At 35.2% G+C, this 144179-nt stretch overlaps 1 protein-coding gene across 1 annotated transcript; it reads left to right on the forward strand.

Moving 5' to 3' along the window:
- The first annotated feature begins 15132 nt into the window (after positions 1-15132).
- SLCO1B1 (solute carrier organic anion transporter family member 1B1) lies at positions 15133-110048 on the forward strand. The gene is made up of 15 exons (XM_007967861.3): positions 15133-15175; positions 19597-19745; positions 51628-51769; positions 53652-53784; positions 55859-55980; positions 57953-58099; positions 58299-58397; positions 76114-76356; positions 79636-79800; positions 81621-81816; positions 84170-84335; positions 89640-89824; positions 92032-92096; positions 94400-94517; positions 109231-110048. Exons 2-15 carry the CDS (start codon positions 19662-19664, stop codon positions 109439-109441), a joined length of 2076 nt encoding a protein of 691 aa, XP_007966052.3. The 5' UTR covers positions 15133-15175; positions 19597-19661; the 3' UTR covers positions 109442-110048.
- Positions 110049-144179: the final 34131 nt, after the last annotated feature.

The raw sequence follows: 144179 nt of genomic DNA on the forward strand, positions 1-144179 counted from the left end.
AGGAAGTATACAAGCCATTCTGTAGGTTGCCTGTACACTCTAATCATAGTAATTTTTTTTTCTGCGCAGAAGCATTTTAGTTTAATTAGATCTCATTTGTTGACTTTGGCTTTTGATGTAATTGCTTTTGGTGTTTTGGTCACCAAGTCTTTGCCCATGCCTATGTCCTGAATGGCATGGCCTAGGTTTTTTTTTCTAAGATTTTGGTTTTACATTTAAGTCTTTAATCCATCTTGAGTCAGTTTTTGTAAAGGTGTAAGGAAGGGGTCCAGTTTCAGTTTTCTGCATATGGCTAGCCAGTTTTCCCAGCACCATTTATCAAATAGGGAATCTTTTCCCCATTGCTTGTTTTTTTGTCAGGTTTGTCGAAGATCAGATGGTTGTAGATGTGTGGTGTTATTTCTGAGGTCTCTATTCTGTTCCATTGGTCTGTATGTCTGTTTTCGTACCAGTACCATACTGTTGTGGTTATTGTAGCCTTGCAGGACAGTGTGAAGTCAGATAGCATGATGCCTCCAGCTTTGTTCATGTTTTGTTTAGGATTGTCTCAACCATATGGGCTCTTTTTCTTTCCATATAAAGTGTAAAGTAGTTTTTTCTAATTTTATGGAGAAAGTCAAGGGTAGTTTGATAGGAATAGCATTGATTCTATAAACTATTTTGGGCAGTATGGCATTTTTCACGATATTGATTCTGTGTATCCATGAGTGATATCAGTATGATATTGGCTATGGGTTTGTCGTAAATAGCTCTTATTATTTTGAAATATATCCCATCAATACCTAGTTTATTGAACGTTTTTAACATGAAAGGATGTTGAATGTTATCAAAGGCCTTTTCTGCATCTATTGAGATAACCATGTGGTTTTTGACATTGGTTGTTTATGTGATGGAATACATTTATTGATTTGCATATGTTGAACCAGCCTTGCATCCCAGGGATGAAATTAATAAGACTTTGATGTGCTGCTGGATTCCGTTTGCCAGTATTTTATTGGGATTTTCGCATCCAGTGTTCATCATGGATATTGGCCTGACATTTTCTTTTTTTCTTGTGTCTCTGTCAGGTTTTGGCATCAGGATGGTAAAGGCCTTGTAAAATGAGTTAGGGAGGAGTCCTTCTTTTTCCATGGTTTGGAATAGTTTCAGAAGAAATGGATCCAGCTCCTCTTTGTACCTCTGGTAGTATTTGGCTGTGAATCTGTCTGGTCCTGGACATTTTTTGGTTAGTAGGCTATTAATTACTGCCTCAATTTCAGAACTTGTTGGTCTATTCAGAGATTCAATTTCTTCCTTATATAGTCTTGAAAAGGTGTATATGTTGAGGAATTCATCCATTTCTTCTAGATTTTCTAGTTTATTTGGGTAGAGGTGTTTATAGTATTCTCTGATGGTAGTTTGTATTTCTGTGTGGTCAGTGGAGATATCCCCTTTATTACTTTTTATTGTGCCCATTTGATTCCTCTCCCTTTTCTTCTTTAGCAGACTGGCTAGAGGTCTATCTTGTTTATTTTTTCGAAAAACCAGCCCTTGTATTCAATGATTTTTTGAAGGGTTTTTTTGTGCCTCTATTTCCTTCAGTTCTACTGTGATCTCAGTTATTTATTGTCTTCTGCTAGCTTTTGAATTTGTTTGCTCTCATTCTCACTTCTCTAGTTCTTTTAATTGTGATGTTAGGGTGTTGCTTTGAGATCTTTCCAGCTTTTCTGATGTGGGCATTTAATGCTATAAATTTCCCTCTTAACATTGCTTTAGCTATGTCTCAGAGATTCTGATTTGTTGTCTCTTTGTTCTCACTGGTTTCAAAGAACTTTTTGATTTCTGCCTTATTTACCCAGGAGTCATTCAGAAGCAGGTTGTTCAATTTCCATGTAGTTGTGCAGTTTTGAGGTAGCTTCTTATTCCTGAGTTCTAATTTGATTGCCTTGTGTTCTGAGAGACTGTTTGTTATGATTTCAGTTATTTTTCATTTGTGTTTTACTTCTAATTATGGGACCAATTTTAGAATAAGTGCCACATGGCTCTGAGAAGAATGTATATTCTGTTGATTTGGGTTGGAGAGTTCTGTAGATCTCTATTAGATCCACTTGCTTCAGAGCTGAGTTCAAGTCCTGATATTCTTGTTAATTTTCTGTTTTGCTAAGCTGTCTAATATTGACAGTGGGGTGTTAAAGTCTCTCACTCTTACTGTGTGTTTGTCTAAGTCTCTTTGTAGGTTTTTAAGAACTTGATTTGTGTATCTGGGTGATCCTGTACTGGGTGCATATGTATTTAGAATAGTTAGCTCTTCTTGTTCGATTGATCCCTTTACCATCATGTAATGCCTTTATTTGTCTTTTTTGATCTTTGTTGGTTTAAAGTCTATTTTTTCAGAGAGTAGGATTGTAACCCCTGCTTCTTTTCTTTCTTTTCTTTTTTTTTTGCTTTTTTTTTTTTTTGCTTTTTATTTGCTTGGTAAATATTTTTCCATTCCTTTTTCTGAGCCTGTGTGTGTCTTTGCATGTGAGATGGGCCTTCTGAATACAGCACACTGATTGGTCTTGACTCTTTATCCAATTTGCCAGTCTGTGCCTTTTAATTGGGGGCATTTAGCCCATTTACATTTAAGGTTAATGTTGTTATGTGTTAATTTGTTCCTGACATCACGATGCTAGCTGGTTATTTTGCACACTAGTTGATGTGATTTATTCATGGTGTCATTAGTCTTTATGTTTGGTTGTTTCTGCAGTGGCTAGTACCAGTTTCTTTTCCATATTTAATGCTTCTTTCAGGAGCTCTTGCAAGGCAGGCCAGGTGGTGACAAAATTCCTTAGCATTTTGCTTGTGTGGAAAGGATTTTATTTCTTCTTTGCTTATGAAACTTAGTTTGGCTTTATTTGAAATTCTGGGTAGAAAATTCTTTTCTTTAAGAATTTTGAATATTGGCCCCCACTCTCTTCTGGCTTGTAGGGTTTCTGCTGAAACATTCACTGTTAGTCTGATGGACTTCCCTTTGTAGGTGACCTGACCTTTCTCTCTGGCCTCCCTCAACATTTTTTCCTTTATTTTGACCTTGGAGAATCTGGTGATTATGTGTATCTTGGGGTTATCTTCTCGTGGAGTATCTTAGTGGTGTTCTCTATCTTTCCTGAATTTGAATGTTGGCCTGTCTTGCTTGCTTGGGGAAATTCTTCTGGATAATATCCTGAAGTGTGTTTTCCAGTTTGGTTCCATTCTCCCCGTCACTTTCAGGTACACCAATTAATCATAGGTTTGGTCTTTTCACATAGTTTCATATTTCTTGGAGGCTTTGCTCATTCCTTTTCATTCTTTCTTCTTTAATCTTGTCTGTGTGCCTAATTTCTGCAAGGCAGTCTTCAATCTCAGATAGCCTTTCTTCCACTTGATCAATTCAGCTATTGATGCTTGCGTATGCTTCACGAAGCTCTCTTGCTGTGCTTTTCAGCTAGATCAGGTCATTTATATTCCTCTCTAAACGGGTTATTCTAGTTGGAATTTTGTGTAACATTTTATTAAGGTTCTTAGCTTTCTTGAGTGGGATTAGAACATGCTCCTTTAGATCAGAGGAGTTTTTTTATTATCCACCTTCTGTGGCCTACTTCTGTCAATTCATCAATCTCATTCTTCGTCCAGATTTGTGTCCTTGCTGCAGCAGTGTTGCGATCCTTTGGAGAAGAAGCAGTCTGGCTTTTGGAATTTTCAATGTTTTTTCACTAGTTTTTCTTCACCCTCATGGATTTATTTACCTTTGATCTTTGAGGCCGTTGACCTTTGGATGGGGTTTTTGTGGGCAAGCCTTTGATCTTTGAGTCTGTTGACCTTTGGATGGGGTTTTTGTGGGCAGGTCTTTTTTGTAGATGTTGTTGTTGTTACTGCTTTCTGTTTTTTAGTTTTTCTTCTAACAGTCAGGCCCCTCTTCTACTGGTCTGCTGAAGTTTGCTAGAGGCAAACCCCAGACCCTGTTCACCTGGGTATCACCAGTGGAGGCTGCAAAATGGCAAAGATTGTTGCCTGCTGCTTCCTCCAGAAGCTTCATCCTAGAAGGGCACTGGCCTGATACCAGCCAGACCTCTCCTGTATGAGGTGTCTGGCAATCCCTGTTGGTAGGTCTTTCCCATTCAGGGGGCACGGACGTCAGGGACCCAGTTGAGGAGGCTGTCTGTCTGTTAGCAGAGCTCGTGCACGTGCTGGGAGAATTCCCCTTGTCAGGATCAGAGCCGGCAGGCTGGAATGATTAATTTTATCTGCAAGCCCCTGACAGCAGCTGCTGCGTTTCTTGCAGAGGTGCCCTGCCCTGTGAGGAGGAAGCTAGAGAAGCAGTCTGGCCACAGTTGCTTTGCTACGCTGTGGGAAATTCTGCCCAATGCAAACTTCCCAGTTTGCTTAGCACTGTCAGGGAAAAACTGCCTACTAAACCCACAGTAATGACGGTCGCCCCACCCCCAACCAAGCTCTATCATCCCAGGTATCTCCAGACTGCTGTGCTGGAAGTGAGAATTTCAAGCTAGTGGTTCTTAGCTTGCTGGGTTCCATGGGAGGGGAACCCACTATGTGAGACCACTTGGCTCCCTGGTTTCAGCTCTCTTTCCAGGAGACTGGATGGTTCTCCTGTCTCACTGGAGTTCTAGGTGCTGCTGGAGTACAAAAACTCCCGCAGCTCAGTGCCTGTCCAAACGGCCACCCAGTTTTGTGCTTGAAACCCAGGGCCCTAGTGGTGTAGGCTCATGAGGGAATGTCTTGATCAGCAGACTGCAAAAATCTGTGGGAAAAGTGTAGTATCCAGGGTGGGTAGCACTGTCCCAAACCGCTTCCTTGGCTGGGAGAGAGAGGTTCCCGGCTCTGTGCACTTCCCAGTGAAGCGACACCCCACCCTGCTTCTGCTCACTCTCCGTGAGTTGCATCCATTGCCCAACCAGTTGCAATGAGATGAGCTGGGTATCTAGGTTGGAAATGCAGGGATCACCTGTCTTCTGCGCTGATCTCACTGGGAGCTGCAGACCGAAGCTGTTTCTATTTGGCCAACTTGGCCCCTCCTTGCCTTTTTATTCTTAATAGTGTTTATTTGTGCTTCCTCTCTCTCTTTACTTGTCTTTCTAGATTATTTTTATTGTTATTATGCTTTACCTTTTCAAAAACATAGTGTTTTATTTTTTGTTACCTCTATAGTACGTAGTCTATTTATTAAATTCTGCTTTTTATTTTTAAAATTTTATTTTATTATCAAACATTTCTGTTATATAGAAAAGACATTGGTGATAAGAGTTAAGTCATACTATAATCCAGCATAACCTCATTTTAACTTTTAACTTAAATAATTCCATTTGCAAAGACCTTGTTTTCAAATAAGGTAATATCGTGAACTTCTGAATGAATATGAATATTTTGAGGAACACGACTCAACACAGTACAAGGTGTTCTATCTCATTAATTAGATTGAAATCATGAATCTGGATTAATCTCTTCATTCCATATAGATACATTATTTTCCCTTTGGAAATTGATATCCCAGAAACCATTGCCCATTTATAGACTTAGAGCCTGTGCATTCAGCCTGTGAATTCAGTTCTGTTTACTCCTTTATGCTTCTGTTTAATTTCTGGAAAACCAGATGTCAAGGACAATGTTTATATTGTCTTTGAACATAGATACGTCCCTGTGGAATTTTAAAAGTATATTGTACCAGTTATTCTTATTTGATATAGAAAATATATCAATATGTAAATTATTTAATTATTTATCAGGTTGTTCTACTTTTTTTTTTTGAGATGGATTCTCACTTGGTCACCCAGGCTAGAGTGCCGTGGCATAATCTTGGCTCACTGCAACCTCCAACTTCTGGGTTCAAGCGATTCTTCTGCCTCAGCCTCCTGAGTAGCTGGGACTACAGGTGTTGCCACCACACACAGATAATTTTTGTATTTTTAGTGGAGACGAAGTTTCGACTGGTCTCGAACTCTTGACCTTATGATCTGCACACCTCAGCCTCTCAAAGTGCTGGGATTACAGACGTGAGCCTCTGCATCCAGCCTCTTTCACTTTTAAACTAGCTTTTTTCAAGTCCTGAAGTACCAAATCATCAGGCTTTTAGGAAATAGAGGGAGTAGGCAATGCTCTATTACTTCTGTTCTATTATCTTTTTCCTCTCTTTTCTCTCCCCTTTATTTCCCCTTCTCAGGCTCAATCACCAAGCACAATGTCAGAAACATTATAATCATTCAATGCATTGTGTCTGTCATAATAGTTTTTATCAAAGTATAGACAATACTGTAATAAACATCTTTTTATGTAATTATTTGAATACATCTGTAGTTTTCTACAGTATATTATCTTGGAACCAAAATTACTGAATCAAGGAGTGTAAGCTTTTTGAAGTTCACTTTTCAAGTTTCTTTTCAAAAAGATTTTACCACAATAGTTTTTCCATACAGATTGTCCCTGCTTATTCATATTTATCAGACATAGGGTTTTTTCAGTATTCAATAATTTATTGCAAAATATCTCATTGTTTGTTCATTTTTGTATATCTGATTGTAGATGGCATGTATGCTATTTTGACAGGAATTTATGATAGAGTCCTCTAAAATATTTTGTATGATAGAAACTTTTCTCAACTCTTTCTGGTTCTCTTGGGCTCATCTAGAATAATACTCTTTATACTCAATGGCTAAAAAATGTGTGTCCTCTTGAATAGCACCAATGTGGCTTTGGTTTACTGTAACAGAAATCCTAATTAGTGCTCAGTTTTCTGATATATAATCAATAATGTAGAAAACAAGATAAAGAAGTTTTCTGAAAATTTCAACTCTCATAGAATTCTGAAGTTATATGTTCTCACATGATATAACAAAGACCAACCACAATATGTCAGATTTTCTTTGCAGCAACAGTATTCTCCTCTCCTCAACTCCTGCTAATTAAGTGTCTCCCGAAATTCCAGCTATGACCTGCTTGGATCATCTTGCTCATCTACCTTAGACCTCTAAAAATGTGTTCCCTGTTCTGTCGACTGTAAGCCTTCTGAGATCCTCTTGACACACTGGATATCTATAGCTGCCTAATAATTTTTACAACACATTAAATATGAAAAACAAGTTTCTATAACAACCCAAAAGATCACACTAGCTCACCAGCATCCAAAGCAAGCAAATGTGAATTGCCAGAAAAAGAATTCAGAAGGTTGATTATTAAGCTACTCAAGGAAGCACCAGAGAAAGATGTAAATCAGCTTAAAAAATTTTTTAAAATTATAAGATATGGATGAAAAACTCTCTAGAGAAATAGATAACATACATAAAAAACAATCTCCACTTCTGAAAATTAAAGACACACTTAGAGAAATGCAAAATACATGGAAAGTCTCAAAAATAGAACTAAACAAGTAAAATAAGTAAATTTAAAGCTTGAAAATAAGACTTTTGAATTAACCCAATCTGATAAAGACAAATAAAAAAGATTAAAAAATGAACAGCCCTCAAGAAGTTTGGGATTGTGTTAAATGACCAAACCTAAAAATAATAAGTGTTCCTGAGGAAGAAGGAAAATATAAATGTGTTGAAGATTTATTTGAGGAAATAATTGTGGAATACTTTCCTGGCCTTGATAGAGATCCAGACATCCAAATATAAAAAGCTCAAAGAAAACCTTGGAAATTTATCACAAAAACATCATCACCTAGGCACATAGTCATCATGTTGCATAAAGTGAAGACAAAGGAAAGAATCTCAAGAACTGTGAGGTAAAAGCATCAGGTAACCCATAATGGAAGACCTATCAGATTAATGGCAGATTTCTCAGCAGAAACCCTATAAGCTAGAAGGGATTGGGATTCTATCTTTAGCTTCTTTAAACAAAATAATTATCAGCCTAGAATTTTATATCCAGCAAAACTAAGCTCTGTAAATAAAGAAAAGTTAAAGTCTTATTCAAACAAATGCTGAGAGAATCTGCTACTACCAAGCCATTTCTACAAGAAATGCCAATAAGACGTTCTAAACTTTGAAACAAAACCTCAAAATACACCAAAATAAAACCTATGTAAAGCATAAATCTCACAGTGTCTATAAAACAATACATAATAAAGAAAAAATAAGGTATTCAAACAGCAACTAGCATGATGAATAGAATAGTACCTCACATCTTAATACTAATATTGAATGTAAATGGCCCAAATACTCTACTTAAAAGATGCAGAATGGCAGGATGGATAAGAATTCACCAACCAAGCATCTGCTGTCTTCAAGAGACTCACCTAACGCATAAGGACTCACATAAACTTCAGGTAAAAGGATGAAAAGAGATGTTCCATGCAAATGGACGCCAAAAGTGAGCAGAGGTACTTATTCTTATGTCAGACAAAATAGACTTTAAAGCAGCCGCAGTTAAAAAAGACAAAAAGAGACATTATATAATGATAAAAGAAATAGCCCAACAGGAAAATATTACAATCAAAAAAGTATGCATTCACCTAACACTGGAACTTCCAAAATTATAAAAGAATTACTACTAGACCTAAGAAATGAGGTGGATAGCAATCCAATAATACTGGGAAACTTCAATACTTCACTGACAGCACTAGACAGGTCATCAAGACAGAAAATCAACAAAGAAACAATGGACTTAAACTATGCCCTAGAACAAACAGACTTAACGGATATTTAGAGAACATTCTACCCAACCACTGCAGAATATATGTTTTATTCATCAGCACATGGAACATTCGCCAAAATAGACAATATGATAGGACACAAAGAAAGTCTCAATGAATTTAGAAAAATCAAAATTATATCAAGTACTCTCTCAGTTCACAGTGGAATACAATTCTAAATCATCTCCAAAATGAACTCTCAAAGCCATGCACATACATGGAAATCAAATAATCTACTCCTGAATAATCTTTGGGTCAACAATGAAATTAAGATGGAAATTTAAAAATTCTTTGAACTGAATAATAATAGTGATGCAAACTAACAAAATCTCTGGAATACAGCAAAAGTGGTGTTAACAGGAAAGCACATAGCATTAAATGCCTATATCAAAAAGTCTGAAAGAGCATGAATTGACAATATAACATCACACCTCAAGGAACTAGAGAAACAAGGACAAACCAAACTCAAGCCTAGTGGAAGAAAAGAAATAACAAAGATCAGAGCAGAACTAAATGAAATTGAAACAAAAAATATATAAAAGATAAATGAAACAAAAACCTGGTTCTTTGAAAAGATAAACATAACTGAATTTTTTGAAAACCTTTATCTGTGCTTTCCCATCCTTCTGAAAGCCTTCTCATATTTCTGAGTGAATATCTCACATTGAAGGCCACTGGGGTAGAGGATTAATAGCTAAGATAGAAGAAGAGACACCAGATCTCTTTCTTTGTGCCAGACATGTTCAGAATTCATGAAGTTGATAATGAAGAGATTTTTGAAGGCATAATTGATTCATTTATTCAATGTATTTATTTTCTATAATAATAATTTATTGTAATATTAAGTTACAATGAACTTTATTATAATAAAGCTAAATGTATTATAATAAATTAATATTAATGAAGGTTAAGTTCCTATAATACATTAAGTATCTTAATTTATTTTAATATTAAGTTATTATAATAATAATTTATTTTCTATGTATAATGATTTATTCTTTGTGGTAATATGCCAAGCACTATACTAGAATCTGATGACTGATCAAAAAAGATGAAGTTTCTGATCTTTTGTTGATCATATTTATGGAAGAAAAGACAATATACAAACATATTTCATAAAATCATGTAATTTTAAGAGATGGGGGTTTAGGGCAAGAAAGTAGAAATTTACAAATGTTACATTTTTAAGTAGGTCAGGGCGAGCATCTGCAAAGCAGTGATAATTGAGCAGAAAAACAATTGAAACAAAAAGTGGACATCTGTAGATAAAACATTTCAAGTAAAAGGAAGAATCATGTAGCTTGCTTCATGGTCAAGTTTGACTCTTTAAACAAAATAAATGTTGACTGCTTCCTATTTGTATCACATGTATTGATGATTGAATAACTGCTTCACATGCAATTACTGTCATCTTTCTTACCATTTAAAAATACTATTGCAGATTAAGTGTTTGTTTTTAACATCAGTTCATTGGTATGCATTTTTAAAATAGATATTTCATTTATTTATTTAAAAAATATTTATTGAGTATCTTCTAGGTATGAGACACTATTCTTGGAACTGAGTATACAGCAGTGAACAAGGAAAACAAAAACCTATCTTTGTTCATCTGGAGATTCCTCTGCAGCCTAACTTAATGGTTGTTGAGGCAAAGGAAGGCTGGCAGTAAACAAAACATGTGAGTAAAATTTATAGTATGATGATGAGAGAATAATAATTGAGTACCAAAGGGAGTAATATTAAAAAACTGTTAGAGAAGACCTCGCTGAAAAAGTGTCATTTGTGTGGGTACTAGAATATGGTGAAGGCGTAAGCTATGCAGCTATAGGGAAAGAACATTCCGGAGAGAAAGAAAACTAGGAACAAAGATCCTCAGTAGAGGATGTATAACTTATAAGGCCTTAAAGCTGTTCTTTTGATTTTTGAGTTGATCTGTGAAGCCAATGGGGGATTTGAGCAAAGCTGTGACATGGTATGACCCTCACTGATGTGTTAAGATTTACACAGGGGAATGAGGTTGGGGAAGAGGGGCTGTGAGTGGTCAGGAGAAAAGCCGAGATGCAAGTATGAGGGTATTGCAATAATTTAGGACCAGCCTGAAAGTTGTGGAGGAGGTGAAAATCATCAGATTCTGGGTATATTTTGAAATTAGAGCCTAATATGAGTGTGAGAAATAGAGAAGAATGATTCTAATATTGTGTGTGTGTGCATGCGCACGCATGTGTGCAACTGGAATGATAGAAATACAATGTATGGGGATTATTGTCTTCCCTGGACAATAATCCTTGGAAATGGGGATTATTATAAGAGGAGAGGTTTGGGAAGGGAAGACAAAGATACCAGGTTAGAAAATATTAAGTGTAAGATGCCTATTAGAGATATATAGGAAGATGGTGAGAAGTCAATAGATAAATCTGGAGTTCATGAGTAATTTGGCTAGAGAAAAAATTTTGGAATTATCAACGTATGGATAGGATTTAAAGATATGAGAATAGATGAAGTCACAAACACACACAATAAGGTTATTTTCTGACATGCTTCAATTTGGAAGACAAAGATAAAGAATTTAGAGTAAATGAGGTGTAAATAGGTAAGTCAGTGAGTTAGAAGGCAAACCACAAAGGGTAGTGTCCTGCAAAGTTTTGCTTACGGAGGGAATTCTCAGTTCTGAAAATTGCTGCTAATAGCTCAAGTTAGATGAGGACTATTAGATGTAGCATTTAGGTAATTTATGACTTAGGAAAAGTAGTTTCAGTGGAAATTTTGGGGGGCAAAAACCTGATAAGAGTGTGCTCAAGGAGAATAGAAAGAGAGAGATTGAAAGCAATAATTAAACACGCTATTTCTCTGTAAAAATAACACAGAAATAGGGCAATATTAGGAAAAAATGGGATCGAAAGAGAGATTTTTGGAAGATGAAAAAGTGACGGCATGCTTACATGCTGATGGAAACATTTCTTTAAAAAGAGGATAGTGATATCCTTAAAAACACAAGGGGAAGAGTCAATGTCATATGCAAGTGGAGATTGGCCTTAGCTTAAACTTGGGTAGTTCATGAAGGTAGACCATGTGATACTGGGGCTTTACGTAGATAAGTATGGTCAAGGAAGCTTTTGAAGTTTCTTCTTTATTTATTTATTTATTTCAGTCAAATAGGTCATCAGCTAAAGGTGGGGAAGAGATGTATTAGAATTTCAAAAAAAAAAAAGATGAAGGCACAAAATACTCAGAATGCAAAATGATGTAAACGACTTCTTGGCAAAATAAAAGGTCCATTTGGGCTTCCTAATCATGCGTTTAAAGTCAGCATGGTTGAGAGATTTTCCTCAGTTACATTTAGCTTCATGAGGGAAATGTGCAGTTATTTGAGAGTTAAATTTCATCAAGATTGTGGCTTTCACATGCAATTAGAATAATGCAAAATAGTCAAAATTACATGAAATTATATAGAAAAGAGTGATTACCATGACCATTAAATTAACGCAGATGTATAGAAAAGGAACAGTGAAATCTCCAGCAAAATCAAATTGTAAGTTATATATCCTGGTCAGTGGAAGCAGGTGGATCTAGGGTGTTACTGAATGTGAGCTAGGAATGATAAAGAGTGGTGCTCCAATCTTTGGTATTATGGAGAGATTACAGTAGTGTGAAGTCTAGGATATGCCCATAGCAGTAGGTAGAAGCCAAGATCATTGAGCAGAAGGCTAAGAAATTTAAAAAATAAAAATAAAAAAGAGAATTAAAAAGATTCTCTTCATGGTCATCACAATCATGAATAATTAAAATAGTAGTAGCATTTTGAGAGAATGGCTTTGAATCGAGAGCTAAAATTGTCATGAAATGAGTGGGAATGACTGAGGGTTGACAGATGATTTCAACAAGAAGAATACGTGATAGAGTCTTTTAATATGAGATCCAAAACTGTGGATTATGAGTGTAAAGGGTGGGGAAATGTAAAGGAACTAGCAAAGTGAGGCACCAATTTTTAAGTTCAAGCCAGAAGTGAAGCAGAATAACTTGGAGAAGAGGTAAAAGTAAGGGGAGTTTCAGTCATGATTAGTGATGAGTTCCAGAAAACTCAAGAGAAGAATTTCAGTCCAGGATTGGGAGCGAGAGAGAAGATGAGGGCAAAAATAGGAATGTGCAGAGCCTTATAGGGATTAGAGAAGTGGTGATGAGTCATCAGGGAATCCTTACCTTCTTTTAGTGGTCACTAACATAAGAGAGATAATTGCCATGGTAATATTGGTCTTGATGATGCCAGAGCTTTGAGCATTGGTGGGTATAGAAACATGTTTGGAGAATAATATGTAGAATAGAGGTTCTTTCCAAGAGAGTGTAGCTTTCTGGAGCTGTCTCTTAATCAGCACCAATGGAACTGAAATGTTCAGGTACTGGCGGATCTGCTCTGAACCTGATGGTTCCTCCTTGAGGTGTGCCTGTGGTACACACATGAGAACTCTGGGGCTAAAACCTATTAGACATATCTACAGGATACAGATCTCAGAGATTTTATTTATACTCATTTAATATAAATTAACTGCTTTAAAAATATATAATATGCAAATCTCATACAATTAGTCTAATTAGATATTGAATCTATAATGTGCCAGGCATTATGTAAGGCACTTTACATACACTAAATGTTTATTCCAAATATTGACTTCCTACTTTATAGATGAGCACACTGATGCTCAGAAATGGTAAATAACTTACTGATGTTTATACTGCTGGCATGTAGCAGAGACATATTGGCATTTAAGTCTTTCAGACTTCAAAGGCCATGATATTTCATCAGAGCTGTGATAGTTGTTCCTGCAAAAAATTCAGCTGATTCTTTCAATCTATTTTTGTCATCTAATTGATGCATGACTGTTAGCATAATATTGATCTTGAAAGATGTTTCGCAACATCTTTCCCCTGGTGTACTCATGTTTTTCCATGATCCCACAAAATGAGCAGTCTAATTATTTACACAATTAGGAAGAGAAAAGGGGCACAGAGAATGCTCTTTGATCTCTGAAAATATTGAAGAATTTTACAACTGGCACCTTTAGCTTAGGATTAAAAAGGTTGTTAGTTTGTACTGTTTTATCTTCATTGTATATAATATATATATTAGTCTCCAAACATGCTGATGTGTTTGCAATGAAATAGATGTCTGAGGAGAAAACCATTATCCTGAGAAAACCCAAACTGTATTCCTATTGTAAATAAAAGGAAGTCCATAAAAATGATGGAAAATGTTCTGCATTCCTGCTATGACATCCAAATCTGGCAGTACGTGAAAATTTTTCAAAGTGCTTATTTAAAAGGCATAATCTTTGGTCTCCTGAGCCAGAATCTGCTGGGTATGGGACTGGATTGCTATTTTGACAACTTGCCAGTAGATTCTTACTCAGCAGAGTATTTGGAAGCCTTACTCTAATGTTTTGGCCTTGGGTCTACGTTTCTCAGTTTTGCACAATCATTCTTCCCCTCTACACTCTTTAGTTTGTCTCATGATTCCAATACTCTCAATAATTAACCAAGAATAGAACTAATCAATCAGATGATTGTGATATAGACATCAAATACATTTTGCTGCAACCATATCAACAAATGTCACATGAATGATAAGGGGTAACCATATTCTCACATATGCAACCTCACATTACCACATATATATATGTGTGTATATGTGTCTAAATGTAAGTGTGTGTATATATGTATACATGTATGTTTGTGTGTATATACACACACATATATTCACACTTTTCTGAAGTATATATATTTATGTGAGAGAAGGGTCTGTACTTTATTTCAGAAGAGAGCTTAATGTCTGAAGTATAATTGGGAGTCTAAAATTTTTGAGTTATTGAATTAATTAAACTTCATCTCTACTTAAGAAAACTTTAACTGAGTTAAGCTCTTCCTTTCTCCAAAAGTCAAGTCAATAAAAGGAAACTGTGGTATTAATAATTCTTTCAGGTTTTGATGTAAAGAATCTATCTTACAAAGCAGTCTTAATTTTCGTCATTCAGAAAAATGGTCTTGCAGTTAATTTGGACTCTCCTATTCCAGATGGTATATCCAGTCTCCATATATACCATATTAGAACCATACCTATGTGCCAAGCAAAGAGGGTATATTTTAATTTGTAAATGCCAGTGTAACCTGTAAGAATATTTTTATGTGTCTTAAATTATTTCCTATTTGGAAGTTTTGAGTACCTTGAATAATTTATTGTATTCATATTTTTAAAGAAAAAATCTTATGCCACCAACTTAATTGAATAAACAAGTAAAAGCCATTCCCAAAAGTAAGGTTGACTTGTTAAGATTAACATAAAATAATGTGAGAATTCTGAGAAATATAATCTTTAAATATTGGCAGCTGGAGTGAACTCTTAAAACTAGGTTTTATCTGTTTGACTAGAGCAATGACATAATAAGATGGTTAATCATCACTGGACTTGTTTTCAAAAAGCCAACTATTTTAAGAGGAATAAAGGGTGGACTTGTTGCAGTTGCTGTAGGATTCTAAGTCCAGGTAAGAACCATTGAGATTCTCTAATTTTAACGTATATTTTATGTAAGAAATTTTCACTAATTTCATGGAAAAAGATTTTGGTGGTCTTGATAAATATTACAAATTTTATGCTCTGTGTCTTCCACATGCTTACATTCTGAGTTCTCAAAACATAGTAAATATTCCTTCTGGGAGTAGAAGAGCCTCAGATTTTTATACTGTTAAAAATAAAGTAGAGAAAATAATACCTTTATATATTTAAATATAAAGTTTCAAATATTGGTCTTATTAATTTCTAAACAAATAAAAATCAAGTCACAAAAATGAAGCTCTAGTTACCTTCTTAAAATATGCTACAGGATAATTATTTTTATCAACTACATTGATTGATCACACTAGACTCTTTATTTCTTTGATGTCTTCTTAACTGGATGAAGGTGGCCAAGGGTGGGAGTAGAGGGAAGAGTTAACTGGCAAACATAAAAAAAATAGGTGTCTCAAAATCACATAACCACCTCAACTTCCTTGTTTCAACTCAAGTTTGATACAGGGTTAAGGGAAATATATTTTCTAGATAATTTATCTCCAATTAAATAAGCAAAAAGTGTTCTCAGCACAGTTTTTGGCATGAACTAAGGCCTCGATAAGTATTAATTCCCTTCTCCAATTCAGAAAAGTGTCTGCCTTGGTAAGACAATTGTTTTTATTGTGAAAGTAAGGTGGAGATGGGGGATGTCTCCCCTATAAAAGGTCTAAGAAATTAGCAAATGCTGTTTTTCCTTTTTGCTCCTCAGTTGCATAGGTACATGGTAGAAATTGGGTCACTTTGCCTAAACTAGTTTTCTATAACTCATTAAGTATTAAAAGCTTGACACAGATAAGTAGAGGCTGATAAGATTCTGCCCTGCACCCTACTCCTATCAGATTTGGAAGAACTGAATTATTCAGGAAAGAGATGCAATACTAAATCCAAATGCCTATGGCTCTATCTATCTTATAAACAAACGGTGCCCTCAAAATTCATTTATGTAAATCATTTGAAGTTTAAGACAAAAAAATATGTTCAGAGAAAAATATGTTAAATGTCAAGGTGAATTAGAAAGTGTGGCATTTAGTCAAGCCTAAATTAGTATTCCAACTTTCTAGTTACTATGTAGTCACTTATTTAACATTTTGGTGATGTGAGGAACAAAGTGTCCACCTTTTTTTTCTCCATATTTTATCTGAAGATCTAGGAGAGAGATGTGGAATAGTTGTCTGGGAAAGTAGGGAAAATACAAAGAAAAGTAATGACTTTAGGTATATTCTCCACTGGCACAGCAGGGTGAGAGATAATATCAACAGGAGGTAAGTATGAAAATATTGAAGAGGTACAATTTGGATCAGCATTACAACCAAGAGATGGAAAAGGACATTCAGGATTGAAAGAAACATACAGGAGGGCAGAAAGCTTTCTTCTTGGGACTGTAGTTCGATGTGTCTGCAGGTGCTATGAGTATTTTGAGAATGGTTCTAAAATCACGGGCTTGGTTTAGGTTGTGAAGACCCTCAAATAGAAACCATGAATTTTATTTTGTGTGGTTAAAGGGATCTTTGAAAGATTCTTAGGATAAATACATAGGATAGAAAGAAAGGTGGGAGACAGGACAAACAGAAGTTAATCAATTGAAATAAACCAGGTTTGGAGTGGTGGGACAATAGCCTTCAAGACTTCAAGAATATTTGTTAGTAGAGAGAAAATAAAAGCCTAAAACTAAGGGAAGAATATCCACCTTGCAAGTCATACAAAGATATTTGCTATTACATAATTTTTTTTTTAAAAAAAGGATTTCCTAATATTTAAATTATGAAGAAAGAAATAGAAACAGATATTCATGGAAAAAGTGGGGTGAAATTTATCAAAGGACAGCTTATTACCTTGAGACTACCCAGACTTTTTCCTCACTCACTGAACCCAGAAACCCGACCTATCTAGGTACAGGCATGCATAAAACACACACACACACACAAAATGTAATAATTGGAGTTCACTTAGAGGTACACATATATGGGTTTCTGTATTCAACCATATGTTTATATATACTCACATATACATAAGTGATAATATCCTATTTATTGCTTCCACATTTATGCACTATCCCTTAAATATGTATTCTAATATTTATATTATTCAGAATCAATAAGCCCTTGTTGAATAAATTAGTGAATGAAATATGGAGTCGAGCCTCATTATTCACGAATTCTATGTAAGAAAATTTGTCTACTCACGAAAATTCCTTTGTGACATCAAAATCAATACTGCTGGGCTTTCATGGGCATTCACATGCATGTGCAAAGTGGTGAAAAATTTGAGCTGCCATGTTCCTAACTGAGGTTGAACAAAGTGAAGCTCTGTCTTCTTGTTTCAGCTCACATATGATAAACAAATATCCTTTTCACAGTGTGTTTGTTGCCACATTTTTGGCACTTTTGTGTTTTGTGTTTCTGAGTTTAATGTTTCAAATGGGCCCCAAAGATGGTGCTGAAGTGCTGTCCGGTGCATGAGAGTAACTGAGGGAAAAGACACATATGCTGTATAAGCTTCCTCTAAGCCTGAACTACAGTGTTATTGACAACTAATTCAATGTTAATGAATTAAGAGTATGTATTAAATAAAGTATCTTTAAACAAAACATACATAAAACACAGTTCTCTATTGAACATCTTACAAAAATATTGTGACCAGAGGCACACAGGCATGTAACTACCCTGACATCTCTCCAAGGAACAACCTTGGAGAGATGTTCAGTGTTCCCAGCAACTTTATTAAACATAACTATTGTAACAAGTATCAACTGTACATATAACATATATTAGACATATTTTATAATTAGTGCCCTATTTAAAATCATGTATCTATGCTGTGTCTGCTTATATAGATATCTTAGATAAATAAATATGTATTGTTTACATGCATATGAACAAGAATGTATTTCTAAAACTCCGTGAAGAACACATTATATTCTATATAAAAGAGTCAATTGAAGTAAAAAGTTAAGTAATTTTACTAGTCTTTAAAATAGGACCTTAATGACTTTCAAAATAACAATTTCCCTTATACGTTGACTCCAAAACTCTAGTTGTTGAACTTATTCTGCAGCTATGGCCACATAAAACCAAAATGGCACATGATATATTAAGAACATCTTTAATATGAAATGATTAGATACAACCTAAATGCTGATTAATATAGAACCAGTTACATATATTATGGACAACTTAATACCCTGCTACCATAAGAAAAATGAGAAAGACTTTTATTAACACAAAGTTAAGTATATAGAGAAGATAAAAAGGTAGAAAATAATGTTTAAGGTATGCTAGGACTTGTGTTGAAAAGGAAAATATTATGTATTTACTGAAAAATGCATATTATATTTCTGGATAAGGGGACAAGAGTTAGAGGAAGAATCTTTGGCTTTTTTTAATTTGCATTTTCAACTATATGCATTTTCTCTTGGAAAAGAAATGAACAAAATCAAAATAAAGTAACATCATGATGGTGGTAAAGTCAAGCAATACCAGAGTTGCTCTGAGAAGTATTAGGAGTACACTTTGCTCTTTTTAACAAATCCAAATTCTGTCTGCCTTTTGAGCCTGATTCCAGTGGTGTCTCCTTTATTAAACTGTCTGAGGCCATTCTGATTTAATTGTTTATATTGTTTTTGTATCCATTTTGAATATCTACTCTGTGCAAGGGACTAATTGGCACATTTTAAAACTATAAGGATAAAGAAAACATATATTTGCTTTTATAAATTTTACAATATAGGTGTGTAGAAAAGATAATTTAAGTTTCTATAATGTAAAATGTTCGTGTAATCTGGCGTGTGATTCTATATTACTTATTTGTTTCAAATTTCTCTCCACAAATTTATTTTTCTATTAAGTTATAATATCCTTAGGCTAGAATTTGTGTCTGTCTTTCCTACTTTTGTGTCCAGCATTGATCTAGCAGAGTGGTCAAGACATAGTAGACCCTGAATGAATGTTAGTGAATGGTTGATTGACTGATGATGGCTTTGTGGCTTTTCTTTTTTTTTTTTTTTTTTTTGAGATGGAGTCTGGCTCTGTCGCCCAGGCTGGAGTGCAGTGGCCGGATCTCAGCTCACTGCAAGCTCCGCCTCCCGGGTTTACGCCATTCTCCTGCCTCAGCCTCCGGAGTAGCTGGGACTACAGGCACCCGCCACCTCGCCCGGCTAGTTTTTTGTACTTTTTAGTAGAGACGGGGTTTTACCGTGTTAGCCAGGATGGTCTCGATCTCTTGACCTCGTGATCTGCCCATCTCGGCCTCCCAAAGTGCTGGGATTACAGACTTGAGCCACCGTGCCCGGCGGCTTTTCTTATTTCTAAATTATATATTGTAAAAAATAAAATAAACTATATTTTTTCTTCCTTAATAGGTGATTGTTTCAAACGAAACATCAACAACAACTGAAAATATTCATATGATATCTATATTTCAATCATGGACCAAAATCAACATTTGGATAAAACAGCAGAGGCACAATCTTCAGAGAATAAGAAAACAAGACACTGCAATGGATTGAAGGTAGAATAAGTTTTATGTTTTTGAGCTAAAATAAGTAAACAGGGAACTTTAATGTATAGAAAGCAAGTTGTTAAAAAGAACATTATATTTCAAATTATGATTTTCAATTGAAGCATATATTGAAATATTAACATAATGATTCATACCTTCATTTCAGTCTTTTAATCTGATCAAGTATTTCTTTGGTGAAATTTTTGATACTTAAAAGTTTATCAATGTAGAAAATGTAGAAATATTTTGATAGCTTCTCTTTGGTTTTGGATTGATCATGAGATACTTACAAATGTGGATTAAAATTAAAAATGCACAATGAATAAATAGTATGCTAAAAATTCTTGGAATTAACTTAGAATAATAATGTCTTGGGACTCACTTTGTGATACTGTCTTATTTAAAAATTCTTTTAAAAAAAACAGCATTTAAAAAAATTCTGATAAGTAATTTAGGCTCATGGAACAGAAGTCTATGATAGTCAAAAACCTGGCCCAAAGACCTGTTTGATGATTTAGAAAAGACATTTAATTTTTTCATTTGCGAGCTGATAAAAGTAATAATTCTGCCTTTTGCTTTTGACACAAACTGTATTAAATGATACAGGTGAGGTGTTAAGTGATGGTGGCATTTTTATAAACAGGAAGGAGTACTCCTAAGCACAATGCTAAATGGGAAGCCAAGACTCAGAAAAGTTAAGAAATTTACCTGAAGTCATGTACATTGTGAATTGAAAACCCTGGAACCCAAGTCAAAGCCTTTAAATCCCCATACGGAAGTCTTGAGGAAATCAGGAAATAAATGAGGGTCATCTTTTAGCAAATGTTTTACATTTTTTATTTAGTCAAATTTGTAGTCTTATACAGCTGAATAAAGACCACCAAGATTGGAGTCGATTGCAATAATGTGATAAAAGGTTCCTTTTAACTTCGTCCAGGGAACATAAAATTTGTTTTCTGAGATCACTGATAAAATCTTCTCTGATGAAATATTTGAGTATTATTTAGGCAGAATGGCAGACATAAGGAAAAAGTACTGGTTAATGCAAGTGAATTATGTTCTATATTCTAAGGGTAACATAATGTACTGAATTGTTTTTATTTTGAAATACTGAGTGTTACAGTGATTTCACTTACATGTGCACAGCACGGTGGCAGCAAATTGCCTGGAGCAATAACATTTCCAGAGTGATCCCTTATAGTATATCTGGAGAAGCTGGGAGTTAGGGAATTAGCATTGTATGGAAAAGACCTTAACTGCAGCCCAATGAAGACGACCAGAGCTAGAAGAAGATACTGGGATAAGACTGACATCACTAATGCTGGTATTTCAGAAACATTGCTAAATTGGTTAATCATGTCTACAAGTGATATTTAAAATAATATTTTCACTAACTTAAATTGTTAACATTGATATGTTGTTGAGAAAGAATATTAAACTCAACAATCATTTTACAATAATTCTGTAAAGACTTGTGTGCCTGTAGTTGAAGTCTGTTGTATTTCTGAGCTTACTTTTTATTCATGAGGAATGAAAACATAATGAGACAAAAATTTTTAAATGAAGGGTATTTTAATTTTTTATGAAGTTTAGGACTTCAAAGTATTAACAAAAGTTACTGAAAATATATTGACTTTTACTTTCATTAAATTACATTTTATCATCTGATTTCTTAATTTTCTGTATTTGAAATATTATGAATTAGAGATATTTCTATAGATAGAAAGATAATGAAAACATAATGGTAAAACAAATGTAATTCAGGAGCATAAAAAAAGATGAGAGAAACCTTAATAATAGTAGCTAACATTTATCGAGCATTTACTATATATGCCAGACATTGGTTTAGTGTTTTACTTTTGCTAACAGATTTTTTTCTTACCACAATTCTATCAACTGGATGCTATTATCTCCCCTTTTCAAATGAAAAAACCTAGACATAGAAGTGGCAAATGTCTTCTCCTAGGTCTCAAAGTTGGTAATTGTGTACACTGAAGGTCTGAACTCAGGCAATCTGATTCCAAATCCTATGCTCTCAACTCTATCCCATATCGCTAAGATAAATGTGGATTTTTGTAATATTAGTACCCTCAAGATGTTATGGCAAGCAGGGTTTTATAAGTGCTCACTTTAATAACTTCCCCCTACTTCTAAAAAATTATCTTAAAATTAAATTATTAATGTCAAGCAACCATGGATTCTAACACTTGCTAACATGCATGCACACACCCAAATATACATGATGTTTCTTACATATACAGACTCAGCAGGTGGCAGTGTATAAGTACAAATTGATAATGTATCCATGTAAATAAAAACAATACTTTCAGAAATCAAATACTTGGATTCTTTTCTACCCCTTCTCCTCAATTTTTGTACTGAACTAACTACATTACATAGAATCTGCTAGTATACGCCTCATCATTATGCTCGTCATTTCTTCTCTTCAAATTTAAACTCAACAAGATACAGGAGAAGATTTAAACACAATCCAAAGAAAACAGGAAAACAATTCAAGAGTTTAAAGATGATATAGTCATTTTAAGAAAGAATCAAAATTAACTTCTGAAATTAAATATTTTACTACAGGAATTTCATAATACAATTATAGTAATTAACAACAAAATAGACCAAGCTTAAGAATCTCAGAGTTTGAAGACTACCCCTTTGAGTCAACACAAGCAGACAAGATTAAAAGAAAAATATTAATGAACAAAATCTCTGAGAAATATGGGATTATGTAAAGAGACTAAACCTGTGACTCATTGGCATTCCTGCAAGAGAAGGAGAAAGAGTAAGCAACTTGGAAAACATATTTGAGGACACAGTCCGTGAAAAATTTCCCAATCTTGCTAGAGAGGCCAATATGCAAATTCAAAAAATTCAAAGAATCCTTTCAAGATACTCTACAAGATGGCCATCCACAAGACACATAATCATCAGATTCTCGAAGGTAAACATGAAAGAAAAAAACCTTAAAGGCAGCTAGAGAGAAGGGGCAGGTCACTTACAAAAGGAGCCCCATCAGTCTAACAATAGATCTTTCTACAAGCTAGAAGAGATTGGGGACCTAATTTCACCATCCTTAAAGAAACGAAATTTCAATAAGAATTTTATATTCTGCCAAACTAAGCTTCATAAGTAAAGAAAAAATATTCTTTTCAGTCGAGCAAATGCTAACAGAATTTGTTACCAATAGACCTGTTTTACAAGAGATGCTTAAGGGAGTCCTAAACATGGAAATGAAAGAGTGATACCTGTCACCACAAAAATGGACTTAACTACAGAGCCCACTGACATTATAAAGCAATTATGCAATCAAGTCAACATAATAACCAGCTAACAACACTATGACGGAATCAAATCTTCATATATCAATATTAATCTTGAATGTAAATGGGTTAAATGCCCACACTTAAAAGGCATAGAATAGCAAGTTGGATAAAGAAGCAAGACCCAACCATTTCGTTGTCTTCAAGAGACCCAACTCACAGGTCGTGACATCCATAAGCTAGAAAATTAATAAATTGAAATAATATTTATCTCAGAGTTGTCAGGATATTTATAAGGTGCTTAGTACAGTGTTACATAGAAACTCAATAAATTGGAAAGTTCCAACATAATAGCATTATAGTTGCTGCCCTTTTTTTGAGACAGGGCCTCTGTCACCCAGGCTGGAGTGCAGTGGCATAATCTTGGCTCACTGCAAACTCCACCTCCTAGGCTCAAGTGATTCTCCCACCTCCTGAGTAGCTGGAACTACAGGCACATGCCACTTCACCCAGTACTTTTTTTTTTTTTTTTTTTTTTGTATTTTTAGTAGAGATGAGGTTTTACCTTGTTGCCAGGCTGGTCTTGAACTCCTAGGCTCAAGTAATCTGCCTGCCTTGGCCTCCCAAAGTGCTGGAATTACAGGTATGAGTCATTACAGCTGGAAGCTGTTTCTTTTTAAAGTGACTATATTAATTTATTTGATCACAAGTAATATGTAAATGAAAAATGGAGTATACATTCGCTCCAACATTTGGAATTATGTGACTTCTAGATTTTTGCAATTTAAGTAGGCATAAAATGGTATTTTATTTTGGTATTTGTCTGTGCTCCTTGATTCTTATAAATATTATATTATCATGAAATCCATTGCTGAATGCAAGTGGGGCTGGTTACATTTGCCTATTTCCAAGTTTTAGTACATTTATTTTTGAAATATATTTTATCAGTTTAAGGACTTATTTGTAATATCTTTGTCTGGTCTTGGTATTAGGGTAATGTTGGCCTCAATAAATGAGATAGGAAGTATTTTTTCTGCTTCTAAACTCTGAAAAAAATTATAGAGAATTGATATAAATTAATTCTTAAGTATTTGGTAGAATTCATCAGTGAAACCATGTAGGCCTGTTTCTTTCTGTTTTGGAAAGTTATTAAAATCAGTTCAATTTCTTAAACAGAAACAGTCCTTTTAATATTGTCTATTTATTCTTCTACAAATTTGGGTAGATTGTGTCTTTCAATATATTGGTCTATTTTATATAGGTTATTATAGTTGTAGGCAGAGTATTGCTTATAATATTTCTTTATTATCCTTTTCGTGTATATAGGATCTGTAGTTATGTACCTTCCTTTATTTCTGTTATTAGTAATTTGTGTCTTCCCTCATTTTCTTAGGTAACCTGGCTGGGTCAATTTTATTAATCTTTCTAAAGAATTAACCTGTGGTTGTGTCAATTTTCTCTATTGATTTCCTGCTTGTAATTTAATTGATTTCAGGCCTAATTTTTATTCTATTTTTTCTTGTGCTTACTTAAAATTTAATTTGCTTTTCTTTTTGATTTTTCCCAAGGTGGAAACTTAGATATTGATTTTAGAGTTTTCTTATTTTCTAATATATGCATTCAGTGTAATAAATCTTTCTCTAAGCCTTGATTTTGCTACCTTTCACAAATTTTGATTTTTATGTTTAATTTTATTTTTTTCAAAATGTTTTAAAATTTTTCTTCAGATTTCTTTTGACTCATATGTTACTTAAAAGTGTGGTAATCTCCACATATTTTGATATGTTTCCAGTTATCTTTCTGTTATTTTCTAGCTTAATTTCATTGTCACTACAACCTTTATTAAACGTGTTAAGGTGTGTTTTATGGCTTAGGCTGTGATATATCTTGGTGAATGTTCTATGTAAGCTTAAGAAGAATGTGTATTCTGCTGTTGTTGGATGAAATAACATATAGATGTTTATCATGTCCAGTTAATTGATGATGTTGTTAAGGTCAATCATGTTCTTCCTGTTTTTACTTGCTGTATCTTTCCATTTCTAGAGAGGGGTAGAGTCTCCAAGTACCATAGTGTGTTCATTTATTTCTCCTTGTATTTCTACTAGCTTTTACTTCATATAGTTTGCTGCTCAGTTGTTTGGTGCCTCTATGTTAAGAAGTGCTATGTCTTTTTAATAATTGACCCCTTTATCATTTTGTAATGCCCCTTTTTTACCGCTGTTAATTTCCTTGTAGAGTCTGCTGTATCCAAAATTAATTTAGATTGTCTTGCTTTGTTTTGGTTATTATTACCATGGAATGTTTTTCTCCACTTCTTTACTTTTTTAAAACATTATACTTCTGGGATACATGTGCAGAATGTGCACGTTTGTTACACAGGTAAACACATGCCATGGTGGTTTACTGCACCCATCAACCCATCATCTACATTAGGTATTTATCCTAATGCTACTCTTCCCCTAGCCCCCCAACCCCCAACAGGTGCTGATATGTAATGTTCCCCTCCCTGTGTCCATGTGTTCTCATTGTTTAACTCCCACTTATGAGTGAGAACATGTGGTGTTTGGATTTCTGCTCCTATGTTAGTTTACTGAGAATGATGATTTCCAGCTTCATCTATGGCCCTGCAAAGGACATAAACTCATTCTTTCCTGTGACTGTGTCCAGAATTGGTGGGTTCTTGGTCTCACTGACTTCAAGAATGAAGCCACGGACCCACGCAGTGAGTGTTACAGTTCTTAAAGATGGTGCGTCTGGAGTTTGCTCCTTCAGATGTTCAGATGTGTCCAGAGTTTCTTCCTTCTGGTGGGTTCCTGGTCTCGCTGACTTCAGGAGTGAAGCTGCAGACCCTTGTGGTGAGTGTTACAGCTCTTAAAGGTGGCACATCTGGAGTTGTGGTTCCTCCTGTCTGGAGTTGTTCGTCCCTCCCAGTGGGTTCAAGGTCTCACTAGCTTCAGGAGTGAAGCTGCAGACTTTTGCAGTGAGTGTTGCAACTCATAACGGTGGCACAGACCCAGAGAGTGCACAGCAGCAAGATTTATTGCAACGAGTGAAAGAACAAAGTTTCCATAGTGCCGAAGGGGACCAGAGCAGGTTGCCACTGCTGGCTGGGGCAGCCTGCTTTTATTCCCTTATCTGACCTCACCCACATCCTGCTGATTGGTCCATTTTACAGAGAGCTTATTGGCCCATTTTACAGAGAGCTGATTGGTCCATTTTGATAGGGTGCTGATTAGTGTGTTTACAATCCTTTAGCTAGACACAAAAGTTCTCCAAGTCCCCACTAGATTAGCTAGACACAGCACTGATTGGTGCATTTACAAACCTTGAGGTAGACACAGAGTGCTGATTGGTGCATTTACAATCTTTTAGCTAGACACAAAAGTTCTCCAAGTCCCCACTAGATTAGCTAGACACAGCACTGATTGGTGCATTTACAAACCTTGAGCTAGAGACAGGGTGCTGATTGGTGTTTACAAACCTTGAGCTAGACACATAGTGCTGATTTGTGCATATACAATCCACCAGGTAGACATAAAAGTTCTCCGAGTCCCCACCCAACTCAAGAGCCCAGCTGGCTTTACCTAGTGGATCCTGCACTGGGACTATGGGTGAAGCTGCCCGCCAGTCCTGCGCCCCCCCCCCCGGCCCCCACCGTGTGCTCACACTCCTCAGCCCTTGGGCAGTTGCTGGGACCCGGCGCTGAGGAGCCAGGGGCAGTGCCCGTCAGGGAAGCTCAGGCCATGCGGGAGCTCACTGGTGGTGGGGGGAGGGTGGGACTTGGGCATGGCGGGCTGCAGGTCATGAGCCCTGCCCTGCAGGGAGGCAGCTGGGGCCCAGTGATAATTCAAGTGCAGCATGGGCAGGCCAGCAGTGCTAGAGGACCCAGTGCACCCTCCACAGCTGCTGACCCAGGTGCTAAGCCCCTCAGTGCCTGGGGCCGGTGGCACAAGCTGGCTCCTCAGAGTGTGGGGCCTACCAAGCCTGCACCCACCCAGAACTCACGCTGGCCCACGAGCACCGCATGCAGCCGCAGTTCCTGCCCATGCTCTCCCTCCATACCTCCCCACAAGCAGAGGGAGTTGGCCTGGCCAGCCCAGAGAGGGGCTCCCACTGTGCAGCGGTGGGCTGAAGGGCTCCTCAAGTGTGGCCAGAGTGGACACCAGGGCAGAGGAGGCGCTGAGAGCAAGCGAGGGCTGCTAGCACATTGTCACCTCTCAGCTGCATAGTATTCCATGGTGTATATGTGTCACATTTTACTTATCCAGTCAATTATTGATGAGCATTTGGGTTGGTTCCAAGTCTTTGCTATTGGGAATAGTACTGCAATAAACATACATGTGCATGTGTCTTTATAGAAGAATGATTTATAATCCTATGGGTATATACCCAGTATGGGTTTACTGGGTCAAATGGTATTTCTGGTTCTCGATCCCTGAGGAATTGCCACACTGTCTTCCACAATGGTTGAATTAATTTACACTCCCACCAACAGGGTAAAAGCGTTTCTGTTTCTCCACATCCTCTCTAACATCTGTTGTTCCCTGACTTTTTAATGATCTCCATTCTAACTGGCATGAGATGGTATCTCATTGTGGTTTTGATTTGCATTGTCTAATAACCAGTGATGATGAACTTTTTTTATAGGTTTGTTGGCCGCATAAATGTCTTATTTTGAGAAGTGTCTGTTCATTTCCTTCACCCACTTTTTGATGGCATTGTTTGTTTGTTTGTTTTTCTTGTACATTTGTTTAAGTTCCTTGTAGATTCTGGATATTAGCTCTTTGTCAGATGGGTAGATTGTAAAAATTTTCTCCCATTCTGTAGGTTACCTATTCACTCTGATGATAGTTTCTTTTCTGTGCAGAAGCTTTTTAGTTTAATTAGATCTCATTTGTCAATTTGGGCTTTTGCTGTCATTGCTTTTTGTGTTTTAGTCATGAAGTATTTGTGCATGCCTATGTCCTGAATGGTATTGCCTAGGTTTTCTTCTAGGGTTTTTATGGTGTTAGGTCTTACGTTTAAGCCTTTAATCCATCTTGAGTTAATTTTTGAATAAGGTGTAAGAAAGGGGTCCAGTTTTAGTTTTCTGCATATGGCTAGCCAGTTTTCCCAACACCATATATTAAATAGGGAATCCTTTTTCCGTTGATTTTTTTGATCAGATATGTCAAAGATCAGATGGTTGCAGATTCATGGCATTATTTCTGAGGCCTCTGTTCTGTTCCATTGGTCTACATATCTGTTTTGGTAAAAGTACCATGCTGTTTTGGTTACTGGAGACTTGTAGTATTGTTTGAAGTCAGGAAGCGTGATGCCTCCAGCTTTGTTCTTTTTGCTTAGGATTGTCTTGGCTATACAGGCTTTTTATTGGTTCCACATGAAATTTAAAGTAGTTTTTTCTAATTCTGTGAAGAAAGTCAGCAGTAGCTTGATGAGGATAGCATTGAATCTATAAATTACTTTGGGCAGTATGGTCATTTTCACGATATTGATTCTTCCTATCCATGAACATGAAATGTTTTTCCATTTGGTTGTGTCCTCTCTTATTTCCTTGAGCAGTGGTTTGTAGTTCTCCTTGAAGAGGTCCTTCACATTCCTTGTAAGTTGTATTCCTAGTTATTTTATTCTCTTTGTAGCAATTGTAAATGGGAATTCACTCATGATTTGGCTGTTTGTCTATTATTAGTGTATAGGAATGCTTGTGATTTTTACATATTGATTTTGTATCTTGAGACTTTGCTGAAGTTTCTTATCAGCTTAAGGAGATTTTGATTGAGGCAATGGGGTTTTCTAAATATACAATCATATCATCTGCAAACAAAGACAATTTGATTTCCTCTCTTCTTATTTGAATATCTTTTATTTCTTTCTCTTGCCTGATTGCCCTGGCCAGAACTTCCAATACTATGTTGAATAGGAGTGGTGAGAGAAGGCATCCTTGTCTTGTGCCAGTTTTCAAAGGGAATACTTCCAGCTTTCACCCATTCAGTATGATATTGGCTGTGGGTTTGTCATAAATAGCTCTTATCATTTTGAGATATGTTTCATCAATATCTAGTTTATTGAGAGATTTTATCACAGCTGCAGTGTGCAGCTCCCAAAAAGATCAACGCAGAAGGTGGGTGATTTCTGCATTTCCAACTGAGGTACACAGCTCATCTCATTGGGACTGGTTAGACAGTAGGTGTAGCTGACAGAAGGCAAGCTGAAACAGGGTGGGGCATCACCTCACCTGGGAAGTGCAAGTGGTAGGGAAACTTCCTTCCCTAGCCAAGGAAAGCCATGAGGGACTGTGCCATGAGGAATGGTGCATTCTGGTCCAGATACTATGCTTTTCCCACAGTCTTCACCACCTGCAGAGCAGAAGATTCCCTCGGGTACCTATACCACCAGGGCCCTGGGTTGCAAGCACAAAGCTGGGTGACCATTTGTGCAGACACTGAGATAGCTGCACGATTTTCTTTTTAAACCCAAGTGGTGCCTGGGACACCAGCAATACAGAACCATTCACTCCCCTGGAAAAGGGGCTGAAGCCAGGGAGCCACTTGGTGTTGCTCAGCAGATCCCACCCCCATAGAACCCAGCAAGCTGAGATCCACTGGCTTGAAATTCTCCTTGCCAGCACAGCAGTCTGAAGTCGACCTGGGATGCTCGTGCTTGGTAGGGGGAGGGGTGTCTTCCATTACTGAGGCTTGAGTAGGCAGTTTTCCCTCACAGTGTAAACAAAGCCACTAGGAAATTTGAACTGGTTTGGAGTCCACTGCAGCTCCACAAAGCCCCTGTAGCCAGACTGCCTTTCTAGATTCCTCCTCTATGGGCAGGGCATCTCTTAAAGAAAGGCAGCAGCCCCAGTCATGGGCTTATATATAAAATTCCCTCTATCTGGGACAGAGCACCTGGGAGAAGGGGCGGCTGTGGGTGCAGCTTCTGCAGACTTAAACCATCCTGCCTGCTGGCTCTGAAGAGAGCAGTGGATCTCCTAGCACCATTCTCAAGCTCTGCTAAGGGACAGACTGCCTCATTAAGTGGGTCCCTGACCCCTGTGCCTCCTGACTGGGAGACACCTCACAGCAGGGGTCAACAGACACCTCATGCAGGAGAGCTCTGGCTGGCATCTGGCGGGTGCGCCTCTGGAATGAAGCTTCCAGAGGAAGGATCAGGCAGCAATCTTTGCTGTTCTGCAACCTCTGCTGGTGATACCTAGGCAAACGAGATCTGGAATGGGCCTCCAGCAAACTCCAGCAGACCTGCAGCTGAGGGGCCTGACTGTTAGAAGGAAAACTAACAAACAGAAAGGAATAGCATCAACATCAACGAAAAGGATGCCCACACAAAAACCCCATCTGAAAGTCACCAACACCAAAGACCAAAGGTAGATAAATCCACGAAGACAAGAAAAAACCAGCGCAAAGGGCTGAAAATTCCAAAAACCAGAATGCCTCATCCCCTTTAAGGATCATGTTTACTTTTAATCTCTATGTGTTTATATATTTAAAGTGGGTTTCATGTAGACAACATATAGTTGGTTCTTGTTACTTGATCTACTGTGTCAATTTCAGTCTTTTAGTTAATATGTTTAGATCATTTGTGTTAAAAGTGATTACTGATATATAGTCATGTGTCATTTAACAACAGGAACACATTATGAGAAATACATTGTTAGATAATTTTGTCATTGTGCAAACATCTTAGTGTGTACATACACAAACCTAGATATTGTAGCCTACTACACATGTAAGTTTATGGTATAGGCTATTACTTTGAGGCTACCAAAACCTGTATATTATTGTGGTTTACTAAAGACTGTAAGAATTACAACACAGTGATATTGGTGTATCTAAACATATCTGAGCATAGAAAAGATAAAGTAAAAATATGGTATTATAATCTTATGGGACCATCATTGTATATGCTATCCAAGATTGACTTAAATGTCATTATGATGTGTGTGACTATAGTTAGATTAATATCTACCTAGTGGTTGGCTTGGAGTTTGCAAGATAAATTTACAAATAATGCAAGTCCACTTTCAAATGACATCATACTGCTTCATGGGTAGTGTGAGTACCTGATAATAGCAAATTATTTCTAATACTTCCCTTCCATTTCTTGTATCATTATTGTCATTCATTTCAAATTTTTGTCAGTATACATAATCAAATACATTATAGATACTAATTTAAAAACAGTTATGTCTTAGATTAAGAATAAGAAAAGTAATAATTTATATTTTATGCTCACTTATTTCTCCTCCAATGCTTTCCTCGCTTTAAGTAGATCTGAGTTTCTGATTTATACCGTTTTATCTTTCTGTAAAGAACTCCTTTTAACATCTTGCAAGGCTGGTCTAAAGCAAAACAGTTCTTTCATTTTCATTTCTCAGAGGAAGTTTTATTTCTCCTTCATATTAGATGGATAAATACACAAGGTATGGGGAAGGTATTTTTTCCTCTGTATTATTTTGGTATTTTTTTCCTTTGTCTGTGATTTTCTATAGTTTTAACATGACATGACTAGGTGTAACTTTTTGGGCATTTATTCAAGTTTTTATTCTATGTACTTCCAGGATCTGTGGTTTGTTTTTGCCTGATATTAATTTGGGGAAATTCTCAGTTGTTACTGTTTCAAATATTTCTTCTGTCTCTTTCTATTTCTCCTTTTAGTGATTCCATTATGTATAGGCTATACCTTTTGTAGTTGGCCCACAGTTTTTTGACACTTTGTTCTATTTTTTGTCTTTGCTATTTTTATTTGCTTTTCAGTTTTGCAGATTTTAATTCATATATCCTGAATCTCAGATATCCTTTTTTCAGTCATGTGCAGTATACTGATGTTTACCAAAGGCGTTCTTCATTTCTGCTACAGTGTTTTGACATTATAATATTGTTTTTAATGAAATTTGTATCTGTCTGCTTTCATTGTTCTGTTCTTGCCTGCTTCTTTATTTTACCACTAGAATGCTTAGCATATTAATCACAGTTGTTTTAAATTCTCAGTCCAATAAATCCAACATCCTTTCTGTATCTGAGTTTGGTTCTGATTCTTCCTCTGTCTCTTCAAAATTATATATTTTTTCTTTTAGATGATTTGTAATATATTCTGGATATCCAGACATAATGCACTGAGTTTTGTAAAACATGCTATACATAGGCCTTTAATAATTGTTGCTAAGGTGTGGGAGAGAAGAGGCTTTTTTTTTTTTTTTTTGCCTCTGGACTGTAACCTTCACAAGTGTTTTGTAGTATTTTTTTTCCTTCTTAGTCAGAATGGGTTTGGTAGCGAGAGATGGATTTTTGTATTTTCCATCTGTCACATGGAAGACTAGAACTGGCTGGAGTTGGGTATTTCCTTTCCCTTGGGTCAGTTAAGCTCTAATAACACACCATCTTATGAGGCTCTGATAAACTAGTTCTGCCTGAGGGCAAGTACTACGAGTCCTATTAAAAACAGAGGGCTCTGGTCTATTTCAAAATGTGTCTTGTCCCCTCATGCTACTGAAAGAACAAGATAATTTTTCTCCAACATTTACTCTAAGAACCTGGTACAGCTCCTGGAGGGAAAACTCAAAATGTGGAGGTCACTGACTGGGTTCCCTTGGAGTGTTTAGTGCTGACTTAACCATACTGAATGAGACTCTAGCAGTTTATCAAGTATAGTGAAAGTATTTCTACCTTCACACTAGTTCCTGTGTGGTTTCTGTTCATGAGTCTCTACTGCTGTAAGCTGTGACTCTTTGTAATCACCTATTTGTCTCTCCAATCTTGAAGGCAGTCGTTTGCCATTGGTCCTCACCTCTTTTACAGATCCAGGAAGAGTTGTTGCATTTTAAATTGGTTCAGTGTTTTTTTTGTTGTTACTATAAAATGGCAACCTCGAGCTCCTTGAAGTTTTCCAGAGCTAGAAACCAGAAATACGAGCATATATTTTTTATTGCATTTTCTTATCTCATGTCTTACAGTTATACATTTTACTTAAGATTTCATTGTGATTTCTTGATTAATACACAAGTTGTTTAAAAATAATTTTCTTCAAATATTTGGAGATTTTTCTTAATAAATTTTTTTGCCACTAATATTTGTTGTAATTGCATTGTGGAAGCTATGACAACTAATTTTTGAAATTAGTTGAGACTTCTCTACGTCCTAGTACATCATCAATGTTTGTAAGTTTCCCTGCTGTACTTAATAAAAATGCATATTCTTTGAATTGCTGGATGTATAATTTTATATGTGCCTGAGGGGTCAGTCTTGTTAATTGTGTTATTCAGATCTTGTGTGTCCTTGCTAATTGAAAGAAAGATCATGATTTAGCAATATCTCTTATAAAAAGCACAGAGGTAAATTTTGAAGAAAAATGTAAACTAAAAATTACCTATCTGTAAACTAGCAATTTTGTCCACTTATGTTTATTATATCTATTGATATAATTAGACTTGTTTTTACTATCTTAGATTATTATGCTGATTTTCTCCTTTATTATGCTCCCTTAAAATTCTTTTATACTTTTTGAATTTTATCTCTCTCATAACAAGACAAACACTCTAGCATGATTCTATGGTCTGAATGTTTGTTTCCCCCCAAATTTGTATGTTGAGTCATAATCACCAAGGTGATTCTATTAGAAGGGGGGGACTTTGGAAAGTGATTAGTTCATGAAGGTAGAGTCGTCTTGAACAAAATTAATGTCCTTATAAAAGAGACCCAATAGAGCTTCCTTGCCCCTTCTAACATGTGAGGTTGCAGTGAGATGATAGTTCTCACCAAATACCAAATCTGTTGACGTCTTGATCTCAGAATTCCCAGGCTCAAGAGTTGTAAAAAGTAAATTTCTATTGTTTATAAAGTACACAGTTTTCTTATATGCTGTATTTTGCTATACTTTCTTATAGCACTCCAAACAGACATATGTTCACATACTCTTTGATATGCCTCCTTACCGTCTATACAGTATGATGCTATTTGGATTTTCAATCTAAAATTTTAAATTTTAGATACTATGACTATTTTACCTCCTTTCCTGTTTTTAGTTTTATTTTTTAAAGACATTGAGAAAATGTATCAAGTATTTTATTCACTTTGCTTTACAAATTTCATGCAACATCTTCAGAATTTTATTCTTCTTTTATTTAAGCAATTCTTCCAAAATTGTTTCCAGTGTGAGTGTTTGGTTACAGTATTTTTGAGGTCTTATATGCTTGAGCATATATATCTTTATAGTTGAGTGACTGTTTAGCTTAATATAAAATTATGAGTTCAATGCTCTTTTACTTCAATACTTAAAAAATATGTTTCTTTGTCTTTTGTATACCCACTTTTGCTATTAAAAGGGATATACTTTCTTTCCTGAAAGGCTTCAAATTTTTTTCTTGTCTTTGATATTCATAAATTTTAATATACTTCTTCCAAATATGTCTGTGTTCTTACTTATCTCTTGTGTTGAGCATTCAATGGGCACTCTCAACCTGCGTTTTTTGTTTTTTTGTTTGTTTTTAATCTTAGTAAATTATTGGAAAATTTTCATTTATTATTTCTTTAAATATTTCTCCTCTTCAACTTATTTTTTTTCTAATTTGAAGGCATTAATAATTAAATTATTCTCAATTTTAGTTAAAAACTATGTGTATCTTAACATTTTACCTATATATGCTTTCAATATTTTAAATGAAATAACCAATTTTATTTTCCAATTCTTTTCTTGTTTTAAACCCATATATTATTTGAAACTATTATACATCTTGCACTCCATATTTTCTACTTCTTTTTTGTTATCTTATTTTGCTTTTATGTCATTTGGCTAATTTTTTTCTTATATATTTTATGTATTTGTAATGCTTACTTTAAACTCCTGGTAAGTGTTTTCTAAAACAATTACTTCTTATGGTGTCTTCAAACCAGTTTGCTTTTTTCTTTCTCTTTTGAAGTGTTTTCTCAAAAACATCACTATTTTGCCCTGAAGTCACACTTACCTAGCTATGATGGTTTCTTTTTTTATAGTAATTGCACAGGGGAAGAGCTAAAGGATAGAACTCTGTCACTGTGAACCCGCAAAGGTCAGAAAAAGGGGAGGGAGATGAGCCTGAAGGCCAAGACCAGTAACCAATAAACCACATGTCACTCAGCACTTTGACAAGCATTTCTTTACCCATGGCTCCCTTAGGCCCCTGAATGCGAAATTGCTTTGAGAGATTGTTAACCAGTACTGCAGAAATACTGAGGGGATTACCTGTAGAAAGGAATGCTCCAGGCTGGTTAGTCTTTCGTCCTTTGCTCAGCTGCTCTGTTGAACAGGACTTCAGAGCTACTCTGATTTTACTCTGGAGGACCCCTGCAACCAACGTCTGAACAGTCGTACTCAATCCCTGCATTGAGGTAGAAAGCACTGATTACTAGAAGCTGATGTGAATCATGCAACTGTATTGAAGGCAACAAAAGAATAATAAAATAGCCATGTATTTGAATAGGGAAAGTATATAGTGATTGAAAAGAAAAACTAAAATCAATACAAGAAGTATTGTGACTGAGAGACAAAGGTAAATTTGAAGATAGGTTTGTGATTTCATAACAGAGACCTTTGAATGCTAGGAGCTACACCCTCCATTTGTAAAGAACAACATTAGGTAAATGATTAAAAAATTATGTCAAAGTCTATGATTTTGAAACTCTACCATGTTTGAAAATATTGTATTAAAATAATGATATCAAACAAAGAATTTGCGACAAATGTTCATCTTTTAAGTAAAAGAACTTTAAAATCTGTAAGCAACTAAATCTAATGACATAGGCAACTGCTAGGATATCACAAAAGAATGAGATTGTAACAGTGAATTTATAAAATGTGCCTGAAATTAATCAAATCAGCACAGAAATGCACAAAGAGATGACAAACATTGTAAAATGTAAGAGGAATTAATCATAAGAAATGTATTTGGCTAACGTGACTACTGTTAAAGATAGAATTGCCTAACGTTAGTTAATAATGGGAAAAAATCTGAGATTTTAACAAGTGCTATCTTAATCTATCAAAATTATATAAAGTTAAAGCAAAGCAATGTAGGTCTATAAACAAGAACCTTTTAAAAAGCATAATACTGATGCTTAATACAAATTTATATCTTGAGCTGGGGTACATCATCCAATTTATGCATGAGAAACGTGTTTTATAATTTTTCACTCTGTAATTCATATTTTGAACTCATCCGAAAGGTATTTTACAGAGGTAATAACAAGCAACTTGGTGCTCAACGCTCTTCCTGCTTTTCTCCTACTGCTAACATAATTTGTGTAAATGAACTGTGAATGAATTTAAGTTTCAGAAATAAAATTTATATTAATAGAGAGAAAGAAGGATAAATCAATAGTCTTGCAAATATGATACATGTACAATGCATTGATATTCACGAACATGTTCATGAACACATGAACATAATTTCTTTTGAATTACCATGAGCTTCTAAAATAAGTAAGTTAAATATTCTATATTATACTACTATTTATGAGGAAACTATATTTCTGTGAATTGTGTAACTTTTTCATCTTTGTAAGTTTAGCAAGCAAAAACAAACAAATAACAGCAAAATAAACAAAAAACAAAAACTTGGCCCAGATCTGACTCTAAAGTACATTCTCTTTTATTGTATAACATACGATCTAAGTCCACAGATGGGTTCCTGATTTAGCCAAGAATATAGTAAAGTGAATGTAAAATAGAAGAAAAAAGAAGGAAAATATTAGGTTTAGAAACACACATGAAATAAAGACAGCCTACTCTTTCTGAAATGCACCAGTAAAACATACTTGAATCTTGTATATTGAGTTTATACTCATACATTCAATTCAAAATTAAACTAAAACTATGGAAACTGATGGCTAATAATAAAATGATATGTACAACATTCTAATCAGAAAATCTTCTAAGCAATTGTGCAATTCAGATAAGAAGAAATAATTACAAATGTTCAGAAATTAAGATTAATTAAGACTGTAAATTTGTTTTGTTTTGTTTTTGTTTTTGTTTTTGTTTTTGTTTTTTTTTGAGATGGGGTCTTACTGTGTCTCCTAGGCTGCAGTGGCTCACTGCAAGCTCCACCTCCCAGGTTCACGCCATTCTGCCGCCTCAGCCTCCCAAGTAGCTGGGACTACAGGCTCCCGCCACCACCCCTGGCTAATTTTTTGTATTTTTAGTAGAGACGGGGTTTTATCATGTTAGCCAGGATAGTCTCGATCTCCTGACCTCGTGATCTGCCCCTCTCAGGCTCCCAAAGTGCTGGGATTACAGGCGTGAGCCACTGCGACCAGCCAAGACTGTATAATTTGTTCCTGAAGGGCAGGGAAAATGCAGTGGTAATTTTTCAAGATGAATTGGAAGATAAAGAGAGGTCAAATTATTTGTGTTATTCAATTGAAATAGTTTTGAATTTAAATAAAACAAGTTAAGGAATGCCCTTTGTCATCAAATTGATGTGAAGAGTAAAATAATTTTAAAAACTGCTTGGGCGCGGTGGCTCACGCCTGTAATCCCAGCACTTTGGGAAGCTAAGGCGGGTAGATCACAAGGTCAGGAGATCCAGACTATCCTGGCTAAAACGGTGAAACCCTGTCTCTACTAAAAATAGAAAAATTAGCGTGGTGACGGGCGCCTGTAATCTCAGCTACTCAGGAGGCTGAGGCAGGAGAATGGCGTGAACCCGGGAGGCGGAGCTTGCTGTGAGCCGAGATCATGCCACTGCACTAAAGCCTGAGCAACAGAGTCAGACTCCGTCTCAAAAAATAAAATAAAATAAAATAAAATAAAATAAAATAAAATAAAATAAAAAACTAAATTCTTTAATATGTGAAAATAATCAAAGATTATTTAAAATTCAACAAACATTTAACAAGTGTATACCCATCCTATGTTCCAGTTTTATCCAACTTCTTATTCCTAAGTATACTAAGTAAAGTAATAGCTATTAATATGTTGATGTCATTAGCAGAAAAATAACTTTGCAAATGATTAAATGATGACAGTTGTATATCCATGTTATTAGATGTTCAAAATTCAAAAAATAATTAATTCAATAAATTTTTGAAACTAAATTCATAGAATAAAAACATAATTTTTCAAACTATATTTTTCAAAGGTAAAAATTTCTCACATTAGGCCAGGTGTGTGGCTCACACCTGTAATCAATCCCAGCACTTTGGGAGGCCGAGGTGGGCGGATCACGAGGTCAGGAGATTGAGGCGAGCCTGGCCAACATAGTGAAACCCCGTCTCTACTAAAACTACAAAAATTAGCCAAGTGTGGTGGCACGTGCCTTTAGTCTCAGCTACTCAGGAGGCTGAGATGAGAGAATCGCTTGAACCCAGGAGGCAGAGGTTGCAGTGAGCCAAGACCATGCCATTGCACTCCATCCTTGGAGATAAAGTAAGAGTCTGTCTCAAGAAAAAAAAAAACTCTCATATTATTGTAAATAACATTACAATAGCTAACATAAATTCAAGATTTATAATAAATTACTTTTTTTTTTTGCTCATACAAAATACACATTTTACTGGATCTTGGGTGTTGCAGTAAAAAACAATTTACTAAAACGAAAAAATATAATGTATACCTTAAATACATAGAATTTTATTTGTCAATCATACCTTAATATGAGAAAATAATGTTCTTCTTTTTCAAAGAAAAAAATTAATGGAGCAAAGCATTTTTATAAAATATAAATTATTTTATATTTTACAACAATTTACATGTAATCCATAATTCTGTCCAATATTTGATATTCTACTAATTGAAGCAGTGCTTGCCGACATTTACATATATATGAATAATCAAACTATAAAAGTTCTGAGAAGATGCTGATCTGAATTACAAAAGTTCCTCTATGATAATAAACATATGCATAAATTAATTCTATGAGGTTTTATTGCATTTTCTCAAAATGCATTGAAGTTCTGTAGTCAAAGTAATCAATAGTCAAAAATGTTTTTGAACAGTTTAGCATATTTTCACTATTAAAAACAAAACTTGCAGATAGATATAAGAAAAAGAGCTGGCCAAATTAGTTTATTAGAGTTTAAATTGCATAAAATAATAATTTTGAAATTCTAATATTGTATTTTAGAAAATTTTGACAGGTAGAAAAATTATTTTAATACAGGTCTTATTTGAATTAGGTAAACTTATATTCTATACCTGAATAAAAAGCAATTGAAAATACCTATGACTTTGCAGCAATAAAAAATGGCAAATAAAAAAATAATAAATACAATTTATTCAAATTTTCTTACATAAATATTTGTGAAAAGGGGAAACTGAAGAGAGAAAATGTGATAGTTTATTTAAAGTGAAACATTTACATAGTTCAACGTAGATAAAAGCAAATTGAGAAAATTCCTATTTAGCATTATTTGCTGTGAGTTTACCAAGATAATGTTTTTCGCCATTTTAAAAATAATGATCTATGGTCAAAAAGTAAGTCAAACTATCCCTGTTTGCAGATGACATGATGCTATATCTAGAAAACCTCAAAAGCTCCTTCAACTGATAAACAACTTCAGCAAAGTTACAGGACACAAAATCAATGTACAAAAGTCACTAGAATTCCTATACACCAATAATAGACCGAGAGCCAAATTGGGAAGGCAATCCCATTCACAATTGACACAAAAAGAATAAAATACTTAGAAGTAGAGCTAACTGTGGAGGTGAAAAATCTCTACATTGAGAATTATGAAACACTGCTCAAAGAAATTAGAGAAGACACAAACAAAGAGAAAAATATCTCATACTCATAGATAGGAAGAATCAATATCATTAAGATGGTCATACTGCCCAAAGCAACTTACAGGTTCAATGCTATTCTTATTAAACTACCAACAATATTCTTCACAGAACTAAAAAAACAAAAAGAATTTTGAAAGTCATACAGAACCAAAATAGCCCAAATAGCAAAGACAATCCTAAGCAAAAAAGAACAAAACTGGAGACATCATGCCATCTGATTTCAAATTATACTACAGAACTATAGTAACCAAAACAGCATGGTACTAGTAGAAAAACAGACATATAAACCAATGGAACCAAATAGAGAGCCCTGAAATTAGGCTGCATGCCTATGATCATTTGCTCTTCAACAAAGCTGACAAAAACAAGCAATTGGGGGCCGGGGGGGAAGCCCTGTTCAATAAGTGGTTCTGGGATAATTAGCTGGTCATACACAGAAAATTGAAACTGGACCCCTTCCTTACACCATACATAAAAATCAACTCCAGACAGACTAAAGACTTAAATCTAAAACCTCCAACTACAAAAACCCTGGAAGACAACCTAGGCAATATCATCCTGGACATAGGAATGACAAAGATTTCATGACAAATGACACCAAAAGCAATCAAAACAAAAGCAAATATTGACAAATGAGAAATAACTAAACTCAAGAGCTTCTGCACAGGAAAAGAAACTGTCAACAGCATAAACAGATATCCTACAGAATGGGAGGAAATATTTACAAACTATGCATCTAACAAAGGTCTAATATCCAGCATCTATAAGACACTTAAATTTACAAGAGAAAAACAAATGGCCTTATTAAAAAGTAGGCAAAGGGTATGAACAGACACTTTTCAAAAGAAGACATACACATGGCCAACAACCACATGAAAAAAAAGGCCAATATTACTGATCATTAGAGAAATTCAAATCAAAACCACAATGAGACTATCTCACACTAGTCAGAATCACCATTATTAAAAAATAAAAAACTAACAGATGCCTGGCAAGGTTGTGGAGAAAGTGAACACTTATTCACTGTTGGTGGGAGTGTAAATTAGTTCAACCATGTGCAAAGCAGTGTGGCAATATGTCCAAGAGCTAAAACCAGAACTACCATTCAACCCAGCAACCTCATCACTGTGTATATACATCCAGAAGAATATAAATCAGTCTACTATAAAGACACATGCATGTGAATGTTCACTGCAACATTATTCACAATAGCAAAGAAAGACATGGAATTAACCTATAAGCCCATCAATGACAGATTGGATAAAGAAAATGCGGTACATACTGTGGAATACTGTGCAGCCATAAAAATAAGAAGATCATGTCTTTTGTGGAAATATGGATGGAGCTGGAAGCTATCATCTTTAGCAAACTAACGCAGGAAGAGAAAACCAAATACTTCATGTTCTCACAAGTGGGAGCTGAATGATGAGAACTCATGAACACAAAAAAGGGGTTGACAAACACTGGGGTCTAGCTGAGTGTGGAGGGTGGGAGGAGAGAGAGAAGCAGAAAAAATAACTATTGAGTACTAGGCTTAATACCTGGATGATGAAATAATCTGTACCTCAAACCCCCATGGCACATGTTTACCTGTATAACAAACCTTCACACGTACCTCTGAACTTAAAAGTTAGAGAGAAAATGTTAACAACTTTAAATCTAGTAATCATAAATGTCAAATTTTAAAAAAGAGATTTTAGGCTGGACACAGTGACTCACACCTGTAGTCATAGCACTTTGGGATGCCGAGGTGGGTGAATCACTTGAGGTCAAGGGTTCGAGATCAGCCTGGCCAACACGGTGAAACCCTGTCGCTACTGAAAATATAAAAATTAGCCAGGTGTGATGGCATATGCCTGTAGTCCTGGCTATTCAGGAGGCTGAGGCAGGAAAATCGCTGGAACCTGGTAGGCAGAGGTTGCAGTGAGCCGAGATCACAACAGTGCACTTCAGCCTGGGTGACAGAGTGAGATTCTGCCTCAATACGTAAATAAATAAATAAATAAATAAATAAATAAGATTTTAAATAATATTATAAATAAACTAAAATTTCTAGGAACAATTTTTTAAAATCAGAAAAATAAATCACATGATAATACAGATACTCTTAAGAAATGCATACAATACATGAATATACATGTGTTCTTGTTGATGTGCATGAAAATACACTAATATATCCAACAAGAATCATTATATCCATTATTTTTTAATATTAAAGTAAGCAATAAAAAGAACACTTAAAAATGTTTTATTCAATTTAATGGACTACTTTTTTTAATTTGGAAAACAATTTTAACACGTATTTTAAATAGTTTAAATAGAGAAAAATGTAAATAGAGCTGTATTACAAAGATCTTCATGGATAAACATTTCAACATTTTTTTAACTTCATTATTTTTATCATGTATTTTGCTCTAGAAAATTTCCATTCCACATGATACATTAGTTGTATAAGAGATAACAAAACAAATTCCTACTAGAAGAAATAAAGCTTCGCTAAGGAGGTGGCATTAAGCTGGGCATTAAAATTCATGCAGAATTCCCATTGTTTCAAATGGAGAGAAGCAGCAGTGTACCACAGATAAACAAAGTGAGACGTAATAAGGCTTTGACTCAAGATAAAAAGGAGACGAAGAAAAAGGGGGTTATATTGTGTTCATGAACTACTTTTCTTTTTCATGTATAATACTTTTGTTCCAATTCCAGTTATGCTCCACTTCAGTTTTGTTTCTCTAGTTAAATAACTTTGCATCTCAAAACTTTATTATTCTTATTTGTATAATGAAGACAGTAACATATGCCAGGCAAAGATTTTGCAGACACTAGAAATAATATACACAAAATAGCTGAAACAGTTCCTGAAAAATAGTAGATTCCATATAATGACATGATTTATGCTTATGCTCTTTCTGTATTATTTGGAAAGAAATATGTGAAGTGCAGGAAAGTGTTGTGAAGTTATTTTTGTGGGATATCTGATGTAATTCTTCTCCTTTATCGATGTTATCAAATATTTTTCAAAAGCTGTATTTCCCATTAATGCTTTTGTGAATAAATTAATGAGGAAAATTTGAAGAAGGGCTACAACATACATCACAGAAAGGTATATATTACAAAGAAAGTACATACACAATACCTGTCCAGAAGCTGTGGTATAAGTTAACATTTCGGTTATACTTATTTACTTCAAATATTGCAAATTTTTCTTATTTTTATACCTCTTTTCTTTTAGTGACATTTCCTATATTTTCATTCACTATGACATTGTTTTCTTTGTGTCAATAGTTATGAAGAGAACTAACTATTCTAACTAGGAACTACTTCCTAGTTAGAATAGTTATTTTTAAATACTTCATTAAAGGACTACAACGTGTGTGCCATCTATGAATTAGTATTGGTTGATTGTCATTTTTCATGATCTTCGTAAGTGGATAATTTGAACACTGTTATATTATTTCAAAGTATGTTGTTTGCTTGTTCATATGTTCTACAAAATCAGACTTTACATTTTCTATTTTCCCCACCTCCTGTTGGTTCTCCTCTTAAACTATTCCTTGTGTGTCTGTAAGCTTGTTAACTACTTTTCATCACTACTCATTTTTTTTCTGAAGTCAACTTTCTAACAGATCTCTTTTTTGTAAGTTCTTCTTCCTCCTAGCTGCCAGAATTAACCCTCTAAAATTTAATTTTGTTATGTAATATTTTAAAATGCATACTGACCCCTCAATGTTGAACATATTTCTGTCTTTACACTTCACCTACACAAATATTATTTCTGGTTTTCAAATAATCCATGTTATTTCACTTCTTAGGAGCTTTTCATGTGCTTCCTATTTTGTTTTACATATTTTGTGTCTTCAATATCTAAGCTTCTATTACCAACTGAAGGTTTAGCCCCAATGTCAACACATCTATAAGAACTTTAACCTGTAAGGTCAGAATAGTCCCTTTTTCCTATCTGCTCATAACATTATAAAATTATGGCAATTATAGAACTCAATACATATTATACTGTCATTATTGGTTTACTGTCACTGAAGATTATAATTTTTAGTGCATTGATTATGTCTTATTTGTTTTTACTGTCCTTGTTCCTGTTCCTCTATACCTGCCTCAACTACATAGCTTAGCAGAGTAACTGCTATATTGCGGTTGCTCAATGAGTGTTTCTTGAGTAAATCAGTTGAGTTCCAAAGCTAATCAAAGTTGTGCATTTGACAAATGAGAAGCTTGGAACTGTCTTCTGACTTTAAGTTTAGAACTATTGCCATAATAAATTAATGACCGATCTGCCATGATTACAGGTAAATACAGACTTTATTTCTTATCTCCTTGTCAATTGTCTGTTTCTGCCAATGCACATTTTGTTTTATGATTGTGCACATTTATATCTCTGGTTTTTATTTGAAGAAGTTTAGAGCATTTAGCTAGAGACGGTAGCTCACACTGATGATGAAAATAAGTTATTATCAAGTTTATTATGTAGCTAGCATGGCATGTACACAGAGGTATTTAGGGAGCCACACATATGTCCAAGGCAAGACATATGCTCATAAAACATCTGAGAAGATTATATCCTTTTACCTAATGCTAACCTCCAAGCTTAGAACAAGGCAAGTGAAAGGTCAAAGGAGATAAAAAATACAATAAACAAAATGAAAATTTACAAGAAGGTGTTATGGACTAAATATTTGTTCCCCTGTCCCCAAAATTGTATATTGAATTTCAAAATCCAACGTGATAGTGTTTGGAGGTCTTTGGGAGCTAAAGAGATTATGAGAAATTTGCTCTTATAATGCAAGTAGTGCCTTACAAGAAAATGCTGAAGAGCTCACTAGATTTTTTTTCCTCCGTGTGAGAACACAAAGAGAAGTTAGCTGTTTGCAGCCTATGAGAGGGCCCTCACCAGAAACTGACCATATTGGCACCCTTATCTCAGACTTCTCACTCTTTACAACTGTGAGAAATAAATATTTGTTGCTTAAGCCATACAGTCCATCATAATTTGTGATAGCAGTCTGAACTGACTTAGACAAAGGTTCAACAGCAAATTTTAGCAGTTAGAACACAGAATCAGCAAACTTGAAGATAAGACAATTGAAATGTTTAGTCTGAGAAGCAGAAAGAAAAAAAAACTGAAGAAAGATTAACAAAACCTAAGGAACTGTGGGACGCTATCAGGTGAACCAGCATAAAAATTATGGTAGTTCCAGAAGGAGAGGAGAGAGAGAAAAGGGAAGAAATAATATTTGAAAAAAAAATGGCTGAGAACATCCCAAATTTGATAAAATATATGATCTAAACATTGTAGAAGCATAAAATCCAAATAAAATTAACTCAGAGATTCACTTTGAGGCACATTATGATCAAACTATCAAAGGCCAAAAAATAAAAATAAATACAGAATCTTGACAGCAACAAGAGTAGGAAATAATCATGGGCAAGAGTTCCTTAATAAGATTAACAACTGATTTCTCATCAGAGAGCAGAAGATATTGGAATGATATATCAAAGAAAGAATTGATATTCAAAAGTATGCAAAGAACACCTAAAACTCAATAATTAGAAAAATAACCCAATGATAAAATGAGGATGAAATCTGAACAGATGCCTCACTGAAGAAGATACAGAGATGACAAATGAGCATGTGGAAAAAGCTCCACATCACATCATTAGGGAATTGTAAATTAAACAATGAGCTATATCACTATATGCTTGTTTAAAGGACTAAAATTCCAAACACAAAAAATGCCAAATACTGGCAAGAATGTGGAGCAAAAGGAACTCTTATTTATTGCCAGTGAGAATGCAAAATAGTACAGCCACTTTGGAAGATATTGTAATGGTTTCTTACAAATTTAAAGATAGGCTTACCATACAATGAAGCATTTGTAGTCCTTGGTATTTACTGAAATAAATACCAGGTGGGAAGCATGTCTACACAACAGCCTGCAAACAGGTGTTTATAGCAGCCTTATTGATAACTGCCATAAGTTAGAAGCAACCAAGGTGTCCTTCAATATGTGAATGGGTAAAGCGACTATGGTACATTCATGCAATAGAATAAGAATATTTTGGGTGATTAACAAGAAATGAGACATAACCAATGAAAAGACATAAAACATTAAAAGCATATTTATAAGTAAAAGAAGTCAATATTAAAATGTTACCTACTATATGATTCCAACTACATGACAAATTTTATTTTAAAAATGCTTTATAACAAAAGTTATTTCTAAAAATGTTTTAATGCCACCAAAAAACAACCAAAAAATGTGATGGAGATCATCTTTATAGTCTTTTATAATAATCCTCTTGATAAATATTTTATCATAACAAATCTTGACAGTTTATATACAAGGATATGACATTTTAATTACAAATTAATAAACTCTAATAAAATGTGACAATGAAAATATAGCTCGTTATAAAAGAACCTAAATTAGTAGAGGGTGAGAGAGGAATGGGGGAGGGGATGTTTATCAAGAAGTTCTGTATCAGTACAGAACTTCATAAATTAGTGGATAACAGTATGGTAAAGAGCTATTGTAAAGCAAATGAAAATGTCGTAGAACTCCTTTTAGTATCTGCAGCCACTCTGGCACTTTAAACATATCCAGTAGGAGAGGTTAATTCTCTCAGCAGGAGACCACTCACATTACTTTTTCTCCCTATAAAATAATGCATTGTTTTGTCATGCTGGTAAAAAAAAACCCATAACATTAAATGTACCTTTTCAACCACTTTTTAAGTGTACAATTAAAAAGTGTAAAGTACACTCACATTGATGAACAGATCTCTTGAACTTTTTTATTTTCCAATGAAGAAACTTTGTATCCACTAAACTATCTTCTCCTCAGTTCTTAGTAAATACCTTTCCACTTTCTGTTTCTATTTTTTCGACTACTTTAAATATTTCTTTCTTTTTTTCTTTTTTTTTTTGAGATGGAGTCTTGCACTGTCACCCTTTTTGAGATGGAGTCTTGCACTGTCACCCAGGCTGGAGTGCAGCAGTGGGGCGATCCTTTCTCACTGCAACCTCTGCCTCCTGGGTTCAAGCGATTCTCCTGCCTCAGTCCCCCAAGTAACTGGGATTACAGGCGACTGCCACCATGCCCAGGTAAATTTTTTTGTATTTTTAGTGGAGATAGGGTTTCACTATGTTGGCTAAGCTGGTCTCAAACTCCTGACCTCGTGATCTGCCCACCTTGGCCTCCAAAAGTGCTGGGATTAAAGGTGTAAGCCACTACGCCCGGCCTACTTTAAATATTTCATATGAGTAAAATTATACAGTATCTCTCTTTTTGTGACTGGCTTATTTAGCTTAGCGTAATGTCCTTGAGTTTCATCCATATTGTAGCATGTGATGTAATTTACTTATTTTTTAAGTCTGCATAATATTCCATTGTGTATGTATACCACATTTGCTTTATTCATTCATCAATAGACATTTGGGTTGCTTCTACCTCTTGGCTGTTGTTAATAATGCTGCAATGAATATGCATGTGCAAATATCTCTGCTAGATTCTGTTTTGAATTATTTTGAATATATACCCAGAAGAAAAATTAATGGCTCATATGGTGATTCTATTTTTTGGTGTTTGTGGAACCTCTAAACTCTTTTTCATGAGGGCTGAACCATTTTATATTTCCATCAACGAACATGAAGTTCCTAACTCCTCTATATTCTCATCAACACTTGTTATTCTCTATTCCTGAAATAGTGACTTTTCTGATGGCTGTGGGGTGATATCTCATTGTGGTTTTAATTTTCATTTCCCTGATAATTAGAAAGTTGAGCATCTTTTAATGTGCTTATTGGATCTTTGTATATCTTCTTTGCAGAAATGTCTAAGTCCTTGGCCCATTTTTAAATTGGATTGCTCTTTGTCGTTGTTATTTCCTTGGAAAAGTCCATATATTCTAGATATTAACTCCTCACCACTTATATTATTTGCATTTATTCTGTGCCATTCCATAGGTTATCTTTTCACCCTGTTGTTTTCCTTTATGTGCAGAAGATTTAAGTTTGATATAGTCTGATTTACGTATTTTTACTTTTGTTCCCTGTGCTTTTTGTATCATATTTTAAAATTTGCCAAATTCAATGTCCTGAAGCTTTTCTTCTATTTTTTTTTCTGTAAGTTTAGGGTCTTACATTTAGGTATTGAGTTCCTTTTGAGTTAATTTTTGCATATACTATAGAGTAAGGGCCCAACTTCATTTCTTTGCATGTGGGTATCCAGTTTTCCAAACACCACTTGAAGAGCTGTCAGCTTCCTTGTACTAAATGAATGGTTTTCTTTTGCTGCTGCTTTTAAGATTCTCTGTTTGTGTGTACTTTTCGACAGTTTGATTATACTGTGTCTTGGTATAGAGTTTTTTAGATTTATCTTATTTGGAATTATTTGAGCTTCTTAAATGTTTGGGTTCCTTTATCTCCTAAGATTTAAAAAATTGGGGGCCATAATTTACAAGTTTTCAGACCTTTCTCATTTACTTCTCTTCTGGTATTCCCATAATGCATATGTTGCCCTGCTGGATGGTGTCCCATAATTTCTTTAGACTCTTCATTGTTCTTCTTTTCTTTTTGCGCCTGTGACTCTAATTTTACAAGTTCTGTCTCTGATTTTGCTGATTTTTTCTTCTGCTTAGCCAAGTTACCTTTTGAGTCTTTCTAATGAATTTTTCAATTCAGTTATTTTATATTTCAACTCCAGAATTTCGATTTGGTTCTTCATAGTTTCTACTCTGTTAATATTCCTATTTTGTTTATTTGTTATGTTCTTCATTTCATTTAGTTGTCCATGTTCTCTTTTAATTCATTACACATACTTGACGAATTTCAAGTCCTATGTCTGGCAATTCCTGTATCTTCATTTGTTTTCGGTCAGTTTCTGGAGATGTAATTTTTTTCCTTTTAATGTGTGAGAATCCTCTCTTTCTTTTTATACTTTGTATTCTTTTGTTGTTGAGATTTTAACATTTCAAAAATCAGTCAACTCTCCCAGATTTTGTGAGATGATTTTCTACAAGGAGAACTCTCCTCACTAATTCTGGATAGAGATTCCGTGGCCTACTCATGCTATTTTTCTAGTATGCATTCCTTTCTTTCTCCTTTAGGCTTGTGTTGTGTGATCTGTTTGAAAAGATTTGCTGATTTCTGTAGAAGGCCCTCCCCTGTTGCTTGAGAGTGGCCTTTCTGGAGCTGCATTAAATTGTTGTACTGGTGCTCCACCTCGTGTCTATGTCTGGAACTGCAGTTTTGGTGCACCTTTGGTTGCCTTTGCTTTGAAAGACTCCATTTTTATTAGTACTTGAATATAGGCAACTCAGAAGGCAGTCCTTGGGCAACCTCCTTAAAAATCAAAATATTGAACACAGGGGATTAAATGTTTCCTTCCAACTGCGTTGCACAGTGTGGAGTGAGAAAGACTCTAGTGAGAGAGACTGGAAACAGTCATGATTTTTCTTGCCAGGTTGTTTTCACGATAGCCTGGAGGTACAGAAACCTTGTAATTGGTGTCTGAAATTCCTACAGAGGCGTTTAGTACATATAGTGTTAAAATTGTGCCTTGCTGTTGAGGTTCCAGGGCTGTTCTGCTGTCTTGCTGATGTCACTATCTTACACATTTTTTAGTCCTTTTTAATAAAATGATTTTTTAATGATTAGGACTTGAACAATTTTCATCACTATTCTATGGCACAAAGACTGTATACATTTTTACAAGATGTTAGAATTGACTATCTTTGAAGAAAATCTCTATAATTTTTGCCTAACTCCATTGCCCCTTTCTCCTGTCTTGTTCTTCCCATCATCAACTTAGTACAACTAGTATTGATACTCTTCTACCTTTTATTATGCTGTTTCGTAGATAACTTTTTATATTTTATTTTAAAACTTTTAGTTATCTCTATAAGTTGTATCATTTAATAAATTTTTCCAATTCCTTTTATCTTCATTAATACCATGTATCATTTGACAGTTTCTTATGCAGAAAGGAACACACCCACATTTTGTCAGCTATCAAAGAGTTTTTTGGGGGGGCCCTTTTATCTCTATCCCCCAAACATGGCCTAGGGCAGGACACAGAGTAGGTTTTGGTTATATAAATGTTCACTCATTATTTCTTAAGCATCTTTGTGACAGGCACTGTCCTAATCACTGGGGATGGAGCAATGAACAAAACAGACAAAAACCTATGACTTGATGGGGCTAATATTCTGCTGTGGCAATATAAAATAAACACATAAAGGAATAAATGTATTGTGAGCAGAAAGGGGTGCAATTTTAAAGAGAGTAGTTGAGGAAAACCTCACTGTGAAAGTTCCATTGAGCAAAATTCTTAAGGGTGTGAAGGAATGAATGATAGAAATACGACTATGGGGAAGAGCCTTTCATGTCAAGTGAAAAGAACAAAAAGCCTGGAGCAATATAATGAATCTGGAATGCTCAATATACAACAAGAAGGTCTAATGTAGCTGGAGAGGAATGACCAAGGATAAGAGTAACAAAGTATAAGATAAGAGGAATATTTGTGGGGAGGTGGGTGTCAAAAAGAGGACAGGTTGTTTATGGTCTCATAGGTTATCGGAAAAAACTCGATATTACTATAAGCCATATGGGAAGACAGAGGGGCAGCATGGTCTATTTCTGATTTATAAAGGACTTCTTGAGCTACTTTGTTGAGAAGAGACTGTTAGGCAGATGTGCACAGAAGTAGACACATGGCTTAGGGGCTCTTGCAATAATTGAAGCTAGGCATGGTGGTGGAAACCACTGGGAAACATAGGTGGTAATTAGAAGGGGTCATTTAGTCAATTCAGACTGACAGAATAGCACAGACTTGGTGTCTTAAACAACAGATATTTATCTCTCACATTTCCAGAGGCTGAGAATTCTGATATCAGAGTCTCGGCATGATTGAGTTCTGATAAAGAGTCCTATTCCTGGTTTCCAGAAGGCCATATCCTTGTTGTATCATCTCCCTTGGCAGGGGGAGAGAGAGAGAGAGAGAGAGAGAGAGAGAGAGAGAGAGAGAGAGAGAGAGAGAGAGAGAGAGAAATAGAATCTCTAATTTATTGTCTTATAAGGGCACTAATCTTATGAAGAGGACTCCATTCTCATGACCTAATTGCCTCAAAAAGACCCTATCACCAAATATCAACACATTGGAAATTAGAGTTTCAACACATAAATTTGAGGCAGGGGATATAAACATGTAATATATAACAAGGTAAATGTCAATAGTAGAGAGCCCAGAGAAATTTGTTTATGGATATAAATGTGAGCTGTAAGAAAACTGATTAATCGATACATTTTATTAACATGAAATTGACAAGAAAAACATCTATAACCACTGCATCTTACGCTGGATGCCAGTCACTTGTGTTGGTCATAGAATTTTTCTTTGCCTCTGAAAAGTTCTATTTTTCAGCTGGCTTCCTGGAAATGCTACCTTTGAGAATGTGCTGCCACTCCCCTCCCAGTTAGCCAATGCTATTCACGTGGAAATAAAGAATAGCTCATCATCATGGCCATCTGAGAATGTGAAGTAGCTTTCTATAAATCAGTTAATGAGATTAATTTTAAAATAACAATCTTAACTGCAATGCTGTAATATTTTGATATTATAACCAAATTAGAAATGATGCTTTATCAGTGTAGTGATAATAACATTTAAATGTTAGTACCTGATTAGTAGTACCTGGTAAGAAGGAAAACTAAGTATGGTTTTTAAGATACAAATAATGTTTTTAAGTAAAGAAGAAAAGCTATTATAATTCCATGTGCCTGTTGACATTATATAGTCCTTTGATTAACCATTTTTCCCCTTTCCTTCTGATTTCAGATGTTCTTGGCAGCTCTGGCACTCAGCTTTATTGCTAAGGCACTAGGTGCAGTTGTTATGAAAAGTTCCATCATTCATATAGAAAGGAGATTTGAGATATCCTCTTCTCTTGTTGGTTTTATTGATGGAAGCTTTGAAATTGGTAACATTTTTTTTTTTCTATTTTAATAACCAAACTTGCAAAGTTAAAAAAAATATGCTTTACACCACTGGTTATCAACTGGGGTAAATTTATCTCTCACAGGCAATTTGGCAATGACCAAAAACATTTTTGGTTGTCATAACTGGACAGGGACTGGGGGGTGAGGGAGGTACTACTGGTATCTAAAGTAGAGGTCAGGGGTACTGCTAAATATTCTATAATGTGCAAAGAATGATGTAGCCGAAAATGTTGATAGGATGTTCAGAAACCCTGATTCTACACAAATTCATTTTTTGCAAACTAATGCCATGTCCTACTTTACCTCCCCTCTCTCAAGATGAAGAAAGTTTGGGAGAGGACTGTTATTCTTAAGGAGAAAGGAATCTTTTCAGAGCAACCTACATTAGACTTCTATTGTTCCACTGAGCACACCAAAATCTTTCCTTTGAAATATTGAAGATATTTTGTTGTCTTCATTTTAATCTGGATTTCTCCAATAATAGCTCAGGGAAAACATTTTCTGGTTCATATTTGTGTCTTTCCCTATTTAGTTATTTTCTTCTAGAGCATTTATGAGATGAATATTAAATTTTCTGGGAATTTTTCTCTTTAAATTTTTTTCTCTTAAATTTCTATTGTTTTTCTTTATGTTTCATTAATCTTTGCTGATGCCATCAGTCATCTTACCATATCAAGTTCTAATTTTTGTATATATCTATATTTTACATTTACAACAGCACTTACTATTTTTAGGCTGCCAGTTCTGATTTTATGGATGCAATGTGCCCTTATACTCCTAAAGACACTAAATTTTTTATAAAGTAAAAAATTTACTCATTTATTTTGGTGCTTTTCTTCCAAACTATTTTTATGTTATTTTTTTCATAAATGCTCAGTAATCCTTAACTGCTATTTGTTCATTGTTATGCATGAGGCTCCAGAAGGATTAGAAGTGGTCATGACTCTTTCCATTTGATATGCTCTATGTATATTATTTAATATAAATGACTTATGCACGACATTAAATCTCAAGTGGTTTCTCCTCCAGGAACCTTTCTGGAAGCTCCTCTTTTTTTTGAGTCGGAGTCTCACTCTGTCGCCCAGGCTAGAGTGCAGTGGCACGATCTCGGCTCACTGCAAACTCTGCTTCCCGGGTTCACGCCATTCTCCTGCCTCAGCCTCCCGAGTAGCTGGGACTACAGGCGTCGGCCACCACGCCCGGCTAATTTTTTATATTTTTAGTAAGACAGGATTTCACCATGTTAGCCAGGATGGTCTCAATTTCCTGACCTCGTGATCCACCCGCCTCAGCCTCCCAAAGTGCTGGGATTACAGGAGTGAGCCACCGCGCCCGGCCTCTGGAAGCTCTTGATTAAGTTCCCCCTTTCTGTGGTTTAATACCAGCTCTGTCCCTCTGTTTTTGTCATTAGTATGAAACTTCTTGAAGACAGATGCCATGGTTTATTCTTTTTCAAGTAACTTTCTTATTTCTGGCTGTAAGCTTCATGTCAGTTACATGATAGAAATTTAACTAATATTAAGAATAAAAAAGAAATGCATGAAGGAGCACCTTACCCTCAGATCAGGAAGATTCATCTCCATTTTTCTTCATTCCAATATAATCCAGTCAACTCTAAATTTTTCAGTAAAATGTTGCTTCACTAATATTGCCAAGTAATTCAAGTGCTTTTTTTTGTGTGTGTATTTAAAACAGCTTTTCAGTGAGTGGTCTAATGTAGGTGAATTCACCTTCTCAATTAAATTACATCATCTTTGAGGGAAGGCACTATGTCTGGATTCTATTTGCATCCATTCTGGGGTTTTCAATTCTAGATGCAAAATTGAACTAAGTTGTATCAACATACTTTTGTTCTCTTTCTAGGAAATTTGCTTGTTATTGTATTTGTGAGTTACTTTGGATCCAAACTACACAGACCAAAGTTAATTGGAATCGGTTGTTTCATTATGGGAATTGGAGGTGTTTTGACTGCTTTACCACATTTCTTCATGGGATAGTAAGTGTTTAAAAAAAAAAAAAAAAAAAGAAAGCCTCTGTGCCAGTAACTATCAGTACCTTGTAAATTAGGAGTAGAATTTTATTATTATCCCTTTAAATAGGCAGTTACCTTTTGAGAAGTATACCCACTAAGTGTGTATAGAAATAGTGTCTATTTGTCTACATAATCACTTTATCATAGCTTTCATAGACTTTGAAGTAACAGAAAGACTAAACTGTAGAGTTTCAAATGAAATACATAGGCTTTTTACGAGTTTTTAGTATAACATATATACTGTATGTCTTTGCCTATAAGATTTTGATTATTTTTGATAACACTTCAACACTTATACCTCTACCCACTGGGGTATAGGTGTTCCCATCATTTCGCTGAAGCTGTTATTCCTAAGGTCACTGTGTAGTTATAATTACAGTCAGATGCTCCTCAGAGAAAAGTTAAAATGGCACATGAGGGATAAACTTATTTTTCACATTCAAGTTAATGTAGCCAGTTCAAGGATGATATGATTCTAGCTCTTTCCATCGTAGTGCTATGCCTTGCATGGCCTTGGCCTCATGATCCAAATTATGGCAATGTATTTCCAGGCAACAAGACAGAAGAAGAGAAGAACAAGAAGAAGAAACAAACAGTCCACACAGGCTGAGGCTTAAGCAGCATTTTCAGGAGCACAATATCTCCACTGACTTTACATTTACCACATATTGGCTACATTTCACACATAACTATATAAATGCTGAAAAAAATAGACGTTATTCCAAGATACCACGTTCCCAGTTAAAAATCCCAACTATGATTACTGTGGAAGGAAAGAAGAAAGGATATTGAGAGACAAGGAGCAGTGTCTGTTGGAGACACCAATCACTTTCTCAATGCCAAATCCAGCAGTGATGTCATTTGCTCACCATATTAATTCCATCTCCCTGCCATATTTGGCCCTTATAAAAAGTTTCTTCTTAGTGGTACTGCTCTAGCTTGTTTTCATCATACTGCACTCTCTTGATTCATTTTCTATCTTTGTGTCTTCTTCATCATGTCCATTTTTTTTCCTCTGCTTTTGGCACCATATCATCAGAGTCCCCTAATTCCCTTTTTAATCTTTATTTATTATTTGTCATGATTTGTATGGAAAATAAACCTTAAAGGCAACTATCACAGCTTCATCTTTCATTCCACCCTAAAATTAAGGACCACAGTCTAGATCAGCATTTTTCTAAATATGACATAATATGTGACACCTTTGCACCTGTTATTTCTACAGCCTTAAATACCTTTGTTTCTTTGTCTACCCTTCTGTTCATCTTCAAGATTCGTTTTACCTGTCATTCTTATTTTGGTGTCTTCTCTGATCTATTCCCACAGCCTCCAAGTAAAGCTGATCATATCCTTTGTCTCGGTGACAACTCAGGACCTTGTATATTAAACAAACATTTTATCGTATATGTTTATATTAGTGTGAAATTCCCTAAGTACAAAAACTGTTCATTTTATTTCTAGTTCTTTGAAGCTGAGCATAATGCCTGGAATATAGTAGGCTGCCTTTAGAGCTCACATGGTACCTGATTATTTATGGATATTAACATCTCTGTTGTTCCTATCAAGTTTTCTCTCATTTAGTTGAAATGGACTAGATTTTATTTTTACTACGTTTTGAAGAGTCATACATTAGAGCGTGTGTGTGAATATGTGTCCATGAAAGAAAATCTGACAGACTGATCATCTTTGAAGATAATTCAAAAGGATGAATGGTTACATGCAATTAATAATTACTTTTTAAAAAGGTGAAACCAGGGTATTTCATATATTGACCAAGATATAACCACTCCTAGGATAATAGGAAGGTGATAACCCACCTAGCCTGGGGTGTACCAAATTATCTTTCTTGCTGGACACTTCCGTTTCACTTTTACCCATCACATCTCTTAAAACACATGCTGGGAAATTGACAGAAAGGATTCTGGTAATTTGGGGAAGATAATGGTGCAAATAAAGGGGAATATTTCTCTGTATTTCTAGGAAAAGTGAAAATATTCAGTAAATAAGCAAAATGTTTAATTCAGTGATGTTCTTACAGTTACAGGTATTCTAAAGAAATTAATATCGATTCATCAGAAAATTCAACATCGACCTTATCCACCTGTTTAATTAATCAAATTGTGTCACTCAATAGAACATCACCTGAGATAGTGGGAAAAGGTAAGAATTAACATTGACGGTAAAAAGTCTTCTAAAGTGTATAAATTTAATTACATCTCTAAAAATTGTTGTGATTAGCAAAATTTAATTACGAATGAATAGGAAAAACACTTGACTCTTACAGAAGTAATTACAGTGTTAATGTACACACTTGACCCTTTAACAACACAGGTTTAAACTATGTGGTTTCACTTCTATGCAAATGTTGTCCATCCAAACTGGGTGATAAACCTGCCAATAAGAATATCTGACATTTTCTATATTTGGATTGCCCAGGGCCAAATGCAGAACTTAAGTGTGCATGAATTTGAGAACACACAGGCAGCCCTGTAACAAATTCCTTAATATACCAAGGGATTACTGTATTATATGTAAAAGCGTTTAGAAGTAGATCAGAAAAGAGAGTATTTTCAGTAGAAAATTGACAAAGAATATATGCATTAAAGTAAAACAGGAGGAAATAGTATTAATATGTAAATCATATAACTTTGCTTTCAATGCAAAAGGCAAACTATTGTATCATTTAAAGATTTTTTGCCTATTGTAACCCAAATTATAAATTATAATTGCAAATTGTACCGCTAAGGATTTTTTTAAACCTATTAAATAGAAAAAGACTAAAAATATATAGAAACGAGGTGGAGGCAAAAAAGGATTTCACATTGTGTATATTGCTGAAAGTGTATACATTTGTAAATCTTTCTGGAGATTCATTATCAATATATATTAAGAACAAAAATATACTTACCTTCTTAGTCTGAAATTCTGCTATTATCGATTAATCTTGAGGAAATAACCAGGAAACTGCAAAAGGACTTATTTACAGTTATAGTCATGATAAACCTAACAGAATAAAACAATAGAAAAGAAAATGAAAAATAAGATATTGAATAAACACATTTTGAAACTTATTCAACACATTGCTGTCCAGTCATTAAAGTTTTGATATGAAAAAAATCTTGGCCAGGCGCGGTGGCTCAAGCCTGTAATCCCAGCACTTTGGGAGGCCGAGACAGGCGGATCCCGAGGTCAGGAGATCGAGACCATCCTGGCTAACACGGTGAAACCCCGTCTCTACTAAAAAATACAAAAAACTAGCCGGGCATGGTGGCGGGCGCCTGTAGTCCCAACTACTCCGGAGGCTGAGGCAGGAGAATGGCCTAAACTCGGGAGGCAGAGCTTGCAGTGAGCCAAGATCCGGCCACTGCACTCCAGCCTGGGCGACAAAGCAAGACTCCGTCTCAAAAAAAAAAAAAAAAAAAAAAATTCTTAACAACATGGAACAATTGTTATAATATAGTGTTAACTGTGTATACCATTTCATAATATGAACTGGATTTTTAAATATATAATGGACATAACGAGTATAATGTGTATATTTTATGCAAATCTGGAAGATATATAAAAACACTTGAGGTGATCTTCTGTGTGCGATGTGATTACAGATAATTTTTACTTGTTTATGCTTTTCTATATGATATGGCTTGACTGTGTCCCTACTCAAATATCACCTTGATTGTAATAATCTCCACATGCCAAGAGTGGGGATAAGTGGAAATAATTGAATCATGGGGGCGGTTTTCCCCATACTGTTCTCATGGTAATGAATAAGTCTCACAAGATCTGATGATTTTATAAATGAGAGTTACCCTGCACACGTTCTCTTGCCTGTCACCATGTGAGACATGTCTTTGCTCTTCCTTCACCTTCCACCATGATTGTGAGGCCCCCAGCCATGAGGAACTGTGAGTCCGTTAAACCTTTTTCCTTTATAAATTACCCAGTCTCAGGTATGTATTTATTAGCAGCATAAGAATGGACTAATACACCATATTTTCAAAGTTTGCAAAGTGAATATAAATTACTTGTACCTGTAAATTTTAAAAAAAGAGTAGAGTCAGAGTTAAGTAGTTGAATTTGTAATAGAAATGCTAAAATTAATGTTTACAATGAAACACTCTTATCTACATAGGTTGTGTGAAGGAATCTGGGTCATACATGTGGATGTATGTGTTCATGGGTAATATGCTTCGTGGAATAGGGGAGACTCCCATAGTACCACTGGGCCTTTCTTACATGGATGATTTTGCTAAAGAAGGACATTCTTCTTTGTATTTAGGTAATGTACACAAAATATTAAATTGCATGATCACTTTCCCTTTGTCTACTTTTGAAATAGTAGAGTTACTAAACTTATTATTTCACCTATTAGAACATATATTTGGGTATATGTATTGTATCATGTTTCTTTTAAAAACATGGTGAATAAGAACCATGCATTCTTGGCATCTAGTAAAATTGCTTTATAATATTTTCAGGTATAGTGAATGCAATCGCAATGATTGGTCCAATCATTGGCTTTACCCTGGGATCTCTGTTTTCTAAAATGTACGTGGATATTGGATCTGTAGATCTAAGTAAGTGCAACCAGAACAAGGTACCATGATAATGTCTTTCTAAGCACACACACAGAAAACATTTTTCCAAATAACTGAATTCACTCTTTCAATAGTCCTTTGCTTAATATAATTAGAAAGTTACAAGTAGGAAATAAATGCATTACTAATCAGAATAAATATAAAATCTAGCTCCCATTTATAGTATCTTTTACAGCTAAGTGTAAAATGAGAGAATGTAAACAAATTTATTATCATGAGCTTGGTCCAAAATAACCAAATGTAAAAAGTCTCCCTCCCAAACTGACGGCCCAGTCAAGTAAATTTTATTTTTCAGTTGATGGTGGCTTGGATGTTGATGTGTAGAACTTAAAGTTTGCTTTGCTAAAGTCTTCCTGTGGCTACTGCATTGGTTTATGGCTGGAGTCATTTGAGAGACTTCACTGTGTAATTTATGGTCATTTTCCCTGGTCCTAGCAGAGGGCTTGGCATATGGCAACATTCAGTATTTGTTGAACAAAGGAATAAAGCAGAGGACACATAAATTAAATCTATGATTTTCTTCTTCATTCTCAGAGCATACTTTCCTTCTTGTCTCATAGGTGAAAGTGATGCCATGTTATAAAAACTGTCTCAACTTCAGGCCCTTTCCCTAAAAATATTCTTGCACCGTATCTGTCTTTATCTTCTTTTTCTTTTTCCCAACTCAGTGAAAAATATATCCATCTGTATCCATTGCTGATAGATCTAGCTGGAGCTTAGATTCTCCCTTCCTATTTCTTTATCTCCATCTTCTCTTTGATTCAGCAAACACCCTCAAGTATTTCCCATCTTTATACATAGCTACAGTTTTTTACACCCCCACACAACTTTCTAGCTGAATCTTTTTTTATTCCTCTTCAGAGCCAAGCACCTAGGAAAATACCAACTAAATTAGCTAAGATATCTCGCCTTCTCACCTCCCATCCACTTCTCAATCCAGTATAATCTGCTTCTGTTGTTAGTGAAACACAATCGATTTCTACCTACTTTGCTATAGATCTGTAAATGGGTATATTTCTATCATTTGTGTTAACTGATATTTCCAGTTCTTCTTCATGTTTTCCCTTCTTAGATATCCTATTAGCACCTAAAGCGCAATATGTCAAAATCTGATCTCATCATCTTACCTCCAAACCCACTTTATTCCCTCTATTCCTTCTCTTGATTAATATCCATACCTTATTCAAGTATTGACTGAGTTACTGTGCCCTGCAATCTCACATTTCTCTGCATTTACACTTGGTAAAACTTCTCCCTTTTTTCATTTGCATAGTTCTTGAAGTCTCTTCCAAAATATGGCTCCTCCTAGAGAAACCTTACTTTACCACTTTCTATTAGTCCCAAATGAATAGCCAAGAGCATGCCTTTATTGTAACCCTTCTCACAATGAGCTATTAATACTTGTGTGCTTACTTGCCATCTCTTTACCACATGACAGAATGACATGTTCTTAGCAAATAATAATTAGTTATGTTTGTGAATAAATAAATATGATTTTCTATCTCACTAGGACTTCAATAGATCATTCCAAAGAGATCAAAGGATCCATTTCCACGATGAGATAGACATCACAGTGGGCCAGCAACAAGCCAAAAGCTTGAAAGTGTTTGCTAATCTAAAACTATAAAGAAAATACTTGATAAAATGTTTTACATGTTCAGTGTTAGACATATGACTTAGAGTAGCTACATGTTATGTATGTTATTTCTACTCATTCAACTCCAGTTTCATCATTGCTTTATCACGAAGAGCACAGAAATAAGTGGTAAATGTCCTTAGGTAAATTATTTTATAAGCTCTCTATTAAGAAACCATTACATGATTTTATAATTTATCATGATACAATTTCTAACATTGAATGTTCAGGTATTATTATATCTTCTCTTATTCAGTGATGAGTATGAGCTTCACTTATAAAGTATACTTTGGCAAACTCCAATGCTTAAAGGAGCTGAAGAGATAAAATAAATGAGTAAAAAGTGCCAGGAACAGGAATTTAGGGTGTGATGGTTAGAATAGGAGAATTTTTTTGGTTGTGAACTGCTCTCCCCACAGGTCCAAAAGCACATGTGTTCCTCAGCTCTGGGTTATTCTTTTAATGCACAAATTTAGGCCCTGCATTGACAAGGACTTCTGATTGGTTTCCAAGAAAATCCAAAATCGAAAATTTTTATGTAGAATTTTTCAATTTTTAAGACTGTGAGTAAGCCAAGAAAAACTATTTCTCAGGTCCTATCTAGTGAGATTTTGACCCTTAGTTAGTATGTGTAGAACAGTGAAAGAACAGGAAAAAAGTCATCAAAATTACAGTTGTCACAGGTGATGAATAAATACTTTGCATGTAGATGGAGTCACTGATTTAACCAATCATTTCCTGAAGTCTGAGTTGTTGATTATGACACAATATGATCATATAGATCAAATTTAAATCTGTGCATACTTGAAAATAAATTATTTCTAGATAGTTTGTAATCAAGTCAATGTTATCTCATATTAATGAGTTTTCTTATAGATCAGAGTAATGGCACCACTTAATTGTGCCACAAACTTCTATGGTGTGTGTGTTTCTGTATGCATACGCTTTTTAATTTCTTATTATTTTTCTTTTATTGTGGTAGGAACAATTAAAATGAAATCTACCTTCTTAACAGATTTTGAAACATACAGTGTACCCATGAATAATAGGTTTGAATTATGCTTGTCCACTTATGTACAGATTTTTTCAAGAAATATATTGAAAAACTTTGAGGAGATCTGTGAAAATTTGAGAAAATTTATAGATGAATTGCATAGTGTAGAAATATAGAAAACCTTGGCCGGGCGCGGTGGCTCAAGCCTGTAATCCCAGCACTTTGGGAGGCCGAGACGGGCGGATCACGAGGTCAGGAGATCGAGACCATCCTGGCTAACACAGTGAAACCCCGTCTCTACTAAAAAGTACAAAAAAACTAGCCGGGCGAGGTGGCGGGCGCCTGTAGTCCCAGCTACTCCGGAGGCTGAGGCAGGAGAATGGCGTAAACCCGGGAGGCGGAGCTTGCGGTGAGCAGAGATCCGGCCACTGCACTCCAGCCTGGGTGACAGAGCCAGACTCCGTCTCAAAAAAAAAAAAAAAAAAAAAGAAATATAGAAAACCCTAAGAAAAATGTATGTTATGAACGCATAAAATGTTTAGATACTAAACTATTTTATCATTTACTACCATAAAATATACACAAATCTATTATAAGAAGTTAAACTTATTAGAGGGGACAACATGGCCAACTGGACACACTCAGAAGCACCACTTCCACTGAGGAAGCCCAAAATATTGAGTAAACTAACATACTTCCAGCATATCTTTTGAGAGAAAACACTGAAAGTCAATAGAGGTGACACAGACACTGAGGCTGAAGAGAGAGAAAACTGGAAACCCAGTGCAAGGTTGTTGAACACCAGAGATAGTTTCCAGCCCTGAATGGCTCCTAGCTAAGGGGTGAGTAAAGTGGCGGTAGAACAGCCTATTCTTGCTGATGACATCTGGGATCCTACCTACAAGAGAACCCACGACCCCCAGAGACAGTGGAACAGGCAGAGGCACCTGCCCAGAGAGTGGACAGAAATAGAACTACAGCCAGCATTGAACCCAGGGGGGTTTGCATATTGGGTAGCTGCAGCAGAACGCAGCTGTAGGTGTCCAACATCCAATGCTCCCTTTCTTCCACCAAGTAGCTCTCAACTCACCTGACTGCTGAGCCAAGAGGGAGTGGGGCCAACTTTCCTGTGAGCTGGGACACATCTGTACTGTAGGCCCTTCTGCCCACCAGTCCCTCCCAGTACTCCTGCCTGGCCACACCTGTAAGAACATGTGCACAGCACAGCCTCCACTGCTCAGCCTGAGGGTTTTTTCCAGTACTCCCACCTGGGTACTTCCTCAGTGTCCTTGGAGCACTTCAGATCCCCCAGTGTAGCTACTGCCTGAACCAGAGGGACCAGACAATGGAGCCACAGGCTAGTCCCAAAACCTCAGGGCTGCAGTGCATAGTTTGGGAGTGTGAGCTGAGATTGGTGCCAAGCACTCAAGCAGAGGAGGAGCCCCCAATCTCAGAACACTGAGAGGGGTGAGATGCATGGAGTCATGGGCCAGTGCAGAATGAGACATGCCTCTTTTCATAGGCCCAGTCCAGGAAGGCTGTGTCCTGTCTGCTAGCTCCTGCTTCTGCCTGAGGGAGCTCCATGGCTCAGAACAGTTTCCTAACAAAGGAAACACAAGTATGGTACTAGTGACCAGAGAGGGCATCCCCCAAGGCCCAGGAGTAAGCCTGTTATGGGGGTCATCTGTCTTCCCTGCTGCCACAAGCACTGTTGTAAACACACTGAAAAACAAAAGAGCTATGCCCCTGAGTAACAGTTTATCTGGCAGCCATTACTCTTAAGCACCATTTACTGGATTACAGCTCAATTTAAAACATCTATATTTATAAAGATAAACATAGATAACATAGATAACATAGATAAACATCTATATAAATATATATACACACGTATATATGTGTGTTTATATATGTATATATATAAAATTTGAGACTGTATCTCGCTCTGTTACCCAGGCCGGAGTGCAGAGAAGTAATTATAGCTCACTGTAGCCTCAAGCTCCTTGGCTCAAGTCATTCTCCCACAGCCTTCTAAGTAGCTGGGACTACAGGCACACACCACTACACTTAGCTAATATTTGTTATTTTCTGTAGAGACAGGGTTTTCCATGTTGCCCAGGCTGATCTCAAACTTCTGGCCTCAAGTGATCCTCCCACCTTAGCCTCATAAAGTGCTGGAATTACAGGCTTGGGCCACTGTGCCTGGCTTCAAACATAGTTTGCCAGTATACATTGTGTATGAAACTGAGAGCAAGAATCTTGCTACAAATAAAAATATTGTACAGAGTCTTATCCCAGAAATTAACCCAACTGACCATACTGAACTTGTACCACAGTTAAACAAACACCAGCCATTCAAGATTAAAAGGAATCAACAAGAAATCTGGCAATTCAAAAGGTAAGAATGTACCTTAAACTTAAAATGGGTGCATTTGAGCTCTCCAGCAATGGTTCTTAACCACATTGAAATGACTAAAATGACAGACAGACAATTCGGAATCTGGATAGGGAGAAAGCTCATTGAGATTCAGGAAAGTGTTGAAACACAATTTAAGGAATTCAGTAATTCCAGTAGAATGAACCAAAAGCTGAAAGACAAAATAGCCATTAAACAAATACTACTTCTGGAATTAAAAAAAAAAAAAAAACTACATGAATTTTATAATACATTCAGAACTTTAGCAGCAGAAGAACATACCAAAGAGAGAAAAGAATCTCAGAGCTTGAAAACCAGTTTTTATAATCAACTCCCATCAGACAAAAATAAAGAAAAAAAACCTTAAAAATGAAGAAAACTTCTAGGAATTTGGTTTCTTTTGGTAAAGATACCAAACCTATGATTCATTGGAATTCCTGAGTGAGAAAAAGAGAGAGTAAGTAACTTGTAAAACATATTTGCAGATATAGTCCATGAAAATATTCTCAATCTTACTAGAGAGATTGACATGCAAATTCATAAATTACAGAGAACCCCTTTGAGATGCTATAAAGATGGCAATCCCCAAGGCATCTACTCATTAGATTCACCAAGGTCCATATGAAAGAAACAAATATTTTAAGATTTTTTTGGGGGCAACTAGAGAGATGGATCAAGTCACTGTCAAGGGGAACCCCATCAGTCTTGCAGAATGCCTTTGAGCAAAAGCCATACAAGCCAGAAGAGATTGGGGGCCTATTTTCAGCACGCTTAATGAAAAGAAATTTCAACCAATGATTTCATATCCCACCAAATTAATTTTATAAGTGAAAGAGAACTAAAATCCTTCTCAGACAAGCAAGCATTGAGGAAATTTCTTATCACTAGGCCAGCCTTTTAACAGGTCTCTAGAAGAGTGCTAAACATGGAAACAAAAGATTAATACCTGCCACGACAAAAACACACTTAAATACATAGCCCAGACACATAAAGCGACTACACAACCAAGTCTATGAAACAACCAGCTAACAACATGATGCCATGATCAAAATCTCACATATAAATAATAACCCTGAATGTAAACAGGCTAACTGCCCCAATTAAAAGACACTGAGTGACAAACTTCATAAGAAGACAAAACTTAGCCTTCTGTTATCTTTTAAAAGACACATTTTACATGTATAATACCCACAGGATCAAAGTAAAGGGATGGAAAGAAATCTATCCATGCAAACAGGAAACAAAACAGGGCAGTAATCACTATTCTTACATCAGATAAAACAGACATTAAACCAAAAACAGTTAAGAAGGACAGAGAAGGGTATTATATAATGATAAAGTGTTCAATTTAACGAGAAGACTTAACTATTCTAAATATATATGCAGTCAAAAGTGGAGGATCCAGATTGACAAAAAAATTTCTTAGAGACCTAAGGAAACTAAAAACAGAGAGCCGTACCATAATAGTGGAAGATTTCAGCAACTCGCTGACAGTGTTAGGTATCGAAGCAGAAAATTAAAATGTAAATTTTGGACTTAAACTCAACTCTCAAACAATTGGATCCAAAAACATCCTACAGAATACTCCACCCGACACTAACAGAATATACTTTCTTCTCATCTGCATATAGATTGTATTCTAAGATCAATCACATGCTCAGTCATAAAGAAAGTCTCAATACATTCAAAAAATTAAAAGTTTTTTGAGCACATTCTTCAACAAAAGTGCAATAAAAATAGAAATCAATACCAAAAAGAGTTCTTAAAGCCACCCAAAACATGGTAATTCAACAACTTTTCCTGAATAATTCTTGATTTAAGAATGAAATTAAAAGAGGTTTTTGAAATTAAATGAAAGAGAGACATACCTCACTAAAATCTTTGGGATCTATCTAAAGTAGTGTTAAGAGGAAGTTTATCATGCTAAAGGCCTTCATCAAGAAGGCGGAGATATTTCAAATTAACAATTTAATCTTGCACTTACACTAACCAGAAAAAAAAAGGACATCCCCCAAGCAAACTGAAAATAAATAACTAAAATCAGAGAAGAACTGAATGAAGTTGTGATGCAAAATGTAGACAAAAGATAAATAAAACCAAGAGTTTGTTATTCGAAAGAATATAAAAAGTTTAATAGACTGTTAACTAGATTAACAAAAAAAGGAGATCTAATTAAGCACAATCAGAAATGACAAAGATCACATTACAACAACTCCCATAGAAATGCATTATGAATGCCTCTGTGCACACAGATTAGAAAATCTAGAGGAAATAGAGTCATTCTTGGAAACAACCTCCGAAGATCAAATCAGAAAAAAAGTGAAAACCTGAACAGAACGATAACAAGTTATCAAATTGAATTAGTAGTAAAAAACCTACTGACCCAAAAAAGCCCTGGACCAGATGGATTCTCAGCCAAATTCTACTAATTCTAATTTTATTTTATTCTAACATAAAAGTTCATTTTTTTAAAAGTTAAACTTTAAATTTAAGGACAGAAACACATATATACCTCATATTATGTCATCTACAGTCAAGAGAAGTGAAAACAAATGTGAAGATGTACTATTAAGGCATAACTTTATAAAATTGACTGTAGTACATACTTTACTGCTGTAATAATTTTATAGCACCTCCTGTAATTGTAGTAATAAGGCTGTGTTGAAAGCACCTGCTTAAAACACCATGTGACACTAATTATCTCCACATGAACAGTTCCTCTCTCCAATAAATTGTGGATTGCAGCAAAATCTGATTGCTTGTGATTCTTATGTATTTTTATACTGTTTAGTGCAATATTGTAAAGTTGGAATAACACCATTGGAGCCATATGAATTGTCACTAGTGATGCTGAAACTGCTCCTAAGAAACTGAGAAAGTCACGACATTACAAGAAAAGTTGAATTGCTTGATATATAATGCAGAGTGAGGTCTTCAGTTGCCCATTGTTTCAATACAAATGAATCCAGCATAAGGATCATTGTAAAAAACAAAAAAAGGAAAAAGAAAAAAGGAAATTCATGATTGCATTGCTGAGGCTATGCCAGCAGGCACAAAAGCTTGCACTTTTAGTAATATACCATCGTATCTCATATTGAAAATGACATTGTTATGTGGCTGCAAACTTTTATAAGAAAGGCATAACCATAGACTTTAATGTGACTTGAGAAAAAAATGAAGTTATTATATGACCATTTAAAGCAAAGGAAGGTGAGGGATCTAAAGCCGGAGAAACTAATGCAAGCAAAGGATGGTTTGATAATTTTAGAAAAAGATTTGGGTTTAAAAATTTTCAGAATAACAGAAGAAGCAGCTTCTGCCAAATGAGAGAAAGTGAACAAGTTTTCAGATTCCACTAAGAAAATCATTGAGAAAGGATATCTGCATGAGCAGGGTTTTAATGCAGATGAAACTGGGGGAAAAAAGCCACAAAGGACATTTATTAATAAAGAAGAGATGTGAGCACTAGGATTTAAGGCAGGAAGGGATAGATTAAGTCTACTACTCTGTGCAAATGAGGTCAGGCTTATCATCAAAACTGTTCTTATCTACAAAGTTGATAACTCCCAAACCTTGAAGGGAAAGAATAAAAATCAACTGCTAGTCTTCTAGTCATACAAAAAGAAGGCCTGAACAATTAGAACTCTTTTTCCGTATTGCTTCCATCAATGCCTTGTTCCGGAAGATAAGAAGTAGCTTGACAGTAAGGGACTGCCTTCACAGTTCTTTTCATATTAGTCAATGCCCCTGGTCACCTAGAACCCCATAAGTTCAACACCAAAGGCATTATAGTGATCTATTTCTTCCACCACAATGTCTCTAATTCAGCCTCTAGATCATGGAGTCATAAGAAACTGCAAAGGATCATTACAGATGATACTCTATGGAAAGGATTGTCAGTGCTATCAAAGAAAATCCTGATAGGCAGAACATCATAAAAGACTCGAAGAATTGCACCACTTAAGATGCTATTGTTGTTGTAGGGGGAAAAAAAAAAAGTGAAAGTCATTAAGTGCAAAACAATGCATTTCTACCAGAGAAAATTTTGCTCAGATGTTGCACATAAATTCGTAGGATTAACATGGCCAATCAAGAAAATTATGAAAGAGATTATAGATATGGAATAAAAGGTGAGGGGTAAAAATTTCAAGATACAGGTATTGGAGAAATTCAAGAGCTAATTCGTATTTCATCAGAGAAATTAACAGATGACTTGATGGAGATGAGTGCCTGAGAACTAGCGTCAGATGATGGAGATGGAGACACAGAAGAAGCAGTGCCAGAAACAAATTGTTATTAGGCTATCTAACAGAAGGATTCTGACAATTCAAGACTGTTTTTGGCTTCTTTTACAACTGGGACTCTTCTCTATTGTGGGCACTGAAACTAAAGCATATGTTAGAAGAAGGATTAGTTCCATTTAGAAAAATTTTTAGAGAAATGACAAAACCACAAAGTCAAATAGAAATTATGACGTATTTCTGAAATAGTTGCTGAACGTACTTGCCTCTTTTGCCTTCCGTTCTACCTCCTCCACCTCTTCCACCTCTTCCACCTCTGTTAACCTAGTGAAAGCAAGACCAGTGCCTCCCATTCCTTCTTCTCCTCAGCCTACTCAATGTGAAGAGATGAGAAAGATCTTATCATGTTCCACCTCAACTTAATGAATACTAAATATGTTTTATTTCCTTGTGATTTTCTTAATAATATTTTTTTCTCTAGCTTACTTTATAGTAAGAATACTATGTACAATACGTATAACATACAAAACGTGTTAATCAACTGTTTATGTAAGGATTCTGATCAACAATAGCTGATATGATTTGGATCTGTGTTCCCACCAACATCATGTAGAATTGTAATCCTCAATGATGGAGGTGGGACCTGGTGGGAGGTGATTGGGTAATAAAAGTGGTTTTTCATGAATAGTTTAACACCATCCCCCTTGATGTTGATCTCATGATACCGAGTGAATTCTCATGAGATTTATTTGCTCAAAAGTGTGTAGCAACTCCCTGCTCTCATCTTCCTGTAGAGACTGCGGAACTCCATAACTGAAACTTTATACCCATTGACAACTCCCTGCTTCCCCTTCCCCTTAATCACTGACAATCACCATTCTACTCTTTGCTTCTATGAGCGTTACTGTTTTATGTTCCTCAAATGAATGTAATCATGCAGTATAGGTCCTTCTGTAACTGGTTCATTTTGCCTAATGTCCTCAAAATTCATCCAAGTTATCACATATTACAGAATACCCTTCTTTTTAAAGACTGAATAATATTCCATTGTGTGTGTATACAATATTTTCTTTATCCGTTTATCCCTCAGCAGACATGAGGTTGTTTTTACAACCTAGCTATTATGAATAGTGCTGCAATGAACATGCAAATGCAAATGTCTCTTCAAGATAATGATTTCAATTCTTTTATATATGTACCCAAATGTGGGATTGCTGCGTCATACGAGAGTTCTGTATTTAATTTTTGAGGAATCTTTATAATACTTTGTATACTGGCTGTACCTTTTTGTATTCTACCAGCAGTGTACAGTGTTCAAATATCTCCACATTCTTGCAAACACTTTCCTTTCTTTCTCATATGGTAGCCATTCTACAGGTGTAAGGTGTAGGAGAAGGGTGGATTTGTGCTTTTGATTTGCATTTCCCTGATAAATGATGTTGAAAATCTTTGTATTGAGCTGTTATTCATTTGTATGTCTTCTTTGGAGAAATTTCTATTCAGGTATGTAGCCTAATAGTGTTTTCAAATTTACTCTTTTTTTTTTTTTAAAGTCAGAGTCTCGCTCTGTCACCCAGGCTGGAGTGCAGTTGTGTGATCTTGGCTCACTGCAATCTCTGCCTCCTGGGTTCCAGTGATTCTCCAGCCTCAGCCTCCAGAGTATCTGGGATTACGAGTGCCTCCACCACACCTGGCTAATTTTTGTATTTTCAGTAGAGATGGGGTTTCACCATGTTGGCCAGGCTGATCTCAAACTCCTGACCTCAGGTGATCCAATTTGTCTTGGCCTCCCAAAGTTCTGGGATTACAGGCATCAGCCACTGAGTGACATATATAAAATTGTATTTTTATCATGTACACTCCAATGTTTTGAAATAAATATATACGTGGAATAAATTTAGTTAATTAACAAATGCATTATCTTACATACTTATTTTTGTAGTGGAAACACTTAACATCTACTCTCTCAGCATATTTCAAAAATACAACATATTGTGGTTAAGAATAGTCACACTGCTGCACAATGAATCTCTGTAATGTATTCCTCCTACCTAATTGTAATTATATATGCTTTGACCAATATCTCCTCATATGGGAGATCTGTCAGAGTGGTGGGAGAAGCTATAGGGAAAGAGCAGACCTTTTGAAAGGTCAGAAAGCTCTGCAAAGCTTCATGGGAGAATAAGCTGATGACAGCTGTTCTCTTACCCTGAGGCAGAGGGCGAGAAATAGGTACAAGGAAGTATAGACGAATTTATCTAAATAGGCTTGTTTACCCATGTTGTCCAGAAACTGACCTTTGACCATCACGCACGTGACTGTTCCCTGTAAGGGGGAACAATAACGTTAATTGCCCACAGATTAACATTATTGGCTCCAGGTTTTTGGCATTATGTCTATACTAAATAAAAGCGAGCAGCACCAGCTTATTGGGACTGCTGCTCACTCTTCCGCAGTCCCGTAACCACTCTTTCACTGCATACCTGTGTCTGAGTACTCCTTTCATCCATTGGTAGGCCAGGGTCTGCAGGACGAACCCGACATCCTCAACTCCACTCTTCTCCCAACCACCTGGCTTCTGGTAGCCACCATTCTACTCACTAATAATTAATTAATTTTTATTTCAATAGCTTTTGGGGTAGATGTTGTTATTAATTACAAGGGTGAATTCTATAATGATGAATTTTGATATTTTAGTGCACCCAACCTGAGTAATGTACATTGTATCCAATATGTAGCTTTTTATCCCTCAGTTCCCTCCCATCTTTCCCCTTCTGAGCCTCCTAAATCCATCACGTTAATCTGTATATCTTTGTATCCTCATGGCTTAGCTCTCAATGATAAGTGAGAACATACAGTATTTGGTTTCCATTCCCGAGTTACTTCACTTAGAATAATGTCCTCCAGTTCCATCCAAGTTGCTGCAAAACTTTTAATCAAGTTATTATATTTTTGCTATTGAGTTGTAGGATTTCCTCATATGCTTTATAAATTAACCCCTTTTCATATATATATGATTTATAATATTTTATTTTATTCTGCATGTTTCTTTTTTATCCCATTTATTGTCTCTGTTCTGTTTCATTGGTCTATATTTCTGTTTTTATGCTGGTAACATATTGTATTAATCACTATAGTTTTAAAATACATTTTGTAATTAGGAAATGTGAGGCAGCTTTATTCTTACTCAATGCTTTTTTGGCTATTTGATGTCCTTCTTGGTTCCATATGTATTTTAGAATTGTTTGTTATATTTTTGTTAAAATACTGTTGGGCTTTTGATAGGTATTGTATTGAATCTTTACATATATTTGGGTAGTATGGACATTTAATATTAATAAGTCCTTCAATTAATTAACACAGAATGTCTCCCCAATTATTTATGACTTTAATTTCTTTCCTCAGTGTCTTGCAGTATCTCATGCACAAGTCTTTCACCTTCTTAAATTTATTTTTGTGTTTTATTCTTTATGATTTTAGTGTAAATGGAATTGCTTTCCTAATGTCTTTTCAAATAGTACTTGGTTAATGCGTAGAAATATAAGTAATATAATGATTTTGTATCCTGCAACTTTACAGAATGTGTTTATTCAATTCTAACAGGTGTCTGTGTGTGTGTGTGTGTGTGTGTGATCTTTAGGGTTTTCTGTATACAAAATCATGCCATCTGCAAGTAGAGGCAGTTTTACTTCTTTCTTTCAAGTTTGAATGCCTTTTATTTCTTTTTCTTGTTTAATTGCTCTGGCATAAAATGGCAGGACTATGTTGAATAGAAGTGATGAGAATGGCCATTTTCCTTCGTTCCTGAAATCTTTCAGTTTTTCACTCTTGAAGTTAATGCTTGCTGTGGGCTTTTAAAATATGCACTTCATTTTATTGAGGCAATTTTTATCTATTCCTAGCTTGTTGAAAGTTTTTATCACAAAACATTGTTGGATTTTATTAAATGCTATTTAACATCTGCATATATGATCATGTAGATTTTGTCCTTTATTTTGTTAATGTGTTACATTACACTTGGTGATATTTGTTAAACTTAGCATTTCAGGTATAAATCCCCCCTGAATGTAGTGTAGTGTCCTTTTTATATACTATTAAATTTGGTTTACTAGTATTGTTTTAGGATTTTTTCCTCTGTCTTCATCAGAGATATTGGTTTGTAGTTTTCTTTTGGTGTCTTTGTCTGGCTTTGGTATAAGAATAATGCTGGCCTCATAAAATTAGTTTGAAGATGTTCTCTTCACTTCAATTTTTGGCAAGAGATTAGAATGGATTGCCATTAATATTTTCTTTAGCTATTTAGTAACATGCACCAGTAAAGCTATCTGGTCCTAAGTTTTTTTGTTGAGAGGTATTTGATTATTAATTCAATATTTTTATTAGTTGTAAATCTCTTTATATTTTCTATATTTTCTGTGTTTTATGTCGCCAGGAATTTATTTTTTCTTTCTTATCTAATTTTTGATGTGTAATTTCTCATAGCAGTCTCTTATGATTGTTTTATTTTTCTAGCCTCAATTGAATGTCTCCACATTCAGTTCTTGTTTTGTTTGTTTGAGTCTTTTCTCTTTTGCTTAGTCTAAAGTTTGTCAATTTTGCTTATCTTTCAAAAAGATCAACACTTAGTTGTGTTGATATAATTTTTTTTCCCTATTCTTTATTTATTTCTTCTCTAATCTTTTTTCTTCTGCTGCTAACTTTGGCCTTAGTTTGTTTTTCTTTTTATAATTTTGTGAGGTGTAAAATAGGTTGTTTATTTGAGATAATTCTTTACTTTTTACTAGCATAATTATGTTATATTTATCAGTGTGTATTAAGAGCAAACCATGCCAGATGCTGCTAGTGACCATAAATTAGAGAAATAACCTCTGTTTTTTGAATATGGAAATAAAATTTACCCTACAAATATAGATATTTATTATTAAACACTTCTCTCTTACTACTGTTCTTGCTGCATCTCATATTTTAGAATGTTTTGTTTTTGATTCTCTTTGTATCTAAATATTTTCTCATTTCTCTTTTGATTTCTTTGACAATTTAATTATTGAAAAGTTTGTTAATATTCATATTTTTACAATTTTCTACTTTTCTTTTTGATACTAATTTCTGGTTTTATTCCATTGTAGTTAGAAAAGATAATTGGTATGATTTTAATTTTAAATTTATCAAGACCTGTTGCATGATGCAACATGTGGTCTATCTTAGAAAATGTTCCATTTCTGTTTGAAAAGAGTATACATTCTGTTTTTATTGAGTGAAGTATTCTCTATGTGTCTGTTATGTTCAATTGGTCTATAATGTTGTTGAAGTCCTCTGTTTCCTCATTGATATTCTCTCTGGTTATTCTATTTATAATTGAAAGTGAGATATTATGACATCAGCCTATTATGGAGGGCTCACTGTAATACACTATTTTATATAAGAGACTTGAGCATCCTTGAATTTGGGTATCCATAGGGAGTCCTAGAACCATTGCTCACAGATACCAAGAGATGATTGTATTGTATTTCTCTATATTTCTCTTTTCAGCTCTGTCCATGTTTGCTTTATAGCTTTTGGGTTTTTGAGATTGAGTGAATATATTGGGTTGTATATTCCTGGTGAATTCACTGAAAAATCATTCTATAATGTCTTTTTGCAACTTGAGACAGTTTTTTACTTAAACTCTTTTTCTTTCTTTGACAAATAGTTAGGTTGCAAATTTTCCAAACTTTTATGCTCTGCTTCCCCTTTAAATATAACTTTCTACTTTAGGTCATGTCTTTGCTCTCATATCTGAGCATTGCAGGTTGGAAGCAACCACTTATATCCTTAATGCTTTACTGCTTAGAAATTTCTTCCATCAGATGTTCTAAGTCATCACTCTTTAGTTCAAACTTGCACAGATCCCCTAGGGTATGAACACAATGCAGCCAAGTACTTTGCTAAGGCATAACAAGAATGACTTTTGCTCCAGCTCCCAATAACTGTCATTTCCATTTGAGACCTTGTCAGCATGAACTTCATTGTCCATGTCACGATCTGCATTTTGGTCATAATCATTTATCCAGTTTCCAAGAAGTTTCAAACTTTCCCTCATCTTCTTATCTTCTTCTGAGTCCTCCAAACTCTTGTAAGCTCTGCTCATTACCTAGTTCCAAAGTCAATTCCACATTTTCAGGTATCCTTATAGCAATGTCCCACTTCTTGGTAACAATTTTCTGTGTTAGGCCATTCTGGCATTCTTATACAAGAATACGTGAGACTGGGTAATTTCTCAAGTAAAGAGGTTTAATTGGTTCATGATTCTGCAAGCTGTACAAGCATGGCACTGGCATTCTCTCAGCTTCTGAGGAGACCTCAAGGAGCTTTTACTCTTGGCAGAAGTTAAAGCAGGAGCAGACACATCACATGTTGAGAGAAAGAGCAAGAGGGGGACGAGGTGCCACACACTTTTTAAGCAATCAGATCTTCTGAGAACTCATTCACTATTGCAAGGACAGCACCAAGCAATGAAGGATCAACCCCCATGACCCAAACACCTCCCACCAGGCCCTACCTCCAACATTGGATATTACATTTCAGCATGAGATTTGAACAGAACAAATACCCAAACCATATCAGCCTCCAAGTCTTCACGAACTGGTATTATATAGGAGAAAACTTTCATCGTTCAACCCAGGCAGAGCTTCTGTCGGCCTCTCAAATTTTGATTCTTGTTTAAACTGCTATCTTTTTGTTAGGAACTTCCAGAATCTAGAGTATGTAGGGTCTCATGAGCACTTTTAGACAGTGGACAGAGAAGCCTGTCACTTGGTCAACTCCCAGAAAATTTTGATTATTTCACATGCTATACAATTTTTTGCCTTCCCAAGGAGAATTTGAAAACTGAAGTGTTTTATTTTTTGTTCGTTTGCTTGTTTGTTTGTTTGTTTCCTTTTGTTTTTTACCTCCTCACTCTGCATAGAACTGGGAGCAGGGAGGATCTGTGGCAAGTGCTCATTTGCTAATTTAAGCCACCATTTTTGCATTCTTTGTAGCCCATTGGAAGCAAGCATATGCCTAGCCCCAAGATAGGCAAGATAATGACCAGCTGCTGGAGTTGGACACAGAAAAGATGAAATGTTAGGTGTGTGGTCGAAATATTTCCCTCCCCATAGAGAAGCTAGAGTTAAGTTTTTGTTTTTAAGTTTTTTTAACTTGGTCACTCTGCCCTAAGCTATGGGCCAGGAGCTATGGGAATGCTTACATACTAGTTCAAGCTGCCATCTTTGTTTTCTGTAGCCTCCAAAGGTCTGGTATGTGCTGGGTCCTGTCAACACTTCAAGATAGGTGATATAGAAGACAGTCGCAAGGGTAGTACCTGAAAAGTTACAGTTTTGGATGTGCAGTCCCACTCTGTCTCTCCACAGGGATAAGCTGGAGATGCGGTTTTCTTATATTCAATCTCTGTTGAGCCAGGGAAAAGAGCTATTGCAAGTGTTCGCATACACTTTCAAATTTCTAGTTCTTCTTGAATGCATGGTATTATAATGAGGAGAGGAACAGCAAAAAGGTGTCTCCAATCTTCTTAAAAGTGTCTATGTAGCTAATATTGCACATTCCTGGGGTACAATGGCCTGTCAACTAGTTTCTGGATTTTTCACTAATGGAATTGATCTGCATATTATTGTTGAATCAGTATGTTCATGAAAGAAAAAAGGGTCCAGTCCTTCCTATTATGCTATCTTGCTGATAACTCAGATAGGCTTTCTTATTACTTAGATTGTTTACTTTATACCTATTAAAAGAATGCATTTACCCTTGAGACATAGCATTTACAGAGTACTCTTATTCATGATTTAAAGAAAAATACAATTATAATAAAATGGTTAAACTATCCTTAACATTTAGAGTCTTAACTCTTCAGGGTTACTTTTAAACTCACATTTTCTTACCTCTGTGCTGTCAAGAGAGTTGGAAATGCTTATTTCAGGCATGGTGGGAAGCCCCTGTATTGGCTCAGTGGATTTCTTGCAAACTGCTTACATTTCATTGCTGACCCTTTCTTGATTTTATTAGCTTATGCCAATAGACATTTTCAGACAACAATGAGATGTCATAGTTCTTCCACAGGTAGTTATTAAATGGTCTGCAAGCTTAAATGTACAGTGATAGAAATTGTCCAGTCATGTAATCAGAAAAGCCATCAGTGCACACAAGCTCAGGCAATGACAACAATATCATGACTGATTCCTAGACAGTATCAGTTGCATTATGTCATCAAATGTTAGACTGATCCTAGTCTCAGAGATGACAAAAAATTAAAATAAAAAAAATCGTGTCTTGGAATTGAGGAAATTTAGTTTACTTTGTTCATACCATTACTTCCCTGAACCTATTGTATTTCAAAATGATTTTTGACTGGCTTCTTTAATTATTTATTCTAGGCACTGTCAGGATAACTCCTAATGATTCTCGTTGGGTTGGAGCTTGGTGGCTTAATTTCCTTGTGTCTGGACTATTCTCCATTATTTCTTCCATACCATTCTTTTTCTTGCCCCAAACTCCAAATAAACCACAAAAAGAAAGAAAAGCTTCACTATCTTTGCCTGTGTTGGAAACAAATGATGGAAAGAGTCAAACAGCTAATTTGACCAATCGAGGAAAAAATATTACCAAAAATGTGACTGGTAAGTATTTTACATTCATTGTCAATTTGGAGTTGTTAATCTCAATGAAAAGGAAGAATGAGTATTCCAAAATAATAAAGCATACCCAACTCATCTGGAGTTGGCCTTCTTTTGCACTAAATTTAGATAAATTATTTTTCTAAAACTATTATTAAAGTTAACATATATATCTTGAGCACATAACAAGTGGAAGAGAATTAGGTTTGGGCTTTTTAGCAGGGAGAAACCAACCAAAGTTCACAAACATCCCTTTTTTTTATGAGCCAAGTACTATATATTAATTTTAATATTATATGGTCTAAACTGGGAGAGTTCAAAGAATTATAATATTTCATTTCTTCATTTATTCAACAAATGGTACCAGGAACTGTACTATGCCCTGGTAATAAAACATTACCTCTATTTTTCAAGAACCTGGTGGGCGATACTGAGAAATATATAGACAATAGCAATATAGTGCCTTAAGTAACATGGTGAAATTAAACTTAACTATTCTCAGGAGAAGGAAGCCAGGAGAAGTTTCTCCCTAGGTAATTAGAGTAATATTTCTTTTGGTAATTATCTATCTATCTATTTTATCTAAATATTCAAAATAAAGTGGAACCTAGGGTGGTAGTTAAGATAATTAGAGTTAGTAATGTAAATTGGGATGCATCAGCATTTGATAGTGCCTCCTCATTTGAATATAAGCCCTGGGACTAATGGAGAACCACTGAGTCAATAAACAAAGAGAATGACTTGGCAGCAGTCAGAGCAAGATATGTGAATCAGTGAGGTGTTGACAGCAGTTTTCAGATTAGGGAGAAATGGTGAAATACTAAAAGCCAAAGCTGTGCAACACCTAAACCCTTGGCATCTTTTTCAAGTTTTCTTTAAAGTAAGATGACAAATTCTCCAGTGTAACCTACGTTCTTCCTTTCATCAGGTCTTTTACTTACTACTTTATTGTTATTTTCTCCTTTCTATCACACTAACCCAAGAGCAATGGTGTTCTGGTACTCTTTATATTGGCTCATAGCAGAGGACTGTTAAGTTTCAGCTACATTGATAGGTTTAAATTGTTCATGACGAGACAATTACCATGATTTATTACCATGAAATTAGGATATACTACAAGCAGAAGTTTGTTTCCTAAGAATCAGATGTTAAACATTTATGTTTTTAAAATTTAACGTTCACACTAAAAGTACTATACCAATAATTTTCATTTTGTATGTTTCTACTCTACCAAATCAAATCTTCAAAAAATATTAGATTGTCTAAACCTATAAGGAGCAGGGTTGACTGTGATCTAAAAAGAACAGAGAGGATACTGAAGATGTAAAAATAGGACAGTTGCAGACATAATCTGTATTATGAACAGTTTTTGTAGGAATGACCCTAATAAAGAGGATCTTAAGTATGTATCTATTAGGAATGGATAAAATAAGAATATATAGTCAGAAAAAAAATATTGAATTTATTCCATATGCTCCTGAATAGAACTAAAACTGATTAGAAAGAAAAGATGATTTCAGTTCATTACAAAAACTGTGTAAACAATGAGGACTTTTCAAAAGTGGAGCAAATTGCTTCCTGAGGTACTCAGTTTAATGCCACTTAAGTTGTTTACTGATTCACTTATTAATGATATATAGTAGATCACGATCATACAGAAGTTTACACTAGATGACATCAAATTTCTCATCTTCAAAAATGCAATGATTGTGTGAATGTATATACTCCATTTCTGTTGAAGAAAGGCCACAACTGACTTATGATACTTACAAATCAGGGATGGTTCTTCATGACTGGGGAGACCTGTGGAGAGAAACGTGGCACTTTTGCCTAAGAATTTTAAATGTTTTTTATTCCTACTCTACATTTTCTTACCTCTCCTTTTTTTCTCTTCTGTGTCTTTTCTCTAACTCCCTTTTCTCCTTATTTTAAGCACATGCAACTCTTTTGTAGCTGACATTAGATGGATGTCTTAGTTCTGACCATATCTAATGAAAATCTTTAGAGATTTAAATAGAGAAAAATATTTCAAAGCCCGTGTTCATCCATCTCTCAGTAACCATATCTTGACTGTGTCTTGATGACCTCTGATACTTCCTACTGTTTTTCTAAGTAGTTCCTTCTAACTTTTAACTCCTATTACAGCTAGTTGACCTGGTGATCACAGATCCAAATGACATAATTTCTACCATGAACAGAAGTTAGAAGCTTGTTACCACAGCTGTTTGTAAGGATAGGTGGTTGTATTATTACTATTATAACACTACTTGGGACGCAACATTATCTCCTGGCTGTTTTCCTTGTATCTTAAGACAGAGGGTTAATGATATTGCCAGATTTACTGAGAAAGTATGTTATGGTAGAAAAGCTGTATACTAGAGAAACAAGAGGTCTGAGTCCTCATACTAAATTAATCTTTAAGAATTTTGAACCTCAATGTTCTTATTTCTGTGAGTTTTGGATTATGCTGTCTTTACATTTCCATTTAATAGTTATATTTTTAATATAATATATAATTAAGTACTAAAAAATAAGAAACATCATATGTCTTTTTCACTTTTTTGTTTGTTTGTTTTTGGTTTTGTTTGTTTGTTTGTTTGAGATGGAGTCTTGCTCTGTTGCCTAGGCTAGAGTGCAGTGTCACCATCTCAGCTCACTGCAACCTTTGCCTCTCGAGTTCACGCGATTCTCCTGCCTCAGCCTACCGAGTAGCTGAGATTACAGGTGTGTACCATCATGATGGCTAAAATTTGTATTTTTAGTAGAGACGGGGTTTCACCATGTTGGCCAGGCTGGTCTCGAACTCCTGGCCCCAGGTGATATATCCGCCTCGGCCTTCCAAAGTGCTAGGATTACAGGAGTGAGCCACTGTGCCCGGCCTTCACTTTTGTTTTTTGAGCAATTAGCATATTGTCTGGTACCCAGTTGAAAACCTAACATTTGTTGAATGAATGAATAAGTGAATTAATATGTTTGCAATAGTATTGTAAAGTACCCAGGATAACCAAATATTAAGTGAAGAAAGCAAGTTACAAAGCAGCACTTATGTACGACCCTACTTGAGGGTAAAATAAACTCATAAATATTAATATTCGTATGGAAAATTTTGAAAGGATACATTTAAAAACTGTGAACAGCCTGTAGTATTGCAGGCTATTCTCACTCTTTGCATTGTGTGTTTATAGAATTTTAAATCTTACATGACTTACGTTCACAAGTTTTAGGTATAAATATATGTCTAATTTACATTCAAATATTTTCTTTATTTTTACAATTTTATAGGTTTTTTCCGGTCTTTTAAAAGCATCCTTACTAATCCCCTGTATGTTGTATTTGTGCTTTTGACGGTGTTACAAATAAGCAGCTATATTGGTGGTTTTACTTATGTCTTCAAATATGTAGAGCAAGAGTATGGTCAGCCTTCATCTAAGACTAACGTCTTATTGGGTAAGACATATTTTTTACTTGTGTGCTTAATAAGTGAAATACTACTAAGTACTGTATTCCAAGTGACATTTTATTGTAAAAGTGACTTTGTATTTTAGTAATACAAAATAACTATAATTTTCTTGTATTCTTTCTCAAATGCTATTAAACATATGAAACTTGTGATGTCATTATTGCTCTGCATTTGAAGTTGTATCTTATTTTAGATGAGTTCCTGAAGAAAATGTTGCAAATAAATGGAAAATTTAGAGGTAATATCTGTATAATTGGAACTTATAATTTAGTGCTGAGATCCTGAGACAAACCCTTTTGTAATTATAATCATTATAATTCTATAATTTATGGACTTTGAAATCAAGACTCAGTTACTTACAAAAATATGACACTGATAGTTCCAAACAGAGTATCAATTTAAATACATCAAAATATGCATAATTCAAAACAAATATCATATTTTACAGAGTATTTTTTGCTACAATATCTATTTTCAATGGCATATTTAGATGTGCTTATTAAGGAAAGTTTCCTTGTATTATTCTTCCCACAACTCTAGTATTGTAGATACATTATAGAAATTCAATAAATATATGATGAATTAAACAACTTATCATGTGGTATGTAACTAGGTCATAAGTAAACAAGAAAACGAATGTACTGAAGCAGGAGACCAAGCTTCCAGATAATCTCTTTATTGATCTCTTTGTAGATCTTAAAATCTAAAGGTAGTGTTTTGACTCCCAGTAACCTAGCCTGAGCTTTTTCCTAGAGAAGACTTCATCTTCAATAACTCTTACTAGACAATGATATGGAAAAGTTACAGGAGGGATTAAACATTATTAATCCTGTGTGTAGACCTATTTGTCAATTCAGGTTCTATATGTTTTTTAATAAATGACAAAGATATATTAATTATTCTATTGTTAAGCTCTGGGCAGATTTAGTATGAATTATTGAGGGTTAGAACTCTATGTGAGAGAGGTAAAAGGCTTTAGATGAATTTCCATAAGCAGAAAGATGGTGTTTTGTTGTTGTTGATTTCCAGAAAAACAAAATTGCCTCATAGAAATTATCTGCTCCAACAAACAAATATCCTTAGCCACTGCCTTTTGCTATTGAGGGAACCAAACTGTCATCATTGGCAGGAACAAATTACATGGATCTCCTACCACCATCCTGCTCTGTCATTCTTCTTTTTAAAAAGTAATAAGATTGGCATTCTACTATAAAGACACATACACACATATGTTTATTGCAGCACTATTTACAATAGCAAAGACTTGGAACCAACCCAAATGACCACCAATGATAGACTGGATAAAGAAAATGTGGCACATATACACCATGGAATACTATGCAGCCATAAAAAATAAAGAGTTTATGTCCTTTGCAGGGCATGGGTGAAGCTGGAAACCATCATTCTCAGCAAACTAACACAGGAACAGAAAACCAAACACTGCATGTTCTCACTCACAAGTGGGAGTTGAACAATGAGAACACATGGACACAGGGAGGGAAACATCACACACCGGGCCTGTTGTGGGGTAGGGGGCAAGGGGAGGAAGAGCATTAGAACAAATACCTAATGCATCCAGGGGTTAAAACCTAGAAGACAGGTTGATAGGTGCGGCAAACCACAATGGCACATGTATGTGTATGTAACAAACATGCACGTCCTGCACATGTATCCCAGAACTTAAAGTGAAATTTTAAAAAGAAGTAATAATATTGAATAAATTTGATTGACATACACTGTGTTTCATCTATAAAGATATATCAGAAAACCTATATATGATTACAACTTTTTTTCTTTTTTTTTCTAGGAATTGTAACCCTACCTATTTTTGCAAGTGGAATGTTTTTAGGAGGATATATCATTAAAAAATTCAAATTGAACCCAATTGGAATTGCCAAATTCTCATTTTTTACTGCTGTCATGTCATTGTTCTTTTACCTATTATATTTTTTCATACTCTGTGAAAATAAATCAGTTGCCGGCCTAACCATGACCTATGATGGGTTTGTATATATCACTATATCAACATAATACGTTAACCATCTAATTAAGAATCTCTGTATAAGTAATACAAGGCAGAAAACAATTTTAACTAAACTTTCTTTAAGTTAAGAGAAATTTCAATTTAAAATTTTTTTAAATATCTGTTTCTTAAGACCTCAAACACATTCTTTTATTCATCCATTAAAAAGAAGCAACATAGGTTGTAATAATAACTATTATTTATGTAGTACTTACAATTAGTAGAGAGTACTTTTATCCTTATTTTTTGAATGGGAAAAGTAAGGCTTAGAGAAATACATGGATTACACAGCTAGCATTGTTAAGATTCTAATTCAAATTTGGAGTTTTTTTAAGTCTAAAACTCTTAATCTTAACCACCACTGTAATCTTGGATGGATCACAAGAGTCACATAAATGGCATTATCCAAAAGTGACTAAACAACTTTTATCTACAGTTCATATTGATGTTTAACAACTGCCTTTACAAAAGAACACTTTTAATGTTGTACCAAATTTTCTTTTTTGCAAGCTAATATTGTTCTTTCTGATATTATCAACATTGGAAGTAGCATTAAGAAATATTCTATATATAATTGCATATTAGACATTGAAGAATCTTTACTTTTCCATGAATACCATGTATAGCAAAGTATTTTTAGTGCAACAGTCTCCACCTCAAATCAAGGGCAAGAATGCTATGCAATTTTCTAATAATCTCCTGAATATAGTGCACAAGTTCAAAACTATTTTTATAATAATACTAAGAGATTATTTGCCTTTTTATTCTCATGCTCTCCTGGCAGTATAGTGATATTTTCTAATGCTCCAAGGTATGTTGTTAATTCATCAATCTGACTGCTAACAATGTGTGTGCTTATGTACTTTTGTGTATTAAAATTTTCTTAGTATTACTTTCTAATATACATGTCAAGAGATCAACTTATTTAACAAAATCCCTTTGGAACAGACCCTCAATCTTTTATAAGAGTGTGAAGGACTTCTGAGAACCCATATTTTTTCCAAAAAAAAAACAACCCTGTGAGGTTGACATTATTATCTATGACTTACAAATGGCAAAACTGATTTTAGAAAGAAGTACCAGAACTAATATAAACACAGATGTGACTGATTGCAATATCTGGACTGGGTCATTGTCTTAGTCCATTTAGGCTGCAAAATTCCAGGTAGCTTATTAATACACAGAATTTTTCAAGATTCTAAAGGCTGGGACATGTAAAACCAAGGTGATGCCAGATCTGGTGTCTGGGGAGAGGCCATTTCTTAATTCATAGATGGTACCTTCTTATTGTGTCGAGGCATGGTGGATGGAACAGGCAAAGGGTCAATAATTCCATTCATGAGTACTCATCCTCATGACCTTATAACTTGCTAGAGGCCTGACTTCATAAAGTCTTCATATACGAGATTAGTTTTCAATCTATGAATTTGGGGGTCGCAAACGTTCTGACTACAGTAGTCGTAAACCATTCTGCTTAACCACTCCAAGTAGTATTTCCTCAAGCAGAATATGCTTTTTAATAAAATTATTGATAACATAATTTCTGAAGTATAAATCTTAGTTTTTCTTTTAAATTATGTGCTCATTCAAAGATAACACATCAATCCTCAATTATTATCAAACATTTGAAAGAAAATTTTTTTAATGTTTAAGCAGAAATGAATTATACAAAAAATATATTTTATAATTTTAGCTATGGCATAATCATATTTTATAATTTACAACCATTTTATAAAGGAAATCAGTATAAAGTGTACTATAGTTTTATTATAAAAATATACCCAGTTTTTCTAGCCTTTTTCTATTATTCTTGATTTTTCATTTTGTAGAGGCTCTGCTTTAAGCATGTCTGATTTTTTTCTTACACATTACAATAGAGATTTTTTAATTCAACCTAGTTAAATAGCATTAATAGACTCATAAGACTTTACAGTGAGCTGAGAGGAATGTCAGTCTAATGTCATCACCTTACTGAAGAGAAACTCAGTCTCAGAAAAAAGACGTAACTTATCTAATGTGAAATTTCTTGATAGAATTATAACAACTTCTTGTCTAAGTCTTACTTAATATCTTTGGTTTATTTTTACATTTTGCTTTTTCTAAGTCACAAGTCATGTCTTAGCAAAGATGGAGAGCATAAAATAAATAAGCACTAAAACAAACTTTGCCATTTCACATCATCAAAGCAAATTTCTTCATATAAAGAAAAATTCTTTATCTTCTCTTTTTCTTTTCCCTCTTTCTCTGCTTCCACTTCTTCCTTCTCTTCCCTTTCTTTGTCTTTTTCTTCTCTCACTCTCTCTTTTTGATATATGTCTATCATGTATTTCCAGAAATAATCCAGTGACATCTCATAGAGATGTACCACTTTCTTATTGCAACTCAGACTGCAATTGTGATGAAAGTCAATGGGAACCAGTCTGTGGAAACAATGGAATAACTTACATCTCACCTTGTCTAGCGGGTTGCAAATCTTCAAGTGGCAATAAAAAGTCTATAGTGAGTATTAGTTTTTACTTTCCTCTCCTTATTCAAAAGCAAGAATTAGATTGAACAATTTTTTACCAAATCTTTCTGTAACTGTAAACTGTAAGGACTCCATTTAAAAGATAAAAGAGAAAGTTTCCAATATTATCTGTTATTGTGATAGGTGTGATGTTGTATAAACAAAGTTTTATATAAAAGTCTGTTTAGGGCAAAATCAGGTTTTTCTGTTACTTGAATTCTAATTGGAGATCACCCCACTTTTTTCCTTTGAGATTATAAGACTATGACCTTTTAGAATTTGAATACATTTAGAATATCTAAAAAGCACCTAATTTGACTGAAGCCTATAATTTTCATTACTTTATCCCTCAGAATTCAGGAAAATGTCCTGAGTTAACCCATTGTTAGCACTTCCTGTCTTACTAAGACAAAAATCAATACGCAATGTTATATTCAGATTCTGATCTGTTTAGCTCTGGGATCACTACCCTTTTTACTTTCTAAGAAATTAATCAAGGCTTCATGCTCACTTAACTGCCCTATTCTTGATTTTCTATTTTGATTTTTCCAAAACTGGCACTTCTACCCAAGATAATGTAGTATCCTGCTCACCTATTGCCAATATATCCCACAGAAATGTCATTTCTTTCTTCTCGCAAAACTTTTCTTTCCATGTGAATTATGGTTTTTCTCTAATCTCCTGGGTAGCTCCCTATCATTGGGAATGGGTTATGGTGTTTTCCACTCAACATCTCACAAAGTCATGTAATGTTTTCCTAGGAACTTTTACTATTACCAACATTAGTGAAACAGTCAGCTACAGTTATTGCTCTCGGCCACATCCTTCTGTGTTTGATTTTTAAACATTATCCATCTACTCTTGCCCACAGATCTATCAATTGTAATATGTAAGGGCATGTAGAATTTTAAAGAATAAAGCATCCTGGACTTTTTGAAAATATTTAAGTGCAACTTTAATAAACTTACACAAATATGGCCCAAAGACTATACTTAAAAGCTCACATCTCAGTCATGGCAATAATGGCTCTGTTGTTCAGTTGTTTCCTTTTCCTTTGCTATTTATTTTTACTTTGCTATTTTTTAAAAAATAATTCAACTCTTGTTCTAGGTAAAGAGGGTCCAAATGAAGATGTATTACATGGGTATCTTGTGATAAGCCGAGGTTTAGGGTACAATCGTTCCCATCCCCCAGGTAGGGGGCATAATACCCAATAAGTAGTTTTTTAGTACTTGCTCCTCTTTTTCTCGGTCCAGTCTAGTAGTCTGTAATATGTATTTTTCCTGTCTTTATATTCGTGTGTACCCAGTGATTAACTTCCACTTATAAGTGAGAACATGTGGTATCTGGTTTTCTGTTCCTATGTTAATTCACTTAAGTTAATGATCTCCAGCTGCATCCAGGCTGCTGCAAGGGACATTATTTCATTCGTTTTTGTGGCCATGTAGTATTCCATTGTCTATATGTACCACATTTCTTTATTCAATTCACTGTTGATGGGCACCCAGGTTGAGACCATGTCTTTGTTATTGTGAATAATACTGTGATGATTATATAAATATATAAGTAGATGTGTTTTTGGTAGAAGAATTTATTTTCCTTTGGGTATACAACCCAGTAGTGGGATTGCTGAGTTGAATGGTAGTTCTGTTTACATTCTTTGAGAAATCTCAAAACTACTTTACACAGTGACTGAACTAATTTACATTCCTACCAACATAGGATAAGCGTTCTCTTTTTTTCTGCAGCCTTGCCAGAATCTTTTTTTAACGTTTTAATAACAGCCATTCTGACTGGTGTGAGATGGTATCTCCTTGGGATTTTGATTTGCATTTTTCTGATGATTAGTGATGTTAAACAGTTTCATGTGTTTGTTGGCTGTTTGTGTGTCTTCCTTTGAGAAGTGTCTGTTCATGTCCTTTGTCTACTTTTAAATTTTTTATTGTTTTTTGCTTTTTGAATTGTTCAAGTTTCTTATAGATTCTGGATATTAGTCCTGTGTTAGATGCATGATTTATAAACGTTTTCTCCCATTCCATAGGTTGTCTGTTCACTCTGTTGATTATTTCTTTTGTTGTGCAGAAGCTCATTAGTTTAATTATATCCCACTTATTAATTTTGTGTGTGTTGCAATTGCTTTTGAGAACTTAGTCACAAATTTTTTGCAAGGCTGATATCCAGAATATTTTCTAGGTTTTCTTCAATGGCTTTTATAGTTTTAAGTTTTACATTTTAGTTTGTAGTACATCTTGAGTAAAATTTTTTTATGAAAAGAAGGGGTCCAGTTTCGTTTTTCTGCATACAGTTAGCCAGTTATTCCAGCACCATTTAATGAATAATGAGTACTTTCCCCATTGCATTTTTTTTTTTGTTTGTTTGGCTAACTTCTTTGAAGATCAGGTGTGCGACAGGTTTTAGGTGTGCAACTTTGTTTCTGGGTTCTCTATTCTGTTCCTTTAGTCTATGTGCCTGTTTTTGAACCAGTACTATGCTGTTTGGTTACTGTGGCCTTTTAGTATAGTTTGATATCAGGTAATGAAATGACTCTCACTTTGTTCCTTATGCTTAGGATTACTTTGACTACTCAGTCTCTTTTTTCGTATTGAATTTTACAATAGTTTTATTCTAATTCAATGAAAAATGATGCTGGTTGTTTGATAAGGATACCATTGAACCTGTGGATTGCTTTGGGCAGTATAGACAGTTTAATGGTAATTTTTCTACCAATCCATGAGAATAGAGTATTTTTCCACTTGTTGGTGTTGCCTATAATTTCTTTCATTGGGGTTTGTATTTATCCTAGTAGAGATCTTTCACTTCCTTGGTTTAAATGTATTCCTAGGTATTTAATTTATTGTGGTTATTCCAAACGGAATTGCATTCTTGATTTGGGTATCAGTTTAACTGTTATTGGTGTGTAGAAATGCTACTAAGTTTTGTCCATTGTTTTTGTATTCTGAAACTTTATTAAAGTATATTATCAGTTCTAGGAGCCTTTTGGCATAGTCTTTAAGGTTTTTGAGATATAGAATCATATCACAGTGCAGAGAGATAATATGAGTTCATTTCCTATTTTTCATGTTTTACTTCTCTCTCTTTCCTGATTGATCTGTCTAGGATTTCCAGTACTATGTTGAATAAGAGTGGTGAGAATGGGCCAGGCGCGGTGGCTCAAGCCTGTAATCCCAGCACTTTGGGAGGCCGAGACGGGCGGATCATGAGGTCAGGAGATCGAGACCATCCTGGCTAACACGGTGAAACCCCGTCTCTACTAAACATACAAAAAACTAGTTGGGCGAAGTGGCGGGTGCCTGTAGTCCCAGCTACTCGGGAGGCTGAGGCAGGAGAATGGCGTGAACCCGAGAGGAGGAGCTTGCAGTGAGCTGAGATCCGGCCACTGCACTCCAGCCTGGGTGACACAGCAAGACTCCGTCTCAAAAAAAAAAAAAAAGAGTGGTGAGAATGGGCATTCATGCCTTGTTCCTGTTCTTAAGAAGAATGCTTCCAGCTTTTGCCCATTTTATATGATGTTGGCTGTGGTTTTATCATAATGGCTCTTATTATTTTGAGCTATGCTCCTTCAATGCCCAGTCTGTTGAAGAACTTTATCATAAAGGGATGGTGGATTTCACTGAAAGCTCTTTCTACATCTGTTGAAATGCTCATATACTGTTTATTCTAAATTCAATGTATGTAGTGAATCACATTTATTGATTTGTGTATGCTGAACCATCCTTACATCTCAAAAATAAAACCTACTTGGTCACGATGAATTAACTTTTTGATGTGCTGCTGGATTCAGTTTGCTAGTGTTTTGTTGAGGAATTTTGCATCTATGTTCATCAGGGATATTGGCCTGTTGGTTTGTTATTGTTGTTGTGTCTTGCTAGATTTTGGTTCCAGGATGATTCTGGCTTCAAGAAAATGAGTTAAGAAAGAATCCTTCTTCCTCAGTTTTTCAGAATAATTTCAGTACAGTGGGTACTCGCTCTTTTTTGTATTTCCAGTAGAATTTGGCTATGAATGCATTTGGTCCAGGCCTTTTATTGATAGGCAGGTTTTTTCAGTACTGATTCAAATTTGGAACTCCATATTGGTGTTCAGGGTTTCAATTACTTCTTCATTCAGTCTTGGATGGTTGTGTGTTTCCAGGAGAGTAAGAATGACCCAATTAATGCATGGTCCCTCTTTGCACACTAGTGAAGGCCTGAAAGTGATGTAATATTAGAACCCTGAAAAGAACTCTGTCTACCACAAGACATAATCTACATTATACTGGCAATGACTATGCCATTTGGGGGCTACTGCAAAGTTTTTATTATTTACTTATTTATTTTTTACTGAATCCTAGATAATGAACCATCACATCTTAAAACAGTGTTCTTTGTACCAAAGCTTAGTTTTATTGACCACTACACTTGTTCCATAAAAAATTCTTCTATGTTATTCCTAGTGAAAAAAAATAGTAAGAACTGTAAGTTTGCCAGAACTGTACTTGTATAGATTTAAATTCTTCTACAATTCTTCCTTCAATAATTGGTCTTTAGTATTAATAGATTCAAGGTGAGCTTCCCTTGAACTTTTGCCTAGATTTAGAACAGAATTTATTAAAGCCACCTATCTACATAAACTGTCCAACTGATTAAACATCTGAAATCACTTGTTTCTACATTTTCCACTTCTGTGCTCTAAACACTAGTGGGGCATTCTGTTGTGTTTAATGTCTCTGGTAATAATATCATCTGTCATTATGTCCTTGGATTTTGTGTATGCCTGCTAAATTAAAATTTTAGCATCTCTACCTGCCTCTATTTTTCCTGAACTCAGTGCCATTTTCATGGTTGACTCCAGTTAAATTTTGATTCCTCCCAAACTGCTATATTATCTGAATTATTTGGATAATTCCTCTTCAAGGCATGTCTCTGAAACTAAGAAATTGTCCAAAAGACAATCTCTGTTCTGCAGAGAGTAAAAGGGAATAGAAAATAATTATTAAAGAGAATCTACAGAGATAAGAAAATTATATACAGAGTTCTAAACACTAACTTCTTTGTTTCTTAATTTTAAAATTAAGAATGAACTAAATGTCAACCATGAATTACATTTTCTTGTATAGGAAGAAATCCAAAAAGCTATTTTACATTTTATCTGTTAAGCAACTGTATTTTTAGAATCTTCGTAAACTGTAAATACATTAGTTTGAACAAGTGAGACTTCACTGGATATAATGCAATGTATATGCAGCACTGCTGTGTCTTCCAAATTTCTTATGTCATATTTTATACACAATATTTCAGGTGTTTCATAACTGTAGTTGTTTGGAAGTAACTGGTCTCCAGAACAGAAATTACTCAGCCCATTTGGGTGAATGCCCAAGAAGTGATGCTTGTATAACGAAATTTTACTTTTTTGTTGCAATACAAGTCTTGAATTTATTTTTCTCTGCACTTGGAGGCACCTCATATTTCATGCTGATGGTTAAGTAAGTATGACTTTTAAAAACATTTTCATATGCATGAGACTATAAACACACCTAATGACCTAATGATATGCATATTTTTACATAATATACTGGGATTCAAATTCATATTTTGTCAAATTTTAATTTTCTGAGAATTCATTTTATTAAAATTACTATGAATTCTCAAGGCCATAATTAATAATTTTGCCTCTAATTTTTCCATTAAGAAGTCCAGATTCCATACTTTCTTCTCTTACTAAGAAGCTGATGACATAGACTGGCAATTGCCTCAGTTGTAAAAGAATCTCCCTAGGATTCTAAAAGAACCTTTTGAATTTTGAGTTGACTTGCATCCTAATGGGTCTGTCAGGGCAAATCTATTGATTTCACTAAAATAAAGCATTTGAAAACTAGATAGAAAATATGCTCCATTTGATAATAACATTCCAAAGCTTTTAATCCACGCACAGCATGACTTTTATAATATCCTTGTAGAAAACTAAGAAAATCCACAGAAGCATTCATTCCTTTCTTGGCTCATTAGACAAGATACAATGCTTGATGAATATTACATGGTAAATGAAACCAATAAGATACTTGTTGTCATACAACTTTCAAAATTACAGGAAAGACTGGTGTGAGATAAATAATCTTAAAATCAAAACATATTTATAAACTGTTCTGAGTGCTCATCAGGAAAAAGATTTCCCTAAAAAGAAAGATTCAAAAGGGAAAGTTAATTTAGGATTGGTTGGGGGGCAGCTGTGAAGAAACGGATTCAGAGTACATCTCAAAATAAGTAACATTTATTCTAAAAGTCTAAAGAAAAAGCCAAATCAAAGGGTTTCCGGGAGAAGGTCTGGGTGCTGACGCCTTAATACAGGAAAGAGCTGATGTGTTTGAGAAATGAAAAGAAGCTGGCAGATTGAAACATACTGAATGAGAGGTTGTGACACATGATAAGATTGGAGAGGTAGGCAGGGTGCAGGTAATGCATATCCTACTGGCCAAGTTGATTCAATCACCTAAAACTGATAAAACATGTAAATAATTGGTCTTAGATCTTAAAAATATACGTGTGTAAGTATAGTGACCTGGGTTAACATTCAATTGTACTTTTAAAACCTACATAGTTGATCACAAGTTCACTGTCAGCAAACAGCATGACATAGTAGAGATGAAAAAAAAAAGCATTTTAACATTTGTTAACATTAATATCAACTTGTAATTTGAATTTACAGTTGTTTAATTTTGACTCTGACTGCAAATCTTATCAAATTATTTATACTAAATATTCCACAGATATAGTTCCATCTCAATATAAAATGTTGTCTACTCAAAAGAAGTCTTTCATATTTGCCAAATTAAACTCATTAACATACTAAAAATACCTTAAAATTCAACAATAGTTTGCATATCAACAGGTTTTAGCTTTTTATTTTAAACTCATGAGTTTTAAAAAACACTGTTCCATCATTGATGATAACAATATCATATCTATTTCAGAAACTGATTAAATCAGCATTACAACTTGTCAAAAATATTTAACTCTCGCTAGCCTTTGATTTTATTGAAAGAAGCATTTTGTGAATATGACTACAGAACAAAAATATAAATTTCAGTTTGTTAATAATTTTCTAATGCTTAGACTGTGAAGCTATTTTTTAAACTTGATTAAGTGGGCAGAAGGACATCCATTTATTCAATATGTATTCATTTTGTGTGTCAGGCACCGTTGTATGCACTGAGGATGCAACTGTGAACAAAAGTGATAGAACTTTATTAGTTTTTAGTGTGGGTGGGGAATGAAGGAATGAATGTATGTAGCAGAAAAAACAATAAGCAAATAAATGAGTAAATATACAGAGTAAGTGTGAAGCACTAGAAAGATAAATAAATTGGAATTAAGAAAATAGAAAAAAATGAGAAAATAGGTAAGAGATACTAGTTCAGATATTATGCATTGAAAGTCCTTTGAGTGACCTGAATGAAGAGATAGAAAAGTCATCTTGAAATCATGATGCATTGAATAAATAAGGTAATAATTGTTATTATTGCTGAAGTGTTTGCCTTTTAAAACAATTGAAATATAACTTTATACAATGGGGCCATTCAACTGAGAACTTAATTCTATCATGAAGAAAAACAACACAGGAGAAGGCTTTAATGTTGTTTCATTTTGATATTTTAATGATATTTAATGTTTCTTTGCTTTTATCGTGTTTCAGAATTGTTCAACCTGAATTGAAATCACTTGCACTGGGTTTCCACTCAATGGTTATACGAGCACTAGGTATGATGAAAAATGTATATTTATATACACACACACATATTAAATTTAAGTTATAAATATAAATGTCAAGGCTTGAAGACTGAATGTAATGAATCTTTAATTGTGATAGTAAATAAAATTAGTATCGTTTCTATTTTGTGATAAATAAAAACAATAAGAGATAGAGTAAAATTGAGTGACCTAAAAAAGAATTCGATTGTTAATTATACGTAAAGTTAATCTGTTAAGACTAAGGAATTATTGTATTTATATTGCACTCTTTCAAACACAAAGGTCCTCCAAATTTTTCTTTTTTTCAGAAAAATAAGAATATTTCCTCCCAGTAGGCAGAGTGAAGGGCCTAACTTCTAAACTGAGGCATGATTTAGGCAAGGCCTAAAGCTAGCTTGGGAAGCATGGAAATCTGGCCAGGCTATGGCCAAATTACAATGAAGAAATTGTCTAAGAAGCGTATTTGATGATAAAGTCACAAATCCTCAAAGTTAAAAAGAAGAAATATACAGGAAATAAAACAGAGGAGATGAGATGCTGTAGTATTCCATTGGTTTTCTTCCCACCATTCCCTTTTGTGTGTCTCTAATCTCCCAGACTCTGTACATCCTGGCAGTTTTCTACCTTCAGATTCGATGGGGATGCCTCACTGCTGGAACATGGGTGACAAAAGCTTAAAGTAACACCTGGGTTGTTAGTACTCCTTCTGATATGTAGAAATGAGACCAAGAGAATGCAGTAAAATTTTTTTTTATCAATAGAAAATAGGAAAAAAAATGAGTTTCACCATACTAATTCTGGGTATCCTATTTGGATGTATCCAATCTGTGGCACGATGGAACCTAATGCACCTATGGAAAAAATACGCATTTAGTACAAAACTTCCAGTTCACAAACAATTGTCTTGAATGCAATAAACGTGTAAATTGTGGAAGGTCTATATAGTGAAAAAGTCATTTAGAAAATAGGTTATGAGTTTTAAAACTGTAGTGATTAGGACCAAGTTTGTTACTTAAAACAATCCATTACATTTGTTCAAATCAGTGGCATTATGTGGGGAAAATAAATTGTTAGCATATATTTTTCATTTTTCAAAGGGTGGCTGTGATTTTTGAAACCTGGAAATTTCTCATCCATTTCCTCAGTACCGGGTTTTTTCAGATACATTAGCCTCAGTCCCTTGTCATTTTAAGATTTCTCACTCTCAAAAACTTAAGACTGATGAAAACTAAATGGAATAAGTAAAATTGTGATACATCAATCACTGTCATTTTTTCCATGACAAAATAAATTCTGAAAATTATTCACCACAATACAAAAAAAGAACAAAGTAAAGTTATGAATACTTCAGTTGCACCGTCTGAAGGATAGTTCTCTACTGGCATGTCCCTAAAATTCTTTATCAAATTACCTTTGCCTAGAACCAGGAGTCAATCTCAGAGTTCATTAAAACAGCAGTGGAAGCAGATGGACACTTATTATATAAACAATTTATTATATAAACAGCATATCTGTCCGTGCATTCTGCAAAATCATGAGCTCCAAATAAAAATTAACCAAAAAAAAAAGACCACTGAAAACTTATGCATCATTGTGATCAGAACACTAACACAAACAAAATTTAGTACCATAATCCCCTAACTTAGCCTAAGCTGCTTCAGGAGGTATTTACAAATGCACAAAATCAATTAGTAGAAAATCACTGGACTATGACCTCTAATGACATCAATAAGTGGGAATTAGACATCTGAGCCCAGAAAAAAAGTACAGCCTGCCAAAAGCTAAGCACTCCCTGAAGCTCAGCCTATACTTATCTGGGGAGGGAGTTCTGATGAAGCACTCACTTTTAAATTCTCTTAAAATAGTGTTTAAAAAAAATAATAAAAGTCTGCCTTTACAGCAGTTGAGCCAAGATCTTTTTCCTTCCCCCATAAAATTGTAATTCTACTCCATTTCAGGTTTCTTTGCCTAAGAAAAATCCTGTATTAACCAACATAACTTCCCAGTTTTACTAACAACATTCTCCTTTTTACCATTCAGGCTTAAGTTAATTGCTACCATAAGAACAGAGTGTACAGGCATGTATGTAGGGAGGGTACAAGTGGGTAGAAGGCATCAGTGACATTACTACATGATTCGGGTCTTTGAGATTTCAAATAACCTTTATTATTGGGTAGATGCAGAACAAAATAATAAATAAATCCTCCAAATTTTTAAACGTTTATTTAATCAAAATGTATCAATGTGGAATATCATACAGTTACATTTAAAATATGTTCCCTGGACTGACATCTTCTCTTCTCCTATTACAGGAGGAATTCTAGCTCCAATATATTTTGGGGCTCTGATTGATACAACATGTATGAAGTGGTCCACCAACAACTGTGGCACACGTGGGTCATGTAGGATATATAATTCCACATTATTTTCGTAAGTTGTCATAAATATATTTCATTAATTTCGCTTTGACTATATTAATTCCTAAAGAATATTATTTTCATTATATAATAATATTAATAATGATAGCCACCATTTAATGGAAACTTACTTTGCAGGCAGTATGGTATCAAGCAATCTGGTATCTCATTTTAGTACTCATAGAAACTATAGGACATGGATATTTTCTTCTATTCTGTTATATGTGAAGAAACTATGATTCAAGGATAATAACCAACTTGTCAAAAATCAGAGATAATAGAAAATGGCTAGGATTTGTATGTGAATGTTTTTTGTTTCCAAAACTCTCTTCATGTTAGTATATACAAGGATAAATATGCACATGTAAATATATATATGTGTGTGTGTGTGTGCGCGCGTGTGTGTGTGTGTGTATTCAATTGCCTCTGACTTCTCTAGAAAGACACAGAATGACTAGCTTGGGCTCTGGACATATGTCAATTAAGAAATAAAGGAAAATACGTTTCTATATTACTCTATTCACAAGGAGAGATATTCCATAAGTGACACGAAGATAACTGCATGGGCATCTGGAAAAAAAACAATGCTACAATTATACTTTACCTCTTTAAAAAAACTAATTTCAAATTCATATATTGACAAATTATACACTTTGAAATGTGAAACTATATGTATTAAAACTCATAGTATAATTTCTTTCAATTATCTACGAAGCAGAAACTAAGTATGACCCAAATGCCCAGAACTACAATAGAAAAAAAAGACAAAATATTTATAACATCTGCATCATTAAACTTTTAAAAGCAAATTTCAAAGTGAAAATATAAATTAGGAGAATAATTTGCAACTTGTGACACAGACACAGGCAAATATCCTAACTATATAAGGAACTCTTAAAAATCAGCAAAAACAGCATCCAATGCTGGCAAAGATGCAAAACAACAAGAATTTCCTTTCATTTTTCTTTCATTGCTGGTGAAAATGTAAAAAATAATAGAGCCATGGTAGAAGACAGTCTGGAATTTCTTACAAAGGAAAACATGGGCTTATGATATGGTTAAGTAATCATGCACCTAAGTATTTACCTAAGTTAGATGAAAACAATGTCCCCACAAAAACCTGCACTTGAATATGAAAAAATGGAAGCCAACAAGATGTCTTTCAATAGGTGAATGGATAGCCAAACTGGGGTACATTCATACAATAGAAAATTATTCAACAATAAAAAGAAGTGATCTGTCAACCTACAAAAAGACAAGAAAGAAACTAAATGCATGTAGCTAAGTGAAAGAAGGCAGTCTAAAGAAGTTTCTGGGCCTGGTGTGGTGGCCCACGCCTGTAATCCAGGCACTTTGGGAGGCCAAGGTGGGAGGATCCATGAGACTAGGATTTCAAGACCAGCCTGTACAACATGGCAAAACCCTGTCTCCACTAAAAATACAAAAATTAGCCAGGCATGGTGGTGCACATCCGTAATTTCAACTACTTGGGAGGCTAAAGCACAAGAATCCCTTGAACCCAGGAGGCAGAGGTTGCAGTACGCCAAGATCATGCCACTCCTCTCCAGCCTGGCTGACAGAGCGAGACTCTGTCTCAAAAAAAAAGAAAAGAAAAATTAACAAAAATTAAAGAAGCTTCTAACTATATGACCTTTTGTAAAAGGCCAAATTGTGAAGACAATGAAAGATCAGTGGTTGCTTGGAGCTCAGTGGGGAGAAGACAGGGATGAGCAGGTGGAGCACAGGGCATTTTAAGGGTGGTGAAATGATTTTATATGATTTTATAATGTTGGATACATGATGTTATGTATTTGTCAAACCTGTGGATCCATACACATACAACATACAAACCACATAAAAAGCAAACTAATCTAAAATATGAACTTAATAATAATGCATTCATATTGATTCATCAATTGTAACAAAGTTACCACACTAATACAAAATAATACAAACTATTAATGATAGGGGAAACTGTGTGTGAGACGGGGAGTATACGGGACTTCTTCATACTTTCTATGCAGTTTTTCTGTAAATCTAAAATTTCTGTAATAAGTAGGTTCTATTTAAAAAATCAAATATCTCCCAAAGAAAAGAATCACTAATGACTATTAAATATATAAAAAGATGCTCAAATTAATTGATAATGACAGGATTGCTATTAAAACTCACCCAGATTTTCAACAATCAAAAATGTTAAGTAGACATTGTATTGACAAAAGTACAGAACTTTGAGCCAGCAGCAAACTTCTAGAAATTTATCCTACAGATAGCTATACTCCCAAATAGATAAAATGGCACATATATAAGATTACATACATGTGTATGGCAACATTGTTTATGATGGCAAAATATTGGAAGCAACTTAAATATCTCTTGATAAGGGAGTCATTAAATAAATAGTTCTACTTGCAGGAAAATGAATAGTCTGATGTCTTGAAAAAAGAAGAAAAAATTATTTGTTTACTAATGTGGAACCTTCTTCAAGACATATTTTTGTATGAAAAAAAAGAACCATGAAGAATGTGTATGGAACATGCTATCATTTATATGAAAGTGGAGGAAGTTTATTAGTTCAGGATACATCTCTGTAGTAAAGACCTAGGATCAAATTTACCAAAAATACTTCCTTCCATTTAATGTGTAAATTCACTATCTAAAATCCCCAATGGATAAAATGATCCAGCTTTTTCCAGAATTGTACCCCATAGGCATTCTCATAAATTTATTTAAATATTAATGATAGAAAATTTCTCACAAAATGGGAGAAAGAAATGAAAGGAGATTACAAATGAAAACTTCATATATTTATCTTAATGACTTTTTTTAAGAATGTGTTCGTTTTTTATTGAAATCATCATTTATTTCCAGAACACCTGGCAAGATGCTCCTCAGAATTTCCCCAAAGCAATGACCACAACTTCAAGTATTCATGTAACATTTTGAGATGGCTTTATAATGGTTTGAGTATAAAAAGACCCTAAAACTATTTTTAAGCCATACTAGTTCCTTTTAGTTCAGTGAAGATTTAGTTAGAACTAAAGTGAAATTTTTAAATTTTTTATGTTAATTGATTTATTAATGCATTCTTCTTGTTGAATAACTGTTATAGTATCCAAATTTTTAATATACTGCAAAGACCATTGTGATAACATTATATAGTGTATATGTGTGCTATATATATTTAATATGCATGTATATGCATATATAAGATAGATATATAATATATATGTTATTCTTGTGCACTTTAATTTATGCTCATCCCAAGACATTAAGATTTAAAGGGTCAGTCTTTGTACATCTCGACATATTTATCATTTTATTTTCTCTGATTTCTTCTTGCATGTCTACAAAATGTCTCAAGTACTGATCTTCGGTTTTACAATAGTGATGTTATCTTCAGGAGCAATTTGGGTAGGGTCAGAATCTTGCAGCCTTCAACTACATGGCTCCTAAATCATAATTTCTAATATTCTGGCTAATTTGTTAGTTCTGCAAAGGCAGTCTAGTCCCCAGGCAAGAAGGGGCTTGTTTTAGAGAAGGGATTTTATTGTTTCTTTTTTCAATCTCTATAATATAAATGAAGTTATTCCCAGAGTTAGTAGCAAAAGGAATAATTATTTGTCATATAGGTTCCTTTATAAAATTGGCTATGTTGAAACTTTATTCTATAAAGAACATTATATTTTAATTTTAAAGCCTTGAAGTCCCACAGGTTTTCTGTACAGTGTTCCTGACCTGTGATTTTGTGCCATCACATACCTGTAGGAGTTCGGTAATTTTTCCTCCTCTCAAGGTCCCAAGATAAAATGTGCCAAGAAGAAAGGGGCATTCTTATCACAGGTCAGGAACACTGTACAGAGAATGCATAGACAAGATATAAGGCCAGCTTTTCCCAGGGGCTTTTATTGGATCTATAAGTCAACTTCTATTCCTCAAAGAAAGTATTCCATTCCAGTTAAAGCCTTGGTAAAATGACCAGTTTATCCAGTTAGGTCCTGTTATAAGAAAAAACATATTCTTATTGCACTTATGCAAATAAGTATACTGTCATAAGTTGAGAATACTCACAAATAGTTTTTAAATTCTGGAGAAATTAGTTAGAGGGAAAGCAATATGCTCCAAAGTTTACTCCCAGGAGCATACTTTACTCAATTGCTAAAAGTTGTAAATACTCAAAATAAAAAGGTTTATTGACTCTGAAAAACAAATGAATTAGCAATGTTTAACATCTCAGCTCTCTGTGAGAGTCCTAGAAATTTGTGGTTTTTTCTTCTATTCCAATAGCACAATTTCTAAAGTTATCAGGGGCCTGCATTCAAGAGTACCTGTCAGAGTCCTCTATCTGATTCTAAACTGCCTTTTGAAAAGGATCAAAACAAAACAATTGTCTGTGGATAAAAAAATCTTAAGAAAGCCACTATTAAAATCACAGTTCACTAGGAATTTTGTTAATTCTCTGACATACAACAATTTTACATAACAAGTTTAATTTTGAATAACAGTAAGTCATATCAGAATTTTAGGAGTTTCCCATTATTTTGGAACATACACCAATAACTTATTTATACAAATAGAGTCCAAAGAAAACCAAACACCATTTAATATTTGGCAGTGCTTGCTGTATGATTTTTGTACTAAATAAAACAAATATGCCATTTTTAGACTTTAGTAAACCTAATAGCTAAGCAATTAATTAGGTCAGAAAAAGACATACTCATAACTTATAATTTAATTTTGGAAAGTTTGTCAAATATCAAAGATTTAAAACACTGGGTATCACAAAATAGGATCACAGGTTATTTATTTAGTCAAAGTGGTAACTCAAAACAATTTTAAGAAGACAAAAACCTGCACTCATTGATATAGGAGAGAATTATCTTTCTAAACAAGACTCAATAAAAACAGCATAAGGCCACCTGAATCTGTTTCTTTCCACTCCACTCTTCCCTTTTTCCTGCCATTTACCCAAAGAGGCAAACAAAATCCTTTCATTATCTTTTAATATTACACAAAAATTTCGTTGAGAAGAGAAAGTCAGATTTCACCTTTGCATAGTGTACTATTAATGTTAAACCCAATTCTTTAAAAAAAAAAAATCCTATAAACCAAGTTATATAACTTTAGTTAGTTTGAGCATATGGTAACATTCTCATAAGCTTATTATATCCCTTTACAATTTTTATTTGTTAAACAGCAGAACAATGCTTTAAGAAAACCCTGTCATACTTTTATTACAATGTTCAATTTATGGAAAACTGAATAATACCCCTTTAACTTAGCTAATGTTTACACACAGAATTTCCTTTACAAGATTAATTTTTCGCAAACCTTTCACAATTTGCTCAAACTTTTAATTGTATTCTAACTTAAGACATTCCTTTAGCCCTCTAAACTAGGCAAAAACAACATTTCTAAGCCTTCTTATAATCTTTTACCAAAAACACAGTTTGCTTTCCTTACACACTTTGCATGAAAAACTATTACTCCAGTAATCTTAATTACATGTTACAATGTTAACTCAGCAACTTTTATTTTTGGTGAAAACTCTGATTAGTAGTGATTTTAATTATGTCCTTGGTATGGAGCCTAGGACACCAGAAGTACAAATAAGGTCTCTTTCCAGAATAGCTAAGTAGCATAGTTAACTCAACGTGTCCCTCAGGCCTTACCTAGAATCTAATGGTTCTAAAGCAATCAAATGTCAAAATTTTGAAGACATTTTTATTTTGTCAATAATCTTTAAAACTGTTTTTATTTCCCAAAGATTACTAAAGTCATGTGAACCAAAAGGCATTAAAGTATCTATTTCTCTGACAAAATATTTGACTTAAGTGCTTAGTTTTTAAGCCAGTTAATCAGAGCTCTTTTATATATAAATGTCACACATAACATATATAAATACACAAAAAGACAGAAGAAGATTCAGTACTTGTAAGATTTTTTATTAGCCAGTTTCTTAATTGAATTAGTGACTTCAGCATGGAACCCTTTGAGGTAAAGGGCCAGGAAAGCAAGCAGTTTCTAGGGCCTAATAAGCAGGCACAGCTGGAAGGCAAAAACAATAGGTAACATAATGTAAAACAGAGCAAAATTTTTGATTTTGAGAGAGTACTATCCTCCTTCAATGCCTGGGGTTCCATGAGGAAAACAGAGCTTTCTCCCAAAAATGGTACCCCCCATTTTTCCCAAGGAGTCCTAGTCTGTCAGAAATTAACTTAGTTACTTTCATGTGGGCATCAAGGGTAGCAAAAAGACTGACTGAGGAAATAATTCACTCAAGTGAGAAAAAAATAAACAAACAAAAAGTTATTCTCAAAAAACAAGATCCAAGAAGAGAAAAAGCACAAAAGCCTTGTGTGTATATATGTGTATATATATATACACACACACATATATATACACACAGAGACACATGTATACACATATATGTATATATGTGTATGCTATATATACATGTTATATACATGTATATATGTGTGTATAGTATATCTATACACACATATGTATGTGTGTGTATGTGTAGAGAGAGAGAGAGAAAAAGAGAGAGGGAGAGCACTTGGATATCCATTTTTAATTCAGGTGACTTTTAGCCATAGTGTCCTTTAAAAAAAAATCCTTTATATCTCTTGTTATCTGACTTTAGCAAGGCCAAACAGTCAATATTTCTGGCTTTTGAACTTCTTTGCAAATAGTAATCTCCTAGGTGAAATAAATAAGCCTTAACTAAGGTTCTAACTTCACTATGAGTGTATGAGGTATTTTCAAATAGGTGGTGAGCAGTTTTTACAAGATCTAGAATCTTCAGAGGTAACTCAGAGAAACGAAAATTCAAGAAGGGAAGCCAGAAGTTGGTCACGGAGGAGCAGAGAATCAACAAATGGCAAAAGTCACAAGAATATCAAATCAGAAAGCACTCATTCCCTGGGCCAAGAATTGAGTCCCAGGCCACCATTGTGAAAAGACAAACCCTTAGCTTCTGAGCTTCAGCATTGGTTAGTCTTCATTACTTTTCCCCGAAGGATTTTAGTGCAACCAATTTCAAGCTTGCAAAGGTTTTTAACTGTTCAAGATAATTTTTAGAGCTAACTATGACATTAACCACAAAATTCCTGTCCTCTAGATGGCAGAGACCAAGAGTAAGTACTGCCACATGGTTGCAAGGTCAAGCTCCCAAGGACATAAAACAAGATGAGAGGGAAATCTCATCCAGTATAGGTTTCAGGAACACACAGCAACATTTGTAACTGACCAGCCTGAAAGGCTGGCTTAAAAAGTAGGCTTATAGGAATCCTAAGGCTACTTTCTATATTCTTTCCTATGATACCCCTCTCCATTACAGAACAACACTAAAAGACAAATTCTTAGGACAGAGGACACCAGATTTGCTAAAGCCTAAGACTAGTCTGAAAAATTCATTTTTCTATTAATCAGACTACACACACACAGAGTGAGAGAGAGAGAGAGAGAGAGAGAGAGAGAGAGAGAGAGAGAGAGAGAGAAAGACAGAGACAGAGACCAGAAGCTTGGCTGGTAAGAAATTCTTACCCCTTTTGCCAGCATGCCACGTTTCCGGGTTCCCTTTCTCTGCACTTCCAGAAGAATGAAATGACTTTTGATAACCCTACTCATCGCACTGTAGCTTTGGGGGCCAAGCCACTTTACAAAAGAAAATTATCCTTTTCTGTGTTGTCAAACCATAGGCAAAAGCTTCTCATTTTTGCAAGATGCTGCCTAATGGGCTTCATGAGGAATCAAATTAACATTTTCCACCCCTGCCTAGCAAAATACACATAACAAAACAGACATTTGTAACCTCATTCAGCACCCAGTATTGACCTGGCAAGGCTCAAACTTCCTTTCATTGGTCCCTGTCATCTCTGATCCACTCAAGGTTTGGAGAGATAACCTCCAACTGGGAATGCAGTTCTCTGGGCAAGATGAAGAAGTGGACAGTCACCCCAAGTCAGGCCTTTTGAGCTTCCTTCAGGACTCACTGAATGTGACCAGACAAATAATGAGGATTTTCTGAGTTAGATGGCCTAGACTTCCATCAGTAGTTCCTTTAGAGGTTTCCTCCACATGTACAAACACACACACACAATAAAAACAAGACAGACAGAAGACCTTCCAAACCACAACTTCTAACCAAGAATTCCGAGTATTCCTCCCGAACGAACCTTCTATTCTCCACCTAAGAAATCTCCCTGAAATCTTTTTGATTGAAGAGAAATCTCCTGAACCAAGACTGTTCCTACTAATTAGAGAGAGCTAACCAACACCTCCAAAAGAGCTGAACTGAGACCTCAAAAAAAAAAAAAAAAAAAAAAAAAACAACCAAGGGCCCCAAAGGAGCCAAACCAAGGCCCCTAAAGAAGCCAAATCATGATCCCCAGATGAGCCAAACCAATTGGGAGAAGGAAGGAGGTGTTGGCAGTACCTAGAATACTCACCAAATTAGTTTAGAGACAGATACTATTTCCAGGAACTATTTCTCCATTGCAATTAAATCCATGCGCATTGGGTCAGCAGCACGCTGCCAGTAGAGACAGTGCCAGAGTCAGCCCACAGTCCAAGAGAACTAGGCAGCCACTTGAGCTGGCCTCTGGATCCATCACCAGAGCAGGGCTACTGAACCACGGGCAGGTAGGCACAAGGGCAATCCCAGATGAGACCCCAAGTGTGTAACCACCTAACGGGTTCACCTCGCCCACTGCCTAGACAGAGCTTATTTATCAAGAAAGATGTTACTAATCAAAACAGGGGAATTACAGTAAACAGTAATTCATGCAGAGCCAGCTGTGCAGGACACCAGAGTTTTGTTCTTATTCAAATCATTCTCTCTGAGAATTTGAGGACTGGAGTTTTTAAAGATAATTTGGTGGGTAGATGGCGGGGGGCAGTGAGTCAAGAGTTCTGATTGGTCAGGTCAGAGATGAAATCATAGCATGTTGATACTGTCCTGAGTCACTTCCTGGGAGGGGGTCACAGCTTGAGATAAGTCAGTTTATCAGTCTGGGTGGTGTGAGCTCATCTGTGAATTTCAGGATCTGCAAAATATATCAAGTATTGATCTTAGGTTTTACAATAGTGCTGTTATCCTCAGGAGCAATTTGGGTAGAGTCAGAATCTTGTAGCCTCCAGATGCATTACTCCTAAATCGTAGTTTCTAATCTTTTGGCTAATTTGTTAGTCCTACAAGGCTGGTCTGTTTCCCAGGCAAGAAGCTGGTTTGTTTTGGGAAAGGACTGTTACTGTCTTGGTTTTAAACTGGAAGCTGTAAACTAAATTTCTCCCAGAATTAGTTCCGCTTACACCCAGAAATGAACAAGAACAGCTTGGAGGATAGAAGCAAGATGGAGTTGGTTAGATCAGATCTCTTTCATTGTCTCAGTTATAATTTTGCAGGGACAATTTCATAAGCATTTAGTGCAATAAGCTTTCCACTTTACGCTGTTTATGCTGTATCCTACAGGTTTTAATATACTTTGTCTCGATTTTCATTTGTTTAAAACAAAAAAATTGTGTTCTGCCCTAATTTTGTTATTTACCCAAAAGTAATTTAGGAACAAGTTATATAGGTTTCTTGTAATTGTGTAGTTTTGAGAGTTGCTCTTGATATTGATTTCTATTTTTATTCCACTGTGGTTCATGAAGATGTTTGTTATAATTCTGATTTTTTAAAAAATGTATTGTGACTTGACTTATGACTTAGAATGTGGTTAGTTTTAGAGAATGTTTTATAAACAGATAAAAAATGCATTTTCTCTGATTTTGGGGTAAAGTATTATCTAGAAATCTATTAGATCCACTTGGTAAAGACTCTAGTTCAAGTCTAAATTTTTTTTTAACTTTTGGCCATGATGCTGTGCCTGCCTAGTGCTGTCAGTCTGGTGTGGAAGCTTATTTCTCAATGTATTACTTTCTATCTCTTTGCTTAGGTCTGGTAGTATTTATTTTATAAATATGATTGCTTCAGTATTGAGTGTGTATATATTTAGATTAGTTAAATCTTGTTGAATTAAATGCTTTATCATTATATAATGCACTTATTTGGGTTTTTTTGACAGTCTTGTTTGTTTAAGGTCTATTTTATTTGATACAAAGAGAGGAACTTCAGCTTGTTTTTGCTTTCCATTTGAAAGATAGATCTTTCTTCATCCTTTTACTTTAAGTCTATGGGTGTCCTTACATACGAGATGGATTCCTTAAGGGCAGCAGAAGGTTGTCTTTTTTTTTTTTTAATCCACTTTGCTACTCTATGTCTCTTATATGGAGCATTTAGGCAATTTACATTCAAAGTTAATATTGATGTGTGAGGCTTTGTACCTCCCATACTGTTGTTAGTTAGTTGCTTTGTAGATACCATTGTGCAGTTACTTAATAGGATCTGTAGGCTTTGTAATTATGTGCGCTTTTATGGCAGCTAGTATTGGTCTTTGTTTCCTGTTTTGAACTCCTTTGAGCATTTTTTCTAAAACTGATCTGGTGGTGACATATTTCCTTAGCATTTACTGGTCTGGGAAATACTTTATTTCTACTTTATTTACAAGTCTTCACTGGGGAGGTTATGAGGTTCTTGGCTGTCATTATTATTATTATTATTATTTTGTAGGTCTAACAATGGGCCCCCAATCTCTTCTAGCTTGCAATGTGTCTGCTGGGAAGTTCACCTTTAGTCTAATGGTATTTCCTTCATAAATAATTTGGACCTTTTCTCTAGCTGCCTTTAAGATTTGTTCTTTCGTGCTGAACGTAGCCAATCTGATGACTATATTCCTTTAGAATGGCTGTTTTTTATAGTATCTCATAGGTATTCTCTGAATTTCTTATATACGGATGTGAAGCTCTCTAGCAAGATTATTTTTTAATTTCTGAATTATTCCCACAACTGTGTTTTCTAAGTTGCTTACTTTTTCTTTTCTCTCATTAGTGCTAATAATTCATACATCTTGTTTCTTTAAATAGCTCCATGTTTCTCAAAGGCATCACTCATTTTTTTACCTTGTTTTCTTTTTTTTTTTATGACTATGTTAATTTGAAAGATCAGATTCAAGATTGTATTAGTCAGGTTATCTAGAGGGATAGAACTAATAGAATATATATATATGTATAAAATATGATATACATAGATTTTATATATATAAGTATATATATCCTATATATCATATTATATATAATCTATATATAGAGAACTAATAGAATACATATAATATGATTTTATATATATATAGCAGCATATTAAGGAGTGCTAATTCACACAATCATATATATATCTCATATATATCATATATATACATATATATTACATGGAAGTGTATTAAGGAGTATTAACTCACAAGATCACAAGGTTTTACAATAGGCCATCTGCAAGCTGAGGAGCAAGGAAGCCAATTCAAGTCCCAAAGCTGAAAAACTTGAAGTTTGATGTTTGAGGGCAGGAAGCACCCAGCATGGGAGAAAGATGTAGGCTGGGAGGCTAAGCCAGTCTAGTCTTTTCGTGTTTTTCTGCCTGCTTTATATTCTGGCCATGCTGGCAGCTAATTAGATGGTGCCCACTCAGATTAATGGTAGTTCTGCCTTTCCCAGCCCACTGACTCAATTGTTAATCTCCTTTGGCAACACCCTCACAGACTCATCCAGGATCAATACTTTGCATCCTTCAATACAATCAAGTTGACACTCATTATTAACTATCACAGATATCTTTAATTATTTCTTATGTTTAGTCTAATTTATTGTCAAAGTTTCCAACTGTATTTTGGAATTTTTTGGTAACTTTTTTAATTCCAGAAGTTCTATTGTGTTTTTTCTTAATATGTCCATCTCACCTTTCTTATCCTAAATTGTTTTTCTGGTTTCATTTATTGGTTTTCAACTTTCTCTTGAACTCAGATTCATTCCTGAGTGTTGGTACTGTCTCCTTTAGTAATTGTTGCTGTACCCACGTTCTCTTTGTCCCAAGGAAAGTTATAGTGGGCTACAGTCCCCACTCTCTTAGGGGAAGAACACATTGAGAGTTAGATCTCCAGAGGTCCTGCTGTTTCCCCAAAGTCCACTGACCCCTGTGCCTGCCAAAGTCAGAGAAGTTGGTTGGATATGTTTGCCAGGAATTTGGTGGTATGGTGACTCAAAGATGGAGACTCCTCAGGCAGGGCAGTGGCATACCACAGATGCACAAACAGTGTGGCACCTCCTTCCTTTAGATGGGAAGGTGGTGCAGCCATACCTGTGCAGGCTGGCCACCCAGTTGTCTATCCCTGGGGAGTTCCCAAATTGCTACCAATAGCATTACCCTGGGTCAAGAGGGCAGAGGAAATTACCAACAATTTGGTGGTCAGCAGATTATCAGACATGTGAGGAGAGCAGAGAAGCACTTTTAGCTGTGTTTTCACAGGGTTCTCTGGGGGTTGATTATTGCCAGACTTTTACTGCTTTTTTTTACTGCACTACAGCTTCTTCTTATGGGCACTTTAACAGTTCCTGACTCTCTTTCCTCAGTTTTTCATTTGGAACTTCCTTATTCACCAGTAACCTTGATCTTCTTTCCGAGGAGAACTGTAATTTGATGTCCCTGGTCAGCCATCTTGAAAATAACTTGACTATTTTTATTTTTATCAGTGGTAGCATGATATATCTTCCTGCACCTAATTACTTTTAATCTATACATCTTTAAAGTAGATTTCTCAGAGACTACATATAGTTTGTTTCTTCTTTTTAATCCTTTAACAAACTCAGTCTTTTAATTGGTGGATTTAGATCATTGACATTAAAAGTGACTACTGATGTTGTTAGACTAATGTTGATCATAATTTTACTATTTTCTATTAGTTATACTTGTTCTTTGACCTATTTTTGTCTTCTATTCTTTTTTCTTCTGTTGTGGTTAACTGAATAGTCTCTATGACTCTGATTTTATATGACTATATAATTATAAATTTTTATTTTACCTTTCTTTGTGTATGTCAAGTTTCCGACCTATATGAGTCTCTCTAAAAAGCTTCTCTTAACATTTCTTACGAGGAAGATGTACTGGAAAAACGTTTCTTCAATTGTTGTTTGTCTGAGAATGTCTTTATTTCTACTTTACTTTTAAAAGAATTTCACAGAGTACAGAATTTTAAGTTGGTGATTTTTTTCTCTTAAGACTTTACATATTTCACTCCACTGTCTTTTTGCTTGCATGGTTTCTGAAGAGAAGCCTGACATATTTTCTCCCCTATAGATAAAATTTATTTTTCGTTCTGGTTAGTTTCAGGATAAAGTTTTCTTTATCTCTGACTTTCTGTAGTTTGAAAATAACACACCTACATGTAGTTTTTCTGATCAATAATAACTTATTTGTATATTTTTAAATAACTTAGGAAGTGTAGTTGAATTGTTTGTAACTCAAAGGATAAATTCTTAGCATTTTCTAAGGTTCCCGAATCTGTGATTAGTGTCTGACATTAATTTAGGAGAAATTCTTAGTAATATTTTTTTTTTTTTTTGAGATGGAGTCTCACTCTGATGCCCAGGCTGGAGTGCAATGGCATGATCTTGGCTCACTGCAACCCCTGCCTCCCGAGTTCAAGTGATTCTCCTGCCTCAGCCTCCCGAGTAGCTGGGATAACAGGCATCCACCACCACGCCTGGCTAATTCTTGTATTTTTAGTATAGACGGGGTTTCACCATGTTGGTCACGCTGGTCTCTAACTCCTGACCTAGTGATCCGCCCACCTCAACCTCCCAAAGTGCAGGGATTACAGGTGTGAGCCACTGCACCTGGCCAGTAATTATTTTTTTAAAATATTTATTTTGCTCCTTTTCTCTTTGTTTTCCTTATAACTCTTCCATACATACACTTATATAATTGTCTCAAATTTTTTATATAATATCAATTGGTTTACTTTTTAGTCCTGTTTCTCTTTGCTTTTCAGTTTTGGAGGTTTTCATGGATATATCCTCAAATTAGAGAGTATTCGTCAGCTGTGTTCTACCTACTAATAAACCCATCAAAGGCATTCTTTATTTCTGCTACAAAATTTTTTATTTTTAGTGTTTTTCTTGGAGTCTTAAAATTTTTATTTTTATACTTACATTGCCCATCTGTTCTTAAATGCCGACTACTTTATTGATTAGAACCCTTAACATATTAATCATAGTTGTTTTAAATTCCATTTTGAAAATTTCCACATCCCTGACATATCTAGATCTGGTTTTAAGCTTGCTTATTCTTTTCAATCTAAGTTTTTTTCACTTTTGGTATGACTGGCAATATTTTTCATTACAGTTAAGCATAATGCATTGGGTAAAAGGAACTGCTTTGATAAGCCTTTATTAATATGGTGTGAGGTGCTGGAGAAGGGGTAGCATTCCACAGGCCTATATTTAGGTTTAATTATTTTAGTTATAATCGAGTAACCTCTGGATTATAAATTTCAAACATACTTCTCAGTTTCTCCTCCCAGCTGTAGGTGGGGCGGGATGGCTTAAGAGGGCTTGGGTTGTATATTTTTCTCCTGCTATGAAGAAGGCCAGAGGCAACTGGAGCATAGTTTCTATGGCTTCATAACCCTATTAATATCTATCATTATGCCCCAATACAAATAATTATTAGAATTATTGTCTTAATATTTTACCTCTAATTTTATTTTTTTCTTTAGGATCCGGATACTGGAGAAAATGTTAAAGTTATTATAGACAATTTAAAATGATTTATTGTTTTATTTTGTCTACTTCCACAGAAAGGTCTACTTGGGCTTGTCTTCAGTGTTAAGAGTCTCATCACTTGTTTTATATATTATATTAATTTATGCCATGAAGAAAAAATTTCAAGAGAAAGATATCAATGCATCAGAAAATGGAAGTGTCATGGATGAAGCAAACTTAGAATCCTTAAATAATAAAAAACATTTTGTCCCTTCTGCTGGGGCAGATAGTGAAACACATTATTAAGGGGAGAAAAAAAGCCACTTCTGCTTCTGTGTTTCCAAACAGCATTGCATTGATTCAGTAAGATGTTATTTTTGAGGAGTTCCTGGTCCTTTCACTGAAAATTTCCACATCTTTTATGGTGAAAGTATTAATAAGCCTATGAATTTATAATAAAACAAACTATATGTAGAAAAAATGAGAGTATTCATTGTTATGTTATAGCTATGTATTTGTGGTTAAGGCTAGACTATAAGATCCATACAAATTTAAAGTAAGAGGCATGGTTATTGTGTAATAAAAGAAAAAATACTTGTTCAAGTAATTGTAATTCTTAATAAAATAAATGAGTAGAATACAGGTAGAAGTTAAAAAGAAGGAGCTAGATTAGTATCCTAAGTAAAGAGAAATGCCTAATGTCTATTTTGTATTAAACAAACAAACATGCAGTTTGAACTGTAATACTGAGGCCTGAAGTCTAGCCTGGATGAATGCTACAATAATATCTGTTACTCACATAAAATTATATATTTCACAGACTTTCTTAATGTATAATTAATTATTTTGGTCAAGTAAATTTAGAATACATTTAAATATTAATGAAGAAATAAAGACATTCCAATATTTGCAAGCTGTGATTGTCAAACAACATATTACATTACGTGTTAAGTTTCTGTTGGATTTAATGGATTAAGAAAAATTGACTTTGACTAATGTAGCCACTCTTATACTTATCTTAGCTAGATTTCCTGGATCATTTGCTGCACCTTCTACATCAGCACTTGCTTCTTCACTTTGCACTTAGGTAATGAAACCAGCTTCTTTTTTTAAACCCCATGAACTAAATTCTACAGCATTTTTTCTTTTGCAGCTTTCCTACCTCTCTTAGTTATCATAGAATGACAGAGAGGTAGGGCCTTACTCTAGATTAGATTTGGCCTAAGGGAACATTATGGCTGCTTTGATCTTCAGTACCAGGCTACTGAAGTTTTCTCTATATTAGCAGTAAGTCTGTTTCACTTTGTTATTATTTGTGTGTTCACTGAAGTAGGACTCTTAATTATCTTCAAGTACTTTCTTTTTGCATTCACAACTTGGTTAACTATTGAATGCAAGATGCTTAGTTTTGACTTACCTTGGCTCTTGATATGCCTTCCTCACTAAACTTAATCATTTCTAAAATTTGATTTAAAATGAGAGATGTGTGACTCTTTCTTTCACTCAAACACCTAGAGGTCATTGTAAGGTTATTAATCGTCTTAATTTCTATGTTGTTCTGTCTCAGGACACAGGAAGGCCCAAGGAGGGAGGTGTAGCAATAGCTGGTTGGCAGAGCATTCAGAACACACACAATTTTATTTATTAAGTTCCACATATTATATGGGCATGGAGAGTGGCAAGTCGAATCAATTACAATAGTAACATCAAAGATCACTAACCACAGGTCACTATCACAGATACAATAACAATGAATAAGTCTGAAATATTGTGAGAATTAGCAAAATGTGACACAGAGACATAAAGTGAGCACATATTTTTGAAAAACTGATGTCAATAGACTTGTTTGATGCAGGATTGCCACAAACTTTCAATTTGAAAAAAAAAAAAAAAAAAACACCAAAATATGTGAAGTGTGATAAAGTGAAGTTGAATAAAATGAAGTATTTCAGGAATAAAAACTAGCAGGATCACAGGATCAATATCTACTTAAAAGTATTAGAAATATGGAGGTAAATAGAAGAAATAGCTAAAAAGAGTTGTAAATGCTTGCCTCAGAAAGCAGTAATAACAAGCAGAGAAAAACTCACTTTCAATATGAGATTTTTGATGTAATCTTATTTTTACAACTTTGTGCATAAATCATTTTGGTAAAAATTAAAAATCAATCATCAGACTGGTATGTCTCTTATTAATCAACAATAAACAATAATATTGATACCCAGGTAATACACTGAGAGCCTTGGGTGAGTCTCCAAGTCTCGCTGGTTTCAGATACCAGAGGGATCACAAGGGTTAACACACTAAGCAGACTCTTGAGGTCCTTGGTTCCAGGACTTGACTCTTGGATAGCATTTCTGAACCTGCCCTTGGCCAGAGAGGAGCCCACTGTCCTGCAGGTTGAATCCCAGGTCAGGCAGAATTCAATAGAAGCTGATTAAAGTGCCTTTGGGCCTTAAGGAAACATTGGCAGTAGTCTGGCAGTACTCCCTGTGGGCCTGAAGTGGTTGTGGCTATGGGTTGAGGCTCCCCTGTATTTGGAAATGTGAGGAAAGAGTGGGAAAGACTGTCTTGTGGTTTGAGTGACACCTCAACCACTATATGATAGAACACCAAGTAGCCTTTACGAGTTTTGGCTCTAGTCTCTGACTCCTGGATGGCACCTCTGGGGCCTGGGGGACCTCACCACCCTGAAAGGAAGGACACAGGCCTTGCTGGCTTTGCTGCCTGCTGATTGTAGAGCCCCATGGGCAAACATGGGCAGTAGTCAGGGAGTAATTATAGCAGACCTTGGGCAAGACTCAGAAATGTGCTGGCTTCAGGTGTAACCCAATATAGTCATAGTTCTGGAGGCCACAGAGCTGCTCATGCCACTCCAAACCTAGATTTAGTTGGTTCAGAACAGAGAAGGAGACTGTATGTTTGGGAGAAAATAACCAATAGAACAAGAATCTCTACCTGGAAATCCAGACAATTCTCCTGGATGTTGTTCAAGACCATTAAGGCGGTACCTCTACGAGTCTGCAAAAACCTCAGCATTACTGGGCTTGGGGTCCTCCCTAAAGCAGACACAGCTTATATCACAATAATCAAGTTCTTTTAAATGCCTGGAATCCCTTCCCAAGAAGGATAGCTGCAAATAAGCCCAAACATCCAAGACTGTGATAAATACTTTGCTCTTCAATGCCCAGACCAACAAATATCTACTAGTATCAACACCATCAAGGAAAACATGACCTCACCAAGTGAACTAAATAAGGCACAGGAACCATTCCTGGAGAGAGATATGTGAGCTTTCAGACAGAGAATTCAAAATAGCTGTTTTGAGGAAACAGAAAACTACTTCAAAGCATTTAATAATCAAACTCTCAAAGGTCAAAGATAAAAAAATGATCCTAAAAGCAGCAAGATAATTAAGATAGAGTGGCACTCCGAAATTCTGGCAGCGAAGTTTTTACTGGAAACCTTACAGGCACGCATGGCATAACATATTTAAAGTGCTGAAGGAAAAAAAAAAAAAATTTTATCCTAGAATAGTATATGCAGGAAAAACATCTTTCAAACATGAAGAAGAAATGGAGACTTAGCAAGACAAACAAAAGCTAAGGAATGTCATCAATACCAGACCCATCCTATAAGACATGCTAAAGGAAGTGCTTCAAATGGAAAGAAAAGAACATTATTGAACGATAAATAATCACCTAAAGGTACAAAACTCACTGCTAATAGTAAGTATGCAGCATAACATAATGTCATAACATAACCAACTGTGGTATGTGATCTATTATTCTAAGTAGAAACACTAAATGATGAACCAATCAAAAATATAACTTCAACAACTTTTCAAGACCTGGTACGGTAAGCTATAAATAGAAACAAGAAAAAGTAAAAAAGCATGGAGATAAAGTTAAGGCGTAGAGTTTTTATTACTTTGATTTTTGCTTGTTTGTTCATGTAAGTAGTGTTAAATCGTTATTAGGTTAAAAATAATGAGTTATAAGATAATACGTGCAAGCCTCATGGTAACCTCAAACCAACAAAATATACAATAGATGCACAAAAAATAAAAAGCAAACAATAAATTATATCACCAGAGAAAATCACCTTCACTTGAGGAAGATAGGAAGAAAGAAAGAAGGACGAAAAGACCACAGAACAACCAGAAAACACCTGTGGTGTAGGCACTTATAGCTATAAACTTCCCTGTTAGTACTGCTTTTCCTGTATCCCATAGATTACCATTTGTTTAAGAATTTTTTCAAGATTATTTTAATAATCTTCCATGATGTGCTTATTTTACACTGCATGCCTGTATCAAAATATTTCGTATACCCCATTAATATACATATCTACTATGTAACCACAAATAAAAACAACACAATCTCTTTGTGATTAGAAGTGTCTAAATAATCCTAAGAAGGAAATAATCTCAAATTTTGCCTGGTCCTGAGAATATTTACACCAGACTCAACTCCTTGAAAAGAATGTCCAAAATTCCTATTGAAAAAATTGACAAAAATGACTCTGTGAGTGGAAGTGAGAGAGCCACAAGCACAAAACAGGCTGATGGAATAGAGCTTGCATCTTCCCATTCCCATTACAGTTGAAATTATTTATTGAAGTAACATACTTCAAGTATTAGTGTAATTGCTTTTCTATGAATAAATATCTGACACTAAGTAATTTATGAAGAAAAGAGGTTTAATCAGGTCATGGTTCTGCAGACTTTACAGAAAGCATGATAGTGGCATCTGCTTCTAGTGAGGCCTCAGGAAGCTTACAATCATGGTGGAAGGTGATAGAAGAAGTCTGCATGTCACATGGTGACAACAGGTGCAAAAGGGAGAGAAGAGGGGGAAATCCCAGACTTTTAAGCAACCAGATCTGATGTAAATTACCTGTGTGAGAATTGACTGATTACTAAGTGATGGTGCTAGTCTATTTAGGAGGGATCAAATTCCATGATCTATTCATCTCCAACCAATCCCCACCTGCAACACTGAAAATCACACTGATGCAGTCTCACCGATGCACCACAATGTAGCAGTCTCTTGTTGCCTAAGGTAGTACCAGGAGTTCTTTGTCTCAGCACCAGCAAAGGTAAGGAGTGCAGACACCAAGGGTGATGTTGGAGTGGAAGCTTAATAAGCTAAAGAAGAAAGCTCCCGGCTGTGAAGAGGGGGCCTGGAAGAGTGTTGCCGTTTTCACAGTTGAATGCAAAGGTTTTATTAAAAAATTAAAAAATAAGGGGTGGGCATCTCATTTGCAAAGGCACAACTTTCCAGTGGCTCCACCCCATCCTCTTAGTGTGCATGTGGGCCCTTAGCTTGAGTTGCTCCATATTCCTTTGTTCCCCTTACTGCGCATGTGTCAGGGGATGCAATTTTCCATTGCGGACATGTCTGGGCAAGTCACCTGTGTAGCCTTTCTTATTTGTGTGACTGTGGGCATGTCTTAGGCAAGCCCCTCTGTGCAAGTTCCCTTATTTGTGGCTGCAGGCTCTTCTTTTGTTTGAAAGGAATTCAGCCGAATTCAACCGAGGACCCAGCCTAATTGGCTGCCTGGCTGGGTTTTTTGCTTTCTCCTCTCTTAACATATTAACATGAGATTTGGAGGGGACAAACATCCAAACTATGTCATTCTGTTCCTGCACCCCAAAAAACATCATATTCTTTTCACATTGCAAAATATAATCACCCTTTCGCAATAGTTCCTCTTAGTCTTAATTCATTCCAGCATCAACTAAATCAAAATCTGATCCAAAATCCAAAGTCTCTTCTGGAGATGAGTTCCTTCAACTATTGAGACAAGAAGTCTCCCGATCGAAGGTTTTTCTTGATTGAAAGGTTCATGGTCTCACAGGCTTCAAGGAATGAAGCCGTGGACTGCAGTGGCTAGTGTTATTGCTCGATTAGAGAAACGTACAGACCTAGAGTGTGTGGCGGCAACATTTATTAAAGCGAAAGTGAAAGTACAGCTTCCATGTGGTGGAAGGGGACCCAGAAGGGTTGCTGTTTCTGGCTTGGGTGTCTTATGCTTATATCCCCTTATGACCTTTCCCGTTTTCCTTTCTCTGTCCTATAGAATTAGCTTATTTTCTCTCCACTTGTAGGTTGGTGGGCCTGATTGGTTAAAAACATCAGGCTGAAGCAACAGCTTAAACTCCCTATATGATTGGGTGAAGTTTCAATCCGTTAGCTGGCACCTGTGACTCATTTTGGCCTGGGGGAAGTCCCCTTTGATTGGTTGAAGTTTCAATCCCTTAGCTGGCAGCTATGACTCATTTTGGCCTAGGGGAAAATTCCCTTAGGGAAGTCCCTATTGACCCAGGAAGTCCAGCCAACTTAGCCACTTAGTGCCTCACTACGAGCTTGTGAAATCAAAACTAATTTAGTTACTCCTAAAATACAATAGTAGTACAGGCATTGGGTTATTCATTTCCTTTCCCAAAAGGAGAAATAAAGCGAAAGAAAGGGGCAATAGGCCTCACACATGTCTGGAACTCAACAGGGCAGTCATTAAATCTTAAAGCTCCAAAACAATCTCCTTTGACTTGATGTTCTGCATATAGGGCACACTTGTGCAAAAGGCTGACTCCCAAGGCCTCATGCAGTTTCATTTCTGGGCTTTGCACGGCCCATCTCTTGTGGCTGCTCTGATGGGTTGGAGTTGTGTGCTTCAGTCTGTTCCACACTAAGGCCACAAGCTTCTGTTGGCTGTACCATTCTTGGGTCTGGAGAGCAACATCCCGTTTTCCACAGCTCCTCAAAGTGCCCAGGTGGACTGTATGTGGGCACTTTAACACCACTAGCATTCCCTAGTAGAGCTTGTTTGTCGGGGTTTAACCCCCGTGGCAGGCTTTTACCTGGGCACGCAGGCTTTTCCACACATCCTTTGAAATCTAGATGGAAACTACCCAGGCCTTCTTCAAGCTTGCATTCTGAGCATCTGCAGACTTAACAGCATGTGGAAACTGACAAATCTATGGCTTGCACCCTCAGGACCTGTGACCCAAGCTGCGCCTGAGTCCCTTTGAGCTGAGACTGGAACCAGAGCAGCCAGGACACAGAATCAGTCCCTCAAGGCTGCTCATGAAAACAAGGCCATGGGCCTGGTTCAGGAAACTGTTTTCTTTTCTCTTAGGTATCTAGGAAGAGGCTGCCTAGAGGATCTCAGAAATGACTTTAGGGCCTTTATCCATTGTCTTGGATATTAGCACTTGACTCTCTTTTAGTCATGCTAATATCTCTAGTAAGTGTTTGCAACATGCTTGCATTTCTCTCCCCCCAAAAACCTTTTTTTTTTTATCTTTACCACATGGCTAGGCTGCTAGTTTTTCACATTTTCCAAACTTTTACACTCTGCTTTCCTTTTAAATATAAGTTCCAACTTTAAATTATTTATTTTCTCCCATATCTATTTACAGGCTATTAGAAATAGCCAGGCCACATCTTGAATGCTTTGCTTCTTAGAAATTTCTTTCAACAGATACCCTATTTAAAATAATTTGAATTATTATTAATTTTTCATTCATATGAATTTAAAACAATTCATATGAATGAAAAAAAGTAAATACAGAGTTTCAGACACTAATTTCTTCAATTTGCAATTTTAAAATAAAGGGTGAATTAAATGTTAATAATGAATTAAAATTTCTTGTATAGAAAGGAATCTAGGAAAATATTTTGCTCTTCATCTATTAACTCTATTTTTAGAATTTTTAACTAAATACTTTAGTTTTAATGAATGTGAATTCTTTAAATACAATGGGATATATTTATAGCCCCATTGGGTGTGAAAATGCATTTCGAATTAGCACTCAAGTGTAATAATTCCCAAACTATTGTTTTAGGTGTTTTTTAAGTGTACTTGTGTGGAAGTGCTTGATCTCCAGAGCAGAAATTACTCAGTCTCTTTGGGTGAATGCCCAAGAGGTGATGCTTGTGCAGGGAAATTTGACATTTATATTGCAATGCAAGACTTGAGTTACTTTTCCTTTTCAATTGGAGGCCCCTCACATATTACGCTGTCAGGTAAGTATGCCTTTTTAACACATTTGCATATATAACAGACACACTTAATGATATACATATTCTTCCACAATAAATTGAGAACTCAAATTTATATTTTGTTACATTTTAATTTTCTGAGAATGAATTTTCTTACTATTACTGTGATCCTTCAATGCCATAATTAATAATTTTGCTTCTAGATTCCATATTTTCTTCCCTTAGTAAGAACCTTAAGAGACAGACTGACAATTGCCTCAACTGTAGAAGAATTTCTGTATGATTCTAAGAGAGCATTTAATTTTGAGTTACTTTGAATCCTAATAAGCTAGATATGATAAATCATCTATTGATCTCATTGTAAGAAAATATTCGGGAACTGTGACTGTAATCTTCAGTCTATAATGAAATTCCAAAACTTTTAATCCATGTACAGCATGGCTTTTGACCTAGTCTCCCGTAATATGCTTACAGACTAAACAAAAATACACAAAAATAATTCATGCCTTTCTTTACTCATTAGATATATATTTAGACCAGATATCATGCCTAATGAAGAATTATTTCTCATTGAATAAAATGAATTAGCTACTTATCATACAGCTTAGAAAATGACAGGAAAGACTGACATAAAACAAATATGCTTTAAATCAAACTTAGAATTACAAGTTGTTCTCAGTCCTCATGAAGAAAAAAAAATCTATTCTTAAAGGAAAAAAAGGAAAATCTAATTTGGGAATGAGGTGAGGGGTTGTGAAGGAGAGGACTCAGAGAGTACATCTCTAAAGAAGTGACATTCAATCTAAAGGTCTAAAGAAAAGTTAGCCAAATAAAGCAATTCAGAGAGAGGGTCTAGGCAGGAAAGAGCTGGTGTGTTTGAGAAATAAAAAGAAGCTAGTTAACTGAAACATACCAAGTGAGAAGGGTGTAGCACAAGATAAGAATGGAGAGTTGGGGAGGAATGCATACCCTACTGATCAAGTTGATCATTGAATCACCTAAAAACTAGAAACATGTAAAAACGTGCATGTATATCTTAAAAATTTGCATGAATAAGTATGTTGACTTGGGTTAACATATAATTATTACTTTTAAAGCCAACATAGTTGATCACACGTTCACTGTCAGCTAACAGCATGACATCATAGGGGAAAAAACCAAATGTGTTTTTAACTTTTGTTAAAATGAATATAGACTTGTAAACAGAGTTTGTTTTTTTGTTTGTTTGTTTTTGGGTTTGTGTTTTTTTTTTTTTTTTTTTTTTTGAGACGGCGTCTTGCTCTGTCGCCCAGGCTGGAGTGCAGTGGCAGGATCTCCACTCACTGAAAGCTCCGCCTCCAAGGTTCACGCCATTCTCCTGCCTCAGCCTCCCGTGTAGCTGGGACTACAGGCGCCTGCCACCGTGCCCGGCTAATTTTTGTATTTTTAGTAGAGACAGGGTTTCACCGTGTTAGCCAGGATGGTCTCAATCTCCTGACCTCGTGATCCACCTGCCTCGGCCTCCCAAAGTGCTGGGATTACAGGCGTGAGCCACCGCGCCGGGCCAAACTGAGTTTACAGTTGTTTAAATTTAACCCTGCCCCCAGATCTTGTCAAATTAATCCTACTAATTTATTCTACAGATACAACTCCACCTTAATATAAAATATTGTCTACTCAAAACCTTTTATAATTGCCAAATTACAGATTTATTAACTTACAGAAAATCACCTCAAACTCCTTACTAATTTGCATCCCAACAAGTTTTAGGATCTTAGTTTATACTACTTTATGAGACAAAAAGGGTTTTAAAAAAAAACAACCATACTTGTGTATCTTCATTGCAGCACTATTCACAACAGCCAAGACATGGAATCAACCTAAATGTCCATCAATGGTAGGGTAAGTAAAGAAAATGTGGTACTTATACGCCATGGAATACTGTTCAGCTTTAAAAAACAATGAGATCATGTCCTTTACAGGAAAATGGATGGAGCTGGAGGTCATTGTCCTTAGCAAATTAATGCAGGAACAACAAACCAAATACTGCATGTTCTCACTTATAAGCAGGAGCTAAATGATGAGAACACATAGACACATAAGAAGGGGACAAAAGACATCAGGGCCTATTAGAGGGTGGAGGCTGAGAGGAGGGAGAAGATCAGGAAAAATAACTAATCGGTACTGGGCTTAATATCTGGGTGATGAAATACTCTGTACAACAAACCCCAATGACACAAATTTACCTATATAACAAACTTTCACATATACTTCTGAACTTAAAAGTTAAAAAAATAAAATATATTGGCAAGAAAAAAAAGATAACAAAGAAAAAAAGAAAAAAGATAAGAAAGAAAAGAACACTTTATAGTAATTATATTTCATTTTATTAAGAATGTGATTAAATCAATGTTATCACTTCTCAAAAACATTATTAATTATTAATATCTCAGCAGTCTTCGATTTTATTGAAAGAATATTTACTAAGCTGACTGTAGAACAAAAATATAAACTTCGGTCTACTAATGATTTTATAATGCTTACATCATAAGTCATTGTTAAAACAAGTAAGTAGGAGGGAGGACATTCCCTTATTATATATTCATATGTGTCAAGTATAGTTCTATGTACTGAGGATGCCCCTGTGAAAAAACAGGTGATAGAACTTCACTAGCTTCCAGTGGGGATGGGGAATAGGGGAGTGGATGGGTGTAGGAGAACCAGCAAACACATAAGCAAGGAAATATGTAAAATAGGGTAATTGTGAAGCACTGGAAAGAAAAATAAATTAGAGTAAGAAAATACAGAGAGTGGGATAGGTAAGAGACACTAGTTCAAATATTGTACATTGGAAGTTGGAAGTCCTTTGATGAAGACATGAAGAGTGAAGGTAAAACCATGCTAAATAAGGACAGGGAAGAACAATCTAGGTAAGGTAGAGCAAAGACAAAGGCCCTGGTATAGAGCATACTCAACATGTATAATACAAGGTCAGAAAAAAGTGTGAAGAAGAGAGATAAAAGGTGTAGTGAGAGAGCTAGCATGGTCCAGATCATGTGGGTCACAGGAAAGGTCACCAATAAGAGTGGAGTTTACTCTGAATGTTTTGGGAAGCCCCAGGGGGTTTACGCATTAGCATCGCACAGCTGACTTACCTAACTAGATTACTCTGACTGTGCATGAATTATATTTTGGGGAGACAATGAAATCAGAAAAAACAGAGGCTTTGATTGTCTTTCACAATATGAGGGCTTGAATGAAGATGCAACGTTAGAATGGAATGTGATTTGAGTTCCAGTCTTCATTTTGTTTTGTTTTTTAATGCAAAGTCAATAAGGTTTGCCGATAGATTGAATGTAGCCTTTGACAAAGAGAATGTAAGGATGATCCCAGGGTTCTGGCTACATTCTGGAAGGATGGTGGCACTATTGAACAAAATGGGAAACGCTAAGGAAGAATAGGTTGCAGGAAGTGGAGAAGTGAGAATGTGTTCTATCTCCAAAAATTTGAGCTGCCTTCTAGATATCTAGCAACAATGCCACATACGCAATCCAACATTCAGGAGAAAGTTTGAAGCCACAAACATACATTTTAGACTGAGCAACATTCAGATGGTATTTAAATCCATGGAATTAATGAGATCTTCTAGGGACTGAGTACAGACAGAAGCAAGATCCTAGGACCAAGGACTCTAAGTTTAGAAATCAATAGTAGAAGGAGAAACCAATGAAGAAAACTATAAAGGAGTTCCTATGGGAAAAACTAAGAAGGGGGAGTGTCCCCAAAGCCTAATTAACCATGTATCAAAAAGGAAGTAGTAGTAATTGCTTCAAGGGTTGCTGAGAGCTCATAGGAGTTAGGGACTAGAAAGTGACCATTGGGTGTCATTATGTGCTGGTTACTTAACCTAAACAAAAGTAATTCATGAAGATGAGAGGTGGGAATAAAACACTGTTTAGTAAGGAATCAACAGAAAATGCAAGAAGGGGAAGTACAAACAGCCAGTATGGAAAATCCTTTTCAGGAAAAGTGTTATAAAAAGAAGCAGAGAAATGGCGTGGTAGCTGGCAGGGTTGTGGCATCAAAAGTTCTGTTTATGCCTAACTCTAGATATAATAGCATGCTTTCATACTGATTAGAATTGTCAGGTAGAGGAAAAGACAGTTGTTAACCCAGGAGAGAAGTGGAATGAGCAAAGAGGAAGATGAAGAGAGATATCAACAAAGACAGACAGTTTTGCCCTGTAGTAGAAGGGAAGGTTGTCTGTGTGGGTAAAAGGCAAGTAAATGTGTAGCGGTAGTGGTGCAAGAGTATTGAAATTCTTTTCTAATTGCTTGTATTTTCTCTATTAAATAAAAAGCAAGATAATCAGCTGTGAGTAAGGTGGAAGAAAAGAAAGAGGTGAGATGAGATCAGGACATGTGAACTAGCAATCTTGAAGACTGGAAGAATATAGTGACTGGGAAAATGTACCAGGAAACTCTTGCTGAATTGCCCTGGAGACCCCCTGAATGTTCATGCTTATGAAATTAAAGTGAGTCCTGTCAGCATGCATGAATTATTTCCTCCGGCAATGCAGCTCTTTGTATATAGGTACAGAAGAAGCAAAGGGTTAGATGAAAGCATTTTTGTTTGTTTAGTACAATAAAGCATGAAACGGGAAAAAAGTACAGAATATATTCAGAAGAGTGATTACAATAAGAGAGCACGTTGAGAAAGGAAGTGAAGAGGTGAAACTACACATAGCCTGTGAAAAGTTAGAGGAAGAGAAGGGCCTGAAGAGCTATACGGGGCTGAAGATTGTTGCAGCAGGTGTATTAAAGGGAGTAAATTTTAAAGTTAGGAGGTGGTTATGATGACAGTGATGCTCAAAATGGAGAATTTTAAGTGTGTTCTATGGGTTGAAGAGGTAAGATTTTCAGAGAAGAGGTCAAGACACTGGAAGGTCAGAGCACTGGGAGAATGATCTAGGTGGACATTGAGACAATTAGAAAAAGTGGCAGAAATTTTGACAAAAATGACAGAGACCTTCTAATGAAAATCATCAAGGAATGATGGAATGGTGGTGTGCCTGCCCATAGCTATGTTCAACAGCGAGATTAGAGTATGGTATATTAGGGTGGTGCACCTCTTCCTGGAATCTAGAGGTCTTTCAGAAGAGGGACTCAGGTATGGAAGTGGTAAAAAAAAGATCAAGAAGGACAACTACATTTCAAGCCCATTAATACACAGGATATGGGAAGAAAATGGCCCTCACTTGAGATGGATGCATGGAAATAGAGTCATTGGGAGATAGGTTTTGTTTCAACAGAAATGTGAAAAGATTGCAAAGAATATAAATGTGAACATTTTGCTGGTAACAGACATGAGTTTTCTTAAGAAAAATGGAAGGCTTTGAGTGACATGAAAGGAGTGGAAGAGTGAGTGGAATTAAGAGATATACTAAACCATATGGGGTGAGAACCTTGGTACCCACAGATGCCTCAAAATCTTGGGATCTTGCTGTTCACAGAGATGTGGGCATCATGTAAGCTTATGACTAACAAAATGTTAATCTTAAATAGCCCTAAAGAGGGCAGTGTTTTAAAACTTTTTAAAAATTTACAGTTCATTGATCTGGCTCAGCTATGAAATGACTTAGAACTTTTTTCAATCTTTTGCAAACAGTAAGACAAGCATTCCCTATCTATACTGCCTATTGATAGGTTTTTATTAGATCTGACTGGAAATCATCTCAAGAAACAACAGATCCTGATGGGTTATTGTCATTAATGAGAACAACAGAGTATCAATTTAAATTACATCGGTTATGTTAAGAATATATTCTTCAATAATTAAATGAAATAGCACATTTAGCTTCACAGGGTGCTTTAGTGATGAATTCATCCCGTGAGAGGTCTATCAAAATACAGAGCTGCTCAATATCACATGTAAAGCAGGAGTCACATTACAATTATAAACATCTTACATGATAACAACACATGGGTGTGTGCATGTGAGTGAGCATGTGAGTATGAGCATGCGGGGAATAGTGTGAGTGTACATGCATGTGAATGTAGAAGTGAGTGTGTGTGTGATTGTTACTGTATATGTATGTTACTATATCACACGCGTCTATCATTTCCACTGAATTGTTGAAGATTTTAAGCCAACTTTTAGGAAAATATTATCTCTACCTGCAAGCCCCCCAATTCCCCTGCATGCTAACCTTTTCCCTGGGTGAAGATACAAGATGATAACAAATGTCAGCTGGCCTCTTGTGTGTGTAGTATGCAGACAGGGTACAACCACCACTGAAACTCAATTACAATGAAAAATACACGTCAGGCACTTACCAGAGAACACAACCAGGAATGAACTACAACCTCTACTTTCCCAAAATCTCCCTTGAGAAATGTATTATTTGAGAGAGACCTCAGTAGATAAGATAACTTCCCCTTCCTGATGATTTCCTCTTGACAATCTCCTTATGAAAGAAACTTCTTCCTTAAATAGCAGACATGGCTTCACTGTCCTCAGTGCCCTCTACTGGGCTAACAAAGTGTTGCTGTCCTTTGCAAAAGCAGAGCTAAAAGAGTTTCCTTTGTTTTGTTTGTTTGTTTGTTTTGTGTGTGTCTCCTAAAAAATAACTATACGTTTAACTTTTATTATATTATGTTTAACTTAATTTTTGCCCCTTTTAATCTTATAAATGTTCTTGAATACTTTTGAGAACCTTAATAAATGGTAACTCGCCTACAAACTTTAAGAGGAAACTACGTAAATAAATAAACTATGTAAATAAAATTGAGGTTTACAGCGCTAGTTCATTGTGTTGAAGATTTTCATAACATATGAGGTAAGTATTATTATCTTCACTTAGCAAACACGGAAACTGAGGCTAAGAAAGGTTAAATGACTTACTTGTTCTAGTCACTCAGTTGAAAGGAAGCATCATTTATCTCTTTATGCTGAAGAACATGACTAGCATAGCATCTCCTAGGAGGTGCTTAGTAACTGTTGAATGATGCCAGCTACTTAGCTCTGAAAAAAATACAGTTATCAAACAGTTCAAGGGGAAAAACATCTTTTCATCAGTTAATTCAATATTTCAGTAAAAGTGGAATTTAGAATCTTGGTCACCTCCCCAACCCCAAACCATCTCTTCCACTACTGCACTATAATTTCATTTCACTTGGTAGATGTTACCACAGGGATGGTAGCAACATTCATTGACCACAGAAAAACAAAATTGTGGAAATAGCTTTCTAAATGCAAGAGTGAGTAAATTTCTAAGCAAGGATATAAATGTGCTCCTGGTCCAGCGCGGTGGCTCACACCTGTAATCCCAGCACTTTGGGAGGCTAAGGTGGGCAGATCACCTGAGGTCAGGAGTTCGAGACCAGCCTGGCTAACATGGTGAAACCCTCTTTCTACTAAAAATACAAAGAAAATTAACTGGTTTTGGTGGCCTGTGCCTGTTATCCCAGCTACTCGGGAGGCTGAGGCAGGAGAATTGCTTGAACCCGGAAGGCGGAGGTTGCAGTGAGCCAAGATCACACCATTGCACTCCAGCTTGGGCAACAAGAGCAAAACTCCATCTCAAAATAAATAAATAAATAAATAAATAAGTTCCTTACCTTTAAGATGGCAGTTATATACTAGACACTAGAATACAGAAAACATTTTTGACTCCTCTGGATATATTGTGTAATTTATGAATCATATTAGTAAGCTTTTTCATTAACATTGATAACAGAAATAAGGTGGCAAAAAGAGGTCTACTAAGATTTACCCTGAGGACAAATATCTGGTCTTTTTATATGAGCTATCAGGACTGAATAGACCATACAAAAATCAGTGTTTTTAACGGACATAAGAAAGTCTGTTCTAAGCTTACTCATAAGATTTTCATAAGGACCAAATGTGAAAATATTCATTCAACTGTCTTGAAATCATAATGCCTTCAATAAAGAAGGAAGTAATAATTGTTATCATTATCATTCTGGTGTTTGCCTTTTAAAACAACTGATAATATAACTTTATATAATGTGGGCCATTCACATGAAGGAATATATTATATCATGAAGAAAAACGATACTGGGAAATGTTTTGATGCTTAGTTTAATATTTTAATGATGTTTAATATTTCTTTGACTTTATATTATTTCAGGATTGTTCAACCTGAATTGAAATCATTTGCAGTGGGTTTCCGTTTTAAGATATAAATAATAGCAATAAATGTAAGATACAAATATTTGTATCAAAGAATAAAGACTAAATGTAATTAATTTTCAATTATGAGAAAGTTAAAAAAGGAATAAGTAAGATTCATTATTTTTTACAATCAATGAAAATAAGAGACGGAGGAAAAGTGTTACCTAAAAGAGCATTTTAATTGTTATTTCTAGTTCAAATCTATCTGTTAAGAATAAGGAATTATCATATTTTTATTACAGTCTCTCTAACCAAGTCTCTCTCTCCTATTCTATGTTAAAAATAAGGAATTATCATATTTTGATTACAGTCTAAACTACTGAAAGACAGGTGGTTCTCAAAGTTTCCTCCTTTCAGAAAGTTAAGAATATTTATCCCAGGTAGGCAGAGTGGGGGACCTTCCTTCTATACTGAAACATTATTTAGGAAAGGCCTAAAGCAACTTGGGAGGCCAGGGAATCTGGCCAGGCTGAGGCTGTGCAAAACAGGAGCTGACATTAACTGTGCCACTTCCCACTGACTGGTCGTGTAAGGCTGGGCAGCTAAGCTTTAGCAGCAGTTAATGCAAAAGGGAATGAGAACTCAGACTCTAGAACTGGGATTTTTGATTAAGAGAATGTTCTGAATAAAGGAAAGCTAAGGAATCGTGTTTCTCTTGGCAAACAGTAAGAATGTAGACTCTAGAGGCTAAAGGCTTGTTTATAAATATTTAAAGATGATAAGAAAAATATTTAGGATATTACTATCTTTCTTATTGCCATTTACCATTTTTAGCACACTGGTGCCTGTTATTGTTAGGTAATATCTACTCTAATCTTTGTGAGTGCACGTTTGTAAGAACTGTAAATGTTATGTGCTTATTCCTGGGAAGTAGAAAAAGGGCATCATTCCTCTAGGGATTGGTGCAGAGGACTGATCCTGGCAACCTTTGATAGCAGAAGGAAAAGAAAATGGGAGGGGTCAATTTCTGGAACCTTTGCAAGTAAAGGAAAACGTGTAACTCTATGATGGCCAAATTGCAATGAAGAAGTTGTCCAAGAAGTATATTTGATGAGAAGGTCACAATTCCTCAAAGGTTAAAAAAAAAAAAAAAAAAGAAATATAAAGGGAATAGGAGGGAGGAGATGGAGATGCTGCAGGGTTCCATTGGTTCTCTTCCTTGTATTGTCTTTTCTGTGTCTCTAATCTAATCTAATCCAGCTTCTGTATATCCTGGCAGTTCTCTACCTCCAGATTCAATGGAGATATCTCACTCCTAGCAGCTGGGCCACGGAAACTGAATATAGAAATTGGGTAGTTAGCACTCTTTCTGAAATGTGGAAATAATAGTAGAAGCAATATTTTTGGCAATATAAAATAGAAAAAATGAATTTTGCCATTCTAATTCTGAGCATCCTATTTTGATGTGCTCAGTATATGGCCGAATGGACTCTAAATGGTTCCATGGGAAAAATACACAGAGCACTAAACTTCCAATTCAAAAATAATTGTCTTGAATACAATATATGTGTAAATTGTGGAAGGCCTATAGAGTATTAAATTGAAAAAGTTATTTATAAAATGAGTTATGAGAAGTTTTAAAATTGCAGTAATAAATTGTTGACATATTTTTTTCAGTTTTTAAGGACAGCTGTGATTTTTTGATACCTGCAAATTTCTCACCCATTTTCTTACTACCAGTTGTCCTCATATTCATTGGCCTCAATTCATTGTCATTCTAAGATTTCTCACTCTCAGAAAATTGAAACCATGAGAAATAAATGGAATTAGTAAAATCGTGATATATGGATCATTACGATTTTTATGTGACAAAATGAAAGTATTCATCGCAACACAAAAAAAGAATAAATAAAGTCATGAATACTTCAGTGCTACCATCTGAAGGACAGCTCTCCACTGTCATGTCCCTAAAATTTTGATAAGATTACCTATGCTAGGCTGGACGCAGTGGCTCACGCCTGTAATCCCAACACTTTGGGAGGCCAAGGTGGGTGGATCACCTGAAGTCAGGAGTCTGAGACCAGCCTGGCCAACATGGCAAAACCCATCTCTACTGAAAATACAAAAATAAGCTGACACGGTGGCACACTGCTGTAATCCCAACTACTAGGGAGGCTGAGGCAGGAGAATTGCTTGAACCCGGGAGGTGGAGGTTGCAGTGAGCCGAGATTGCACCACTGCACTCTAGCCTGCATGATGGAGCAAGACTCCATCTCAAAAAAAAAAAAAAAAAAAAATTACCTATGCTTAGAACCAGGAGTCAATCTCAGAATTTATTAAAATAGGATTAGGAGCAGATGGATACCTCTGCTATACACAACATATGTGTCCCTGAAAAGCCACACATTGTGCAAAATCATGCACTACAAATAGAAATTGACTAAAGGATAGAACACTGAAAACGTATGCATTATTGTGATCAGAACAATAATCAGAACTAACAAATGAAATTTAGCACCGTAGTCCCTAACTTGGAAAGCCCTAGTTGCTTCAGAAGTATTTAAAAATCCACAAAATCAGTAGAGAGAAAATGCTGGATTATGGGCACAAGTGACACCAAGAAGAAGGAAGGAGAGCTGTGAACCCAGAAAGAGGTATAACCTGCCAAGAGCCAAGCAATCTCTGAATCTGGGCCTGCACTTCTCTGGCGATGGGGTGCTGGTGTGAGAACTCACATTTTAATTTTCTTAAAACAGTGTTGAAAAGTCTTGTCTGTACAGCATGCTGAGAATGTTTTTCTTTTAACATAAAGATATACTTCTACTCCCACAATTCCATCTCTCCTTGCCTAATAACATCCCATATGAAAGAATATGGCATTCCTGTTTTACTAACAATATTCTTCTTTTTACTAATCAGACTGAAGTTAATTGATATTGTAAGGAGAACAGAGTGTACAGGCATATAATGCTGCTTCTTCCCTATGTGTGTAGAGAGGGGAGGGTAGATAAAACATGTCTATAACACTACTATATAATTTGGGACTTTGAGATTCCTTATAATCTTGATGCTTGGGCAGATTTAGGCCAAAACAGTGGAAGAATCCTCCAACAAGTTTAACTTTTACTTTATCCATTATGAATCAATGTGAAATATTATCCAGACGCATTTGAAATACGTTCCCTGTATTGACACCTTCTCTTCTCCTGTTGCAGGAGGAATTCTAGTACCAATATATTTTGGTGCTCTGACTGATAGAACATGTATGAAGTGGTCCTCCAATAGCTGTGGGAAACGAGCGTCTTGTAGGATGTATCATTCCACATTATTTGGGTAAGTTGTCATAAATTTCATTAACTTTTTTCCTTTGCGTTATTAGTTTCTAAAAACATGATTTTCAGTATGTAATAATATTAGTGATAGACACCTTTTAATGAACACTTAATTTTGTATTTAGTATTTTATCAGGCAATCTGGTATCTCATTTTAATACTCATAGAAAATGTAGGAAATTGATATTTTCTCCTTTTTCTCTGTGTTTCTCTAGAGAAGCAAGAGGCAATTGAATGTGTGTACGTATATACATGTGTGTACACACATGCACACACATGTATGTATATACATATACATGTATATATGTGTGTATACATATACATGTGTACACACACGTATATACGTATATATACACGTGTATACATATACACATATATACATATACACGTGTATATACATATACATGTATATATACACATGTGTGTATACATATACATGTGTACACACATGTGTATACATACATACACACACACACACACATTCAATTGCCTCTGACCTCTCTTGAAAAACACAGAATGACCAGCTGGAGCCTGGTCATAAGTGAATGAGAAAAAAAAAGGGAGTATATATTTCTACACTCTTCTACTCATAGGGAAAGATATTCTGTAAGTGCCATGAAGATAATTGGATGGTCATCTGGAAAGAAAAAATGCTGAAATTATACCTTAACTCTTAAATAAAGTCGATTCCAAATTTGTACATTGACAAAATACATACCTTTAAATGTGAAATTAGTGTTATTAGAACTCGTAGTAAAATTTCTTCTAATTATCTAGTAAGCAGGAACGTGTTTCTAAGTATGACCCAAATGCCTAAGGCCATAATAGAAAAAAATGATAAAATAGTTTTAAAACTCTGCATCTCAAAACTTATTTTAATCAAAGTTTGAAAACAAAAGATAAAGTAGAAGAATTTGCAACTCCTAACAGAGACACTGGCAAATGATCTAAGCATATATAGAGCTGTTAAAAATCAACAAAAACAATGCCAATGCTAGTAAGGATATGAAGCAACAGAAATTCTCTTTCACTGTTTGTGGAAATGTGAAATGGGATATTCATATTGGAAGAGAGACTGGAAGTTTCCTACAAAGGAAAACAGACTTATTACATGATTAAGTAATTGTGTTTCTTGGTATTTACCTACATAATTTGGAAACATGTACACACAAAAACCTGCATTTGTATGAAAAATTGTAGCAATCAAGATATTCTTCAGTAGGTGAGTGGATAACCAAACTGAGGTACGTTCATACACTGAAATATTATTCAGTAATTTTAAAAAATGAGCTATCATTACTGATATTATTCTGTAATCTTAAAAAATGAGCTATCATCTACTAAAAGACAAGAAGGAAACTTAAATGCATATAGGTAAGTGAAAGAAGAAAGTCTAAAAAAGCTTTAGAGTATAGGATTCTAATTGTATGATCTTCTGCAAAAGGCAAAACTATAAAGACAACAAAAGATCAATGGTTGCTAGGATCTCAGTTAGGAGAGACGTATGAATAGGTGGAGCACAGGGAATTTGCAGGCATGGAAACAATTATGTATGATAACTGCTCTAAAATGAATAAAATTAGATTTATTCCTTCATCCCATTTTCTCAATTACTCTCAATATACCATTCCTTCTAGTTCATTAGACGGTCAGTCTGTTGACCTCTTCATTCTCTCCCTTTCATTAAGACACCGATGTTCAGTAAAAACATAATAAAATAAGATTATTCTGTAGGATATTTTGGTAGATACCTTTATCACCTTAAGGAAATTATTATTATTTTTAACTTTCAAGGTACATGCAATAATTTAATACATTTATATAATTTTTAAAGATAAAATTAGTATAATCAGGATATTCATTATTACTATTGTCTCTTCGTTATGGTAGAAATATTCAAATTATTCCCATCTATCTATTTTGAGATATAAAATAGATTATTGGAGACAATTGTCACCCTACTGAGATATTAAACACTAGGTCTAATTCTTCTATCAAACTGTATATCTGTACCTATTAACAAATTCCTCTTCACCCTCTTCTTTCCCCTACCCTTCCCAGAGGAAGTTTTTGTCTATTCATAATTTGCAAGTTTTATTCCTCATGAATGGATGCATTTTTATCAAAAGATTTTTGTATGTCTTTTGAGATGAAAGTGTAAGTTCAAGAATTTTTACTGGTTTATACTGGTGATACTGTGAATAACAATATTAATTGTTTAATGTTAAGTCATCCATTCATGTTAAAAAAGAAACAAGCAAACAAACAAACAAAAACTTACCAGAAAACTAGAAATAGAAGGGAACTTCCTCAACATACATCTACAAAACCCACAGCTAGCTGCATATTTAATTATAAGAGATGAAAAATTTTTCTCTTTAGACTGAGAACAAGATATGACGCCTGCTTTCACTACCTCTTTTATATTTATTTATTTATTTATTTTACCTTTTTTTATTTTATTAAACTTTAAGTTCTAGGGTACGTGGGCACAACATGCAGGTTTGTTACATAGGTATACATGTGCCATGTTGGTTTACTGCATCCATTAACTCATCATTTACATTAGATATTTCTCTTAGTGCTATCCCTCCCCCCTCTCCTCACCCCACGACAGGACCTGGTGTGTGATGTTCCCCACCCTGTGTCCAAGTGATCTCATTGTTCAATTCCCACCTATGAGTGAGAACATGCGGTGTTTGGTTTTATGTCCTTGTGATAGTTTGCTCAGAATGATGGTTTCCAGCTTCATCCACATTCCTACCAAAGGACATGAACTCATCCTTTTTTATGGCTGCATAGTATTCCATGGTGTATGTGTGCCACATTTTCTTTATCCAGTCTGTCATTGATGGACATTTGGGTTGGTTCCAAGTCTTTGCTATTGTGAACAGTGCCACAATAAACATACATGTGCATGTGTCTTTATAGTAGCATGATTTATAATCCTTTGGGTATATACCCAGAAATGGGATCACTGGGTCAAATGGTATTTCTAGTTCTAGATCCTTGAGGAATTGCCACACTGTCTTGCACAATGGTTGAACTTGTTTACACTCCCACCAACAGTGTAAAAGTGTTACTCTTTCTCCACATCCTCTCCAGCGCCTGTTGTTTCCTGACTTTTTAATGATAGCTATTCTAACTAGTGTGAGATGGTATCTCATTGTGGTTTTGATTTGCATTTCTCTGATGACCAGTGATGATGAGCATTTTTTCACGTGTCTGTTGGCTGCATAAATGTCTTCTTTTGAGAAGTGTCTGTTTATATTCTTTGCCCACTTTTAGATGGGGTTGTTTCTTTTTTTCTTGTAAATGTGTTTAAGTTCTTTGTAGATTCTGGATATTAGCCCTTTGTCAGATGAGTAGATTGCAAAAAAATGTTCTCCCATTCTGTAGGTTGCCTATTCACTCTGATGGTAGTTTCTTTTCCTTTGCAGAAGCTCTTTAGTTTAATTAGATCCCATTTGTCTATTTTGGCTTTTGTTGCCATTGCTTTTGGTGTTTTAGTCAGGAAGTCCTTGCCAATGCCTATGTCCTGAATGGTGTTGCCTAGGTTTTCTTCCAGGGTTTTTATGGTTTTAGGTCCAACATTTAAGTCTTTAATCCATCTTGAATTAATTTTTGTCTAAAGTGTAAGGAAGGCATCCAGTTTCAGCTTTCTACATATGGCTACCCAGTTTTCCCAGCACCATTTATTAAACAAAGAATCTTTCCCCATTGCTTGTGTGTGTCAGGTTTGTCAAAGATCAGATGGTGGTAGATGTGTGGTATTATTTCTGAGGCCTCTGTTCTGTTCCATTGGTCTATATCTCTGTTTTGGAACCAGTACTATGCTGTTTTGGTTACTACAGTCTTGTAATATGGTTCGAAGCTAGGCATCTTGATGCCTCCAGCTTTACTCTTTTTGCTTAGGATTGTCATGGCAATGCGGGCTCTTTTTTGGTTCCACATGAAGTTTAAAGTAGTTTTTTCCAATTCTGTGAAGAAAGTCATTGTTAGCTTGATGGGGATGGCATTGAATCTATAAATTATGTTGGGCAGTAAGGCCATTTTCACAATATTGATTCTTCCTATCCATGAGCATGGAATGTTTTCCCATTTGTTTGTGTCTTCTCTTATTTCCTTGAGCTGTGGTTTGTAGTTCTCCTTGAAGAGGTCCTTCACATCCTTGTAAGTTGGATTCCTAGGTATTTTATTCTCTTTGAAGCAATTGTGAATGGGAGTTCACTCATGATTTGGCTGTTTGTCTCTTATTGGTGTATAGGAATGCTTGTGATTTTTGCACATTGATTTTGTATACTGAGACTTTGCTAAAGTTGCTTATCAGCTTAAGGAGAAGTGCTGAGACTATGGGGTTTTCTTTTCTTTTCTTTTTTTTTTTTTTTGAGACAGAGTCTCACTCTGCCGCCCAGGCTGAAGTGCAGTGGCTGGATCTCAGCTCACTGCAAGCTCCGCCTCCTGGGTTTACGCCATTCTCCTGCCTCAGCCTCCGGAATAGCTGGGACTACAGGCGCCCGCCACCTTGCCCGGCTAGTTTTTTGTATTTTTTTTTTTTTAGTAGAGACAGGGTTTCACCGTGTTAGCGAGGATGGTCTCGATCTCCTGACCTCGTAATCCGCCCTTCTCGGCCTCCCAAAGTGCTGGGATTACAGGCTTGAGCCACCGCACCCGGCCGACGATGGGGTTTTCTAAATATACAAACATGTCATCTGCAAACAGAGACAGTTTGACTTCCTTTTTTCCTTTATTTCTTCCTCTTGCCTGATTGTCCTGGCCAGAACTTCCAACACTATGTTGAATAGGAGTGGTGAGAGCGGGCATCCCTGTCTTGTGCCACTTTTCAAAGGGAATGCTTCCAGTTTTTGCCCATTCAGAATGATATTGGTTGTGGATTTGTCATAAATAGCTCTCATTATTTTGAGATATGTTCCATCATTACCTAGTTTATTGAGAGTTTTTAGCATAAAGGCTGTTGAATTTTGTCAAAGGCCTTTTCTGCATCTGTTGAGATAATCATGTGGGTTTTGTCATTGGATCTTTTTATGTGATGGATTTTGTTTATTGATTTGCATATGTTAAATCAGCCTTGCATCCCAGGGATGAAGCCAACTTGATCGTGGTGGATAAGCTTTTTGATGTGCTGCTGGATTCGGTTTGCCAGTATTTTATTGAGGATTTTCGCATTGATGTTCATCAGGGATATTGGCCTAAAATTCTCTTTTTTTGTTGTGTCTCTGCCAGGCCTTGGTATGAGGATGATGCTGGCCTCATAAAATTAGTTAGGGAGGATTCCCTCTTTTTCTATTGATTGGAATAGTTTCAGAAGGAATGGTACCAGTTCCTCTTTGTACCTCTGGTAGAATTCGGCTGTGAATCCGTCTGTTCCCTACTTTTTTTGTTTAGTAGGCTATTAATTATTGCCTCCATTTCAGAGCCTGTTATTTGTCTATTCAGAGATTCAACTTCTTCCTGGTTTAGTCTTGAGAGAGTATATGTGTCCAGGAATTTATCTATTCTAGATTTTCTGGTTTATTTGTGTAGAGGTGTTTATATTCTCTGATGGTGGTTTGTCTCTCTGTGCGATTGGTGGTGATACCCCTTTTATCATTTTTTATTGCATCTATTTGATTCTTCTCTACTAGTTGGAAGAGTTTAAATACCTTGAATAATCTGTTGTATTTGTATTTCTAAAGAAAAAAGAATCTTTTGCTTAATTTAATAACAATAACAATTTAATAAGCAATAAAATACAAGTCATTCCCAGAAACAAAATTTATTTTTAACATGAGCATAAAATGATATGTTAATTCTGAGAAATTATTAATACAACCTTTAAAATATAGGAGCCTGGAGTGAATTCCTAGAATTAACTAAATATTCTGTTTTCTGTTTACCTAGTACAACAACCTAATTGGATAGTTAATCACCATTTGACTCATAAAAAAATACTAACTCTTTAAAAAGAGATTTTAACAACAGAAAATGGATAGACTTGTTGCAGTTGCTGTAGATTCTAAATCCACGTAGGAACTATCGAGATTCTCTAATATCAGCATGTCTAAATCCAGGCAAGAACCACTGAGATTCTGTGGTATCAACATTTCTTTTACATACAAAATGTTTACAAATTTCAGGTAAAAATGTTTTGATGGTCATGATAAATATATATTTTACGTTCTGTGTTTTCTACACACTTGTGTTCTGAGCCCTTAGTATTTCATCCTAAGATCTAGAAGACAGGTGTGGAATAGTTACCTAGAAGATTAGGGGGAATATAGAGAAGAGTTATCAGTTATCACTATACACATATATTCTCCAGTGGTACAGCAGGGTGGGGGAAATTATTTCCAGTGGGGTAACTGAGAAAATATCAAAATGATATTATTTGTACTAAGCATCTCTTATGACCTAGAGATGAGGGAGGACATTCCAGCTTGAGAAAAATCATACAGGAGGGCAGGGAGCTTTTTGCTTGGAACATTGGTTCCATGAGTCTGCAGGTACTTATGGGTGAATTGAGAAATTGACTAAAAACAAGGGCTGGGTTTGGCTTGTGAAGACACTCAACAGAAAGTTTTTTTTAAGGCTGAATAATATTTTATTGTGTGTATGTGTGTGTGTGTGTTGTCTCTCTATATACACATCATATATATATATATATACACACACACACACACAGACACATATATATAATGTTTTCTTTATTCATTCATCAATGGCCATTTGGGTTTCTTCTACCTCTTGCCTATTGGAAATAATGCTAAAATGAACAAGAATGCGCAAATAAATATCTCTTCAAGATCTCATTTTGAATTATTTTGAATATAACTCAGAAGAAGGATTAATGGTGCATATAATAATTCTATTTTTTACATTTTGTTGTTTTGGGATTTTTAAGTTTTTTATAGTCCCATTTGTGTATTTTTTATTTCACTGCCTGTGTTTTTGGTATCATATTTTAAAAATTATTGCCAAATTTAATGCCCTAAAACTTTCTCCTTCATTTTCTTCTGAAGTTTAAGGTCTTGCAGTTAGGAATTTAATACATTTTGAGTTAATTTTTGCCTATAAGGTAAGGTAAGGGCCTAACTTCATTGCTTTGCATGTGGGTATTCTATTTTCCTAACACCATTTGTTGAAGAGACTCTCCTTTCCCTATTGTGTAATCTTGGCACCCTTGTTGAAAACCATTTGTCTGTATATTCAAAAGTTTATATCTGAGCTCTCTATTCTGTTTCATTGGTTTTACATGCCATTACAACAACATCTTAATTAGAGTTGCTTTGCAGTATGTTTTGAAATCAAGAATATGAAACATCCAATTGTGTTCTTCTTCAAGATTTTTTTTTTTTTTTAGCCATTCAGGGTGTGTTAGGATTTTATATAAATTTTAAATGGGGTTTTCCTATCTTTATATAAAATGTCATTGAAATGTTCATAGAAATTGTGTTAAATCTACACATGGCTTTTGATAGCTTGGATGTTTTCTTAACAATATTAAGTCTTTCAATCCATGAACACAGAAAGTTTTCCCATTTACTAATGTTTTATTTCTTTTATTAGTGTTTTAAATTTTCAATATTTATGGATACATAGTAGGTATATATATATATATTTATACAGTACGTGACATATTTTGCTACATTCGTTATTCTTTCTGATGTTCTCACTCCTCCCACCCCCAACCCTCCAACAGGCCCCAGTGTGTATTGTTTCTCCCCATGTGTCCATGTGCTGTCATCATTCAGCTCCCATTATAAGTGAGGACACATAGTATTGGTTTTCTGTTCCTGCAGTAGTTTGCTGAGGATAATGGGTTGCAACTCCATCCATGTCCCTGCAAAGTATATTATATCATTCCTTTTTGTGGCTGCATAGTATTCCATAGTGTATATGTACCACATTTACTTTATCCAGTCTATCACTGATGGGCATTTAGGTTGTTTCCATGTCTTTGTTATTACAAATAGTGCTGCAGTGAACATACACATCCATGTATTTTGTAATAGAATGATCTATATTTCTCTGGGTATTTTCCCAATAATGGGATTGCTGGGTCAAATAGTATTTCTGCCTCTAAGTCTTTGAGGAATCACCACCACACTGTCTTCCACAGTGGTTGAACTAATTTACACTTCCACCAACAGTGTGAAAGTGTCCCCTGTTCTGCACAACCTCACCAGCATTTGTTAGTTTTTGACTTTTTGATAATAGTTATTCTGATGGGTGTGAGATGGTATCTCATTGTGGTTTTGATTTGCATTTCTCTAATGATCAGTGATATTGGACTTTTTTCATATCTTTTGTTGGCTGCATATATATATGCTTTTAAAAAGTGTCTGCTCATGTCTTTTGCTCACTTTTTAATGGTTTCATTTTTCTTGTAAATGTAAGTTCCCTATAGATGCTGGATATTAGAACATTGTCAGATGGATAGATTGCAAAGATTTTCTCCCATTCTGCAGGTTGTCTGTTTACTCCGTTGATAGTTTATTTTGCTGTGCAGAAGCTCTTTAGTTTAATCAGGTCCCATTTGTCAATTTTTGCTTTTGTTGCAATCGCTTTTGGCATCTTCATTAAGAAATCTTTCCCTGTGCCTATGTCTTGAATGATATTACCCAGGTTTTCTTTGAGGGTTGTTATAGTTTTGGGTTTTACATTTAAATATTTAATCCATCTTGACTTAATGTTTGTATAAGGTGTAAGATAAGGTCTAGTTTCAATTTTCTGCATATATGGATAGCCAGTTCTTCCAGCACCATTTATTAAATAGGAAAGACTTTCTCCATTGCTTGTTTTTGTCAGATTTGTCAAATATCAGATGGGTGTAGGTGTGCAGTGTTATTTCTGGGTTCTCTATTCTGTTCCGTTGTTCTATGTGTCTATTTTTTTACCAGCATTATTCTGCTTTGGTTACTGTAGCTTTGTAGTATAATTTGAAGTTGGGAAATGTGATGCCTCTAGCTTTGTTCTTTTTGCTTAGGATTGCCTTGGCTATTTGGGCTCCTTTTGGTTCCATATGAATTTTACAATTTTTTTTTTTTCTAATTACGTAAAGAGTGTCAATGGCAATTTAATGTGAATAACATTGAATCTATAAATTGCTTTGGGCAGTATGGCAATTTTAACAATATTGATTCTTTCTATCTATGAGCATGGAATAGCTTTCCATTTGTTTGTGTCCTCTCTGATTTCTTTAAGCAGTGGTTGGTAATTCTCCTTGAAGAAGTCCTTCACTTCCCTTGTTAGCTGTATTGTTAGGTATTTTATTTTATTTTATTTTTGTGGCAGTTGTGAATGGAAGTTCATTCATGATTTGACTCTCAGCATGCCTGATGTTGGTATATATAGGAATGCTAGTGATTTTTGCACATTGATTTTGTATCCTGAGCCTTTGCTGAAGTTGCTTATCAGTTTTAGAAGCTTTTTGGCTGAGACAATGGGGTTTTCTAGATAAAGAACCATGTCATCTGCAAGAAAAGATTATTTCACTTCCTCTCTTCCTATTTGAATACGCTTTATTTCTTTCTCTTGCTTGATTGCCCTGGCCAGAACTTCTAATACCATGTTCAATAGGCGTGATGTGAGAGGGCATCCTTGTCTTGTGCTGGCTTTCAAGGAGAATGCTTCCAGCTTTTCTCCATTCAATATGATATTGGCTGTATGTTTGTCATAGATGGTTCTTATTATTTTGAGGTATGTTCCTTCAACACCTTCAACTCTTTATTGAGAGTTCTTAACATGAAGAGATGTTGAATTTTATCAAAGGCCTTTTCTGCATCTATTGAGATAATCACGTGGTTTTTGTCTTTAGTTCTGTTTATATGATGAATCGCCTTTGTTGATTTGCATATGTTAAACCAATCTCGCATCCCATGGATGAAGCCAACTTGATTGTGGTTGATACACTTTTTGATGTGCTGCTGGATTCAGTTTGCAAGTATTTGTTGAAGATTTTTGCATCCTTACGGTTTTCTACATAAAAGATAATATCGTCTGTGAGCAGAGATAATTTTACTTCTTACTTTTTGACTTAGATGCCCTTTATTTCTTTTTCTTAATTGCTCTGGCTAAAACTTTCAGCACTATGTTGAGTAAATGTGGTAAAAGTGGGCATTCTTGCCATGTTCCTGACCTTAGAGAAAAGGATTTCAGTCTTTCATCATGGAGTATGACGATTGCTATGGGCTTTTCATATATGGCTTTTATTATGTTGAGGTAGTTTCCATTTTCTCTAGTGTGTGGAATGTCTTTATCATGAAAGTGTGTTGAATTTTTTCAAATATTTTCTTCTGCATCAATTAAGATGTTCATGTGGGGTTTTTTTTTCCTTCATTCTGTTAATGTGGTGTGTTTTTTTCATCGGTTTTCATATGTTGAACCATCTTTGTATTCCAGGAATAAATTTCACTTGGTTATGGTTTGTAATCATTTTAATGTTAAATACTTATAAATTATGTTCACTAGTATTTAGTTGAGGATTTTTGCCTCAATGTTTATCAAGGTCATTTGTCTTTAGTTTTCTTTGCTTGTAGTGTTTTTGTCTGGATTTGGTAGCAGGGTGAGGCTGGTTTCATAGAATGAGTTAGGAAGAACTCTGTCCTTCAAATTTTTTTGAAAAGTTTTGGAAGGATCAATGTTAGTTCTTAAAATCTTTGGTAAAATTCACCAGTGATGCCATCAGGTCCAGGGTTTTTCTTCATTTAAAAATTATTGATTACCAATTTAATATCCTTACTATTTATAGGTTGATTCACATTTTCTATTTCCTCATAAGTTGGTCTTGATAAGTTTTGTTTTTCTAGGAATTTGTTCATCTAGAACATCTAATTTGTTGCTGTGCAACTGTTCATAGTACTCTCTAATAATCTTTCTTATTTCTATAGAGTTAGTATTAGTAGTAATGTCTCCACCTTCATTTCTGATTTTTTTTTTTTTTTTAATTTATTATTATTAAACTTCAAGTTGTAGGGTACATGTGCACAACGTGCAGGTTTGCTACATATGTATACTTGTGCCATGTTGGTGTGCTGCACCCATCAACTCGTCATTTACATCAGGTATAACTCCCAATGCAATCCCTCCCCCCTCCCCCCTCCCCATGATAGGCCCCGGTGTGTGATGTTCCCCTTCCCGAGTCCAAGTGATCTCATTGTTCAGTTCCCACCTACGAGTGAGAACATGCGGTGTTTGGTTTTCTGTTCTTGTGATAGTTTGCTAAGAATGATGGTTTCCAGCTGCATCCATGTCCCTACAAAGGACACAAACTCATCCTTTTTTATGGCTGCATAGTATTCCATGGTGTATATGTGCCACATTTTCTTAATCCAATCTGTCACTGATGGACATTTGGGTTGATTTCAAGTCTTTGCTATTGTGAATAGTGCTGCAATAAACATACGTGTGCATGTGTCCTTATAGCAGCATAATTTATAATCCTTTGGGTATATACCCAGTAATGGGATGGCTGGGTCATATGGTACATCTAGTTCTAGATCCTTGAGGAATCGCCATACTGTTTTCCATAATGGTTGAACTAGTTTACAATCCCACCAACAGTGTAAAAGTGTTCCTATTTCTCCACATCCTCTCCAGCACCTGTTGTTTCCTGACTTTTGAATGATTGCCATTCTAACTGGTGTGAGATGGTATCTCATTGTGGTTTTGATTTGCATTTCTCTGATGGCCAGTGATGATGAGCATTTTTTCATGTGTCTGTTGGCTGTATGAATGTCTTCTTTTGAGAAATGTCTGTTCATATCCTTTGCCCACTTTTGGATGGGGTTGTTTGTTTTTTTCTTGTAAATTTGTTTGAGTTCTTTGTAGGTTCTGGATATTAGCCCTTTGTCAGATGAGTAGATTGCAAAAATTTTCTCCCATTCTGTAGGTTGCCTGCTCACTCTGATGGTAGTTTCTTTTGCTGTGCAGAAGCTCTTTAGTTTGATGAGATCCCATTTGTCAATTTTGGCTTTTGCTGCCGTTGCTTTTGGTGTTTTAGACATGAAGTCTTTGCCCATGCCTATGTCCTGAATGGTACTACCTAGGTTTTCCTCTAGGATTTTTATGGTATTAGGTCTAACATTTAAGTCTCTAATCCATCTTGAATTAATTTTCATATAAGGAGTAAGGAAAGGATCCAGTTTCAGCTTTCTACTTATGGCTAGCCAGTTTTCCCAGCACCATTTATTAAATAGGGAATCCTTTCCCCATTTCTTGTTTCTCTCAGGTTTGTCAAAGATCAGATGGCTGTAGATGTGTGGTATTATTTCTGAGGACTCTGTTCTGTTCCATTGGTCTATATCTCTGTTTTGGTACCAGTACCATGCTGTTTTGGTTACTGTAGCCTTGTAGTATAGTTTGAAGTCAGGTAGCGTGATGCCTCCAGCTTTGTTCTTTTGACTTAGGATTGTCTTGGAGATACGGGCTCTTTTTTGGTTCCATATGAACTTTAAAGCAGTTTTTTCCAATTCTGTGAAGAAGCTCATTGGTAGCTTGATGGGGATGGCATTGAATCTATAAATTACCTTGGGCAGTATGGCCATTTTCACGATATTGATTCTTCCTATCCATGAGCATGGTATGTTCTTCCATTTGTTTGTGTCCTCTTTTATTTCACTGAGCAGTGGTTTGTAGTTCTCCTTGAAGAGGTCCTTTACATCCCTTGTAAGTTGGATTCCTAGGTATTTTATTCTCTTTGAAGCAATTGTGAATGGAAGTTCATTCCTGATTTGGCTCTCTGTTTGACTGTCACTGGTGTATAAGAATGCTTGTGATTTTTGCACATTACATTTCTGATTTTAGAAATCTGAGTCTGCTCTGTTTTTCTTTGTCCATCTAGCTAAAGCATTATTTTTCTTGACATTCTCAAAGAATCAACTTTTGCTTTCATTTATTTTTTCTATTGTGTTTCCATTCTCTATTCATTTATTGCTGCTCTAATTCTTATTATTTTCTTTTTTCTTCTAGCCACGGGTTTAGTTTCTTTCTTTTTCTTATTTCTTACAATGTAAAGTTAGATTGTTCATTTAAAATGTTACATTAAATTGTTCATTTAATGTAAAAATTTATAGCTATAAATTTTCCCCTTAGCACTGCTTTCACAGCATTTCATACATTTTTCTGTTTTTGTTTTCATTTTCCTCTAAGTATTTTCTAACTTTTGTTAAAAAATTTTAGCTGATCTATTTGTTGTGTAAGAGTATGTTGCTTAATTTCTACAAATTTATACATTTTCCAACCTTTCCTCTGTTATTGATTTCTAACTTCATCTTGTTTTCATTGGAGAAGACACTTTGTATGATGTCAATCTTTTTAAATCTGTGGAGACTTAATTTGTGGTATAACATATGTTCTGTCCTGGAAGATATCTCATGTGCACTTAAGAAGAATATGTATGTTGTTATTATATAGAGTATCTGTATATATGTTAGATATAGTTGGTTTGTTACATTGTTTAAGTTCTCTATTTTCTTATATATCTTCTGTTGGTCATTCTATCCATTATTGAGAGTAGGGTATTAAAGTCTCCAAATATTATTGTAGAATAGTCTATTTCTCCATTCAAGTCTATCCAAAAGTTTTGTTTCATATGTATTGATGATCTGCTATTACGTGTGTAACAGTTTATAATTGTTATATCACCTTGCTGTATTGAGCCTTTTATTAATATGAAATGTCTTCATCTTTTTTAACCTTTTTTTTTTTTTTTTTGAGATGGACTCTCTTTCTGTTGCTCAGGTTGGAGTGCAGTGGCGCGATCTCAGCTCAATGCAAGCTCCGCCTCCCACATTCACGCCATTCTCCTTCCTCAGCTTCCCGAGTGGCTGGGACTATAGTGCCCACCACCACACCCAGCTAATTTTTTGTATTTTTAGTAGAGACGGGTTTTCACCATGTTAGCCAGGATGGTCTTGATCTCCTGACCTCATGATCCACCTGCCTTGACCTCCTAAAGTGTTTTTTAACCTTTTTTGAAATTAAAAGTCTATTTTTTCTCATATTAATATAGCCATTCCTATTCTTTTTTGGTTATTGTTTACCTGTAACTCACCTTCAGTCTATTTGTGTCTTTGCATCTTAAGTGAATTTTTTGTAGACAACATGGAGTTTGTTCATTTTTTTAAATCCATTCTGCCAATCTCTGTCTTTTCATTGGAGAGTGCAATCTATTTAAATTTAAAGTAATTACTGATAAGGAAAGACTTACTTCTGTCATCTTCTTATTTGTTTTATATTGTTTTCTATGTTGCTTTTTTTGTCCCCCCTTTTCTGAATTACTGTCTTCTTTTGTGTTTAATTTTTTAGTATTGAAATATTTATATTTCTTTCTCATTTTTTTGTGTGTATATTGTATAGTTTTTTTGGTGTGATTACATCCTTATTCATTGTGTATACTGTGTGCCCAAAACATAAACTAATGATTTTTTTTTTTTTTTGTCTTTTTAGACAAGGTCTGGGTCTATCACCCAGGCTGGAGTGCAGTGGTGCAATCTCAGTTCACTGAAATCTCTGCCTCCTGGACTCAAGCCATGCTCCCACCTCAGCCTTCTGAGTAGCTGAGACCACAGGTGTGCACTTACATGCCCAGTTAATTTCTGTATTTTTTGTAGAGATGGAGTTTTGCCATGATTCCCAGGCTGGTCTCAAACTCATGAGCTCAAGCGATCCACCCACCTCAGCCTCCCAAAGTGCTTGGATTATAGGAGTCAGCCATCCCATCTGGCCACTAATTATTTTGAATACATTAATCTTTTAAATTTCATATAAAACAAAATGTGGAGTTACAAACCAAAATGTCAATATAATTTTTGTATAATATTACTCTCTTAAAAAATGTAGAAAGTTAAAGTGGAGTTATAAATCATTGTTATAATAATGCTAGCTTTTATGATTGCCCATATATTTACCTTTATTGAGATCTTTATTCCTTCACACAGCTTCACCTTACTGTCCAGCGTCTTTTTATTTCACCTTGCAAGACTCCTGTGAGCATTTCTTTCAGGGAAGGTCTAGTGTTAATGAACTTGCTCAGCTTTTGTTTATCCAGGAATGTCTTAATTTCTCCTTTACTTTTGAAGGATGATTTTGCCAGAAGTAGAATTATTAGTTCACAGGTTGATTTTTTTTCTCTCTTTCAGCATTTTGAATATACTGGCCCACTGCCTTCTTGCCTCCAAAGTTTCTGGTGAGAAATCTGTTACTTTCATTGAGAATCCCTGATACGTGATGAGTCACTTCTCTCTTGCTGCTCTTAAAATTTTCTCTTTGTCTTTGTCTTTCAAAAGACAAAGTGTGGATCTCTTTTAGTTCATTTTACTTGGAGTTTGTTGAGCTTGGATGTTTATATTCATATTATTAATCAGATTCAGGGAGTTTTCAGCTACTGTTTATTTGAATATTCTCTCTTCGTGTTCCTCTTACTCTTCTCCTTCTTGGACTTCCACAGTGTGCATGTTGGTCTGCTGAATGGTGTCCCACAAGTCCATTAGGATCTCTCTACTTTTTCTCAATCTTCTACTCTTCTGTCGCTCAGACTCAGTAATTTCCATTGTCCTGTCTTTAAGTGTACTGATTCTTCTGCCTGCT

Source organism: Chlorocebus sabaeus, chromosome 11, assembly GCF_047675955.1.
Source record: "Chlorocebus sabaeus isolate Y175 chromosome 11, mChlSab1.0.hap1, whole genome shotgun sequence".
Classification (NCBI taxonomy): domain Eukaryota; kingdom Metazoa; phylum Chordata; class Mammalia; order Primates; family Cercopithecidae; genus Chlorocebus; species Chlorocebus sabaeus.

Coding starts and splice junctions, on each gene's coding strand:
- SLCO1B1 (XM_007967861.3), top strand. CDS start 19,662: ATGGACCAAAATCAACATTTGGATAAAACAGCAGAGGCACAATCTTCA. Junction 51,770..53,651: donor TGATGGAAGCTTTGAAATTG/GTAACATTTTTT, acceptor TTCTCTTTCTAG/GAAATTTGCTTGTTATTGTA. Junction 55,981..57,952: donor ACCTGAGATAGTGGGAAAAG/GTAAGAATTAAC, acceptor TTATCTACATAG/GTTGTGTGAAGGAATCTGGG.